The 134,217-nt window shown below is 36.4% G+C and overlaps 26 protein-coding genes, 2 non-coding genes and 2 pseudogenes across 44 annotated transcripts; 15 read left to right on the top strand and 15 right to left on the bottom strand.

The window, feature by feature from the left end:
• The first annotated feature begins 2,226 nt into the window (after positions 1–2,226).
• On the top strand, positions 2,227–3,611 carry LOC125204140 (uncharacterized). Its single transcript, XM_048102706.2, has 2 exons — positions 2,227–2,597; positions 3,295–3,611. Exons 1-2 carry the CDS (start codon positions 2,312–2,314, stop codon positions 3,459–3,461), a joined length of 453 nt encoding a protein of 150 aa, XP_047958663.1. The 5' UTR covers positions 2,227–2,311; the 3' UTR covers positions 3,462–3,611.
• A 529-nt stretch (positions 3,612–4,140) lies between these two features.
• On the bottom strand, positions 4,141–8,238 carry LOC125189218 (mitogen-activated protein kinase kinase kinase 18 pseudogene; annotated as a pseudogene).
• Positions 8,239–16,904: 8,666 nt separating this feature from the next.
• Positions 16,905–18,281, top strand: LOC125208201 (stem-specific protein TSJT1-like). Its single transcript, XM_048107787.2, has 4 exons — positions 16,905–17,134; positions 17,320–17,560; positions 17,809–17,929; positions 18,031–18,281. The coding sequence occupies exons 1-4, from the start codon at positions 16,923–16,925 to the stop codon at positions 18,225–18,227; spliced, it is 771 nt and encodes a 256-aa protein (XP_047963744.1). The 5' UTR covers positions 16,905–16,922; the 3' UTR covers positions 18,228–18,281.
• A 2,839-nt stretch (positions 18,282–21,120) lies between these two features.
• On the top strand, positions 21,121–25,384 carry LOC125201284 (uncharacterized). Of its 2 annotated transcripts, none has more exons than XM_048099333.2 (8): positions 21,121–21,539; positions 21,614–21,728; positions 22,797–22,883; positions 22,990–23,892; positions 24,024–24,087; positions 24,299–24,438; positions 24,512–24,823; positions 24,914–25,384. In XM_048099333.2, the coding sequence occupies exons 1-8, from the start codon at positions 21,493–21,495 to the stop codon at positions 25,214–25,216; spliced, it is 1,971 nt and encodes a 656-aa protein (XP_047955290.1). In that variant the 5' UTR covers positions 21,121–21,492; the 3' UTR covers positions 25,217–25,384. The 2 variants fall into 2 exon arrangements, with proteins under 2 accessions (XP_047955290.1, XP_047955289.1); XM_048099332.2 differs by having other exon boundaries at positions 21,608–21,728.
• Positions 25,385–31,206: 5,822 nt separating this feature from the next.
• On the top strand, positions 31,207–36,068 carry LOC125221555 (uncharacterized). Of its 2 annotated transcripts, none has more exons than XM_048123686.2 (13): positions 31,207–31,629; positions 31,872–31,984; positions 32,089–32,145; positions 32,724–32,819; positions 32,900–32,970; positions 33,310–33,352; positions 33,456–33,536; positions 33,606–33,665; positions 34,007–34,057; positions 34,304–34,401; positions 34,829–34,877; positions 34,973–35,017; positions 35,361–36,068. In XM_048123686.2, exons 1-13 carry the CDS (start codon positions 31,281–31,283, stop codon positions 35,742–35,744), a joined length of 1,497 nt encoding a protein of 498 aa, XP_047979643.1. In that variant the 5' UTR covers positions 31,207–31,280; the 3' UTR covers positions 35,745–36,068. The 2 variants fall into 2 exon arrangements, with proteins under 2 accessions (XP_047979643.1, XP_047979649.1); XM_048123692.2 differs by having other exon boundaries at positions 31,612–31,629; positions 31,872–32,000.
• Positions 36,069–36,198: 130 nt separating this feature from the next.
• On the top strand, positions 36,199–39,054 carry LOC125221565 (3-deoxy-manno-octulosonate cytidylyltransferase, mitochondrial-like). Its single transcript, XM_048123704.2, has 8 exons — positions 36,199–36,602; positions 36,776–36,821; positions 37,010–37,096; positions 37,194–37,318; positions 37,826–37,965; positions 38,064–38,115; positions 38,204–38,314; positions 38,674–39,054. Exons 1-8 carry the CDS (start codon positions 36,366–36,368, stop codon positions 38,764–38,766), a joined length of 891 nt encoding a protein of 296 aa, XP_047979661.1. The 5' UTR covers positions 36,199–36,365; the 3' UTR covers positions 38,767–39,054.
• Positions 39,055–39,454: 400 nt separating this feature from the next.
• LOC125221574 (uncharacterized) lies at positions 39,455–40,454 on the bottom strand. The gene is made up of 2 exons (XM_048123715.2): positions 40,041–40,454; positions 39,455–39,864 (listed from the first exon to the last, which is right to left on the bottom strand). Exons 1-2 carry the CDS (start codon positions 40,323–40,325, stop codon positions 39,703–39,705), a joined length of 447 nt encoding a protein of 148 aa, XP_047979672.1. The 5' UTR covers positions 40,326–40,454; the 3' UTR covers positions 39,455–39,702.
• A 3,859-nt stretch (positions 40,455–44,313) lies between these two features.
• Positions 44,314–48,825, top strand: LOC125201214 (cyclic nucleotide-gated ion channel 4-like). The gene is made up of 6 exons (XM_048099237.2): positions 44,314–45,067; positions 46,228–46,446; positions 46,562–46,875; positions 47,078–47,186; positions 47,374–47,697; positions 48,197–48,825. The coding sequence occupies exons 1-6, from the start codon at positions 44,567–44,569 to the stop codon at positions 48,710–48,712; spliced, it is 1,983 nt and encodes a 660-aa protein (XP_047955194.1). The 5' UTR covers positions 44,314–44,566; the 3' UTR covers positions 48,713–48,825.
• Positions 48,826–49,354: 529 nt separating this feature from the next.
• Positions 49,355–49,427, top strand: TRNAR-ACG (transfer RNA arginine (anticodon ACG)). The gene has a single exon. It is a non-coding gene; the product is annotated as a tRNA-Arg (tRNA).
• Positions 49,428–53,015: 3,588 nt separating this feature from the next.
• Positions 53,016–53,981, top strand: LOC125189212 (uncharacterized). Its single transcript, XM_048086493.2, has 3 exons — positions 53,016–53,430; positions 53,511–53,618; positions 53,696–53,981. The coding sequence occupies exons 1-3, from the start codon at positions 53,065–53,067 to the stop codon at positions 53,879–53,881; spliced, it is 660 nt and encodes a 219-aa protein (XP_047942450.1). The 5' UTR covers positions 53,016–53,064; the 3' UTR covers positions 53,882–53,981.
• A 2,469-nt stretch (positions 53,982–56,450) lies between these two features.
• On the bottom strand, positions 56,451–60,100 carry LOC125209380 (Met-10+ like family protein). Its single transcript, XM_089064678.1, has 9 exons — positions 59,292–60,100; positions 58,800–58,898; positions 58,412–58,531; positions 58,129–58,295; positions 57,974–58,044; positions 57,631–57,773; positions 57,275–57,386; positions 56,972–57,084; positions 56,451–56,888 (listed from the first exon to the last, which is right to left on the bottom strand). The coding sequence occupies exons 1-9, from the start codon at positions 60,063–60,065 to the stop codon at positions 56,754–56,756; spliced, it is 1,734 nt and encodes a 577-aa protein (XP_088920804.1). The 5' UTR covers positions 60,066–60,100; the 3' UTR covers positions 56,451–56,753.
• Positions 60,101–61,033: 933 nt separating this feature from the next.
• On the bottom strand, positions 61,034–61,115 carry TRNAS-AGA (transfer RNA serine (anticodon AGA)). Its single transcript has one exon. It is a non-coding gene; the product is annotated as a tRNA-Ser (tRNA).
• Positions 61,116–61,897: 782 nt separating this feature from the next.
• LOC125209388 (universal stress protein PHOS34-like) lies at positions 61,898–64,461 on the top strand. Of its 2 annotated transcripts, none has more exons than XM_048108985.1 (3): positions 61,898–62,701; positions 64,050–64,095; positions 64,231–64,461. In XM_048108985.1, exon 1 carries the CDS (start codon positions 61,991–61,993, stop codon positions 62,699–62,701), a length of 711 nt encoding a protein of 236 aa, XP_047964942.1. In that variant the 5' UTR covers positions 61,898–61,990; the 3' UTR covers positions 64,050–64,095; positions 64,231–64,461. The 2 variants fall into 2 exon arrangements, with proteins under 2 accessions (XP_047964942.1, XP_047964952.1); XM_048108995.2 differs by having other exon boundaries at positions 61,903–62,678.
• Positions 64,462–65,268: 807 nt separating this feature from the next.
• LOC125199642 (uncharacterized) lies at positions 65,269–66,350 on the bottom strand (annotated as a pseudogene). Its single transcript, XR_016135146.1, has 2 exons — positions 65,678–66,350; positions 65,269–65,607 (listed from the first exon to the last, which is right to left on the bottom strand). The product of XR_016135146.1 is annotated as an uncharacterized LOC125199642 (transcript).
• A 6,959-nt stretch (positions 66,351–73,309) lies between these two features.
• On the bottom strand, positions 73,310–79,248 carry LOC125219612 (pyrophosphate-energized membrane proton pump 2). Of its 3 annotated transcripts, none has more exons than XM_048121637.1 (15): positions 79,104–79,248; positions 78,398–78,717; positions 77,582–77,785; positions 77,119–77,270; positions 76,877–77,024; positions 76,615–76,747; positions 76,307–76,479; positions 75,967–76,087; positions 75,662–75,849; positions 75,089–75,526; positions 74,839–75,003; positions 74,571–74,726; positions 74,373–74,484; positions 73,946–74,165; positions 73,310–73,551 (listed from the first exon to the last, which is right to left on the bottom strand). In XM_048121637.1, the coding sequence occupies exons 2-15, from the start codon at positions 78,488–78,490 to the stop codon at positions 73,452–73,454; spliced, it is 2,403 nt and encodes an 800-aa protein (XP_047977594.1). In that variant the 5' UTR covers positions 78,491–78,717; positions 79,104–79,248; the 3' UTR covers positions 73,310–73,451. The 3 variants fall into 3 exon arrangements, with proteins under 3 accessions (XP_047977594.1, XP_047977608.1, XP_047977601.1); XM_048121651.2 differs by having other exon boundaries at positions 79,074–79,218; XM_048121644.2 differs by having other exon boundaries at positions 78,398–78,730; positions 79,104–79,207.
• Positions 79,249–80,349: 1,101 nt separating this feature from the next.
• LOC125219633 (3',5'-bisphosphate nucleotidase AHL-like) lies at positions 80,350–83,324 on the top strand. Of its 2 annotated transcripts, XR_016135249.1 has the most exons (4): positions 80,350–80,673; positions 81,630–82,299; positions 82,641–83,006; positions 83,116–83,324. XR_016135249.1 is itself a non-coding variant. In XM_089064188.1 (3 exons), the coding sequence occupies exons 1-3, from the start codon at positions 80,520–80,522 to the stop codon at positions 82,942–82,944; spliced, it is 1,128 nt and encodes a 375-aa protein (XP_088920314.1). In that variant the 5' UTR covers positions 80,350–80,519; the 3' UTR covers positions 82,945–83,324. The 2 variants fall into 2 exon arrangements, 1 of the variants encoding a protein (XP_088920314.1); XM_089064188.1 differs by having other exon boundaries at positions 82,641–83,324.
• A 5,200-nt stretch (positions 83,325–88,524) lies between these two features.
• On the top strand, positions 88,525–89,835 carry LOC125202485 (uncharacterized). Its single transcript, XM_048100882.2, has one exon. The coding sequence runs from the start codon at positions 88,563–88,565 to the stop codon at positions 89,208–89,210; it is 648 nt and encodes a 215-aa protein (XP_047956839.1). The 5' UTR covers positions 88,525–88,562; the 3' UTR covers positions 89,211–89,835.
• Positions 89,836–89,896: 61 nt separating this feature from the next.
• PRA1.H (prenylated RAB acceptor 1.H) lies at positions 89,897–91,952 on the bottom strand. 2 transcript variants are annotated; one of them, XM_089065773.1, is made up of 4 exons: positions 91,532–91,952; positions 91,169–91,305; positions 90,410–90,481; positions 89,897–90,306 (listed from the first exon to the last, which is right to left on the bottom strand). In XM_089065773.1, exons 1-4 carry the CDS (start codon positions 91,915–91,917, stop codon positions 90,212–90,214), a joined length of 690 nt encoding a protein of 229 aa, XP_088921899.1. In that variant the 5' UTR covers positions 91,918–91,952; the 3' UTR covers positions 89,897–90,211. The 2 variants fall into 2 exon arrangements, with proteins under 2 accessions (XP_088921899.1, XP_047955686.2); XM_048099729.2 differs by having other exon boundaries at positions 91,481–91,951.
• On the top strand, positions 91,953–94,396 carry LOC125201562 (ribosomal protein L11 methyltransferase-like protein). The gene is made up of 7 exons (XM_048099728.2): positions 91,953–92,356; positions 92,441–92,521; positions 92,713–92,853; positions 93,238–93,303; positions 93,406–93,573; positions 93,730–94,047; positions 94,171–94,396. Exons 1-7 carry the CDS (start codon positions 92,078–92,080, stop codon positions 94,267–94,269), a joined length of 1,152 nt encoding a protein of 383 aa, XP_047955685.1. The 5' UTR covers positions 91,953–92,077; the 3' UTR covers positions 94,270–94,396.
• A 766-nt stretch (positions 94,397–95,162) lies between these two features.
• Positions 95,163–101,249, top strand: LOC125201004 (putative transferase At4g12130, mitochondrial). 2 transcript variants are annotated; one of them, XR_016136016.1, is made up of 6 exons: positions 95,163–95,651; positions 95,900–96,081; positions 96,201–96,299; positions 96,402–96,560; positions 96,625–96,916; positions 101,231–101,249. XR_016136016.1 is itself a non-coding variant. In XM_048098874.2 (5 exons), exons 1-5 carry the CDS (start codon positions 95,299–95,301, stop codon positions 96,858–96,860), a joined length of 1,029 nt encoding a protein of 342 aa, XP_047954831.1. In that variant the 5' UTR covers positions 95,164–95,298; the 3' UTR covers positions 96,861–97,038. The 2 variants fall into 2 exon arrangements, 1 of the variants encoding a protein (XP_047954831.1); XM_048098874.2 differs by lacking the exon at positions 101,231–101,249 and having other exon boundaries at positions 95,164–95,651; positions 96,625–97,038.
• Positions 97,213–100,321, bottom strand: LOC125189204 ((+)-bornyl diphosphate synthase, chloroplastic-like). The gene is made up of 7 exons (XM_048086482.2): positions 99,902–100,321; positions 99,562–99,838; positions 98,892–99,273; positions 98,403–98,621; positions 98,123–98,252; positions 97,779–98,027; positions 97,213–97,491 (listed from the first exon to the last, which is right to left on the bottom strand). The coding sequence occupies exons 1-7, from the start codon at positions 100,139–100,141 to the stop codon at positions 97,213–97,215; spliced, it is 1,776 nt and encodes a 591-aa protein (XP_047942439.1). The 5' UTR covers positions 100,142–100,321.
• Positions 100,583–103,685, bottom strand: LOC125200997 (linalool synthase Tps-5031L19, chloroplastic-like). The gene is made up of 7 exons (XM_048098860.2): positions 103,441–103,685; positions 102,910–103,183; positions 102,289–102,670; positions 101,908–102,126; positions 101,637–101,766; positions 101,216–101,464; positions 100,583–101,059 (listed from the first exon to the last, which is right to left on the bottom strand). Exons 1-7 carry the CDS (start codon positions 103,675–103,677, stop codon positions 100,781–100,783), a joined length of 1,770 nt encoding a protein of 589 aa, XP_047954817.1. The 5' UTR covers positions 103,678–103,685; the 3' UTR covers positions 100,583–100,780.
• Positions 103,686–104,800: 1,115 nt separating this feature from the next.
• Positions 104,801–107,818, bottom strand: LOC125189198 (myosin-2-like). Of its 2 annotated transcripts, XM_089064586.1 has the most exons (8): positions 107,513–107,818; positions 106,961–107,432; positions 106,570–106,663; positions 106,387–106,485; positions 106,212–106,312; positions 105,885–106,085; positions 105,304–105,719; positions 104,801–105,204 (listed from the first exon to the last, which is right to left on the bottom strand). In XM_089064586.1, the coding sequence occupies exons 2-8, from the start codon at positions 107,372–107,374 to the stop codon at positions 105,183–105,185; spliced, it is 1,347 nt and encodes a 448-aa protein (XP_088920712.1). In that variant the 5' UTR covers positions 107,375–107,432; positions 107,513–107,818; the 3' UTR covers positions 104,801–105,182. The 2 variants fall into 2 exon arrangements, with proteins under 2 accessions (XP_088920712.1, XP_088920711.1); XM_089064585.1 differs by having other exon boundaries at positions 106,961–107,818.
• Positions 107,819–108,450: 632 nt separating this feature from the next.
• LOC125201049 (uncharacterized) lies at positions 108,451–110,623 on the top strand. Of its 2 annotated transcripts, none has more exons than XM_048098946.2 (3): positions 108,451–108,611; positions 108,708–108,765; positions 110,293–110,623. In XM_048098946.2, the coding sequence occupies exons 1-3, from the start codon at positions 108,518–108,520 to the stop codon at positions 110,450–110,452; spliced, it is 312 nt and encodes a 103-aa protein (XP_047954903.1). In that variant the 5' UTR covers positions 108,451–108,517; the 3' UTR covers positions 110,453–110,623. The 2 variants fall into 2 exon arrangements, with proteins under 2 accessions (XP_047954903.1, XP_047954895.1); XM_048098938.2 differs by having other exon boundaries at positions 108,451–108,632.
• A 283-nt stretch (positions 110,624–110,906) lies between these two features.
• Positions 110,907–112,960, bottom strand: LOC125201017 (uncharacterized). The gene is made up of 2 exons (XM_048098890.2): positions 112,215–112,960; positions 110,907–111,420 (listed from the first exon to the last, which is right to left on the bottom strand). Exons 1-2 carry the CDS (start codon positions 112,813–112,815, stop codon positions 111,062–111,064), a joined length of 960 nt encoding a protein of 319 aa, XP_047954847.1. The 5' UTR covers positions 112,816–112,960; the 3' UTR covers positions 110,907–111,061.
• Positions 112,961–114,794: 1,834 nt separating this feature from the next.
• On the top strand, positions 114,795–116,880 carry LOC125201077 (uncharacterized). The gene is made up of 2 exons (XM_048098986.2): positions 114,795–115,048; positions 116,490–116,880. Exons 1-2 carry the CDS (start codon positions 114,860–114,862, stop codon positions 116,544–116,546), a joined length of 246 nt encoding a protein of 81 aa, XP_047954943.1. The 5' UTR covers positions 114,795–114,859; the 3' UTR covers positions 116,547–116,880.
• On the bottom strand, positions 116,819–117,682 carry LOC125201068 (uncharacterized). Its single transcript, XM_048098974.2, has 2 exons — positions 117,531–117,682; positions 116,819–117,147 (listed from the first exon to the last, which is right to left on the bottom strand). The coding sequence occupies exons 1-2, from the start codon at positions 117,613–117,615 to the stop codon at positions 116,924–116,926; spliced, it is 309 nt and encodes a 102-aa protein (XP_047954931.1). The 5' UTR covers positions 117,616–117,682; the 3' UTR covers positions 116,819–116,923.
• A 397-nt stretch (positions 117,683–118,079) lies between these two features.
• Positions 118,080–121,169, bottom strand: LOC125201026 (uncharacterized). 3 transcript variants are annotated; one of them, XM_048098917.2, is made up of 5 exons: positions 121,039–121,169; positions 119,569–119,836; positions 119,376–119,498; positions 118,749–119,039; positions 118,080–118,525 (listed from the first exon to the last, which is right to left on the bottom strand). In XM_048098917.2, exons 2-5 carry the CDS (start codon positions 119,815–119,817, stop codon positions 118,316–118,318), a joined length of 873 nt encoding a protein of 290 aa, XP_047954874.1. In that variant the 5' UTR covers positions 119,818–119,836; positions 121,039–121,169; the 3' UTR covers positions 118,080–118,315. The 3 variants fall into 3 exon arrangements, with proteins under 3 accessions (XP_047954874.1, XP_047954867.1, XP_047954858.1); XM_048098910.2 differs by having other exon boundaries at positions 119,569–119,840; positions 121,039–121,162; XM_048098901.2 differs by lacking the exon at positions 121,039–121,169 and adding an exon at positions 120,819–120,930 and having other exon boundaries at positions 119,569–119,840.
• Positions 121,170–122,951: 1,782 nt separating this feature from the next.
• On the bottom strand, positions 122,952–123,564 carry LOC125202339 (uncharacterized). Its single transcript, XM_048100718.1, has one exon. It carries the CDS (start codon positions 123,375–123,377, stop codon positions 123,171–123,173), a length of 207 nt encoding a protein of 68 aa, XP_047956675.1. The 5' UTR covers positions 123,378–123,564; the 3' UTR covers positions 122,952–123,170.
• Positions 123,565–127,176: 3,612 nt separating this feature from the next.
• On the bottom strand, positions 127,177–131,559 carry LOC125202586 (putative beta-glucosidase 41). 4 transcript variants are annotated; one of them, XM_048101014.2, is made up of 13 exons: positions 131,262–131,559; positions 130,975–131,041; positions 130,690–130,748; positions 130,005–130,080; positions 129,861–129,932; positions 129,695–129,782; positions 129,339–129,594; positions 129,061–129,176; positions 128,546–128,769; positions 128,426–128,457; positions 128,183–128,285; positions 127,959–128,067; positions 127,177–127,773 (listed from the first exon to the last, which is right to left on the bottom strand). In XM_048101014.2, the coding sequence occupies exons 1-13, from the start codon at positions 131,391–131,393 to the stop codon at positions 127,500–127,502; spliced, it is 1,608 nt and encodes a 535-aa protein (XP_047956971.1). In that variant the 5' UTR covers positions 131,394–131,559; the 3' UTR covers positions 127,177–127,499. The 4 variants fall into 4 exon arrangements, with proteins under 4 accessions (XP_047956971.1, XP_047956972.1, XP_047956976.1 ...); XM_048101015.2 differs by lacking the exon at positions 129,861–129,932; XM_048101019.2 differs by lacking the exon at positions 130,690–130,748 and having other exon boundaries at positions 131,262–131,557.
• Positions 131,560–134,217: the final 2,658 nt, after the last annotated feature.

Below are 134,217 nucleotides of genomic sequence, written 5' to 3'. Positions count from 1 at the left end.
GAATCATGGGATTGTTTATTGTTTAAGGCCATGTGAAAAAGTAAAGTTGACAAGAAAAATAATTCCTTTAAAAATGAATTCTGAAAATATGATTCCTAGTTACTTTATTTTCTTGTTTTTAAAAAATATCAAGATTTTAAATTTATATTTGATTTAAACACCAAACTAAAAATACACTCATTATTTTTTTATTTATAAAAAAGAATAATAATATAAAATTTTAATAAATTATTAATTACAAATAATAATTATTATATTATTATATTTTTAGCTTAAATATGGATTATCCATCATACTATATAATATATAATATATAATTATAACTATAATTGTAGTTACATGAAGTATTATACTCATTTATTATAATAATAAATATAATAATTATTATATTATAATTAAAAAAATTATAAATTAAAATTTCACTATGATTTTGTTGATAATTATTAATTTATAAAATATAATAATTATTATTTATTATGCGTTATATTGTATAATTATATTTTAACTATTTAATAAATTATTAACTACTATTGTGAATTATTATAAAATATAGTTATAATTATGATAATTTTAATTATAATTATTTATTATAGTGAAATTAAGGAGTATGATTTATAATTTTAAATTATTTTTAAAACTTATAATTACTAATAATAATTATTATTATTATTATTATTATTATTATTATAATAGACTATATTATATTGCATTAAATATGTAAGAATCCTAAAATTGGGAAAAAGAATATCTAAGAAAAACTAGGATTAAGAATCCTGGAAAGTTGTACGAATTTTCCTTGTTCTCGGATTCTGATTACTTTCCCAGTTTGATTAAAAATCCAAACAAACACATAAATTTAAAATTTAAGGAATCAGATTATATTCCCAGACAGAATCCTGCCAACTAAACATGTAAGTCTTTAAGATTAACCTTTGCAGCTGTTATCGTCAAATAAAATAACCATAAATAACGAATATAATTTCTCGATTTTTATATTTTTAGTATAATGCTAATGACAAAGATATTTGTTGATGAAAAATTGTCTCTTACAAATACTTCAATTATCTTGGGCCTTCAAAGATCAAATTTACCAATTTGTCCAATAGAAATGTTTTGCTCTAAAACTTACTTTCTGCGTTTCATTTTAGGAGTCTCGGCTTACCATTTTTTAGTGTCCCATTTTAAGAGTCATGATTGAAATATTCCATATTTAATAATAGACCTCACATTCCACGTAGGGGTGTCGAAACGGGTACCCGCGAGTATCCAAACCCGATTTTGCGGGTATCCCAACCTGAAAAGTTCTATATTATACTATCCAATCCTGACCCGTATAGTTAAATGGGTATCCCGATACCCGCATCGGGTATCTCGTACCCGCAGTTGCGGGTACTCAAATCCGTTGGCTGTTTTTACATGTTTGTAAGTCCAAAATGAATTTTGGATTGTTGTTATACCATGATTTCATATTTGTGTGTTTTAAACTTTGCTATGTTTCCACAATTTCCAACTATTAACTATGCACAAATGTGGTGATTTCTAATCTCTTACTTACTGATGATATGATTAAAATCGGAAAAATAAAAGAAATACTCACCTAAACAAAAGAAATACTGACCTTAATTAAAAGAGAATTCAGAGAGCAAATACAATAAGAAATAAAGTTTATCGAGCACTATATATTTGAAACTAATTAACTAAAATAAAAAATTTGAAAACAAGAACCATAAAAATAATGGGTATTATCGGGATTATTGGATATACCCGTCGGATATAGGGTATACCCATACCCACAAAACATTAAAATACAATACTTGATCCCGCCCCGTTTCCCGATGTCACCGGTAGCCAGTACCCGATACCAATCCTTTTTCACTTTCTTATATAATAGTATTTCTTAAAATTCATGTCGAACTCAAATGGGACTCTTAAAGTAAGACGGATGGAGTATTATAAATTGTTGTAAACTTCACGTAGTTGATTGAATTAAATAGATTTCTCCAAATCGCAAGCGCTCGAATTTTGATAGGCCGGTTTTGGTTCAATTACCAATTCGGATTCGGAATCAGAACCGGAACCGACGGTTTTTAGGCCGGCAGCAACACCAGTCGGTCCAACAAAATGACTAGAGAAGTACACGTAATAGACAGGTGGTCCTCTACGGTTAGGCCACGTCTCCTATATTCTGATACTTTTCTTTCGCCCTTTAACTTTCCCATCGAATCTTCAATTCTACACCGAAAACTCTTAATTCTCCTTCTACCCCCCTAAAAAAACACACACCCCCTCACGAAAAACTGTGTGAGAAAAAATGATCCAGCCTCTCTACGCTCTGGTGTTCGGAGAAGTGGCGGTGATTCTGGTCCTACTTTTCCGGACGCCGCTGAGGAAGCCGCTGCTGATGCTGCTCGACCGCCTCAAGCAGGGCCGCGGCCCCGTCGTCGCCTCCACCGCCGGCGGCACTCTCTTCGTCATCATGATGTCGCTCATCTACAACATCACCACCATCCAGACCCGCACCGTTGAAGGCGGCGGCGCGGTCAATCCGACCGATCAGGTTCTCCTGGCCAATCAGCTCCTCGAAGCATCGCTTTTAGGTTAATTAATCTCCCTCTCTCTCTTTAAACCCTTGCTCAATGAGGTTTCCCCCTTTTGGTGTGAAAATTATGATTGTGATTGCGATTTTGATTAATTAACCTAGAGATACAATGATTGAACAGTTATTATTTGGGGAAATTAAAATTGGCGTTTTGCGTTGGGGTTTATCTGTTTATGTGATTGTTCGAATCATCCGGTTATCGAGTTGTTGAGTGATTAATTGATTGTATCAGTATATTCATTTGCAAGAGGTTGTGTTGTTGATTGACTTCTAAAATGCAAAATGTGAGCTAATGCAATGATGTGTAGTAGAAATTTGTGACTGTTTGGAATTGAAATTCGGAGGAAAATGGAGTTGATTGTATCAAATTATATCATAACATTCATCTGAAAGAGGTTGCATTGGTTGAAGGTTCTAATTCTAAAAAGCAAAATGTGAGCTGGTGTAATGATGTCTAGTAGAAATTTGTCACTGTTAGGAACCTATAGGCTGCAAGAGTGAAATTAAGAGGAGAATGCTGTTGATTATACAGTAACAAATTTTATCATTGCATTCATTTGCAAGAGGTTGCACTGAATGAAGGTTATAATCCAAAAAAGCAAAATGTGAGCTGATGTAATGATGTCTGGTATAATTTGTGATTTTTTGGAAGCTGTAAGAGTGAAATTGAGAGGAAAACTCGATCGATTTTGCAGGATTTGCTCTATTCCTGGCGTTGATGATCGATAGAATCCATTACTACATTAAAGAGGTTCGCATGTTGAGGAAGCACATGGAAGCCATTAAGAGGTCCGAGCACAAGTCGGAGGAAGCAAAGACGAAGGGCAAGGCTAAAGCTGAGGATGATGACGATTCAAGTTAATGAAAACAGGATGCTAACAGCTTTGTGGAGGTTAATAACCCTGCATTTATCATTCTGGTTTGCTATGTTTTTCTAGGTAGACTGTAATGCAGTGGATTCTGATGAATGATTTGGTACCCTTGAAATTTGTTATCAATGAGGATTTACTGATATCTGTGTGCATATATGTAAAACTGTTAGGCTGCTTCTGGCCTTACCATACAATTGTCCCTATCATCAATTGCTTCGTGTTATACGAATTAAAATAAATGTGTAAAAAAACTAATAGATACTATATGTGAGCGGTGCTCACGAAATGTGTGTGTGCCTCGTCGTAGGTCAAGGTTTTGAAATGCGTTTTAAGCCTCGAGACATTTTCAATGCCCTGTGAGGCTTAAAACAAAAAAAAAACATGAACATCATAAGTATGGATGTTCATATGTGAGAGGAGAGGGAGGCTTCAAAAGAATCAGAGCATAGGTGTATCTTTAGATTTCAAATTTTTCACTTTCTAGTATTTCTTTAATCATCTTAATTGTGGCTGTTTTCACATGGCCTGCTTCAAAGAGATGCTTAAACATGAAAGCCAATTCATTTTCAAGCCTCAAGAAGCCCAAATGCATGTGGGCCAAGGAACTTTAAACTCTAAATGTGAGACTATTGCGTCGGTGTGCCTTGCTGGGCCGAGGCATGCACCCATTCACATTTGGTGAGGCTCCACCTTAGATGTGATATCTGGGTGCCTTGCACCAAGCTGTAGATACATATGAAATTAACATGAGAAAAGTATTGGATATTTCAACTAAAGGGGCAAGTAGATATATACAGAAGATATGAGTTATTTTTTGATCTCATCTATCTTGAATCAATGGCCCTGGATTTATTTCCGGTCCTACTCTTATCCTTTTCTCCTAGTGTATACTTTGACGGTGGGGTTCGTATTGGCCCGTGGCACTTGACAAGATTTTACAAAATTAGCTGTCAGGATTCAGGACCTCATTGTTCAGTTAACTTAGCAGAGAAGCTGGATATAGCGCTTGATTAGATTTAAGTTGCAGCCAAAGCTGGACAAGACCTGTTTGGTTGGTGTAGCATTACATGTTCTTACATTTTTAGGTTGTGTTTGGACATAAGCTGCCAACCCTTGCTGACTTGTCTACATTAGGAGTTGATGGATTTATAACTTGTCATAGAAATTTTATGCTGACCAACCTTCGTATAATGCTGTTGGTACGAATTGAAGATTGAGTGTTTTTGCTTTCTAACGTATTGAAGGCATTTATTTTGGGTGAAATGATCGATAGACTAAAACAATATAAGTTGAATTATACCCTTTACTTGGATGGATTATTTGATCCTAAAACTTGTAGGATATGTTCTTCAAATGTTCAATCATATAACGAAAATAGCGGTCTAGTGTACTACTATTATTTTAGAGGTTTTACAAGGGTTGATTATGTTCCATCATTGGGGAACATTTACCCGAAAATGTCCCACCTAAACCTAGTATTTAGTACCCATCGTTTCATTTTTAGAATAAATTGTCTTGCAAAATCGACCATTTACCCTATAATAAAAAAATATATATTTGTAATGAAAATTGTTACCTAAACATGAAAATTGAAGCATTCAACTTTTAAAGGTTTACTAAGTAGTGGAAGAGAACAATAACTCCATACTGCCATCAATAGGGTTGAGGAAATTTTGTAGTGAAATGGACCCATGATATAAATATTCTCTCTTTATTTAGGTGAGCATTTTGGCTAAGGCAACCTACTTTCCTCTGCAAGAGAGGATATACCTTGTTGGGTTAAATATGATTGTGGCATCATTATGATTTGGCTATCCATTTGGAATTTGATTTAAAGGAATTCTTTTCAGCTCTGAATAGGGTGACAAGTTTGGTGAGACATTCACATGAAATCTCACTCGGTTTGGTTGGTATTGATGCACGTATTAGTATCAGCTTCACTTCAATGAATGGTAGATGATTGATCCTACCGTCTCAAAAATCTTGCCTCATATGTTTATGCGTATCAACCTATATGTTGTGAGTCTACCTAAAGTGGTGACTTCTTATTTAAAATTAGATGAAAATTATTAGAGGTTGTTGACAAATCTTAGGAATGGAAAGGACTAGACAACACCTACAGGGTCGGTGCTTGGTCACAACGCACAGCTTCTTTTCTTTCTTTATTTCTTGTTTTATGGATAAGTCTTCACCTTCAAACCCAACCACCAATTGCATATAATAATAGACTTTGGCTTTTTACTTACTTTTTGAGCCAACTATTGAACAAGCCCAACTCCCATTGTCACACAAGTTCCACTTCAAACAATCCAAACCTACTTCCCCTACAAACTCCACTTCCGTTTCGTAGTTGACTTGTGGATCCAGGTGAGGTCAGGGCAATTGATCCCATTGTTGGATCACGAAGGTGGGAAAATTTCATTAATTTGACCTTCAAAGGTGTTGGCAATCTAACAGGCAGCTCTGCCTCGTGACGATTACCACTCCGCCTCAGTCATCTCTTCTGATGTCTCTAATGCTGGCACGACATGCTTTGGCAAGTTTAATTTTCTGAATCCGAATCCGCTTCATTTTCTGAATCCGCTATGTATATTGTTGCAAAGAAAGTAGCGGTTGACTATGCCAATTCAAGCACAAAGGTGTTGACGTTTTCCCATTTCTAGAATTATATACTAGTATTGGAGCTAATATTCTCCATAGTCCTTCGAGTTCACATTAGAGGTCTGAACATGAATGGTGTGGTTGACTTTTATATGTCAAAGGGTTGTTCACACTTGACTTACTGTGCTTACACGGAGTCAACTCTAATCCCTCCATATCACCACCGTCCAATTTTATGCCTTCTCCAACATTCGATTTCTTTTCATTTTTTTTGTAAAAATTCAATGCGTGGAATAATAGAATTATGCATTTGCAATTCTAGAAATGCAGAAAAATCCATTCATCGCTTTCAAGGAAAGAAAACTTGTTCAAGAATTTATTCCAATACTTTTTTGTTTCAACAAAATGTCCTAATTTCATTCATTTTCGTTTACTTTCCGCTTATATGATAGTAAATCATTGCATACGTATTGTAGTCTAAATAAAGATTTTTTAGAAAAAATGAGTTAAGGAAATAGTGATATAATGATATTTGAATCCTAAATCTAATTACAAATAAAATATGTACTTGTTCACACTATAAAAATTGCTTGTTTTCCTAAAGTTGAAAATGAAAACACAAAAAGAGGTAGCAATCAGTAGCATTAAAAAGTTGATATGAATCACGAGAAGATTGCAGTAATATAGAGTACTATAAGAGAAAGGAAAATGAAAACACAAAGAGAGAACATTAAAAAGTTGATTTGAATCACAAAAATCCTTCATAACCATTCTTTCCAAAGCAACACTTATTGGTACAGAATCATGTACATCACTATCACCAAGAATATATTCTAAACTACTAACATCAATATTGCTACTACTAATTTCATCCCAATTTGAATGAAACAATGAATCCTCAACTTCAATTAAACCCTCCATTAAACTATCTCCATTCATCAATTCTTCATAATTCAATTCAACAACCCCTTCAGTTCCCATCCCATTGTCCCTCACCGTTATCCAGCCCTCCTCCGCCGCGGCCGCCGAGTAATCGAAATTCAATCCGTCCCCGATCAAGCACCCGATCCTCCCGGCCGGAGAGTCCGAAGCCGAAGGACTCTCCGTCGGATCTGACGCACAATCCGGAACCTCCAATTCATCCCAAAAGCACTGATCCATCACACTCGTCGGCGATCTCTTCGTCGATTTCCGAACCCCGTTGCTCGCCTCCGCCGCGGCAGAGGCGAGGAACGGGTGCCCTAGCAGCTCCGCGGCCGTCCACCGCTCCTCGGGGTCCCGCACGAGGCACTTCGCCACGAAATCCCTCGCCTCGCCGGAGAGCCACCCCGGGATCGCCGGCGAGTCGCCGGAGTACCCCACTCTGTACAGCGCCGCCGCCGGATCCCTCATCCCCGGCCACGGATTCGCTCCGGTCGCCATCTCGACGATCGTGCACCCCATCGCCCACACGTCCGCCGGAAACCCCTGCTCCTCGCCGCGCGCCGCCTCCGGCGACATATACGCCGGCGTTCCGGCGAATCCGCCGCCGGCGGCGGCGGAGAGCTTCGCGCATCCGAAATCGGCGATTTTCAGCGCGCCGTCGCCGGCGATCAGGAGATTCTCCCCTTTCACATCGCAGTGCACGATTCCGACGCGGTGGAGGTAATCGAGCCCCCTGGCGATCTGATCCGCGTAGAATCGGATCGTGATTTCATCGAGAGAGCCGCCATTGCTTCTGATCAGATCGGAGAGCGTGCCGCCGGAGACGTACTCGAGGAAGAAATTGAAGACGAACTCGTCTCTCTCCCGCGCGATTTCGGAGCCGAAGCATTTCACTATGAAGGGAGAGCAGAGCTGAGAAATCAGAGCCTGCTCGTTGCGCAAGGAGGTGGAGGAAGAGAGCTCCGCTGATTTGACGGCGAAGAGGTCGCCGGAGGCGGTGGTGGCGAGCGAAACTGCGGCGGTGGAGCCGCGGCCGATCACCGGACCCCTCTTCCACTCCATTTAGAGAGAGAATGTTGAATTTAATAAATAAAATTGAAAAAAAAACAGTTGGTTTCCGGTTTGAAATGAGAGTGGTGGAAGTATTTATAGAAGGAAAAAAGGGGAAGTAAGATTAGTTATTAGCTGTATAATCTATATAGGAATTGTTTATAATAAAAGTTGTATATCTAATATCCCTCCTCTCTATTGGGGGATAGATCATAAATTTATAATATAGTAGGCAATAATTAAAATGTAATCAACCTATAATATAAAAAAAGTGTAGTTAGTACTATTTGTCTATATTATTCCATTTGATATAAATGTCTTATATTTTATTAACTTATTTCACTCGTATAATTATATAATAAAAATATATGAATAAGATCAGCATTGCATTAATATTTTTCAATCATATTTTCTTATATTTTCTAAATCCGTTATGCCAAAAAAATAGAATGTATATTGCCAAATATATAAATATGACTAAATAATTTATTGTTTAAGTAGTATAATGCTAGATCAAGTTAAAATAATTCATCCGTTCTAATGAGGGCATTTCACTTTTTTATCCGTCTCAATAAAAATGTCACATTTTATTTTAAGAAATCTTACATCATTATAGAGCTAATTGTATCTTCTTTCTTTGCTATTACTTCAACAAATGTTATTACACTAATTCATTTAATAATTTTTCTCGTTGTATTTAACACATTAATTAGCAACGCATAGTAAAACATCTTTATCCAAATGGATAAACTGTGTTATATGACTAACTATAATATGGCCAAATAATACTAATTGTTTTTATTATCCTTTTGCTACACGAAATCTCCATTAGGTACACACTAATTGAGTAGTAGTACATTCTAAAATCTCATTTACGTTATCCAAAATTGAAACATCTTTTAGCTTGTTGATATGCGAAATCTTCATTAGCTACATATACTAAATAATTACATTCTAAAATCTTATGTTATCCAATAATTGAAATATCTTTATAGATTGTGTTTCACGGGAATTATAATACGATCAAATAGCATTACTCAATTTATTATCCTTATGCAATACATAATCTTCATTAGCTACACACTAAATAACAATACTAGTAAATTCTAACATCTTATCTTTCTAAAATAAACAGTTTTGTTGAAACGAATGAAATACTACTCTCTCGTTCTCATTATAATTGAGTCATTTCCATTTGATCGTTATTTTATATTTCTACATTATTCTCTTATTTATTTTATTTTCTCTTAATTTTAACTATTTATTATGATCCTTTCACATAGTATGATTAAATAACACTATTCATAATTTATTACTATTACAAGTATTATCCTTTTGCTACACGGAATCTTCTTTATATACACCTATCATTATACGAATGCGATTGACGGCCACACGCTTTTCCAATTCTAAATTTCCAATTTCTTCATTTCCCAAAAGGTCGATGCTTGCTTTGGGAGCGAGCCACGTGGCGGAACGGGAGAGGAGCCGACGGTGTTCTTTGTTAAAGAGGAGGGCCCCACAGAAGGCCGGCACGTGAGCACGTGCCGCTATCACCGCTCTACGCAACCAATCAATATGTATAATGTATATATGTTTGATGCCGCCAGGCTCTTTGCGGCGGCATTTAATCAATTTGCTTTAATCTCAATTTTTCTAATTAAGAATATAAAACGTTTTTTAAGTCGTTTTAATTATTGTAATAATTCGGATTTGGGCTAGGTACAACTACCGAGGTTATTGTAGTTAAGTCAACTTGATTGGATGTAATTAGTGAAATATGTGGGGAAATGGTGGGGTGAATGAACCATGATTGTATTTGGGATTTTCATCACATGACTACAGTGAAAAAATTGAGAGACAAAAATGTGGGGTGTCACATGATTTTGTTTAGGGGTATTTTATTTTTATTATTGTGATAATATTAATATTGGAAGATTTATTGTTTTCCGGCACAAACAATGGCATCTGCTGAAAGCAGCTGGAAGATCTGAAGAGATGTGGTCACATGATTTTATTAGGTTTATTGTGAACAAGGAACAGCTTTCATTTATTTCTTAGTTGATATTTATTTTAATTGAGAATATATACATTTTTCATGAGTTATATGTCGTTCACGTGTCATTCTGTTCGATTCATCATATCCTTGTGGGGGATTTAAACTTAGATGATGTATTCTTCTAGTAAGATTAAATATTTGCCATCGAAAAGTTGAAAATAGTTATCTATCATACAACAAATAACGGTTCTCATCTGAACCATTTTCTATATACATTATTACGTATGTACGAAAAGATTCAATTGAGAACATTTCTTACCATGACAATGTAAAATCACTTTCAATCATTGGATCGCGAAAGTCTACGAGGGTTCAATTCATCTCTTGTGACTGGATGTAGTTCATTCGAATAGAATTCAAGAGAATGCATGCAATAATTTCTTATTTTTGATGTATAATTTGAAAATTTCTTATTGCAGCGTTCTTGTGTTTGCACTTTGCACAATATGAAATTATTTTAATTGTCATCAGTGTAATGTATATACATATAACCTTTTAAATATTATTCCAATTAGAGTTTGTGTTTAATAGTATTTATATTTAATTTGTAGTTTTGGTTAAAATGTTACATTTGTTAGTTATTTTTAGAATATTATAATTATAATCTAGGATGCATAGTATAGTAATTATTTAAATAAAAGCAATACATCATGAATAAAATTTGTAGCAAAAAGTATCGTAGTAAAAATTATTATTTTAAGTGATTATTCCAAAAATTTGGTATATGACTTTTTAAAATTCCAAAATATTGTTATAAATGCTCATAATAACCCCCCCCCCCTTTTGTCATTTTCATTCATCCCGTATTAATTGTCCATTTTCACTTTTTTACTATAAACGGCAGTATGTCTCATATTTCACAAACTCATTTTACTTACATTGTTTAGTATAAAACTAATATATAAAAGCGAGACTCATATTTCATTAACTTTTTCAACTCACTTTCATCTACATTTCTTAAAATTTGTGTTTCGGAACCAAAATGGACAATTATTAGGGGATGAAGGGAGTATATAGGAGTAATAAATTTTATTTCATAGAAATGTTATTGTAATAATAAAATAAATAGTGTGGCACAATGAAACACGAGAGATTGCAAGACAGATGATCAAAGCCGATATTAGTCGTAATAAACAAACAACAACTTATATAGCATGGCTTAATGAAACACAATTCACAATAAACAAAAAAGCAAATGTAGGGCCACCAATCAGCCACCAAAGCTCAATGTCATAGCTGATCATAATATAAATTCACATGATATACAATAATGTTACATCCAGCAAGAAAAATAAAGATTGGTCCCAATTTACATTTTAGAGTCACAAGAATTAGGTAAAGAGGCTGGTTATTTATGAATCAGTTATTTATTGGGTGCACTTACCGCAATTACTACTATGAATTAATTAATAATCAAAGTAATAGAAACATTTAATGTTTAGAGTAAGGCTGAAGCATATTGTCCTAACAATTAAAAGCAAAGTTGGTCTGAATGCAGTTATAAAGCTGCACATGTTTTAAATTAGGGGAGCCTCAAAATGTAAGGCTGTTTAATCAGCCACGTTATATTGGATCTTCATTTTTATCACATGTTTGGTGTTGGGAAATAAATTGATTAAATCATACTACCAAGAAATATTATTATATAGGAAAAAACCAACTCACAAGTAGTTGGGGTATAGGTTTAGGGGCAGGTGAAGTTGAAAGTCTTGAAATTGCACCTCAATTGGATGAGTGATTAATGTGATATTAAAGTTTGGGCTGCACTAAAGATATGGCGTAGGATATTCAATTAAAACGTAGGTCGATTGCAAGAATTAGGGTTATTTTTAATCCTAAATGGGTTAATTGTATGTAAGATAAAAGAAGTTTGGTCTAATTCTGATGTCACATATCTTTCAAAATTTGAATGATAAATCACGAAGTTTAAAGGAATTCGTAATTATGCCACGACAACTTTGCAAATGCAATGTGGAGTTGGCGTACATGTTAGAAATTTTGGTGATGTATATGTGTATTAATGTGTTGATGTTGTCGAGTAAACGACGTCATTTGGGCACGATAATCTAAAAAAAATATTAATTAAGATTGGACAATTGGAAACTCTAGAATCTTTGTTAATTATCATTCGATTTTGAATGGTGCATGGCAAACCAAAAATGACATATTCGTCGTGATTTTATAGACAATTGACCCTTCTTAAATTATGGCATTGATTTTAATTTCGTGGTGAGATTTAAGTTTGAATTTTTAAGTATTACAAAATGACATATTCGTCATGATTATAGTACTTATCTTCGTTATTCGTTATTCACTTAGTAGTTCGAGTCAAACTTTCTGCATTTGAAGTTGAACTGATAACTCATCACCTATTAGGTTGATTTTGCATCGAAGATAGAATATGAATACATCCTAGATAGTGCATCTGTTGAAATAACGATAGTTTTACGCAATGAGATCAAAGTTTGGAATATAATTTAAGAATAATTCTTTTAACAACATGAAATCTATGTGATGCAATATGGAATGTGCTGGTCATGCAATTATTTAAAATACTACGTTTTGTGGTATAGTTTTAGATAAAAAGTGAATTGTACAGGTAAGATTTAGGTTGGCTGGAATTGGAAATGACTAGATTTCAAGATTGTAAACATCACGTGGCTTGCACATTACTTCATCCATCAAAACCTTTTACTTTGGATGAAAGTTGGTCTTTGAAGAGAGGTTTACATAAATGTGAATATCCATGGACATTATTAATCCTGAATTTGTAACTAAAAACAGCTCAATCCTTATGTAATAAATGTGCATTATGTTATTAATCATAAATTTAGTAGTACTACCTTGGAGTAACTATGATGCCACTACTTATTTTGTTTTGTTTTTTTTTTTTTTCACTTGGGGAAAGGGGAGTAGTGGGGATAAGTGAGGTGAGGAAAAAAACCGAAACACCGACTTTATTGCATTAAAAAAATATCGAAAATATCAAATTTCAGTGTACCTTGATTTTTAGTTATTAATTCAGTTTGATTTAAGAAAAACTAAACTGAAAGTTAAATGTTCATCGTTGAGTAATATAATCACATAGAAGGAAAAAGTCCCAATATATTCACATTGAATTTTTATAATTGATGCATCACAATGTATTTTATTAGTATATGATAAATCTAGTTTGCAAGAGGAGGTTCCAACATACGAAATGATAATAAAGAAAGATTCTTGATCATGGAGTGCAAAAGCAAATATAATCGCAACCGCCCAACTATTTTGAGCCAAAAAGATAAAGTGGGCGTTTAACAGTTTAGATGATGCCCCTTGTGCTTAAAGTTATGGCAGGCGGTGATATTCATCAATATATATATCATCATGTTTTTATTTTGATTCTGTTTTTGGATATAAAAATTGTCATGTTGAATATATATGATAAGTTTTCAGATAATATATTAAATTAGAAAGAGCACAAATGGCCGGAAAATAATTAAATTTTATGTCATAAAATCAGTCAGAAAAATCATAAAGTTTGAATTTGATTTGGTCTACTAAGTGTAATACATTGTTGAATTATTTCACAACCAAACAGACATTATTTTTCCCAGAACTAAAATAGTATCAAAAACGAATCTTGTTAGATTAAATTAGGTGGACTTCCTTTACATGAATCCTTCCCTTTCCACTTGAAGCTGATCTGTGACGTTGCACTCATGAAGAAAAGCACAATTAGTTTTATATTGGCAGCTTAATTCCTTCCTTTAACCCAATATTTGCTTTATCTTTGCCTAATTAACTAATTTTGGTTAGCTTTGTGATGAATAAACATTACAACCTCTTGAAGTCACCTAACTTCTCTAATCAACAGCCACAAATTTTTTATGTAACTAACCACCAACTAAATACCAATTACTAACAAACAAAACACTTGTCAAGTATACGTGACTAACGTGTATCAATTGTTTCAGTGTAAATGAGAAATCGTTATTAATCATTTTTATTAAAGAAAACTTTTATTGGATGAATGCAGCACTTAAGTTTCTCTAGTTACCTTTTATCGAGCCAATTGACATTTTTCGGTAGTCATTAAAGGGAGACACACTGTCAATGCATATTCTTATTGGATGTGAATCATAGGGCGGCGGATGCAGAAAAAAAATATCCACAGGTGCTGAAATTTATAAATTTTGTTTTAAAGTATATTTTTGGGTGTTTTAAATCATTTGTAAGGCGTTTACACAATAATGTACACTAAATTTAGATATATTTCAAAATTTTAAATTTTTTAATATAATGTACACATGGCTTCGCCCCTGTGTGAAGCAGTAGCACCTAAGTTCGACTCTCACAAAGACCGAAAATTTTAATTTTTTGAACTCTACTACGAGTTCATCTATTTTACTTGCTCAATGCAATGTTATCACAATCCCTAGAAAATGTAGTTTTCATGAGAACTTATTTCTATGGGGACTAACTTAAAGTTTAATTATTTCATAGTTGTTTGGATAAATATCGATAGATAACTGTAATCATAAAAAACAAGATTTCTTAGATACATATTTATTCCTATAGTAATAAATTTATTGTTTACTATTTGCATAAGAAACATTATTTTATAATATGCCACAAGTTGCTAATTTCTATAGTAGTACTATTTTAATCTCAAATTGTAATGTGTTTCAAAAGGCCCATATTGTTCTGAAACAAGGAAATATGGATTGGTTATTTGAGCTTCAATGGACTCTAGTATACTTCGTATACTACTCATATAAATATATAACCAAGTAACAAGCAAGCCCAACAATATAAAAAATTAATGGCCTAAAACTAAGAAGCCCAATGGGTCATGATGGATTAAACTTTAAAATTAAAATAGTGTCATAAAAATCGAATATATCTTTCTTATAAGCATATATTATATATTCGAAATAATATGAAAATTTTACGATATTTATACTGTTGAAATTTGAAAACTACAAATAAAATAATTGTTAAAAAGGTGGATCTCTACTAGACAAATTAACTTTAAAAAAAAACAACAAATAGTAAAACTAATTTAATAAAATGGTCGTATGTCGAGGCAAGGAGATCACTCTTCCCGTAAGACAACATTCGCCTTAAATAGCCCCCAATATAGTGTATTTGTCTCTAAACGTAATACTACAATTTATTCTGGCATATAAAAGCGATTTAAACCCGAGAATTACTAGAGAACTTGCCATGAAGAACAAAATGACCTAACAAATGTCTAATAATCTAGCCGTATCAAAATCTGATGACAACGGTTATAATCACCAAAAGGCCAAGGCTTTCTTTGAAGCTGAAAGACCAAAACCCTTTTGGCTTTGAGATTTTCCCAACATATGCAAACAAAAATATGCATATTTAGTGGAGATAAACCTAACAAATATGACTTTAGAATTGTAGATAACACAAATATTTCTACCATCCATAGATAGTATAAAACCACTAAAGTTTGTGAAGAATAATTGAGTATGATTGGAAAGCCCACAGAAATAGAACGAAACCACGACACACACTTTCCAATTTTCGATTGGTAAAGCAATATCAATACTCTGACAGCCGACTCGCGGGGATAAGATATATACATAGATATACTCTCCAATTAAAGAAACAAAAATGCAAAATATAATGAGACAAAAATCTAATTAACCGTTTTCTAAGCCAAAGTTGATTCGATCGTGAAATAGAAATATAGTAATGATTTGACAATTTTTACCCAAAATATTCACAACCCATATATGTTTTGAAAATCATATCTTGGGATGGATATAAATGGGGGTAGGTGTAGAAAATAAAATATTCATAGAGATTCTCACTGAGTTTTTTTTCTTAGCTTCACACACATGTATATGTGATATTGTGATTATGTAATTTGCGTTAATGTAATAATTATATACTCCGTCTATCAATAAAGATAGACTCTTTTCTTGAGCTGCACGAGATTTTATGTAATTTATTTTGATTGTTAAATGAAAAAGGTAAAGTAAAGGTGTTTACATTTTTATTAATGAGTTATATTAATTGAGGCAAACTAAAAAGGAAAGTGAGTTATCTTCAATGAGCGAGACATAAAAACATAAAAAGTAATATTTTTTTTTCTCTAACTCATTTTTGTCTTTTGTTATGTAATTTCAGTCCTTCTTAATTATTCAATCTTAATCTGAATATAATTTTAACAATTTGAACAGATTCGATAATAGAATACACATAAAATAGGTTGGCAGGGGCTTAAGTCCCTCCCATAATGCGTGTCCATAAATAGATTTAAAGTACTATTAAAATATTTTGATGTTGCAGTAACCTCATAACAATAGTAATACTGAATATTTTATTTAAGAGTATGATAAATAATTGTAGCGATTCGGAACTTTAAAAATCTTATCAATTTTATTTATTTCAGGAAACAACTCGAAATATGAGTCTATTCAACCATTCACTTCATAAAACTCTATAAATAAAATAACTGTAGTTGATTGCATGGTTAAGAAAATCTAAGTCATCATTTTTTTTTATCAAAGTCTAGTGTGTCATGCTAAAACTCAAGAAAATGTATTTGCCCACTTTTCGATTCAATTCCGGTCTAATTTAGTCACATTGCTCAACAACTAAAAGTTACTACTAATAGTGATTAATTATCATAAGAAAATTACATGATCCAAAAGAGGAAAAGTCTGCAAATGGATAAAATGAAGACATCGAAGTACGAGAAATAAAACCAATCCTTATCCCGATCAACATCAAACCTCAACTCCATCCAGTTTCAGTATAAAACCATTCCAAACAAATCATATCATATCATACAAAAATGTTGGCTATATTTCACAAAGCGTTTGCTCATCCGCCGGAAGAGCTGCGCAGCCCCGCCTCCGACAAGAAGGCGGCGCAGCTGCCGCAAGACACTCTCCGAACCTTCCTCACTTCACATCCCAACAACGCCTTCTCCATGAGCTTTGCCGATGCTGCTGTCCTCGCTTACGTCACACCCCTTAACCATTCCTTGCTTCATCAAAATCAAAGGTACCAAATTAATCTACTACTATTTTAATTTTTTCAATAATATAAACATTATATTCAATTGCAAATTACCTCTCTCATCAAATTATGATAGCTAAGAAATTATGCACGGAAATACTGAATTTTATTTTTTTATAAATTTATGATATATGAATCAAAGTAAATGTCTCATGTAACACGGGAAGCAGGTTGTTTTGTGGATACGACGACGTATACTGCCTTTTCATGGGGAGTTTGAACAATTTATGTGCACAAATAAAGCAATATGGATTGTCGAGAAACAGCAACGAAGCTATGGTTGTGATCGAGGCGTACAAGACGCTACGCGACCGAGGTCCCTATCCGGCCGATCAAGTCATCAAGGATCTCGATGGCACCTTCGCCTTCGTTCTTTACGACAGCAAAGTTGGAACTGTTTTTACTGCCCTGGTAATTAATTTCTTTTTTAATTAAACTCTAATTTTGTAGATAACTAAATATCCTGCTTCGAAATCCACTGATTTCGAAATGTATTAGAAAGTGGGTGGACGTCCGAGGTACTTTAATGGGTGACAATGATAATAATTTGTAATTTTAATTAGTCACGACGGTGTTAATCATAACAAATCGAAGATATTTGTGGCATAATTTTAATTTAATTAGGCTTGATCATGATCTAAATGATAATTTTGTTTTAGGGATCCAACGGTGGAGTAAAACTATATTGGGGTATCGCCGCAGATGGATCGGTGGTGATTTCCGATGATTTAGATGTGATTAAAGCCGGTTGCGCAAAATCATTTGCCCCATTCCCCACAGGTATGATTATTAATTTTTATAATGGGATATTCTGAAATATTGAAAGAAAAAAATTATTTTAGTGTCGATTATAATATGACTAAATAACACTACTCGTTTAGGATGCATATTTCATAGTGAAGCGGGGCTGATGAGCTTCGAGCATCCGATGCATAAGCTGAGGGCGATGCCGAGGGTCGACAGCGAAGGCGCGATTTGTGGGGCTAATTTCAAAGTCGACTTGTACTCGAGGGTCAATAGCATTCCTCGTGTGGGAAGTGAGACCAATTGGGTCGACTGGGCATCTCACCAGTCTTGAAATTACTATCATCCATAAATATGTTTTAAATAAATCAGAGATGTTAGATTGGAATGTTGATTTTGTGTTTATTGAATTAATTAGAGGTAAAGTGAATCGTTCATTTTATTAGTGGGGTTTTACAAAATTGAAAAAATCTCTGGTCTCATGGATTAGGTGCGAATCGGATTTGAATTTACTTGAATCCACTTTGAAACAGCACGCTCCGAAATAAGAGTTGATGAAGAGGTGAACATAATTAATTACTAGTATTATATTTACTTCTTTTTTTAAAAAAATTATTTTTCAGTAGGAAGGATATTGAGAAGGTATTATCCCTTTTTTAATTTTAAAAAGATATATTACTCACCATATTTAGGTAAAAAATTAATCATGTTTGTTTGCCTTTTCAAATTTATCTGTTCATTACCTTTTTCAGAAAGTACTATACTATAATTATTTGTTTGGAAAGATATTATATCTTCTTTTAATTTGAAAGTATACATTTAGCATTTTTCATAGAAAAGGTAAAATTTAAGTTATGTTTATTTGTCTTTTTAAATCTACTATAATTATTTTTTTAAGAAGATAAATAAGAAATTATATATTTTTAATTTACATTTTATCCTTAGAGATCTCTAAAACATGACACATTGTGGATTCACGTCTTGCCTTAGGTGTTGGAATCATATCACAATGTATATTTTAGAAACTAAATTACTTTGTATAATTAATTATCACAAAATTCACATCCACAAAGTATAAATTCTGCACACGTCATTTTATTTGTGATAATCTGTTATGTACAAAGTAATAACACCCCATGTTCTTTAGATTGGGCTTCAGATGGCCCAAATTGAGGCAGTTTGAAAAGGGCCGAAATGTAATTGAAAAAGTTAGAATTTACTGAAAAAAATTTGTATAATAAATTAATTATTGTTATAATAATAATAATAAGGCTTAATAAGGCTTCAGCTGTCATATAATCAATTTATATTAGCCCTTTCTAAGAAAAAGTTACAAGCCTTGATTGTGGCATCATATGAAATTCGGGGTAAAGTCAGTCACAAAATCATATTATGAGTCAATTAAATTTGTAGCACTTCGGAGTTTCATTTGAATTAGATGATGATAATTTAGAGTCTACAATTCTGATAACTAGTAATAATTGAAAATTTGTCAACCAATTCTATTAAAATTGGTGCTACATCTCATTATATGTATTTTAGGGGGCTAAAATAGTGTATTTTAATGTTCCATAATTTATGATTTCTATAAATATTCTTTAGCAAAATATAGTTATGACGCCCTATCTAGTATCTCCAGTCGGTGAAGTTGTTATACTTTAGGGATGAGGGTGACAGCAGATTTTTGAAACTTTTGTGAAATGTAATTGACTATATTCATGCAGATACAGAAAGTAATTGGAATAATGATGAAGTAAGACAAAAATAGTTGAGGTATTAATGACAATTTTCCGTTTTTAAAAGTGGAAATGTGAGTATCATTCATCAATTTGCCATTTTTAAAAATAAGAATATGGTATCATTGTTGTGAGACTAAAAAAGTCAATTTGCCATTAAAAAAAATGGAAATATGATATCATTATCATGTGTATTCAAAATTTCAAATAATTACAATTGTAAAAGTATTATTTCACTTTATTTTTAATTGTAATTACTTGATATATCACGTGGCAATATGTCTGGATTGCTAAATTTTTACTCATTTTTGTGTGACAAAAAGACTATCATGCATTGCTCGACATTGCCTACAATGTTAACGCAAAGATAATTAACAAAACAATTTGTCCGACGTGCCGCACTCACTCCGAAACCCGTCTTCACATTGCTATCAATTTAGAAAAAAACAAAAAAGATTGTTTTTTTTTTCTATAGAAAAAATGGTAACGTCTTTACGTTTAAACTTACCCTATTAGATTGGGTGCAATCATTCAATAATAAATTAAAAACCTACATGAAATCTCACCCGTACCATTAACTCAGATGTCGATTTACCGCTAAAACTCTCAATGAAGTTCGCCACGTGATTCTCTTATTGACAAATATGATCAATATCCACTCCCGTTATTACATCACCTGAATGCTTTTAAACAATCCATAACACTTAAATCCGCTTACATATCATTCAATATGCGCGCAAAAGTCAAATTACCGCTTCCTGTAATTGGGTCCCTTCACTCTCTGAGACTCACTCCTAACTCGTCTTCATTTTACTCTCGGAATTTAAAAAACATTACATGTTTTTTCGTATCGACAAAAGAGTAACGCCTTAAATGTTTAAACATGCTCTAAAATTATTTGATCATAAATTTACAATATACTTCAAGATCATCAATAAACATACTCTAAATCAAACACAATCATTCGATCATAAATTCACAATATACTTCAAGTTCATCAATTACTATTAATTCACATGTCAATTTCGCATTAAAACTCGCACTAAATTTTTCAGCTGATTCTCTTCTCTATGAATATGATCAATCTGTGATCACAGATCGAATGCTCATTGGGGAATACAACGACACTTGACTTGCATAACCCACCATCCATTCATGCAACCATAAATTCCGATCCATCACGCACAACCCACCATCGCAGTGCAGTCTACGATCTTTTTCAATCGCCGAAACACACACGCAAACAAAAAGATCAGCGAGAATTTCACGGTTTGATAAATTATGCAAGATCGAATCACACAAATTTCGTCCGAGTGGACCAATTCTTCTCAATCTCTGAACAATACCTGAGACTAATCATAGTCTCATCAATAATATCGAATAATCAAACACCATACACACGTTTAGCATACACATTAATTTAGTATAACCAATAATCACACAATTAAATATACAAGAAAGGCAAGAGTCCTTTTTATCCTTCTTTTCCTTTTTTCCTTCAATGAAGACCTAATGAGATTTACAGAGATGATCCGAACTGCTAAAGTGGGCGCGAAGCCCACAAAGAAACCCCCTCTCTCTCCTCTCTCACTCTCTACTTAAGCCAACGAGTTTCACTTCACAGCATAACTCCTTCTGTTTATTGAAATTTCCTACCTATTTTATATCAATTCCTCTTCTCCAAATCTCCTTGTATATCTATCTATCCCTCTTTTCCTTCTCAATCCGTGTTTTCCTTCAACAACGGGGCGAAATTGAACCGTCTTTCATAAGCGAATTTCGTCTAATTTCATCACTCCGTCGGCCCTAGTTTCATTTCCTCGAATTTTGTGTCTGTGCTTTGTGTTCTCGGAGCCGATCTCTATGGAGTCGCCGACGCCGGTCTCGCGATACGTCGCCCAGCGCAACAAGTAATGGTTTTTTCTATTGGGTTTTCATGATTTTTTAATTTTTCTGTGTTGATGCTTATGATGGTCAGGAAAAGGGTGTTTTCGTCGTCGTCGGTGTTTGAAGATGATGTGGATGATGTGATGGAGATACCTCCTCCGCCTTCTTCGATCAATCGCGGCTCGAGGTCGAAATCATCGAAGAAGAAAGAGGTTTAAGATTGTTTTTGATTTTTTATTCAATTTTGCGTTGTAATTTGTTAGGGTTTTGTTGTTGATGGTTTGTTCTATTGGTTTAGGGAATTGATTTTCGGAATTGAGATTATCTGAGCTGTTTCTTTGTTTGATTCTAGTAAATGCTGAGTTGTGTGTGGCTAATTGATATTAACAGGAGGATAAATAGATAAATGTTTCTGTCTTGTTTGGTGCTATTGTGAGTTCATTCCTATCTGTTTCCCTAATTCAAAATAGAAAATGCTTTTATCACGTTCGTCGTATCCGGACATTTCTTTGATCAAATCCCTGTAGAATCACTAGGTTGTGAGGAATGTTTGTCAATGCCAAGAACTAAAAGATGATTAAATCTTTAAAGATAGAAAAAGTGAGGATCGAGTGGAAACATAAATACCGAGCTGTTTCTTAGCCGTTACATTGACACCTTTGAAAGATTCTCCGCTGTCTTTTGCTTTTTTTCGTCATGTTATGAAAGTTTCCGTCTAGATCTAGATATGGTGCTTGTATTAACTTTCTCGAGGCAACTTCTGAAGCCACGTGGCATAGCATATCGATTGGCGGTGGGATTAAGCTGTACTGCTGTAGCGGAAAAACCGTGTGCTTGAATCTAATCAGTTTCCCTTCTTGCTAGCTAACAGGCATTGTACACTCTTCGAATAGATTATTATTAATAGATTCACCCGAAGATTTGTCATAGCATGCAATGTACCTAAAATGGTAGTGTTTGGTACGGTTTAATGTACTTTTGGTTATATATTCAATTTCCTAATTTAGATAAAGTGATTCGATCATGTCATATCGCAATCCCATTTGTCTAAATTGGCTTAGGTTTCCTGTTATGGCGTTACACAATTCTTGCACATTCTTGTACTCCATGTGTTATCTTTTAGACATCCTTCTTTGCACTACATTCAAATATATCATATGTTAATAAACAGTGAGTGAGATTTTCAATATGGGTGTGCTGTTGTTGTTTTATTTTTTATATATCTCTGTTAATAATTTTCCAAACATCATGTCTTAACTTCCATAATTCCAAACTTGCAGAAGGTGATTTATAATGAAATAATAGATGTCGACCTCGAAGAAGATGACACCGATGCGTTGCACTTTGAGGGGAAAGGCAAAGGAAAGGTACTTCAGAGTTCTCACTAACACATATAGCTATAACTTTATCCGGCCGCCTCTCTCTCTATATATATCTCTATAAATGTATATTTACTTTAATCCTGATGTGCAGGAAACTTTGTTGGATTCTTCGCCGAGCCTTCGTAATTTAACAATTGATGGATCTGGAAGTGATACTCCGAAGTCAAAGCATGAAACTGTTGATGATTTCAATCACAATATCTCTTCCGGGGAGGATGACTTCATGGATAAATACTATGATGACATCGTATATGATGATTCCGCATTCTTGGAATCACATTTTGATCATATGAATATTCCGCCTGGAGTTGAAGCACCATTTCCTTGGTTATCAGCTAGTTCAACTTCACAATTTGAGTTTAACGATGCTAATATCGCTCAAGACTCGCACGTGCACCAGCCGTCGCAATTCAAAATTCAGGCTGGTGGTCGGACAATAACGTCATCAAAGATGATGGGTGGTCAAGCAGCGAGCCAGAACCCGTGGTCTGGATTTGGTCCCAATGTAAAGAAAACTGCGACTCCTTCCAGTAGCAGTACAGATCATTTTGCTTGGAAATACCCTTATGGTTCCCTGCCTCCTGGTAGTAGTTTACCATCTTCAAGGACAAGCAAAAGGTCGCGTGTCAGTGCAAGTTCAACCAATTCTTTTTCTTCAGCAAAAGGGTTTGGAAGTAGTTATCACAGCAGCGGCTATCCAACCCCAAACATGCATGCTATTGCACCGGGAGTGGGAATGCACATGCCTATGTGGTCAAATCCACCCCTGCAAATCTCAGAACCTCCTATTGACCCGTCTACATTTGCGTCTGGAATTTCATATCTGCCCATGGTGCCAGATTACTCTAACAACCATATGACACCACCTTCTGCCAGATTAGATAAGAGAAGTGCGGATGAGATACAACGGGACTTTGTATCTTTCAAGAGCTTTGATATCGTTGACGATTATTCGGATCACCACTTCGCCAAACATGCTCCCTCATCAAGAGTGGTGCGTGCATTTTTTTTTATCCTTTTATCCTTTCCTCTCTTGTCTGATCTATGTTCGGATCGGGGATGTGTGTGTTGTGGTGTTTTGACTTTGCTTTTTTTTATTTATTTAATTAATATCATCTGGTACAGGCACAAAAGAACTGGGCGAAGAGAATCCAAGAAGAGTGGAAGATATTGGAAAAAGACTTGCCAGGTATCGTGCACCGATTGGGCAATATATTTCATGTTTTTGACTGTTAATTTAGCACATTTAATATTTTGTTAGTTTGGATAATCCTACTCTTGTTAGTCGGAGTCATATACACTAAGTTTATTTTGTATATGTATGCCACCATTTTCTCATGTTTGTTTCGGTTATTGTGAATGTACCATCTCTGTGCATTCTTGTGCTGTTGCTCCAATAGATACGATCTTTGTGAGGGCGTACGAATCAAGGATGGATCTTTTGAGAGCTGTCATTATAGGAGCCGAGGGAACTCCATACCATGATTGTCTGTTTTTCTTCGACATAATGTTTCCCAGCAATTATCCCACTGTTCCTCCGGTAAGTTTCTTCGTGTAAGCAGATGCTGTGATGTCAATATACTAGTTACTTACTCGCTTCTATTGTTTGACAGAAAGTCCATTACCATTCCGGTGGCCTTCGTCTGAATCCCAATTTGTACAATTGTGGAAAGGTATGCCTGAGCCTTCTCGGTACCTGGGGTGGTAATGGCCAGGAGAAATGGATTTCTGGAGTTTCAACGATGTTGCAAGTTCTGGTCTCGATTCAGGGGTTAATTTTGAATGCCAAACCCTATTTCAACGAACCAGGCTATGCGAACATGGGCGGCACCAAGCAAGGTGAAGAGAAGTCGTTGGACTACAACGAGAGGACTTTCATGTACACCTTGCAGACGATGGTGTACGCCATGAGAAGGCCTCCGAAGGTAAAGACCGAAGCTTTACTTATCTCATCATGTTACTTAAATCTCTATCTACTGTTGTGGTGTATCTGATTTGCATTCTGGCTACTGTAGCATTTTGATGCATACGTCGTGGGCCACTACTGCAAGCGTGCCCGAGATATCCTGGTGTCGTGCAGAGCCTACACGGATGGAGCTCAGGTGGGGTGTCTCGTGAAAGGGGGCGTTCAGGATGTGGACGAGGGCGACAAGAGCTGCTCGAGGGAATTCAGGAACAACTTGGCAGGGTACATCACGACACTCATTAACGAGTTTACTAATATCGGAGCCAAGGATTGTGAAGAATTCCGGGCTATAGCTCAAAAGGCGACTGGGCCCGCTCCCGGCGCTCCCGGGGCTGGGAGATTCTACATGTAGGCTGCTGATCTGATACTTGTCTTTGGGTTTTTCTTTGCAACTGATTATTTATTTCAGAAACAACAGTTGGCATGATCCTAGACTGATCTTTTTTGTTTTTGTTTTGATAATAATAGTTTTAATTGTTAATATATATCTTTTGCTGCGGTTTACTTAAACTGCAACCAATCTTCTGTGTGTTATATACGTTCAAATTTCTTGAGGATGCTTTATTTAGGGGAGAGAAAAAACTAGTACTCCATATACCATAGAAATTGTGTGAAAAAATAGAAAAAATTACCATTCGAATGCTAAACTCTAAGATCCATAGCTCTTCCAATTGACTATTGATAGTAGTTGATACTACAATTTTATTGCAACTCGAAGATTCATAACACTTTCATAGGACTATTTTTTTACTCTAAATTTGAATATTCAAAGCTCTTCTAGTGGACTAATGATAGTAGACTACAGTGTTTTATTGTAAAAGTGATAAGTCGGAAGAGAGAAAAAAGTACTATTATCGTTGGTGAAGGTAGATTAATACTGGAAATAAAAAATAGAAAAAAAAGTGATGTCATAAGATTTATTTTATAAATTGTGATTTGTATGATTATAACTTGAATTCTATAGTAAAGCTGTGTATTAGTACGATCCAAAGGTATTTTGACCTTCAATAATTCTAAATAAGTTATTTGTTTGAATTAAGTCATTTAAAGATCCAATTTTCAGTACAATTATTATGGCCAATTAACTAACTATTGGATTAAACAGGAAATTATTTGGTTTGTATTAATCTCATAACTCATAAGCTTTCAATAATATTAATAAAGAATATCCCCACTAAGGAGTATTATCATTGCTGTTATAATTATTTGTAAATTGCACCAATGTGATTATTCTCGAATATTAGAATAACTAGTGTTAGCCCACGCGCTATGCGCGACACATAGTATTTTTATTTTATTAATTAGACATTGTGAATAAACATAATAAAAAATAACATCATTACATAAGATTAAAAAATAAAATATATATAGTACTATATAGTAACAATATGTTAAATAGTTATAGATATAAAATTAAATAAATTTGAACTAAACTAATACTCTATAAAAATATTTGTTAATTACGACACTTATAGGTCTCTGCAACAAATAAAAACATCATCATTAAAACATACATACTTCAAATCTAACATACTATCAATACTAATTTGATAGTACAAAATATTTAACATACAACCAAAAAGTATAATGAGAACAATAATATCGTCATAAAAGATAAAATAATGTACAAAACAAATAAAAAAACACACACATATAAACATTAGAAAGTTTCTAACCCAAAATGGAAATAGTTTCTATTTTTAAGGGATGACCCAAAATTGAAATAGTTTCTATTTTTAAAATGGAGGGGTAGTTCATAAGACATGAAAAAATTTATATGCGAATAATCTTAATTATACAATAATACGAATAGCAAAATAAAGAAAAAATAAATAAATAAAACTTTAATATTACGCTTGACTCTTCCTCCGCCTTATTTTTCTCATTAATCTCCAAATTAATGATTTATGCATATGCGCGAAAACAAATGTGATAGTTTATGATCTTCATCTTCTTTGCTTCCTTTCGTCATTTTGTTGCTTTAGGTGTTTTCTTTGCATAAAAACTATGGAGTGACGAAGTTGGCGACGAATGTGTAAAGATGTAGTTTCAAAATATTATAGACAGATAGTCAGAAACTTAGGTGATTTCTATATTTGTGAAAAAAAATAACTATTATAGACTGGACAGAAAAATTAAAACAAAACTAACAAAAATTAAAACAAACTAACATAAAAAAAAAAACTTAAATGAACTAAGATCACTGAAACAAATCTCATATAAATGTACTACTGTGGGTAAAGAGTAATAACCATACCGTGAAAAATTCTTCTTTTTGCGAGAATTCATGATGCAATAAGGAATGGACTATAAGCTAGCAAGTAATACATATTTACAGACAAAAAGTTACAAGGATTCTGTAAATTCCTTGGAACCGTGCCTTAAATCCTTGTTCCCTGCATGGAAAAATTAACAATGAATGATTTTAGTTTTAGATAAATAACTAAAAAATAGTACTCCGATCGTGGAACACACATTCCAAGGAGATTACAGTGGTTTGTCCACGTTCAATGAATTCATAAACATGCACGCACTGCACTCAAATCATTGACGAAGTTTTGTTAGGTTATAGATCATTAAGAAATGTAAATTCCATGATGTGAACAAACTTTTATTTTTGTGAAAGTTTGTGATGGAGTGAGGAGAGACGATGAAGAAGTGAAATAGAATATTGCAAATGATACATATTTATAGATATAAAGTATTGAAAAGGAATCATAAATGAGGCGGTTACAAATTAATAAGAAACAATTATGTTTCATCCAATCACTAATTTAAATATTTGGATAGGAAAAATCTTATAGCAACAACTAATTTGTAAATTGTAAGTCAACAAAGTAACTTCCGATAATAATCTATCAAATTAATCCTAATTAAATGGTATGATTAGATACCAACATGGCAAGCGTTTTTTAAGAACGGCTGGCCAATCTAACTATATAATAATGTCATTAAAGATAATTAATTAATTAATAATGGATTAAGAAAATGAAACTAATACGATTATTCTATTGATGCTTTAGAACACCATAATATCCTATTGATGCTTTGGAACACCATAATGTGTATTAATATATTATAACAGTAACTGCTAGAATTTCTTACCGTGCATATTTTCGAAAATTAAAAATTGAATTAATAATCTAAACTTCATTTTAAAAAAATGACTATATTAGAGCTCAAAACATAAATATTCAAATTGAGGTTATAACTTATAAATATTCCAAGTTAAGGACAAAACTTATTAATATTTTAAAAGAAGGTCAAAATTCGCCTTTTATATATGTATAGATGTATTATAATAAATATAAATATTCATGTATCAATTTAAGTTTGTAACTGTAGTGAAAATCATGTAGTAGTATTTTTTAGTTGAGAACCGGCTATTGACACAATCATAAAAGCTTTAAATTTAAAATTCAAAATGTGATGCCTTTTGGAATTATTATAACATAAAATGTTAGTATCTACCAAATTTGACAATTATAAGTACTACTATAATAATAACATATCAATCTAAGTTTGTAACGGTAGTAACTCCTTTTTTTAAATAGAGTCGTGACGGTATTGACTCAGTATGTTTAAATTATGCTAAACAATAAATAAATTGTCATCATTATTAGAAACTAAATTCACATCAATATTTTCATATTTCACCCTATATCTATAAATATTCAAATCTATACTCAGAATTCATAAATTTTTAAAAACGACCCAAAACTCGTCTTTTATATATGTATAGATATCTCTATAGTATCTCATCTAGGGGTGCTTAATCGGTTCTCGGGTTCTCGGTTAACTGGAATCGGAACTGGAACCGACCGGTTAATTGAGGAACCAGAACCGGATTATCTAGTTCCGGTTCCAACTTTTTAAATAAAACCAGTTTCGTTTCCGAACCGGAACTGACCGGTTCCTAACCGGGAACCGGATTATAATTCAATTTTTTTTTTTATAATCTACTATACTAATAAATCTAATTTAATTGTATTCATTCTGAATTAAAGTAAAATAATTTGAAATATTAAGCGATTTTTAGATTTAAACAGTGTTAGTTTGCGAGCTCTATTTTCTGAAGTATTTAAAATGTTTAAATCGTGATACTTTGAATCTACAATTATTTTCCTAATCCATTTTTTATGATCTTAACTACAATGATAGTAGGACATCATAAGTTTGTTTTTAATTTCTAAAAGAACTTATACAAATACAATATCATTTCAAATGATAGAAATTTAACTTTATAACAAATTTATGTAACAATTTATTTAACATACGATTTTAACCTATTTGTGAATAATTTATAAACTATTCCGTTTTAAACCAAAAAGTCACAACAAGATCAATTAGTATTGGAAATTCTAATAAATATTTGTTTAGCCAAAAAAGGGAAAATGGAATTCAATTTTAAAACTCATTTTTTTAAAAATTGCTAAAGTTTAGAACTCTTATTTTTGTATTAAAAAATTGCTAACAGTCCGACCTACTACACTTGGCATCACTCTTATCCATATATGAATATTATTGATTGTTGGTTTGTATTTTTTTGGTGTATTTATTTAAATGTTTAGGTATTATTTGTTATATTTCTTGATGTTGGATTATTATTTTTTAGTAATGAACTATTTAAAATTATAAAAAAATCGGATTAAAATTACACATCTGTTCCGGTTCGGAACCGGAATCGACCGGTTCTTAACCGGCTGGTTCCGAACCGGAACCGATCCGATTCTAGGATTTATGAAAATTTAAAACCGATTAACGGTCAACCGGTCGGTTAGAACCGGAACCGACCGACTAAGCAGGCCTAATCTCATCTAAATCTAACCATCACTACCCACATTATTTTCCCTTTTATTTTAGGTTTTATTTATAAGAGTAACTTCCGTCTTCCAATATAGTTTCAATTATCAATTGTTTAATTGTACAATTATACTAAATCAATTTACCTTTATGTACAATGATAAAATCAAAACTGTTTAACCATTGATGATAAATTTAATTAAATTTTTTATTTAAATCATAAACAATTTCAAATAAACAAAGATAACTCTCTAGAAAGCGGAACCCTTATCCCCTGCTTAAACCCTCCGGCCGTCCTTTATATACATCTTTATCTCTCTCTCTCTCTGCATCAGAAATCAGATCCACAGTTACTTCAACCATGGCAGCTTCTTCGCTGTTTACATCGAAGCTCCTAAATCTCCGCAGCTCCGCACTCCACAGCCTCATACGCCGCCACCTCCTCCACTCCTCCTCCTCCGCCGCCTCAAAAATTACGATTCCGTTCACCACCTCCAGCCAATTTCTCCTCAGAAGCGGCGGCGCTAAATCGCAATTCATTTCTTCCAACGCTTATTTGCATTCATCGATTCGATTCGGTGCTGCGCGGAGCTACGCCGCTGCCAAGGGCGATCGTCGCAACGATGCCGATTCCGACGGCGCCGCGGGATCCGACGATGAGATCGATTTCGACGACCTCGAGAGCTTCAGTGGATCCGAGTTCGACGATGAGGACGAATACGAAGATCCGGATGACGATCCCGATGCGCAGTGAATGTGTTTGATGATTTAGCTTTGATTTGCGATTGCGATTGCGATTGCGATGCGTTGTTGTTTTTCATTTTAATGAATCAAAATGGAAAGGAAGGTAGGAATTTATACTTCATATACAAATTTGATGTTCAAATATTGTATTTACTCTCATTGAAATTATTGTTATAGGAGTGATAATTGATGAAAAATGATCTTTAATAGTTCATGAATCATGATATTATTGATAATGAAAATGGAGTATTGATTAAGGTTTGAAGTTTAACAATGTGTATGATACTTATTTGTTCACTAGGAGGAATTGTATTTTGGAATATAAACAATTTCAAAATTTATTATCATTTGAGTTAATTTTTAGAAATTCATTTATAATATCTCCCAAGTCAAATCAATTATTGCAGAAAGATTTTATTTTTATTTTAAAAAATCGTTTTGAGGTTCCAAGAAGAAATAAAAAGAAGAATCAGTACTCCCTTCTTAGGCAACAGAGAATAAAACAAGAGAATAAGGAGAAAATTAGGAGATAGTATAATTTATTTCTAAAATTAGAAATAATACAATTATCATAGAAATGCAAAAGAAAATAAAGTGTATGATATAAGATTATTAAAAAATAAAAATAATTTAATTATTTTAGAATTTTTAAAAATAGAAAATGATCCAATTAATAATGAATGGAAGACTACAATAGCACAAATAACAACGATAATGAAATAAGTAGTCGTTGAGGTGGGGATAAATGGATAATACGAATCTATAGTGAAAATGTGAAAATAAAAAAAAGAATTTATTCTGAAATATAAAATCCACATTTGTAAATAGAATTTCCGCTCGTCCGTACGCTTCTTTCCCAGCCTATTGCAATGGAAAATAACGAAATTAGTTATGAAACCCTAACCCCCCTCGCCGCCGACGAATCGCCGGCCCCTCCGCCTCCGCCGTCTTCCTCCCCCGAAATTGAGCCTTACGTCGTCTTGCGCAACCACATTTCCCTATCCACCGTCCAATTTCCATCACCGGAATCCATTGCTCCTGACTACTTCTCCCTCGACGTGAACGAGGCAGCAGATAAATTGACATCGGTTTCAGCCACTCCTCCACCGTCGCGCGATGCCGGGGCCACCCCCGCTCCAGCTCCAGATAGAACTCTGGAAGGCAGCTGGTTTCGCGCCAATTCTCGCTTCAAAAGCCCCATGCTTCGTCTGCATAAAGGTTTGATTGGTTTTTCTTCTCTGTGTTCTCGTCAACGCTGATAGAATATATGCTAAGTTGTTTTAGCTAAGATCTCTGTTTAGCTATTGCTTAAAGTTCGTGAGATGCTGATAAGTGCAGAAACAGCTCTGTTCGAGCTTTGTATTGCTATTTTTGGCTACTGAGTATAATTTGTTGAGTTTATCATCTCGGAAATGCAGAGAAGTATATGATTTATGTGATTCTTTTTCGCTTGGGTGCAGAGATACTTGATTTTTGTGAGTTTTTGTCGCCAACTGCCGAGGAGCAAGAATCTAGAAATGCTGCTATAAAATCTGTGTTTGATGTGATCAACTACATCTGGCCTAATGCTGTGGTACATCGATTGGAATGTATTTGCTTGCATGTTAATGGTTTTTGTTTGGGTGAGTGGTGTATATCTTCAGTATCATGACTACTTTCCATAAATTTGACATACAGGCCGAAGTTTTTGGATCGTTTGAGACGGGGCTTTATCTTCCATCCAGTGATATTGATGTAAGTTTGGCATGTTAGTGGTTATTGTGTAGGAGTATATATTGCTTTATGATTGATTACTTGAAAATAGGTTTATCAATTTGGTAGTTGAAGTTGAATCGTTCCTGAAATGTGATGACTTAGTTACAAGTTCCATACTTTTGTGCTCATCTGTTAATTTACAGGATTCAATAGTGACTTTTATAGTCATAGCCTTAGTTCATCTTGCAAGCCATGTAGAAACACTACCAAGCAATACGGATTTATAAACCGGAAAGTGCTTTAATCGTTATGTAGATAAATATATGTATTTTTGTGTTATGAACATTGGATGAGTATACACGCCTCAAAAATATTTTCGACATTGTCGTTGTTACATTGCTAGAGTAATTCAGTCTTCACCTGAGCCCATGAAAGGTTGGGAAGTCGACTATGTGTAAACTGAATCTAATGTTGTTCCCAGCTTATCGTTGGTTTGTAGTTATGAGAAGAACATTGCTCTCTGGGTCTGTACATGTTTTTTATTATTACGAACATGGTTGTTAGGCATATGCAACCACTACATACATAGTCTTACTTGGCAGTTGATCACTTGGCAGGTTGTGATATTAGGTTCAAATGTAAGAACTCCTCTGATAGGTCTTCAGGCTCTATCCAGGGCACTCTCTCAAAGGGGAATTGCTAAAAAGATGCAGGTATCTTTGGCGCTTAAACTCATTGTTGCCAGTTTTGTGCTTTATCATTCTTTACCGTCTTCTTTATTTCAAAATATTAGGTTATTGCAAAAGCACGGATACCAATTATCAAATTTGTGGAGAAAAAAAGTGGTTTTTCTTTTGATATAAGGTTAGTCTCCTTAGTTTCTTCTACAGAATTTTGATTTAGTAACACATTAGCAGAAAGGAAAGAGGATATCAACCACTATTAAGCTGCATTTCTCGAACATATTTTCATCTCCTATCTCTACACCTCAACTCACATTGACTGACCCTTTTCTGGGTATTTTGTTGATGTATGCTTCTGTCTGCATTAGAGAGATCATATAATATTGTTTAATGTGTGGTGAACTTCATTTCTCATTGCTTTGCAGTTTGCATTGCATTAACATGTATGCCTGTAAATAAAATTTCAGTTTTATTTTCTTTATATATGCCTTTTGAAATTAATATATCTATCTATTAACAGTTTTGATGTTCATAATGGACCAAAAGCTGCAGAGTTTATAAAGGTACACTTTTTTCTGCCTGCTGAGTTATTTGTTTAATTTAGTTGGTTTTAATTTCTAGTGACTTTATTTAATTCTAAATCATTTATTTTTCTTTCATTTGCAGGATGCTGTGTCCGCATGGCCCCCTCTAAAACCACTGTGTCTGATTTTGAAAGTCTTCCTTCAGCAAAGAGAGTTAAATGAGGTAAGATATATTTTGTTGTTTTCCTTGCAATTGCATTTGTGTTTAGCTCAAGTTGCCACTATCCTCCAGGTGTACACAGGTGGAATTGGATCCTATGCACTTCTGTCTATGCTTATAGCAATGTTACGGGTACGCATACTAGTTTTTCAAATAGGGAAAGTAGGTTAATGTTGCTATGAGATATGCATATTAGTTGTTAACCATGATATCCATGTTGTTTATGAGAAATCACTTGTTTTTTCATTCAGTTTTAATAACTAGACTGCAATATGTGTCAAAGTTTCTTTAGCTATTCTGTTGGGTGTAACTAGCAACCATGATGTTCTACACACACTGCAGATATGGATTGTACTGTAAAAGGGAATATAAGTTTCCTTTGTTATTATCCCACTTGAGTGGCTAATGGCTATTCAGTGGGATAATAGGTTCCTTTTATTAACATTAATTTTTCCTGATCTGTTATTTTGCAGACTCATCGAGATAGCCAAACTTCTCCAGAATGTAACCTAGGAGTCTTACTGGTATGTTGTAAACTTTCTCTTACCATATTCCATAATTAGTTTTAGTATTTCTGATACATGGATAACGTAATTAGTCGTACTGTTTGCTTTTGATTGTAAAGAAAAACTACTGTCTTTCCTGATTTGTAATTTGAGATTTTTGTGTAGCCTATTGGAAACTTAACCTGTGAACATATAAAAAAAAGGAAGTTCCCTAATTTTATAATCAAAATTAGAAATTTAACACAATTTTCTTGTGGATGCTAGGTTAACTTTTTTGACTTGTATGGGTGTAAGTTAAACACAGCCGACGTTGGCATATCTTGCAATGGTGAATGCATTTTCTTCGAAAAATATAGCAACGGGTAACCAGTTGTCAATTAAATTTGGGCTAGTTGGATGTAAATCCATACAATATGAAGTTGGTGACAAAATACACAAACTTTGATATACAAAATTTCCCAAAATTCGAATTCTGCCAGTCAAATTGAAACTGATTTGGCACTGAAGTTTCAATAAGTCGCATGACTTTAAACATTCAATTTGCTAACATGGAAATTTATATAGCCAAAGGATGCATAGATGTCGCATATGAATTTTGAGCATCATATGCATCTGACTTTTGAGCATTTGAGCAGAGTTTGATTCATGGGAAATTATGGAAAAAGTTTGTATCTTGTCCTAATTTCATACAATCAGTGTATGAATTTGCAGCCAATTAGCCCATCAAAATTTTCTGAACTTCAATTTGAACTTCTGTTATTTTGCATAAAATCTGTTTGTGAATGTCAGATTTTCAGTTGAAGGCAGGCCATCTCTAATTGCCATTGAAGATCCTCAGGTTACCATTTGAAATCTGATTATTCTTGCATACCCCGAAACAACTATCAGGCAACTCTATGATTCTATAATTCATACATTTACATGTGAAAACAGGCTCCAGATAACGATATAGGGAAGAGCTCGTTCAACTATTATCAGGCAAGTCTCTTATAACCTTTTATAAGTTCTTGTTTCTCGGTATTTTGTTAAGATGCACTAGACACTCAAATAAAGTGAGGATTAGAGATGTACTGTTATTAATATTGATTTCAACTTAATCGTGGAAATCCCTATTGATTCAATGAAAGACAAGCTATTTTCTAATACCAACAATTTGCTCATGCAAAGTGGAGCATTTTTACTGTTTTTATAGTATCAACATCCTCATCTGTTTTTAGACATTTGTTTACCGATTTGTACTTTTACTTTTACCCTCACCAATGCGTGGTTACATGTTGAATATGTTCGCATCACTAAACTGTTATGGCTTGGTGTTGAGCAGGCTAGATCTGCTTTTGCTATGGCTTTCACTACATTGACTAATGCAAAGACCATACAGCATCTTGGTCCAAACAGGAGTATTCTTAGTGCTATAATCAGGCCAGATGCTGTTCTACTGGAACGAAAGGGAGGGTCTAATGGGAAATTGACATTTGATAACATATTCCCTGGTAATGGAGAGCCTCTGGAGCGGCTGAACGGTGATGATCATCAGGAAATTTATTGTAACTGGGCCTTAAACGACGAAGAGGAAGAATCACTTCCTCGCGGAGGTAGAACTCCCAGGGAAAGAAAAAGAACGGCTTCTAGAGACGGAAGATCGTCTAAAAAGGCAAAAGTTCACGCCACCCCAACTGTAGACAGCCACAAAAATGGCTCAGTGTAGTCCAAAGAGGTCGAGGCCGAGACCGAGAGGCAGACACCATTAAAATGGTGCTATAGTAATGGCAGTAGAGACATCCGTGATCACTGAATTTAATTAGGAATCATGTTGTAATTGTATCATTTCAATCTGTATAAATTAATTGCACATGTTTACAAGGTTGATAGAGGCTTAGGCTTTCCCTTTGCAAGGTATACATGGTTTTGGATATAGGAAATGTGATCTGCAGGAGTGTAAAGCCCTTTTGATTTTCGTCTAACTACTGGCAGAGATACTAATCTAATGTCTTAGATCTTGTATTTTTAATTTTAAATTAGTTTACTTTCATGGTTTACTATGTAATTTGCTTATGAAATACCCTTAAATGGCCATATGAAATATTTAATGACAGATTGAATAAGAAACTTATGCAAAATTCTGATCAGTTATGCTTTGTAAATGTTGTTCTTATTTGATTACTTATTTTTATAACAATGAAACAATAATATTAAATAATTTAGTTAGAGATAAAGAGCAAAAATTCCTAATCTTGTTTACTGGATCATGACTGACTGACTGAATCAAAACAAGCAGCTCGTGCGCTTCATCCAAATCGGCCGAGAATTCTGCTACATTTGCTCGGGAATGCCGATTTCCGATCCGCCATCGTCTTCGTCAGGCTCTGGCTCCACCAAGTCGTGGATTATCCACGGCGTGGCGGCGGGGGCCGCCGCTGCTTTGGCGGTTGGCGCCCATTACATGTATTATCGGCGATCCGCTAAGTTCCGGAGCCGAGTCGTCGGAATTATACCCGCCCGCTACGCTTCTTCTCGCTTCCAAGGCAAGCCTCTCGTCAACATCCTCGGCAAGCCTATGATCCAGGTATTCGTCTCCAGTGAGATCTGCAATTTGATTGATAATTGGTTACCGTTTGATTTACTGGATCTAATTGTAAAAAGATAACAAAATTGAGCTGAATTAATGCTTTGATAGCACATATTTGTATATGTATTGTATGCATTATTGATTGCTTTAATTTGGTCGGTTGATTGCAGAGAACATGGGAAAGAGCTAAAATGGCAACCTCATTGGATCATATTGGTATCCATTGCTACGCCTCGTTACTTATATGTTTGTAGAAACCTACCTAATTATTAGTTGTTGATTTGGATATGCTTGTGTGTAGAAACCTACCTAGGTTTAGTTATTGATTTGGATTTGCTTTGTGTGTGTAGAAACCTACCTACTTGTGTATACTTTAGTTGTTGATTTAGGATCTGCTTGTGTAGTTGTGGCGACTGATGATGAGAAAATTGCTGAGTGCTGTAGAGGATTTGGGGCCGATGTGATGATGACATCGGAATCGTGCAGAAATGGTATGAGATGTTGCATTCGTGCTCCAAATTGCACAAAGGTTCTTCCATTGAAGGATTTTCACTAAATAGTTCTTTTATCTGGATTTGACAATGACAGGGACGGAGCGTTGTAATGAAGCGCTTAGCAAGCTGGATAAGCGATATGATGTTGTTGTTAATATCCAGGGTGATGAGCCACTCATCGAACCTGAGATAATAGACGGCATTGTCAAAGCACTGCAGGTAGATGAGCTTTACACTTGAATTTTTCATTGATTTTTATGGAAATGCTGGCTTAATAGGTATTGAACATGGTTTCTGGGATGTTGAGATCAATCTAGAATGTTGATTTGATAGAGGGGCAATGGTACTTGCACTAGGAAGTTGACACAAACAGATGGAGAATTTCAAAATTTTTGAATTTCATGAAGTTCTCCCTGTCTAACCAATGACTTCTCCAATATTTATGTACACTGGCTGAAAAGGGCAATTATACAAATAAAACAACTACTTAGTTGCAGCTGATTTGTTCTGTCTTTAATTCTTTGTGTGGTCTAGTGACTTTTATAGATTGATCATGAGACTGCCACTGGATTAAGTTCATGTTTCTACCATTGTCATGCCTTCCTATTTCTTGTTACTATGTTAAGGATAGAGTATGAAAAAGGCAAAACGTGGAAGAACACAAAAGCATATAAGCCAATCAGTTATTCTGGATTAGTAGTCATATTTAAAACTCGGCTAATGCAGGCTGCTCCAGATGCAGTCTTCAGCACTGCAGTTACTTCTCTGAAACCTGAAGATGCACATGATCCAAATCGTGTCAAATGTGTGGTGGATAACCATGGCTATGCGATTTATTTCTCTCGAGGATTAATACCATTTAATAAGTTAGTTATTCTCAGACAGAATTCAATTTGTTCTCCAGAGAATATCCTGCTTTCAGTATTGAAAAATATAGAAACTTATGTCATCATAACTTCTGCAGGTCCGGGAATGTCAACCCTCATTTTCCATATTTGCTTCATTTGGGGATTCAGGTATTGAATCAACTAACGAGATAGCTCAGATTGTGAATGCTCCAAGCAATCATCAAGCTCTAATGCTGCGTTTCTGATATATTGACAGAGCTATGATACAAAGTTTCTCAACATATACCCGGAGCTGCCTCCAACTCCACTTCAGCTGGAGGAAGATCTCGAGCAACTGAAAGTTCTTGAAAACGGATACAAGATGAAGGTTTCCTTCTGCTTATGTTCCTTTTCCTTATTCCTTATTCCTTATTCCTTTTCTTCCTATAAATTCTCATTGTTTATTTTCATTTGCATATGTGGAAATCCTAAAACTTTGCTAAGATGCCATATAGGTTTGAAGAGGATATGTTTTGACGTTTTATCCAACATTTTGAACTAGACTTCCAACTGCTATCCCAAACACGCAGATACTCGTGTGAATGCAGTTTATAACAACACACTGAATACTTAGGAGATGTTTACTTTGAGTGATATGATAGATTCATAAAACATAGGATTGAGGTTTTGAAGATTGTGATCAAATAAGTGTAGTTTGAGACTGTGATACAAATAATTTCTATGCAGGTTATAAAAGTCGATCATGAGGCCCACGGTGTTGACGTCCCAGAAGATGTAGATAAAATAGAGAGCTACATGCGCGAACGGAACCTGCATTAGCTGTATAATTTCTCGCAGATACAACTGATTTTCGATGTGCACGGTGCAGATAATGGTCTCAGCCTCTTCTCCTCGGCCTGTCCATTTATAGTTTTTGAAGAATTAGTCTTCTTTCTTCTCTTCTTTTTGTTGCAGAGCTCTTCACCTGGGATAAGTGCTTGTACTAGAGTAATATTTATTCCATTTATTTAACTATCTTATGTGGTTGTGTATATTATGGCTGTAATTTAAATATCAAAGGCTGTATGGATGGTATGGTTTTCAGTTCTAAATTGACTAATTGTGACATTTGAGATATTATCAATAATTTAAGACGTGTTTATGAATCGAATATAACGTAGGCCATAAATTGACATTTCCTCATAATCTGTCTTTGACTTTTAACCACAGCACCCCGAAACAGACTTTTCCTTTTCTCAATTTCAGAGAACGTTTTTAATAGTATTTAAATCCCATCTTATGTTGGTGCTCATGCTCTTCCCTTTTTCGCGCATGTCACACTTTTTTTATTTTGTTTGAAATTTCACGGTCAATATCAAGTTTTGTGATGATGATGTATGTGTTTCAGTGTTTCCAGTCATTTGAATATTTGAATTGAAATGCACAAATAGTGATTAGCTAAAGTAGTCAAGATGAAAAGGATAATAATTGTGTCTAAATATACAAATTTTTGTACATAAACTAAAAATTCTGCCTCCAAAATCCAAATAACATAAATTACCAAACTGGTATTTGTTGACATGATTGTCAACTTCAGGCAATTTAATGCAATTTCCTACCACATTCCATGTAAACATTTGAAACCCACATCTCCAAATTAATCCGTTTAGGCATGTTAAATCAAAACAATTGAAAATTCTGTATTGGAAATTATATGTTTAGTTTATACAAAAAATCACAAAGAAAATTTTGTGTGTGTATTTAGACTCAACATAATCAAGATGTTTGTGAGATGGGATGAACCTCCGTCTTGAAAAGTAGAAAGGAAAGCGAGTCAACCGAGAAGTAGAGAAATCCACCCGGTGTGTGAGTCACGAACGATCCGAAACTCTTCCCGGCCACACAGTGCCACGCCGGCCCATACACCGAGTCAAATTCCTACCAACAAAATTCATCAATTAATTTTCATATAATCTTTAAAATGGCAAAAACTATCAATAATTTGAATCACTTAAAAATTATATATTCGAATAAATTTTAAAAAACACATCCACTACTAAAATATAAATATTTTATTCTGCGTCCGTCCCCTATATATATATATATATATATACCTTCTTGAGGGAGCGGGCGAGGAGGGTGGGATTGGGGCGGCGGCGGCGGGCGGCGGCGTCGAGGAGGGCTCGGGCGTGGCGGAGGGCGCGCTCTTGCATGGGTAAGGGCATGTCGGCGGACCTCAGCCGCATGTTGAAGCTGATTGCTAAGGCAGCTAACTTCACTTCTTCTTCATTGTGTTTGTGTATTGGAGGCTTCCGCCGAGGGGCGACTCCGTTGCCGTCGCCGTCGTTGTGCATGAGCTGTTTTAATGTGGGATGGTTGCGCGGCGCGGTCGTCTCCATTTCCACATGCAGTAGGTGTGTGTTGAGATATTTGACTGTGTTTAATTGAAAGAATGTTGTGTTCAACGAGTTTGTGTTGAATATTTGAATATGTGTGTGGTACCAATTTGTCTTTAATTGAGTGTGGGGTATAGAGATTAGAAATGGAGTTGTTGAGCCAAGGTAGGCTACATCTTTGAATTTTGACTACCTATATATAAGTCCAACAAAAGCAAGAAAAATGTGGCTAGGTGGTTGCTGATATTAATGTACATAAAAGTATTTCAATTATGAAATTAGTTTATTTTATGAGATTTGAAAGTGGAATATTGAATCAGAAGTTTAAATTGTTTTCCATTGTTTGTTTGTGAATAAAACCAAGTTTTTGGTAACACTGATTACTATTCCCTCCGTCTCTTATTAATAAAAACATTTCTTTTACGTATAATAGTGTGTTAAATGGATGACGAAAAAAAGTAAGAGAGATAAAAAGAGAATAAAGTAAAAGGAGAATTACTTTTTGTCAAAAATAAAAATGACTCAATTAAAACTTTCAAAATAGAAAAATGACTCTATTAATATGGAACGAAGGGAGTATTATTTTATTAAAATATGAAAAAAAGAAAAAAGGAAAAAAACTACTGTAATTTTAATGGAATGATGTGGACTGATAAATTTAAAATATTGTGATATAATTGATGTAACTAGAAAAAGTTAAATAAAATTAATAAATGAAAATGTTGAGATATATACGATGATTGACCCAAATAAAATAAAAAAAGAAAAGGTAGCATCAGCTTTTGATTTGGAAACGCCACAAAGAAAATATTTTATTCCTCGTTTTTGTGGGTTAGGTACTCTAGGTTTACTCTTTTTAATTGCCTACTATATTAATCTCATCAAAAAAGAAATTACGCTTTTTAAATTTTTTATTTTCTAACTTTTATACTCCGTCCTACATTAAATTAAATATAACTATGTGACTATGTGAACTATGTATTTTTCAAAATAAAATTGGCATGAGAACACAACAAACGACCCTTGATGTATTCTTCTTGAAATTCATAATTTGAATTGGGACTTATTTGGGCCTTCTAAAATAGTTAGGCCCAATTAATATAAAAACATTAGAGCTGGGCCTTATTTATGTAGTGTAATACTAGAAGTTTTGTTCATTATTGAGAAAAGGCCCAAGTTTCAAATAGTATTTTTCAAATCTTTTTTAAATCAAGATTAAGTTTATATGAAAGGATTGCAACTATTTTCTAGAGAATGTTAGTACTCCGGCAATGTTGTTCTCGAGTATGATTTATATGAACCACAAAGTCTTTAAGCGTGTAGGCCGTTTAGAAACTCCGGCAATGTTGTTCTCAAGTAAATGCGATCAATAGTCGACGCTTTTACTGCATCAACATATGATTTATCAGGTATACTGCACATGGGCGGATCTACCTTAGAGGATGATGGGGCATTTGCGCCCCTCATAATTTTCTATATATTATTGAATATAAATTTTATTTCTTGTAATCACTCGCAAAATTCCCTTCTCAAATTTTTAAAATTTCTTTATATATAAATTTGCCCCACTTCCTACAAATTCCTGGCTCCGCCCTCATGGCTCGCACAATCTGTATCGGATATACTAGGATGACGCGTGCTACGATTGATACGAATAGTTCATATGCATATCTAGTATAACAAGTTAACACTAAAATATTTATATGTCTTCATATCAATATCGATTATACCTATATTGAAATTAAAGAAAATATTTGATTTCCAATATCCATTTTGCACATATATAACTAATACTACTATATTTACTCACAATTGTACAAAATGAACGAACGGTGGGTGGGATGTGTTTATCATTTTGATTATTCCCAACCTGAAAATGATATATATCAGTTTTATTTTAAAACGGCTCTTCAATATGGGACGTGATTTATGCTGGTACGCCCCTTTGTCGTTTGATGCTACAATTATATATACATATATGATACATATACAATGATCGATGGATCCAAGATCCAAGAAACATATCAACTTATGGGGTCGGACACATTAAAAAAAGTCGTCGTCCGCTCCGGAAGGCACATGTGGTGCGATAGTTTCGTTGATAATTGATGACAAACGAAGAACAAAAGCGAACCTCAACCCTAGCAGACTCAGATGCAAATATTTGTTTTGGTTGAAGCTATGTAGTCTGTACTTTGAGTTCAAATTTTGAGACCGCAATTTTCCTATGTATCGTGGTTAAGATAGAGACTTGTGCTTAACAATTTACTCGAAATTTAAAACTCTAACAATGGTATACGATTTAAAAAAAATATTTTATAACTTTGGTAGGTGCTTAAGCCCCTCAATTCGTACACGTGTGTCCGCAATTTCTCGAAAGGTTGGGTTTTTCAGCCCTCATGGGTTCGAGAAAATAATTTTCCTAAGTTTTGTTGCAACTATAGTGAGTACTCTTGCATTTCTGTTCACACGAAATATTAAAAATTGAACGATGTTATACGAAATTGTAAAAATGATTTTTTAAAACACTCGGCAGGTGCTTAAGCCCCTTATTTCTTACTCGTGTGTGGGGTTTAAGACATGTCGGATATCGAATTTAGTGGAGTTTTCCGACCACCCTCATAAGCCGGCAGTGGGGTCGGCCTACCCTAAACCCGGTCTAATATATATACATATGTTATATGCATGTGTGTTTGGTTGCATAAAATAATTGAAGTGCTAAAGAACAAAAGCAACGAAGCTGCATGGAAACTGTGTTGTTCGAACTTATTTGAGAATAATATCAGTTTGGCAAATCATTTGGATGCCCTACGAAATTAAGTTTCCTATATTTGCCCTTTCTCCCTTTCAAACGCATCACTTGTATCACAGCAAATCAAGAAAGACTGGCCTTCTTCATACATTTCGACAAACAAAATTATCGGATAAGGGAGAGGATAAATTACTATATTGCGGCTATGATTCCTCATAAATTATTTGTGATTGATTTATAAGATCATTAAATAATAAATTTGATGGGAAATTCATGTGACGCATATAAAGGAACAAAAGATATACTAACCCTTGAATTACGAAGATCTACAATAAATAGATATATTTGAAGAATTAATTTACAAAATCTCAAAACATCATATTGAAATACGAATAGAAATTTATGAGAAATGAGACAACTCAACGAGAATTCTTTAAATTCGAAAGTGAGGGCACAAGCGGTACATTTATATTTATAGATTGAGTACAAATTAAAAAACATTTTGGTCTCACACATTAATAAAATCCTTCATGACCTTAATTTTTGTGTACAACTAGTATATCTCCCTATTACACCAGATGAAATTAAATGCAATGTTCCATAATTTAGTGTATCACTACTCTAAATAATTATAAAAATATTACTCCTACTATATTAATCATAACATACAAATCAGAAAAATGAAAGAGAAATAAAATGGAACACAAAATTTGTTACACTATATCTCAAGATTCAAGAATGATATCATATAATATGGCACTATATATACTCACATTGAGTGTTTTTTATTAAAAAAAATGGCCGTGTTTGATTCCTCGAGATGAACTTGTACCGATATTGCCTGAAATTGAATTGACTCGAGAATATCCAAGATTAATTTTGTAGCCCATGACCCAAAATGCCAACACTAATCTTACGTAACATTAACATTGTCCCGAGATTATATATCATACCTTTTCCATTTTTTAGAACAACAATATTTATACATAAACTCAATCTTGTACTACATCTATCAATCTGAACACAAATAAAAATGTTCAATTACACTAAAACATCTTTTAATTTATTATAGTAAATTAGTAACACCTAACACAACCTATACACAAAAAGAAAAATGGACATATTACTTTCCCACTGTCAAAATTTCAAAACACATAAGTAGCAAGTAAATACAAACGTAAATACATACATTCACACACATCATACATCAATTTCGACACAACCAAATAAAAATAATAATATTATAAGAATATCCTCCACCATAAAATAAAACCTCAACATGAAAAAAAACAAAACTCCAAATTAACTCCAAAAAAAAACAAAGCCGTGAAATCGACGTATAACCACAGGGCCATTTCCGTAATTCCACACCTCATCTTCTCCTTCCCCATATCTGCAATCAAAATTCCTTCATCTCGCCTTTCACCAACCTAGTATTCCACCAGATTCAAAACTCAATCCCTAAATCCACCCCCAAAAAACTCAATCAGCCATGCCGAATCGCCGCCAGCAGCAAGGCTCCGGCTACAATTACGCCACCAGCTCCGATTCCGAATTAGAAGAGGAAGAGGAATTGGAAGAAGAGGAAGCTACCAATTTGGAAATCTGCGGCCGCGATTGCGGATTCCGCGGCCGCCAGTGGCGGCTCTGGGGCGGAGTCCTCGACCCCAGGGCCGCGTGGGTGCAGGAGTGGAACCGGTTATTCCTCCTCGTCTGCGCCGTGGGGCTGTTTGTGGACCCGCTCTTCTTCTACACGCTGTCGATAAGCGAGAGCTGCATGTGCCTCTTCGTCGACGGGTGGTTCGCCGTCACCGTCACCGTCCTCCGCTGCATGATCGACGCGCTGCACCTCTGGAACGTGTGGCTGCAGTTCAACATGAACCGCAGCCCTGACGACCGCAGAGCGCATGACCGCGCCACGGTCGCCTTCAAGTACCTCAAGTCGCGCAAGGGCTTCTCGTTCGACCTCTTCGTCATCCTCCCCTTGCCCCAGGTCAGTCGTTCGATCGCAAAGATTTACGATATTTTTACTAACAAGGAAATGTGGACTCAAACTGTCATAGCCGCATATCTTATCGAAAACGTCGTCATGAGTAAATATCATATTGTTGCCTTATCGAAACTTTTTCGGTGTACGGAAAATTTTGGTATAATCAATTTTTGATTCTGATATCGATCGTATCGTACTAAAAGTACCGTTAAAACTTAAAATTACATTAGCTTATAGGAGTATAATTTTGTGGGGTGGGGCCGGCACCCATCAATTTTGAAATTTTGTAGGGATATTTTAGTAATTTTATGTTAAAATCATAGTTACTGAAAATATTATTTAGTTAATTTTGATGCTTCAGAATTTGTCATAGGCCTAAGCAAGCTTAAATCCTATGCCTAATTCGTTTCACAGTCTTTATTAATTTCTCTTTGTTTCAAAATTAATATCATAATGAAATTATAATTTTTTAAAAATTTGTCAAATTTCTACAGATTTATTGCACTGAACGTATAAAATTGCACTGAACGTATAAAGTCACAATATCGATATCGAGTAGCGCAATTTATTGCGGTGAACGTATAAAGTAACGGTATATTGTTGTTATTTGAACTAGACCGCATATTGTGCAATGTAGTTTTGATGAAGCAACGAGACAAAATGTGATGTTGAATTGTGTTTGTGTATTAATATGATAGCTTCACATCGATTATTGTTTCTCACAAGCTCATGTGATTGTTTATGTCCTCTTGTGTTTGTTTGTGTTGACTCGTGTCAACAACATCGTCTCCTCACCATGCAATAAGTTACTCTACTTATCTACTTTTTTTTTCAATATTATAACTATAGTCCTCACCATTTTTCTACAACGGTTAACATAGTTCTATATTTCAATTGTGGGGTGGAGATACATGTGATGCATGCAAAATATTACTAAAATCTAAAAATAACTAATTTAATTATTTACCTAAGATTAGTAAAAAATTGGTTTTAGTTCATATCAAATTGATGTCTAGATATTATAAGAATAATTGAGTCACTTGTATATAAAACCGTGTGATGAAAGTGATAAAATCGTAAAATTGGCATATGCTTGATGAATTTGTAAGATTGTACTAGTAGAATTGATACAATTACTAAATATCGGGATATATTTGGCGCAGATAGTAATCTGGGTGATCATCCCAAAGCTTCTAGAAAGAGGATGGACGACGGTGGTGATGACGGTGTTGTTGGTGATGTTCGTGTTCCAATACTTGCCCAAAATCTACCACTCGGTATGTCTGCTCCGCCGCATGCAGAATTTCTCCGGGACCTACATTTTCAGCTCCGTTTGGTGGGGCATTGCTCTCAACATGATCGCGTACTTTGTCGCATCCCACGTAAGTACTCTAACAATACAACAACATTTCTTCGTTCTAGCTAAACGAATAACTGCAACTTAATTGGTAAGATGTTTTCTATTTCCTCGTTCGTTCACTTCATACTGCAAACCAGGCTGTAGGGGCGTGCTGGTACTTGCTCGGCATCCAACGAGGTGCGAGATGCTTGAGGGATCAATGCATGACGACCAAAGGCTGCGACATAAAGATGATGGCATGTCAACATTCAATTTACTATGGGAATAAAGATCTCATTAGTGATAGAACGAGATTCATATGGGGAGAGAATAGGCATGCGAGGTCTTCATGCCTTCAAAATTATGACAATTTCGACTATGGCGTTTATAAGTGGACCGTGCAGCTCGTCACCAATAATAACCGTCTTGAGAAAGTATTGTTTCCTATATTTTGGGGACTTATGACTTTGAGGTACGATATACCCTTATTTTGGTCCTCGGATAGTCGTTAGAGATTGTGAAAATTTAAAATATTGCATTCCGTTAACAATTTGTGGTGCGCAACATCCTAGTACAATCGGTACAATTCGTACCGGGTGTAATAGGATGAATTTGCATATCTCACACCATTAACATTTTCGATTTATGACGTGATGAATTTGTGAATTAAACAGTACTTTTGGGAATCTAGAGAGCACGACTGACTGGCTAGAAGTGGTGTTCATCATAATTGTCCTCACCACTGGACTTTTGCTTGTCACAATGTTGATCGGTAACATCAAGGTACGTAAATTAAATCTCTTGAGTAGTTAAAATCAATTCAACGGCATATTTAGGGAGGCGATCGACTCTCAAGCTCGCCAGGAGCACTAATTTTCCTTTATGGCCAACCAGAAATGCCATGGCAGCCACTCATACAATTTATTTTTTTTAACTTATGTTGCGAAAATACAATTGTATTCCTCGTTAGGTTTTCTTGCACGCGACAACGTCAAAGAAGCAAGCGATGCAGCTGAAGATGCGAAACATAGAGTGGTGGATGAGAAAGAGGCGGCTGCCGCAGGCGTTCAAGCAGAGGGTGCGCAACTACGAGAGGCAGCGGTGGGCTGCGATGCGTGGTGTCGATGAATGTGAGATGACTCGGAATCTTCCGGAAGGCCTCAGGAGAGACATCAAGTATCATCTGTGTTTGGACTTGGTGAGGCAGGTGCCATTGTTCCAGCACATGGACAATCTCGTGCTCGAGAACATATGTGACCGAGTCAAATCTCTCATTTTCACAAAAGGAGAAACGGTAAGTCAAAAATCACCAATTAATTTACATATAGTACTATGGTTACAAATTTACAATTTACGAAAATTTCAAAAATCACTTAGCTTTTATTCATTCATTTGAACATAGAAATTCAACAAATCGAGCTTTGAATTTAAGTACTGTGTATATTTAATTAACTACATCAATAATAACTTCTAGGGATATTGCCGCCTAGTATCACAGAACTTTTCGCTTTTTCCACGAACTTATATAATATCACGTTGTTGAATATTTTTCACCGACGACAAAATCCAACTGCATTCAAATGAAATGGATAACCATGTCTCTGGCTTTCTAGCGACTTTGTAATCACATCACTATATCTTAAGTGAAATGTAGCCGGTCAGAAAAATTCAACAACTATTTAAGTTCGTGACATTATATGTCAAGTTTAAAATGTGTGAGAAAAAAACAACTGTTTGGAAAGTTTCGCGATATTAGGCGCCAAAATCCCTAAACGTGACGTAATTTCTTTCAGATAACGAGAGAAGGCGATCCGGTGCAACGAATGCTCTTCATCGTGCGAGGCCATCTCCAGAGCAGCCAAGTCCTCCGCGACGGCGTGAAGAGCTGCTGCATGCTCGGGCCGGGGAACTTCTCGGGGGACGAGCTCCTCTCGTGGTGCCTGAGGAGGCCGTTCGTCGAGAGGCTCCCGCCGTCGTCGTCGTCCCTGGTGACGCTGGAGACGACGGAGGCCTTCGGGCTGGAGGCGGAGGACGTGAAGTACGTGACGCAGCACTTCCGGTACACGTTCGTGAGCGAGAAGGTGAAGCGGAGCGCGCGGTACTACTCGCCCGGGTGGCGGACGTGGGCGGCCGTGGCGATCCAGCTGGCGTGGAGGCGGTACCGGCACCGCCTCACGCTCACGTCGCTGTCTTTTATAAGGCCTCGGCGGCCGCTGTCGAGGTGCTCGTCGCTTGGGGAGGATAGGTTGAGGCTTTACACGGCTTTGCTCACTTCTCCTAAGCCTAATCATGATGATTTTGATTTTTGACTTTTTATTGGGGTGTGTTGATTTGTTGATTTTAGTTGTTTGTGGGATTTTGGTATGTCTTGTTTAATGTTGGGAAAAGTGATGATATATAAAATCGAATAACTATTTATTCTCTTGGAGGATAAAAAATTGGACCCAAACCAAGAAAATAAAGTTGATGTAGAATATAAAATCGTAGAGAAGATTTATTTTACGTGGAAAATCAATATCGTGAAAAACTATTAGATTGAATTTCAGATATTTTTCAAGAAGGGCGGGCACAGTAAGAGTCAAAAGGAGCCTAAGACCCTAATAAGTTATTCTTTTGTCTTATTTTAAATATAAGCGGGTTGAGACCTCCACACTGAGCATCAGTTTCTATACGAACCACCAGATTCAGAGGGTGACGAGAAGTTGTGGAGAAAATAAAAAAACGAGAATAGAAGAGTGAAAATGACTACTAACAGATTTGTACAAAATCGTACAAGAATTAAATTTGATTTTATTTGTGTTATTATTTATCTTTTTGACTATTATTTTGATATATTATATATAGCCTTCACCAAATTAAAAAATTGTGTGTTCATCTATATAGGAGGCTTGCATAATTCTCCCTGTCTTAAGTTCATATAATCAAAATGTAAACTGATACCCACCAACAATGACTCTGTGGCCCAATGGATAAGGCGCTGGTCTACGGAACCAGAGATTCTGGGTTCGATCCCCAGCAGAGTCGTTGCATTTTATATATTAAAATGTTTTGGCTTTATTTCCAAAAAATAAATGGTGCTTCTTCCCCTAAAGTCGTTTCATTTTTTTTTTATCATTATAATGCTACTGCAATTGCCACAAATAGGAAATATTTATGGAGTGATTAGGTCTCATCTCATGTGAAAGTTTTGGATTGATTCAAAACTGAAAAATCATTCAAATGATCTTCAAAATCATGAATTTTGATGTATAAGAAATACTCTAGTTGTGAATGGATTGTGATGTGGATAGATTAAGAGCATAGTTTATTGGGCCAAATCATGGGCTCAAATGGCCCATAAGGAAGATCAAGGGTCAAAAGGAATTATGTTTGTTGGACTGAATTGTGAGATATGGTGTTTGTTGGATCTATATGGGGCCTTTATTTACATTTTTTAGAATCGATTAGTTGGTTTAGGATTAACCGATTTGGATAATGGTTAATCGATTAATTGAACAAAATAGTCTTTCAAGTACGTGAAGACTTAGGGAGAATGTTGGCCATTGTGAAACGTGAGCAAATAACGTAGAAGCTATCGGACTAAAGAGAACGAAACACAGCTCTGACAGCCAATTCAGCACACCCGTTCCAAGTGACAACGATCCTTGGTGTGGAGCTGAGAGGAGCATCCAATTAGACAAAGGACGCCTAACCCAAGGCGAAAGGGAAGGCGACGACCACAAGCAACGCAACATCGAACGACCTCAAGAGTATGAAAGATATGGACTAGACTAGGGTATTGGACTTTAATAGAGTTTAACTTTAATTAATTAATTAATGTAGATAAGAGGAAACAAATCCATTAGCCTAAAGCATGTGGTATAATAAGTAAGTATATAAGTATATCTCTATTGTAGAGAAATAGTATCAGAGGTTCTATTCATTTAAAACATGTAGGTCCAATCAAAGATTTTCAAGCTTTCACAAATGAACAAACACATCTAAAGATTATACTATAATCATTTATTTCATTTGTATAACTTTTTTAATACTATATTATTTGGTAATGCTATCTTTGTTAATATTAATAAATAAAAAAGTGCTGAAATGTAAAATAATCCCAACAAAACCACTTCAATCATTGTGCTTTTGATCATTTGTTTAACTATAAAAAAAAAACTTAAAGAACACATAAATGAGCAGAGCAATAAATAAATGTAAAAAGAGTGACAAAAAAATCGAGTGAGAAAGTAGTAGAGCGCCGCTCTAGTGAGTAGACTAGTAATTAGCGAACACGTCACCCAAGGGGGCCCACTTTCCCGAACCGGCTTCCACGCCTAGTACAAATCCACAGACGATCCTCAACCCAAACAGCTAACGGTAAGAATCATTTTTTACTTGATATGGGTGGTCCCCCTACGCCCAACCCCCTCTCTCTTCATATCATTGGTCTATTCCGCTGTGCCCGCGGTGTAGCGAATCTTTCCTCCGCCGGCTCTAGCTGGCACGTGCCGGGAGACACGTGTTTGGCGGGGATGTGTTTGGCTGTTCGATTTTGTGCTGATTTTGGGGAGACACGACGGATTTTGGGGCTCTTCCACCAACAGCAACCTCTGCATAGAATTTCAATTTTTGGGCTATGCGCCCAAACACTACCCACATTTTCAAATCACATTTATTTTCATCATTATAGGAGATTATTTGCTTGATTTGTGAAAACTATCCATCCTACAAAACATATAAAAATAGTAAAAAAAACTGTAAAAGTGTATTTCCCACTGTTTTCTAATAATAAGGTTTGACCAAATTTGATTTTATGCCATACAAATAAACAAATAATGTCAATTCAAACCTTATATACAGTATCATTTTGGAATGTCCCATTATAAATAACTTATTATGAAAAAAATTTGATGTTTTTACATACAAAAAGTTACTTAACTTAGTAGAACTGTCACTTTACACACCAAACAAAATTTGCTTAATCTATACCCAAACTAAATAGACTACTTACAATAAAAAGAAGAGCTCACTACATTTATCCAATTGATTAGTAGTCACAAAAATCATTAATTTGAAAATATTATTACAACTTTGGGGGGAAAACATACTCAAAATTATTGTCATCTACTAAAATCATCCATAGAAACTGAAACTAAGTAAACAATTACACACACACATATATAGTATATATATAGGCTATAGCAATATACATCAAACTTTATAAGAAATACACTTTTATAATAATATTACTATTAATAATTAATAATAATAATAATAATAATAGTAATAAAATAGCAAGAAGCTTTTGTAGAGAAAGAGAAAGCATAGGATAATTATGAGGAAATGTAGGAGGAAAGGTGAGGCAAATCTGAGTGTATATGAGTGCTGGAAATGGTGACACATCCTATTCCTAACACTCAAAACATGAACAACCAAAACAAGTAAGCCTATGGTTCATATCTTGCAGCCCTACGTTCTCAACTTCATGCTTTTCGCCTCGACAGTATGCTATTTTAGGAAATCAATTCATGTATGTATATATCTATGCATGCATCTATGTATATATGCATGTATGTGTGTGTGTGTTCAATAATCAAATATACACAATGTTTGTGTGACTATGGATTTTCAAACTGATCTTATTATGGTATTATTTCAAAAAGATAGGTTTTGACTACTACTAGGTGTTGGGGATCATGATTGCTTTTTTTTAAGAGTACTTACAACATGTGAAAGTAATAAAGTAATATCTTTATGTTTAGACATTGTTTCTTAATTTGAAACAACAATCTAGGATGATCTTATGTCCGAATTCTAACATTAAATAGACCTATAGTTTTGTAAGCACACACACACACAGTAGCTTAATTACTCATGCTACACTAAAAGATACCTCACACCTAAGAAAATTTGCTACTTTAAGTCGTTTTGCCCATAATTCTTACACTCGGATGCAACTTTTTTTAAGGTAATTAAAGTGTTTAGTTTAGTTGAGTAAAATAAGACACTTTAGATCTTACTAGGTATACTGAAGCACTTCACAAACATTATTCATAAATTTCGTAGCTATTTATACATTTTGTGTTCCTATCCCCACAACTTAGGAGCACTTGATCACGAACACTAGTTATTTATTGCGTTTCTTATTTTTAAAATAAAAGCTTCACATTCTAAACCAGTCCAGATGGGCGTATGGCGTGCACGCCCACATCTTTACACATACAATTTTAGAGACTATACGACATTAGCCATTTTTACACGACGTTGCACGTATCCTTAGTGAGTTGCTTTTATTTTGACCATGATTAAATAGAACTATAAAGTAAAATTGTTAAAAACTTATTTTGGGTGGTATATTAGGGTTTTGAAAATAAATCTGTTTTCATAGTACTGAATCACTTAAATCAAATTGGGAATCTCAAACAAAATTCTCTTAAATATGATCTACACAAATGAAATCAATCTCAGCCATTGAAACTAAAACCCAAGATTTTTTTTAAAAAAAAGAGCTGAAAATGAGTAAAGACAAATTCCCAAAAACTCTACATAAATCTCCATGTTTGCTCATATGGACACATTTCGCATTTCTCAGCTGTACTTCCTTCTCCCCTTCCTCTCTCCTCTCTCCCTTCCTCTGCAATTTCCGTTCCCACACACCGCTACTGTTCCATTAACCGCAATGGACCACGAAACCGCCGATCACCAGCCGCCGCGCCGCGCCTCGGGGCGGAGGAAGTCCAAATGCGGCGGAAACGGCGGCGACGCGAAGAAGCACAAGCAGCCGCGGCGCGGGATGGGCGTCGCGAAGCTGGAGCGCCTCCGCGAGCAGGGAGAGGTCGTCACGGAGCCCGATCGAGCTGGATCCGGCTTCCCGCTGCCGTTTCCGGAGATGAATCACCACCGATTTCAGCATCCGCAGCTCCAATCGTGCGGACCGAGCTGGAATCCGGTCGGATTCCCCGGCCTCTACGGCCTCGATCGCCGGATTCTGCAGAGCCACGGCGACGAGAAGTGCTTTTCTCTCCAGTGCAATGCTTGCCACAAGGTATTCCGCTCGGAAAATCAGAAACCCCTATTTTTCATCAATGTTGACCTAGAAATCGAATTTGATCTGATTTTACGCAGAAGAAGAAGATCAACGGCGCTGCGGTGTATAAATGCGGCGATCATCGCCGATTTCTAGGTCTCGATTTCGGAGATGCGTTGATTCATCACAATCCAGAACCGCCGCAGGTAAAATTTTCTCTTCTTCATCTCGCTTTTACTTTGAAGATTTATCTGTTTAATTATAACTGTGTACGATTTTGAAGGTGGATGTTGTGGCGGTGCACAGAAAAGGAGCAGGCGGTTGGGAAGGGGGAAACAACGTGGTGATGGAGTACGATTTCTTCCCGCCGGCGGCGAGATCGGGGCGGAGAAACGACGTGGTGGAGGGGGAAATGAGGAATTCGGGAGCATTTGATGGCGTTGATCTGTCGCTGAAGCTGTCTTACTAGAGAATGAATGCATATCTCGGCGAAATCACAGCGTTTTTTGCTTACTTTTTTGGTTGTTAAACTGATTTCATCTCCACAATCGGCGATACATTTTCTGAAATTCTAGGCTCCACCATCGCTCTCTCTCATTAATACAGCTTTAATTTCACCCATGCATTTTATTTATTTAATCACTATTAATTAATTACTTAAGTACTTATATAATTAGGGGTGTACGGAAACCCTAGCTAGAGAGGGTGGTGAGTGTCAGAGGCGATTTAAGAGAGGCATTTCCTCAGCGCAGTTTATTCTGCATCGGGAGAGCTGAAACACAGGGATTATCTCTGAGGACTTACTCTAACTGGGAGTAAACAAACAAACAAACAAACAAACACCTCTCTCTCTCGCAATGAGGTATACATACATATATATGTATATATACATACATACGGGCAAAGGGGCTGCAGGAACAAGTACAAGATGTGTAATGAGTATAGATTTGTACAGGAAACTGTGAGTAAAACCAATAAAGCTGTGGGAAAAACACTCTTTTTAGCCTATTTCTTATTGGCCCTTCAACTGTGGTATCTGCATACCCTAAACTACTTTTATGTGTATAAATTATGTACTCCTACTATACTAAGTATATATGAAGGAAATTGCAATGTGAGTATGGTATATTTCATGATAAATACAGATGTTATGTTACTATAATTTATGTGAGTGAGTATCGTTTTTGCTTAGAGAACGTTTTTTTATTAAGAGAAATAAGGCGTGTGCAACGAGTAAAGGGTAGCGGTCAAGAGCCATTTGCAAAAATGGCTAAATAAAAAAAATTGTAGTGGAATCTCAACCAAACAACAAATTACAAAACAAAGACGACAAGAAAATCGAACTCTAGGGCACCCGACACAGCATAAATAATAGTTGAGATTAGAAAAGCACGGTTGGGAACTGGAACAAAAATCCTGGTATCAATCTTTACTTCAATATCTAGTGTCGTTCACTTGATCGATAGTCAACATTGACATTGCTTAGTTTTCAACGATTTAGAATTGAAACTCGATTTCTTCTTTTATTCATTAATTTGAAGTTATAAGGAAAATGAACAGCATTTGATTGTTATATAATTGGTAAAATTAATACTATTATTGATAATTGTTGAGCTAGAATCAAAATGTATGTATAAATATAACAAATGAGACTAAATTTACCTAAACGAGAGCAATACTAACGAATAAAGCTCAATTTGCATAGCATTTCGCTATGTATATATGTATCAACCAAATGTTATTGGGATACTAATAGATCTTCTATTTTTCAAGGCAAATGGAATAGGAGTATCTATTAGAGATGTTTGAAGTTTAGGTAGTTATTTCAGTTACTCGATAACTACAATATGGTAATAAAAAACATTAGGAAATACTTTAGGTTCGTTTTGACTTTTGGGCGTATATTAAATTTATTATCGCACATTAACATTGTCGGTTCAATTTTAGGTGTTCCACTTCAAAATCTTTATAAATTAATCCATCCATTTCTATTTAAATTTGTTGTGTTTTGTGTATAATTCTAGATAATTAACTTGGGCTGGCTCGTTATTTTTGATTAAGTACTATGATTAATTTGATCCTCTGTAGAGTGACAAATTGACAATAGAGAATAAAATAAAAGTTCGAGTGGCAATAAGTTCACACACAAAAATTTACAAGGAATAATAACGTCATGAATGCAAAGTAAGTACTTTTTCAAATAAACATCCAAAGAATTTAATATTATTATTTTATCGAACACATTCTCCCTCACTCCATTGACTGTCTAGGTCTATTTCTTGTTCGTATGCAATAATTAAGGTGGCTATTTTATTTGCCAGAAAAGTTTTAAACTATCTTGTCAAATTTCAGTTTTGGGCATCAGTTTTAAAATTTGAATGATATTGCTAAGCTAAAGTTTGATTTGATTTCACAACTGATGAACGTTCCGATCAAATCCACCATCATCGTTCACAAGAAAACATACCAAAATGTTACAATTTCGAAAACAACACAAATGGGCAAAAACACGATTAAACTAACAACTAAAAATATGTAGAATGAGCATTTATCTAGTAGTATTAGTGATTATCGATGCCCCCAATTAACCTAGGGTTTGACTTAAGAACTTCGTGTGTCAACCCTACTATAGGGCCCGATACCTAATCTCGAAACAATACCACATAGAATTGGCCTTTGCTTGAGTCTTAATTATCTTAGAACAATACCACATAGAATTGGCCTTCGTTTCAGTCTTTATTGTAATTAAATAAGATTGAGTCTTATGATTATTGTTCGATTGAATACATAAAACCCAATACTTAATCTCTCAACAATGCCACATAGAATCAGTCTTGGCTTGAGTCTTGGTCTTGTTGAGCAATAAATGAATAGTTTTGTTAAAGATTTGATTGGTGTGGATTGTGGGTAGAGAGAGAAGCAAATCTCAGTTGGGATTCATATCTGCAATCTCTCTCTCTCTCTCTCACAAACAGAAACAGTGCATTACAGTTTTGGGTGAAATCAGATGTGGTAAGTAAATAGGCTTGAAAGAAAGATTTAAGGCTTAAATCTGGGCCATATATATACACATCACAATATCAAATGTGTGCTTGTACTGTAAATCAACTCAAAAGGTACATCTCTTCAACACCCCTTTTTTCATGCAAAACAAACTAAGTTTGCTCTGCCTGTCTCCTGTTAGTTGTGCTTGTACCTTGACACAGACAGTAAATTAACAAAACCCAATAAAAACCCACTGTACCATGTGTATGTGGTCCTCAACCAACCTACTTTCTCACCTCTACAAAAACTCACAAAACAAAAATAATTCAAAGTTTACAAACTCTTCTTCATGATTTCTAACCTCTTCTGCAGTATACCACTCTTTCCGGCACGACAAACGAGGCACACAGCATCCATTTTCCGGGGGCGACGAGGCGGACCCTGTGCATCTGTACATCGAAAGCCACCTCCGACAGTGCAATTCTAATTCTCTGAAGATGATATTATGATCAAACAACTTTAGTCTTAACAACCAATTCAACCTTGTATGTGTGATGCACGGATAAGATTGTACCTCGTGAAAATCAAATTCGGGATCTTGAGCTTTTGAGAAACCGTAAACGTGAATTCTTGGCAAAGTACAGCCTTTACCAAGGTTGAGTCCATGGAAAAGTCCCTTGAAGGAATCTGCGTTCGAGAGAAAAGCTTATATTTCGTATGAACATCAAGGTTGACTGATTTAGTGGATTTTTAGAGGCAACCATAGGGTTACTGAACAAGGAAATATAATCTCTAAGACCAAATGTGATGGAACAACATAAGGGTGCATAGATGAAACACTTGGAAGAAGAAAGGTAAGGCATGTGGCTTTGTATACCGAGAAATTCAGCTGCATCTTGAGGCAAATTCATGACGACTTGAGTGATGGGTTGAGCTTTCTGGCAAGCAAAAACAGTTTCAATAAATCTCCTCCCGTCCATGTTAAATACCTACAAATAGGCAGAACATGAAGTTGATGAAATTATCCTCGACAGGCTTTGACAGAACAATCTGTCGAATGGTGAATGTGTCTGAAAGGGGAACTGGTTAACAAAAAACAGGATTCCACATCTTTCATGGAATGTGGAAGCTAGTAAGGAAAATTAACTTTTCACCATTCAAAATGTGATCACTTTCCGTGATTATCTGGAATATACTAGAACTTAAAAATGGCACGAGGATGGCACTCCATACCTGAATTTTCCTTTCAAGTTTATTGAGGACACAGTTCTTCTCAAGATAGTCAACAGCACAAGGGTTGAGATCATTAGCATACACATATTTGACCTTCTTTGCAGCAGAGATGGCAATTGGACCAACCCCAGCAAAAACATCACCTGCATTCAGGGGGGGAGATTGCTGAAGGTTAACCAAATTTATCATTTATAAGTGGAATGCTATAAAATTGTTCAAGGTGACAAAGAACTCCATCTTCATTAACAAGTTCAAAAGAAAATGTCAGCTAGTATAGGATGTTAAAAAATGGATGCTTGACACTTTAAGTTATGAATGATTCAGGTAATGTATACTAACATACACACAACATCGCTCTTGGTGAAGCAACTTAGCAGCCGCTGCCTTTCAGTTGCAAGCCTCGAGTTCCAATATCTACAAATAGGAATAACAGATTCAAGATTAAACTATGACTTTCATGGTGGAACAAAAGTTACATATCGCCTGTTTTGGACTTACACTGCTGCTAAATCAACATGGAATCGGATTCCATTCTCCACTAATGTCGTCACAAGAGAATTGTTTCCTGCCAAAACTTCAAGCTGCATTGTTCTGTAGTCATTTTGAATTGAATCGACTTTGTTTACGACTGTTTGTATCTTTGGCTTATTCTTATCCAATACCGCCTGATGTCAACAAAAGTAGAAAGAAAATAAACCCGAGGAAAATGATAGATAAATATCTTAAAGTAATTTATAATTCCACTCGAATTCAAAAGCTATCTGTACTACCAAGGAGATACCTTAGCAATGAGGTGTTTATAATGAAGATGTTCATCTTTAAGATTCAGGTGCGCAATGTGTCCAACTGTTTCAAAAGATGAAGGAACGATCATTCCTTTCGGAAGCAAAGCCTCCAGAATCTGCAAATTTATGTTTTCGGAATGGAAAATATGAAATTTATGGAAACACAAAGCAATTAATGTTGAGAGTTTCACGTCGTAAATCCTATCCACAAAACCTAACAAAAACAAAGTCATGATTCTAAAGGAGGAAGCTACAAGAAAAAACTAAGAGATCCTCCCTCTTCCCATCGAGCGACATATGAAATTGAAAGGGGAGATAAGGACAACAACCAATAAAAACAAAGTAAAACAAACTCAAACAGATGATACCGGTCAAGTGAAATACCTCGTTCAGTTGCCAATAATCATAAAACAGAGTCAATTTGCATTTCACGAGTTCAAAAGCTGATCTTGCATGCTGCCTATCATACTCCTCGAAAACAACCTGAACCACACAACTATAACATCAGTAAAATACTTAGTCATACCACATTTCATCCTAAGAAGACACCAAAACTAGCCATCCTGAAAGCTATACCGACAAAAACAGTAAGAGTCGCATCAATAAAACATCGCACGGGGTGAAAATCGCGCACAAAGTAACTTTCACTGCCGGGAAATTTAGTAGCCAGACTGGACATGCTTAGTTCATAACTAATCATCTTAAAGCTTTCTCCTTTAGTGTCTCCCACAACTCCAACTCCCACATCTCAAATGCATATCTTTAACAATATGTTAAGAGGTTTCTAAACTATACAAATAAACTACAGCTGCATTACATTGTACAAAGTAAACCTTCATAACGAATAATCAAAGCAAAACAAGTAAACACAAAAACCTTGATTGCCTGAGGCAATTCCTCAATGCTTTTATCGGAATACCGCTCATCCAAAAGCAGCAGCCTCGTCGGCCCCCGCCACTTGTGCTGCCGCGGAGCATCCTCCCCCAGCAAACCCCTCAAGTCTTCACCATCACTCAACTCAACAACCTCAACCAACGCCGCGCCGCCCATCCTGACCCCCTTCACCACCCTCTTCTCACCACCATCCCTCAATTTCCCCTTCTTCGGCCTCGACATCTTCGCCAGATTCCTAAACCTAGCATACCCTATCGAATTGAAAGCCCTCGCCAGCTTATCCCGATGCAGAACCGCACTCAGCTGCTCTCCGTCCCCCTCCGCCCTCCCGTACACCCTGCGGTTCAGAGCCACCAGCGATTCGTCTTCTGATTCGTCGGATTGGGGCAAAATTGACCTAATTTGGTCGTCAATTTCGTCGCCTGGGACTCTGGCGATGTTCCTGACTCGGGGCCAGTTGAGGAGGTGGCCGCGGAGGCGGTTTTCGAGCGTGGAGCAGATGGCGGAGGGGACGCGGAGGGCGGAGATGTCGAAGACTCGGGTGAAGGCGGCTTCGTCGAGGGAGGGGGAGGGGGGAATTGGTGATTCGAGAGGGAGAGGGAGAGGGGAGTGGCCTTTGTGGAGGGAGGGGCCGTATGAGAAGGAGAGAGGGGAGTTTGCGCTGCAGGAGAGGGCGGCGATGAGGCGGGGCTTGGCGGCGAAATGGGGCGGGGGATAGAGTGTGATTGGTCGGAAGAGGGAAAGCTTAGCCGCCATTGTTGCTCCCTCGGCAACTTGAGACTGATGCTCAATTCATAAGTACTCTATTTTATAGGAGTATAATCAAATTAGTAGTATAAATTTTAAAACTATAATGAAATTGGTGACACTTTAAAATGGATAGATTTACTATACATCTAAAGCTTGGGATATTATTTATGACAATGTTAATAGTATAAAACTTGGATTTAAGTTGAAAAATGTTAGAAGATTAACAATTTTTTTAGTTATAGAACCAATGACAAACGTTTAAATCTAAAGAAGATAGAGTTGAGACGTGGTAGTAGAATATTGAGTGATCCGATTGAATATATTCAATTGTGACAATCTCTTAGTTAACCAAAATGCAGGAAAATTGGTCTCCCTATGCTTTATACTCAACTTCCATTTGTCTATCCATGGATGCAATTACTATTTTAAATGGTCGCTTTCAAGTCTAATCAGGTTCCCATGAAAACTTCAAACCATCTAAACCATCTAATATATAGTAGTAGTTCATAAGTCAGCCGATATTAACTGTTCGCTTTGTGAATAGTTTTAAAATCAACATGCTTGGTTGTTTCAATGATGCTGCAACTAGCAAATGCAATTAACAATCAACATTTACCAACGGATCGCAGCACAGTTGGCAGCGCGAAGCTGTGGTGATCATGAGGTCACGGGTTCAACCCTCGTCACCCGCTGGGAGACTTTCGGCCTTAATCCGCAAGCCCGGTCGAGCAGGATTAGTCGGATTCGGTCGAGCAGGATTAGTCGGATTCCGCCAAAAGGCGGATTCGGTACACCTGTGGTTAAACCAAAAAAAAAAAAATTTAAACCATCAACATTTACTTAATTATTCAGTTACATTTTATTTACCTTGTCACAATTATATTCTTAAGTCCTTTAAATGTAAAAAAAGGAAAAAAGTTAAAAATTAAAATAAATGTACAAAACATAGACAATAAATAAAAGCTAATAAAAACCGTGGACGGCAGGATTCGAACCTGCGCGGGCAGAGCCCACATGATTTCTAGTCATGCCCGATAACCACTCCGGCACGTCCACTTGCATGTTACTAATCTGAATATTATATTTATATATTTGTTAACTAGCAGAAATTGAATTGGTATTTGATAAATGAAAATCATACGTATAAGATAATAATCTATTCACGATATTACTTGTGAGGAGAATTATCCATCAAACTGTAAAATCATATACTCTTCTTAACAATCTAAATAATAGGAGTTCTAGTATTTTCTAAAATTTCAAAGCATTTAATAAATGAGACGTATTGCCCCAAAGTTCCATAATTCTTAGATTTATTATTCTCATCGGTCATCATTTTTTTCATGCCCACTAAGATGAGGTACTTCTCTTTCAAATCGATATTAGGTGAGGTAAGATCCGAACCACCGACACCATGGTTTATACTTTATAGCCACGTGCTCGAATCCTTTGAGCTACATACCTCATCCCAATTACGCTGAATTACCAAATCTCGAGTTTCCATGTAGAAATATAATTAAAGTACATTTATCATACATAAATGATAAAACTTCCCTGGAATGGCTATGAATGATTGCTTCAAGATTACCCAAGCAAGGTTCAGTTGATCATTCCACTACATAGTTAATTTGAACAAGTACTAGCTTAGACCTAATTTTAATTTTAAATGGAAGAAGTATAATTGAAGATTATCCATAGCAAACACACTGATTCCAATTTTTTAAGAAAAGATGCCATATAATGTAGATGCGCCTAGAAACTTCTAGGCATATTCCTAATTATTTTAGTAATTAAAAAATAAAAAACCACCTAACCTCGTAATTTTTAAACCTCGAAAAACAGAAGAGCTTTCACTCAAATCCAGTCAACAGAAATCCAGCTGAAAGTCAAACCAAAATCGCCCCCAATTCTCAAACCCTAGCGCCACCGCAATGCAGCCGGACTCCGATCTCCCTCCCCTCGCCGCCATCAAGGTCCGCTCCTCCTCCCCCCGCTTCCCTCCCCCGACCACCCCCCTCTCCACCGAAACCCCCACCGCCAACGCCCAGCGCAAGATCGGCATCGCCGTCGACCTCAGCGACGAGTCCGCCTTCGCCGTCAAGTGGGCGGTCAGCCACTACATCCGCCCCGGCGACGCCGTCATCCTCGTCCACGTCCGCCCCACCTCCGTCCTCTACGGCGCCGACTGGGGCTCCGTCGACCTCTCCATCGTCGACGCCGACAACGAGGAGTCGCAGCGCAAGCTCGAGGACGATTTCGACACCTTCACCACCACCAAAGCCTCCGATCTCTCGCAGCCGCTCGTCGACGCGCAGATCCCCTTCAAAATCCACATTGTGAAGGATCACGACATGAAGGAGCGCCTCTGCTTGGAGGTGGAGCGCCTAGGGCTTTCCGCCTTGATCATGGGGAGCAGGGGATTTGGGGCTACGAAGAGGGGGAGCGATGGGAGGCTCGGGAGCGTGAGCGATTACTGCGTGAGGCACTGCGTCTGTCCTGTTGTTGTTGTGAGATATCCTGATGAGAAGGATAATGCTGAAGGGGCTGTTGTTTCCGTGGCGTCTGCGGCCGAGGATGAGGATGAGCCTGAGTATCATGATGCGTCTGATGGTAGAAAAGGTTTGCCCTCTCGTCAATGTTAGGTTTGCTTTTTTCTATTTGTACGCTTTCATTGTAAATTTGAGCTGTTTTTGATCGATGAATTTGATGAATCATAGCCAATTCAGATGGAATTACTTAGAGTTGTGTGATTGTTTATGATGGATGTCAAAATTAAATGCTTGAATTGGTGTATGATAATTGATGAGGTTATACGGATTGGTGCCCTAATTTCTTGTAGTTTTAGTGGAATGAGTGTGGCAATCTATATTTGGTATGTATTTATGTTCATTTGTTTTATCCTTGCTCAAATAGGGCAAGCTAATCCATTTATGTATTGCTCATAATGTCCGTTTTCCTTAATTTCTCGATCTTCCCCTTGGTTGCGGCACGTTAAATAGACGTATTTCACTTGTAGATACTTCGGGGTTACATCTGCTTAAGATTACTTAGAAAATCTTATTTGCAATGCTTCTAACCTGGACATTGCAATATAAATGATCCTCAAAGTTCTCGATTGGCGTTAGCCTCTCTACGAACAGAAAAGTTTGGTTCTTTTACTCATTTTAGGTAGTGACAGGCACTAATGATCCAACTTGCTAATTTAGTGCATCATTTTCTTGTGTAGATTAAGTGTTTTTGCCAGAAAAGGATATTGCTTTTGCGTGTTTGTTATACTAATAATGATGAGTTTTATGTACTGAATAGTCACTTGGCTGTGGAATTTAAAGTTTGTCGAAGAAGAGCAAAAGCTTAGATCTTAGTACAAGTGCAGTCCAAAATTAAACAAATTTTAGAGAAATGAGGACTCATTTCTGTTTTCCCGTTTAATGTACTTCTAATATATTATCTGTGATCCTCAGTTCAAATTTGTTCATACAAGTAGGCTTGTTAGTCGGTTTAGGTATTGACATTGAACCCATATGCTCGAGAGCCTCACCATGACTTGGATTGACAAAACTTTGATGCTAAATTGAAAGACTGAGATGTTGGCTAGGTTTATTGACTTGGGGTTTGGAATGTCTAGATTTAAGTCCTTCATGGGAGAATGTTCCTTGAACTGCATTTTCATGCACTTTTGACATGTTATAAGACGAGGGTTGTTCGGCTGAGCTGTTTTTGTTTAAGTGTTTGTAAATTGATTATTGCTTATAAAATCATGAAACAAGAAGATGAGTTGAAATAACTACTTGAAAGGCTTATAATCTTATAGGCTAGTAGTAGTATTCAGGAACTTTTTTTGCCAAACACTTTTTAAGAGGTTCTTTGATTCAGAGTATCCTTTCCTAATCACTATGCATTTCTATAATTGTTGCTGAACACTTTTTAAGTTCAGCCAAACACCCCCTAAACATCTGCATTTCTAATCACTATGGGTTACTTGTTTTGCAGATTCCTAATTACAACCTTGCTTCAAAGCTCTATTTCATGGACACCGGTCTGTATTTACTTTCTTTGAGTTTTTGCTGTCAATATTACCATATACTGCCTAATGTTTATAGAAGTTCACTTTTCTTGAGAGTGTATTTCTTTGTGGTGTCAAATTCTGATGATTATTCCTTGTTTTTTGCAGCACAATAGAAGGCATCTTCGTGAGCAGTATTTCGTTCCATCGTTGTTACTGCATCCCATCCTTATGTAACATTTTCACTTGTATCCTAACGGTATCTTATGTGCTGAGTGTGCGAAACCATGTCATTGTCTTTTGTAATATGTAAATCACTGTTAGTTTCTGTATACCTCAAGATTTCTTCTCCTTTCCTTTGTACTATCAGTTTGAATGATATGAGCTACATTTGGTTAATTTCGTGACTTTGGTTTTTCATCATCTTCGCAATGCTTCTCTTTAAGGCTATTTGCTACTAGTGATTGTAGAACAATAGATGTATGTGTATATCACCAGGAAAATCTCTTCTTGTTTGCAAATGCTAGCTTTTATAAGAATTTGTGAGTCTTCGCTACTTGTGATTGTTGAGTGTGTATCACCCTAAACCCTAGCTTTTACATAAATAATAATTTGATAAGAGAGATAGGAAGTAGTATGAGACTGAGAGAGTGAATTGGTGATGTTTTGCTCTATAAATTAAAATACTCTTCAATATGAATTAGTGGTTTTTGGCTATGATTCCTAACTTATTCTAATGTGTCAATAAGTTGCTATAACTCTAATGAAATTGTGATTATTTGAGCTAAAAGACTAACTATGACTCACTATCATATCATATGATTATTCATCTAGGCCTATCTTTGAAAATAAATGGGCCCCTTAGTTAACTATTGTATTTTGCTTGTAATTCAATCGTTAAAAGCTTATGGTTGTAAACTAATCGAATCGATTTTGACTACTAACCGATCTTGGAAACCCTAAATGGGAAGCCGAATCAATTGGGTCTCCGTTAGTTGGTTAAACTAATCGAAATTACTCTTTTGTTTTGGGAACCTCGATTTCGAAAACTAAGACACTCATTCCATCTAAAGAAACGCTTCAGTTACGACAAAATGCTTGGAGTATTGTTCAGTTGAGTGGGCTCGAAATCGCCAAACCGAAATATTGAAATTTACTAATTTCAAGTAATAAAAAGAGATAATTAGAATTCATGATAAAAAAAAATGATCAGAAATATTAATAGACATGGTGTTTTATTAATTCAAAACGAAAAACTAACTCAAAATAATTTAAAAAAAATTGATGTAGATCAGAATTCCAGAAATCAATCTCTAGTGAGATTGCAGAGACCTAATATCATGGCATCAACCTCACAATTTCCTGCTCAAACCTCCGCAGCTTCTCCACAATCGCCGCCGTCCCCGACGAGGCCTCCGCCGGCGCACCCTCTCTCCTCATCTTCAACGGTCTCAACATTCCCGACGACGACGAGCTACAATTCTCATAGGATTCGATTTCATAACTCATTTCCCCATTCCGCCACGACGAGCATCCATCCTCATCCTAATCACCAGCCCTAATTAATCAAATTGAACCATTTGACGGAAGAAGAATCAAAATTAAGAGAAATTACCTCAGAAGAGGGAAAAGGATCGTCACGCGCTCGTTTCGATGAGGAGAGAGAAACATTCTCCTCCTCAATCTCGCCGCCGCTGGTCGAAACCGCCGGCGGCGAATCGGAAGCGGAGGCCGACCACGGAACCACCTGATTCTCATCCACGTCGCCTTCCTCCTCCTCCTCTTCATCGTAATCGTCGTCGTCTTCGCTCGAATCGTCGCTCTCGGCGGTGGAATACTCCCGATCCTCTCCGTCGCTGTCGCTCTCGCCGCCGCTGCGAGATCGGTCCTCGGAGGCTTGAGATCGGCGGCTGCAGGCGTGGCAGACGGAGACGGTGGGGCCGAGCTTGGGGCCGGCGGCCTTCCACGGCGTCGGAGAGTGGCAGACGTGGCAGAGGAGCGTGCGCGAGTGCTTCGCCACCAGGAAATTGGCGGCGTGGACCTTCTCGTCGCAGTCCCAGCACAAACTCGCTTGATCGGAATCGCAGAACATCCTCGCCGGATTGCTGCACAGCTCACACCTGCTTTTCGCCATTGATTCAATTCAATCCGAACGAGATCTTTCTCTCTCTCTCTGCTCTTTATCCTTGTCTATCTAGATATGCTCTGTTTTTATGTATGGATAGATTTTTGAAGACGTGTTTCTTTGTTTTTGGATAAATTTTGGAGAGCAATAGAAATGGGGGGTTTGAATGTGGCCATGATATTTATAAAAGTGGACTACTATTTTATATTTTCAATATTCACTATTTTATATTTTTGTTTTCACTTTCCAATTTTTTAACATTTTATAAAATGTCTTCAAGTACAAAAATTTAATCACAAAAAGTTGATTGTTGAGGCACACAACCATGCATAAATTAGTTTTATACTTCTTCCGTCCATTTAAATATGCAACATTTGAGAATCGGCACGAGATTTTATGTAGTGTTATTTTGTAAGTTAATAAAAAGAGAGATTAAAAAGTAGAGATAGAGTTGTTTTTATTTTAGTAAACGTTTCAGTTTTAATGGGATAATCCAAAAAAGAAAACGAATTTCATTTTTAATGGGACAGAGAAAGTATTTTACTTAAACGAATGGAAAACAGATTTAATATTGAATTCGTTTAATATAGAATTCTGGTGAGATGGATCAACTTTTCATCGTCGAACTTTGCAAGATTTTGTCGATATGGTTCAACTTTTCCATCACTGAATATAATTCTGACGAGATAGATCGATATTTAATCTTTGAAATGTTTTTATAGCATGACATATAATGTAAAATGTTGAAATTTTAAGCTATAGATTAAAAGGTGATAGTTTGAGATATAAAATAGTAATCCCTTCGTTCCATAAAAGTTGAGTCGTATTTTTTTTTAGCCCGTTCCAATAAAGTTGAGTCATTTACTTTTGTAACAAAAGACAAAACATTTAATCACTCTTACTTTATTTCATCATTTACTTTACTATCTCTTGTATTTCTTATTTTTGTCATCTCTCCTATTTATTTAATATAAATTCTTAATCTCTGTGTCTAAAAATTTTGTCTAAACTTTTATAGAATGGAGAGAGTACTTTTTTATATGGTTGCATAACTTTATTGTTTTTATATTAATACTATTTGTTTAAGTAGTTAGTAGTGGTGATAATAATTAGCATTAAGAAAGGAAGAAATTAGTCATAATCAAGGAAAGTGCAAGTTGCATCCACTTATGGAAATCTAACTATTCCAAAACCATGAAGCCGCCCCCAGTATTCATTCCTGTTTTGGTTTTTTAATATATTTAGTGATTGATTCAAAGTTTTGATTATACCCAAAAGTAGAATTATTTATTTCATTTGTGTGGTCAATTTGATGCTTACATCAAAACAGTGGGATTCGTGGACCTAATAAACAACAAAGATTTATTCACTGAACAATTCTTGTTTATTTACCCAAAAATTATTTATTCCCTATTTTTTTCTTATTTAAATACTCCCTTTTTTAAATGGCACAAAATAGGCTAAAGGACATCTATGACTTTTTAGTTATCTACTCTCAAAGACTTACTCTAAATGTACCATTTTATTATTTTATTTAGATAGTTAATTGTACAACAAATGCATAGTAACTTTATAAATTATTCTCATATGGTTAAAACTTATAATCATGAATGAAAATTACTATACTACTAATATGATGAAGATATTTAACAACAACTAATAAGAAATTAATATCTCAAGTGATAGTAATGATATTTGTGTGGTGACTTCAATGATGAGATTTTCAGCTTTATCTTGTTGGATGACGTGGCACATGAAAGAAACTAAATAAGATTCTTGATGACATGGCGGCTTCATGTCCATAAGAAGGATTGAGGCACGTGAAAATCAGCTGGTCCACTTCATTATTCTGACTAGGATTCTGGGGCCCACTTGAGGATCAGCAAGTGAAGGGGACAGCAGTATGGGGTGTTGTATTCGGATTCAATCCAATCATAGCTTCTGAAGCCCATGTGATCTTGTCCTATTATATGTATCCCAACCTCAATTGACTTCCTCACTTCAAAACAATTTCCTTTTAATTTGCATCTTAATATTTTTAATATTTTCGATTAACACGTTTAAAATAATAATTTAAGAGAATAAATCACAAAAGCCCGATTAAACAAATAAATTTTGGGGAAAAAATGAATCTACCTTGAAGAGGGAGAGTAATATTGTCAAAGTGTATGTGATCAATTGTCTTACTTTGACAAGGCTCTAGTTTAAAAAGTTGTGAAAAAAGTGAGTAGAAAATGTTAGTAGAATAAAAGTTATATTTTTAAATACTACTGTATTAACTAAAAAAGGTTTATTTATAGAAAATAGAAAAAGTAAATGAGACAAATATTTGCAAATAGATGAAAAAAAAGGAATATGAGATAATTATTTACCAAATTCTCCACCGTTGAATCCACCATAATTCAATAATTTTCTCAAAAGTAAAACACGTATTTTACTCGCAACACATTCTACCTACTTAATCAACCAAATTGTTAAATATTTGTCAATCAAAACATAACAAATAAATAACGGATAGAGAAACTAGTACTCCATCAGTCCCAATTTACTTGAAATACTTACTGTATTTTTCTTCATAAGACATCCCACTTAATTGGAACATTTCATAAAATGAAAGTAGTGCTCTATTTATTTTATTCTTTTTAAAAACATCCCTCTTAATTGGAACATTTCATAAAATGAAAGTAGTGCTCTATTTATTTTACACTACGTAAAAAATTAAATGAACAGAAAATGAATAAATGAGTGGCACATGAGTATTTATGAAGATTGGGTGTAATCAAGATGAGAAATTAAATGATTGAGTGGAATCTTGATAGATGACATGTCTAAATAACAACCCGTTATTTGATTCGGGGTAGGAAAGCAAATTGGGACAGCTTTCTTCATACTTTATTAAAAATGTGTGGATGCTAAAGAGATAGGATTTTGATGCTCTGAATTGGGACTGGAATCCAATTTCTGATGCATGTTCCTTTTTTTGGAATTGTATTTGTATTTCTATCATCTACCAACTACCTCTAGCAAGTTCCTATATCCATTAGAGCATCCAATGTAGGTGGACAACTTTTGGTGGACAATTTTTTTTTTTTCCATAACCCCATTTTATTTATCCACAGCAACAAAAAAAAAAAGTATCCGCAACAATAGCGGACACTTTTTAGTGGACAAATTTCACTTTATTGTTTTTGTTGTATATTTTAATTCAATTACAATTAAAATTATCGGACTATAAATAATAAGAGAACGAGATAATAATAAAATTAAAAATTGCGATGAGACCAAATATTCGTTGTATTCATGGATACCGGAAAATTACACAACGAACATTTTAAAAAAAACATACAAAAACAAATAAAAACACCGCCACCATCTACTCGGTGGCGGAGTCGGAAACCTCTGCCTCATCGTCGTCGCCCACTCCCTCCGGCGCCGCCGCCCCTGCCCCCGTCGCCCCCGGTGTCCCCCCTGGACCAGTCAGCCCCAGCTCCTCTCTGATCCTACACATCAGCTCATAGTATATCGACTTGGTGATCGGGTCGGTGGCCGACTCGTAGAAACGACAGTTATCTTGCAGTTGTTTCATCAACTGCACATTCAGGTTCCTGTTCAAGACCACATGGGCCCCATGGTCCACGGACTGAGCTCCAGAAGGCGCCTGCGCGCCCCGCGATCCAGACGCGGCCGCCGAGTAGCGGGAGGAACCTGCAGACATCCGGGCGCTGCGGATACTGGCCTTCTGCCCCGGAGGGCGTGAGCGCCTGGTGTGTGTAGGAGAGGGCTCCTCCGCTTGGGCGTCGTTGAGGTCGATTGAGTGTCTGCCGCTGCTGCTGCTGCTGTAGTGCCCGGCTCTGTTGCGTCTGTTGCGCTTCGCCGCGTGACCCTCGGTCTCCTCTGCACAGATGGCCTTGAATTTCGGGCAGTTCTCGAGAACGCGAAACTCCTCCCAGTGGTTGAACTTAGGCTTATATAGCGCGTTGTATTGGGACACAGAGAGAGCCTTCACGTCGGCTTCGTTGCGGCCACTCTCAGCGTTGATAAGGTTGTTGCCGTAGATGCCCGCGAACTTCTTGGTGGGTGTCAGAATCCTCCCAAACTTTTTCCGAAGCTGTTCCGCGTCACGCGGTTTGGCGCCTCTCAGCTTGAACTCATTGTAGGTCAACAAGACGCGCTTCCAAAAGCCCATCTCGGTCTGATCGGTGCCAACACAGGGGTCAGATGTGACGGCATCCCATGCCCTCGCCACAGCAATCGACTCGTCTTTGGTGTAGTGCCCGCCCCGACTTGTTACCGCCGACTCGCTACCGCCGCTGCCGCTGCCATCCACGTCGCCGTCGCCGCCGCCCCTCACCCCACCGCCGTTGCCGCCGCCCCTCCCACCACCACCGTTGCAGCCGCCCCTCCCACCGCCACCGTTGCAGCCGCCCCTCCCACTGCCACCGTCGCAGCCGCCCCTCCCACCGCCGTCGCCGGTAGATCTCGTCGGCGGGGTCTCCGGTAAGCCCGGACTCATCAACCCCATTATCTGCTCCAGTGTGAACCTATCGAAATCAGACAAAAGAGTCTGGGTGCGCTGGAAAGAGTGAGAAGGGGTATCCGGTCGCGGATGGTTGGGCGAGTCCATAGTCGGTCGATAATCTCCAAACGCCGAACGACCCAAATTCCTCTGATGAGAAGACTGACCCCGATATTGGCTTTGTTGCCACGGCGGGGATGTCGGTGACCACGGCTGGAATGGAGGGGGACTGGGACTCGATCCCCGGGGGGTGGGACTCGATCCCCACAGCTGAGATGGCTGGGAAGAAGGATAGTATCCGTATCCCGATTCTTCCGTGCCGGGTGAATCTCCGTCTCTCCCGTGCATCTCGGTAAAATCTAGGGTTGTGAAATTGGGGGTGGAGTGAAAATGGGTGTGGAGTGGAAGACAAATTGGTAGGTATTTATTTAAATAAGCCAATAAATTAAATAAAAATTCGAAAAAAAAAAAAAAACCGGCGGTCCGCCGCGGTGGTGTCGCCGCGCAATAGGTAGGCGCGGCGACCGCCGCTTTTCTCTCTCCAGCGGCCCGTCCTCGCCGCAAAGCCGGCGATCTTCCGTCCGCCCCAGCCCATTCGTCCGCCCCCGGGGCGGACGCGACTCCAGCTATAGCCCGCCGCGGCTAAGCCGGGAAGGGGGCGGCCGGCGCGCCGCCCCTATAGTGGGTGCTCTTACATCCTAGGTGGACCTCATCAATTCAATAGCTACTTCATGAACTTAGTGACTATTTTTCTTACTAATTTCGACATTTTCAAGGGTGAGACAACTGATTTAAGAATTCGAGATTAATCCATACTAAAAGTTAAATATCGATTATCTGGCGTTTGGTTAAAGATGGATGAGTATGTGCCACTCAACCATACCTTGGGTTAATTGGACTCTATTTTGATTTATTGTCTAATATATAAAAATGTTTAGATGTTGTGTTGTTGCCATCTCAAGTGGCTTTGTACACATTATACCGAGTGGATTATGTAAAGGATAGGTTGACTTTTGAACTGGTCCACTAGTTTCGAGATAGGGTTCATTCATTCGAATTCAATGCATTAATATGTAAGCAGGTTCATAAATTTTTTCTATTAAAGGATAGGTTCTAGTGCATAGAATCTATACATATATAAAAGACGAGTTTTGGTCTTTTCTTGAAATATTTATATGTTTTGTCCTTATTCTGAAATATTTATAAATTATGGACCAATTTGAATATTTTAAGTAACTCATGAATATTTATTTAGATATTTTAATGAGCATTTGACTAATTCTTAAATCACTACAATGACTCATTGGTGGTTACAAATATTTAAATAGAATAATGAGCATTTAACAAATTTTGTAACCTATATTGTCTTGATTTTAAAATTTATGATGTTTTAATTCCATGATATCTCATGTACTAATTTTGTACCTATAAAAGACATAGAATTGTGGATGAATTACACAATACACACTAACAAAACATTCTTCATTCTCTCTCAAGCTCTCAACATTTTATTGCACATTTTAGGAACATTGTTTTGCTTGATTTTGGAGCCCCATCAAGTTTATAGGTGCTTAGCAGGTTTGAGATGTTATATACGTTAGGAGGAAGTCGTTTTCATTTCTGGGGAAAATATGTCAATCCGAGAGCACTAACCGTGATGTAATTTGTCTTGCGGAAAGATGGTTTTTCTTGACTAATTTTCATTGTAATTTCCATTTCATTTATTGTTGTTTTTTTCCTTTGATTACAAAAGTTAGAGTACCGCGTGTATATGGTTTCAGAATTTTACCCCAATATTTTTTACCGTTCTTAGAGAGAGAAGAATTGTAACATCGTTAACTCAAACATACATAGTATTTATCTTCATCTTTACATAGTTTATTATTTTTAGTAGAGAAATATGAAGGATTGTTTTAAACATATTTTTCAAAAATGTCAACACTTAATGTAGTCTCTTTATTATTGTCCAAATAATTGTGTTTGTCTCAATTCAATTTTAAATATGTTTAAGTTAATGTCTTTAGGTGTAAAATGAATTGAGGAGTATATATTTATTGAATTTTTATTACATAGTAGTATATTTTTCTATTTTAAATCGTATATAATTATATTGTTTCCTATTTTAATTAATCGATTAACAATTTAAAATTGTATGACAAAAAAATATTCCGTCGTGCATCACACGTGGGTTAAGACTAGTGCTATATAATGTGACACTTGCATTACTACTTTATTTCTTAACTTATTACACCTATATAGTAGGAATATTTGATATCATCTTCAAAGCATACGGTTTAAGCATCATATTAGAGAAAGGGAGACACCGTGTGCACGCCCGAACACCGTGACACGTGGATCGAACCCGACCCGGATCTCAGTTTAACCCACCAGTAAGAAGGATGAAGGGGAAGGCAAAGAAACAAACAAGGACGAGGAAATCATCTGGCAGATGTGGCTGCCGCAGAGACAAGTGATGGCTTAAAGGAGAGAACGTGCTCGGTGCTGGTGGAGGAGAACGGGGTATGAGCACACCGTGAGGGTGCACGCATAATAGGTTTTGTCTCAAAGAAAACAACCATACATAATTTAAGGCAAAACAAAAAATATGAGAGAGAAGTTATGTTAATATTACTTTCAATTGGCATCTCCGATTACATCAAAAAAACTCGAGCGTATATATATATATATATAATATATTCGCATTATGCTAGAGAGTATTGTGAAACAGCAATTTCCTGAGATGACAATTCACAGAAAGACTGGAGCCATTACAAGAGTGATCGTAGCCAACATTTTGATGAGAACATGAAGAGAAGGTCCTGCTGTGTCTTTAAATGGGTCTCCCACTCTGCAAAAATAGACAAAGTTCGTAACTCGTTACACCATTCTTTACTCGTCTCGCAATTTCAACACGGCCTAGTGAGTTGACGTGACATGCCTCAATAGAGCCGGCCAGACACAACCAACTCGGTGACCAAAACAGATTGATGGTGAAATTATTGTAAAGTTTCAAAGGTCGTGTGAAAATTACGAGGGGCTTGAAAAACCATGAAGTTTGGTCAAATTCTGGGTCATCGTGAGATAATTACAAACAAAATCCAAACTTCATGGTTTTTCCTGCGGTTTTTTCAAGTTGCGGGAAAGACTAGAATTTGAATGAATATCATGGTTTTCCGACAATTTGACCAAGTTACGAAACGGGTGAAAGTGCGAAACTTGAAACATGAATGCGAGCAACTTACGTATCACCGGTAACAGCGGCTTTATGGCACTCACTCCCTTTGCCTCCCAGAGCTCCTGTCTCTATGTACTTCTTTGCATTATCCCAGGCACCTCCAGCAGTGTTGAGGAAAAGGGCCATAAGGATGCCAGAAACTGTGGCAAACATCAACATCGATGCCACGACTTTTGCCCCGAGGAGTGGCTGGCCTGTGTAGTAGCCTAGCACCCGGAACACGATACCTACAAGGGAGAAAAATTCTAATGGTTTATCTATCGAACGCTTAGACCATCACCTCTCAACAAGACACAAGGTTTTTGACACCAGTTGCGGAAATAAAAGATGGTAACCTCATGAATTTATATACATATATCACAAAAATAGATAAAGTGCCAAAATTTTATGGACTTGTAGATTCCAAGAAGAGTACAGAGGAAGCAAGAAGTTACCAACGACTATGGGTGATATGATGGCCAGCACTCCAGGTTTAATCATCTCCCTTAAAGAAGCAGAGGCAACTATAGATACACACCGACCATAATCAGGTTTCTCCTTGTAATCCTGACATGGATAAGTAAGGTATTGAGCAACGTAGTGATGGAAAAAACTGTACAAGCTATTTTGAGAGATCGAATTACTGTACGAACCATGATCCCAGGCCTCTCAATGAACTGTCTTCTTACTTCATTGACAACCTCCTGAGCACTTCGACCAACCGCGGCACAAGCCCAAGCACTAAATAGAAATATAAGCATAGAGCCCAGAAGTCCTCCAATAAACACTTCAGGAATGGCAATATCAACCTGTAATAGTTCGAGATGATATGAAACTAATAGATCCTAACAAGAGTTCTTCGATTCAAACTTCCCCTGTTTCATAGGTATAAAAAGAAATAGCAAGACTTAGAATGCTTACCTGATGAAATTTTACTTGTGCAAATGAACCTACTTCATCCATGTATGCACTAAACAGAAGAAAAGATGCTAATGCTGCAGAACCAATTGCAAATCCCTTGGTCGTGGCCTTTGTAGTATTCCCAACCGCATCAAGCACATCAGTAATTTCACGTACACTTTCAGGCTGTGACATTAGTTTGCACATAACATTAGACTTGCTTGAAAAGTAATCTAAAGGCTTGTAAACATCTTAAGATCATTTCGAGTACCTGCTGACTCATTTCAACAATTCCACCAGCATTATCAGCTATTGGACCAAACATATCCATCGTCAGGACATAAGCTGCGGTGCTGAGCATTCCCATTGTGGCAACAGCCGTCCCAAACAATCCACCAGTTGGACTTCCAGACTCATCAACCAAACCCGAAGTCTGGCCCAGCCAATAAGCTGAAACGATGGATACGCTTATAACAAGAACGGGAAGAGCTGTTGATTCAAGACCTAAACTAACTCCTGCAATAATATTAGTTCCATGACCAGTGGAACTAGCAAGAGCTAATGTGCGCACAGGCTCATGCTTGTAGTCGGTGTAATACTTTGTGATGCAGACGAAGAGGTAAGCTGTAATGATCCCAACCAAACCACACAAGGCAAAGTTCAGCCATGCAGAAGGTGCTTGTTCCGTGTATAACATCCAGCGTGTGGACTGCAAAATATGTGCCATGACCAAATTGAACAAGTAAAAGAGTGCACCAGAAAATAAGCATGCACAGAAGCACAAATTAATTCTACAGGCAACAAAAACAGAACTAATAATCCAAAAAGAAGAAAAACTTCTTACCAAACCGAAAGTCACAACTGCTAACAATATTGTTACAGAATATCCTTTCTGCAGAATTGCCATTGGATCCTCTAAAACACCAATCGCTCCAGATCCACGTGTATTGCGAATAGAAAAGATCCCAACTGATGATATCACCAGGTCGAATGAGTGAACAACCAGAGGAAACAGAATAAAACCAGATGGATCTGCACGTGAATAACATCAAGAATCAGTTATTATAATTCAGCAAGAAAAACATATACTAATATGGTAAGGTCATTACATCATTACTAGATATCTAGATAAATGAATTGATCGCGTACCTTCAATTTTGCAGCGCTGTGCCATTGTACCACCAAGTATCATTGCACTAATTATTTCTGCAGCAATACTTTCAAACAGATCAGCACCTCGAGCAGCACAGTCACCAACATTGTCTCCAACCTTTAATTTGTCAACGATAAGAAATAAATATCAATCAATATGAATTAAGAGGTAATCCGAATATATATTATCACATACATGATAAAGTAAACACCAAAAATGGCGTGCAATGAGGGCCAAAGTAATTTTTTGGACCATTTTTTGTGCTGCTCACAACAACAGCCACAATTTCCAAATGCTTTTTATGATGAGAGAATAAAGAGAGGAAATCCCCCATACCAAATCAGCAATGACAGCAGGATTTCTTGGATCATCTTCAGGAATACCCTGCTCCACCTTTCCAACAAGATCGGCTCCAACATCAGCCGCTTTGGTATATATACCACCACCCAACTGCGCAAAAAGTGCGACAAAGGAAGCTCCAAAACCATATCCAACAAGAAGAAGAGGCACTGAAAGAGAAAAAATAATGGTTGACTAATGCAGCTAAAATTGTGTTAGAGCAGGAAAAGATCACACAATCCACACACAGAATAACAGCATTTTAGAGTCCATTAAGGTAGGAAGCTCAGGGGTGGGCAACTTACAGTCAGTGATCTTCATGGAACCTGTTGAATCTACACCCAGCCAAACATAAAAGGTGGAATAAAGAATAGCAATACCAAGGACAGCCATTCCGACAACCACCAAAGCAGAAAACCCACCAGCACGAACAGCTATCTGAAAAAAATTCATGCCACTTATAAAATTCAAATGCATTGCAACTAACATGAAGTACACATGTCCAACAAAATATGAGAATAATGCCAAACAAAAGAAAAAACAAAAGAAAAAACAAAAATCAGACACCTGCAATGCTTCTCTTGCAGATCGTCTTGCTGCACTTGAGACTCGAACATTTGCACGTACAGAGACCCACATGCCTACGTAGCCAGCAATACCAGAACAAATAGCCCCGAGAAGGAAAGAAGCAACAGTAATATAAGCAGTTGCTGCCCTGCATCACCACAGGAGAGCAGATAATTCATAGTTAGAAATTTTGTAGCAATGAAGGCTAAAGTGCAGTTATTGTGTGTTTCTGGGTGACTGACCTCCCTAAACCAGAAGATTCTTGCTGTGGGGTTGTACTCCGCAATAGATATATAATCAGGATTACTAATCCTAGTAAAATAGCCATTTTTGAGATGGTTCCATACTGAGTCCTAAAGAAACCTTCAGCACCATCACGAATAGCCTCTGATATCTAGCATGTAAAGCAATAAGATCACGGCAATCAAGAAAAAGAAATCTTCAAAGCTCAACAGGAGAGAATACAGAGAGTCATGCTGGCTAATAAAGCCTGGATGGAATATATTTAAGCTAAAAGGCAGCATGTTATTGCCAGCCAAGTATAATTAACATTATAGATAATTTCTTCTGGGAATTTAGTTGTACATGAATTATAGGTTAATGCAAACATGGAGGCATGTGTCATAACCAATACTTCGGTATGCATCTTGGTGAAATAGGTATAAAATGGCATAAAAGAGCCAAGATAACAAAACTAAATAATACCTGAACCATTTCAGGAGGCCCCTCATCCTTAGATAGTACCCATTTTGTAAGGTATATGGACACGAAAAAACTGACAATGCAAACTGCGTATACAAACACAATAGTTGGCGAGGTAATTGCACCAATATAAAAGAGAACTCCCAGTCCAAGAATCAAAAGCACCAAAAGAACACGGCTGTTTATTCTCATCAGTAGACGAAATATCTGAAGAAAGAACTTACAGTCAGCACTTAAGCAAAGGCGAGTGAGGAAAAAAACATGCAACGATAAGATGTAAAAAACTAATGCAAGAAAAAAAAAAGAAAAAAAAAAGCTTCATTCTTCATACGTTTTACCCATGTAAACATCACCTGTTTATCGGAATAAAAGGACATTCTAAGAGGATCTAGTTAGTTCGATAGAAAACCAAGTTCCTTGAAGAAATAGATGCCAGCTATAGTTTTTAAAACCATTTATAATGGTTTTAGCTTTAGTAAATCCCCAAATACAGATTCACTTCTTGTAGTTACTGTAAATTATGCCATGCCACATTGTAACACAATACTAAAAGGGTACACGCTCTGGTCAGGAGTATGATTTATTCGGTTATCAAACTAAAGTTTATTTTGAATGTGCAACCTATTACAATTTCAAAGTCTCTTTTGCATCCATATGGCCTTAAATCATTAGTCACATGTCAAAGAACATGCAGCTGACCTCATAAAGCAAGATTATTTTCTCAGGAGAGGTATAAATCAATATAATTAGAGCACCGAAAGATACAGTTTGATGATATGTTCTGCTCACAAGATACGTAGGTTGAATAGATGCACTTACCAGTGGAGTGTAGGGTTTAGTACGCATGTTCGGGAATGTCCTTGGCCTTTCCTGGTAAGGCCCCAAGCTCCCTCCCTCCATATCATCATCCATGGCAACACTTTGGAAGGAATTCACCCTCCGTGCTACGGGGAAAGGGATAAACTCTCCACTCTGGGGCAACTCGCCCCCTGAACCCGGTCGCTGTATCTTGAATTTTTTATACTACAGCAGCGAAAGGTAGAAATGCAGCTCGTGAGTTCCGGAATCAAGAATAGCTTCTCCCTTTTATCCCACCACTTCACTTGTCACCACGTGCTCCCCTCTGATGATTCCCTTTCCTGGAAAGCATTTCTAATAAATATCAGCCCTCAGCCAAATCCAAAAATAAATTTTCAGCAAGCTTGCATCAGAAACTCCAATTTTTGAATTTAAGCAACCAACCGTCAAAATGCACATACAAACTAAACATATGAGAAAAAACAAAATCATGCCCAAAAAAGGTAAATGCTTGCAAATAATCCAAGATAGAATATGCATAAATACATCTCTGGATCGAAACGGCACAAACAAGCCACAAATTTCCAGCATTGAGCACAAATCAGATTGCTTATAATTCACCGAAAACTGAAGCACTACATTATGAAACGAGGACCTTCTTAATTGAAGAGAATTAACTGAGTTTATGAGCAATTACTGAATAAGAGAGAATAGATCAGGAGAATACGAGTGATGCGTGATTGGGCGGTAGGGCTCCGGCGACTGAATTCGGGAATCGACGGCAGAATCAGTGTGGTTTCAGGCGTTGAACGGTGGTTTTGTGAGTGTTGGGTTTTACTTTTACCATTTCCGCTGCGACCCGACCAGTATACACACTACCTGTCACGACTGACGACAAAGCCAATTACGTTTCGCCACGTCGTATCCTCCTTCCACGTCATCGGTTATTTTTTGTTTTTGATCACTGGTTGGTTTCATTATTGTGTTTTCAGAAGGTTCTCCTCTAGTTGAAGCAATCACAAAATACACTAAAAAGGATTTATTAAATTGTCTATACTGGATTGTTATCGTGTCGATACAATCAGATTAAATTAATTTGATCACGTAAATGGATTTAATAGTAGATAAGTTTTGGCAAATTGTATAGTTCGGGTTATTATCAATTTATCATGTCGACACGATCAGATTAAGTCAATTTGATCGTGTTCGAAATTGATTACATATGATCGTGCTATTATCGTGACTTAAAAAAAAACTAGTTGGTTAATTAGGCAACAATTGTTTGAATTGTTAATGTGGTGTCAAAACATTACTGAAATTGGATGTCGTCGAATCATTATTGTGTCGCTAAATGTTATTTCAAATTGTTATTGTCTTTCAAATATAAACAAGTTAGCGATCTAATAATGGTTTAATGACATCAATTCCAGTAACATTTTGATATTGTCGTTGACGGTTCATAGAGTTGTTGCCTAATTGACTAGGTAGTTCTTCTAAAGATGCTCGATGACGATTTTACATTTATCTTATGATGATTCAAACCTTTAGGGAGTGTTTGGTTTGCAATATTGTATTCGAGATTAAATTTATAGTGTATTTGTTTCATTATATTCAATCTCACAACTCAAAACTACATGAATAATCATGGGATAATTAGTCATAGCTAATCCCCTTATGGCTAAAATAATATCACAATTCAATCCTAGATTATATCTTAGTATTATTTTATCTTGAAAATCGAACACCACCTTAATCTACTAGGTCGGGCATAAATATCTTACCAATTGAGTTCCTATGATATACTCTTTCGCCCCATAATAGAAGTCCTATTTGATTTGAGTACGAGTTTTTAAAAGTATAATAAAAATTTAAAAAGGTAAAGAAAAAGAAAATAAAAAGTTACTAAAAAGTGCAAGTATCCTAATTTTGAAATCAGGTGGTATTAGTGTTTTTGCTTTCACTACCATATAAAAATCCCAACTTTATGAAACACTCTTTCTCTATCTCTGTGGTTTAAATTGGCATAAAATTCGTGAAAAAACCTGCCAAATTCCACAATTTGGGCATCCCAAATCCCACATTCACCATTTTTTTTTCTCCAATTCAAGATCGTGTTTTAATCAAACACATTCTTCACACGAAAATGGAGGATGACGAATTCTCAACAGAGTTAAATGTGGCGGTGAGGGTGGTTCACATGGCTTGCTCTCTCTGCGAAAAGGTGCAAAGGCAGCTGATTTCGACCAACTCCGATCAAGTTAGGTCCAAGGATGATCACTCCCTCGTCACTGTCGCAGGTACAAAATCATTGTTTCTTAAATTGGGTATTCCTAATTCTTAATTTCGTTCCCATTTTAATAGTAATAATATTAAAAAAATCATGAATATATATAGATATATTGTGGGTTGGTGGCGTGATTATTTGACCAAGTTAACGATTCTTCTGAGAAATGGATGAATGTGGATAATAGAAAAAAGGAGAAACTATGTTTTTTTGAAGGTGGGGAGAAGTTAATGTAGGCCTCTGTTGTTGTGTTCTTTAATTACTTGTGTTTCTTTTGATTTTGGACTCTGAGGAGCTTGATATTGGGATTTAAAGTGATCACGAATGTAAACGAATAAACACGGAAATTGCTTATGTAGTTCGACACTACGTTTGTGGGTGATGCACTGTAATTTTTGGATACAACTTACAATGTGAGAACAAATATATAGGCAAAAATAGTGAGCTGTAATCCTAGTAACAATAGGAATCGGTTGGGCCTAAAAATATAGGCACGGTGACTGTGGATAGAGTGACTTCCTTTCAGACTCCATACTCAACACTTGCCTTATGGCTGATGTAACATGTTAAGTATTTCTTATATTTAATACAAGTTTCTTCCTCATTCTCTAACATGCTATTGTGATCAATTTGTGAATATGGAGCCGGAAAGGAAGTGAATCGCTCCACGATCACGCTGTGTATTTTTCAGGCCCAATGTGATTCATATTGTTACTAGGATTAAGGCTTGCTATATTGCATGTATAAAGTTTTCTCTCTTTGTTAGTTGTATCCAAAAATTATTGTGAAATCCGGATTCGCATTGTCCACAATTCCCATGTTTATCTCACTTATATTCGTGATCACTTGTGCGTTTAGATCCTATCAGTTAGTCCCAAATACATTGATGACCTTTCAAAGTGAAACCAAGATTTTATGATCTCAAATGCAATGCTATATCTTTATTGGTAACTCATTATTCATTAACAGACTGGAGCGTTCAAGCAACGGTAAGTTGGATGCTCTCCAAAGCTCTTGGTAGCCACATTTCCATTGTTGCTGAAGAAGATACTAAAAGTTTATCCAGGCCCGAATCGTCATCTATCTTGGAAAGGGTTGTTGATGTTGTAAATGAATGCTTGGCGGAGGCAACTAGGTTTGGTCTTCAGGGTCCCGTTAGCGCACTCAGTGCTTCTCAAGTTCTAGATGCAATCAGCCGATGTAGCTCCATCGGAGGGCGTACAGGCCGGCATTGGGTACTTGATCCAGTTGACGGGACACTAGGTTTTGTTCGTGGAGATCAGTATGCTATTGCCCTTGCTATGATTGATGGCGGGGACGTCAAAATTGGAGTGCTCGGCTGCCCAAATTACCCTGTGAAGGACGATGGCCTGAAAAAGTATAGTCAGCAAAACCTTATCTTGTCGAATAAACCTTCTGGGGAAGTAGGATGTGTGATGTACACAAGGAAAGACAGCAGAAAAGCTTGGATGCAACCCTTAATTCATTGTGACAAGACACTCGAGTGGCCAAATTCTGCAAAGCTTATTCGGGTTTCTTCCATTAGCAATCCTGCACTAGCAACATTCTGCGAACCGGTAGAAAAATCTAATTCGGATCACTCATTTGCTGCAGGAGTTGCCTGCAACGTTGGGCTGAGGTGTGCAAATGATTCTCTTAACTAGTACTCCCTTTTGTGCTCGAGAAATTAGCAAATATCGTAATATTATATATACGCATGCTATTGCTAACTCAGGCATTTTGCTTCGAACGTGCTTGAAGTTTCCCAGTGAAGCTTGATTCAGCTAGCCCCAAACATGAAGCTTTAATATATAATCTATTTCTTATGTGTAAATAGTTTAAATTTAAGCTGATATATATTGGTGTTTCGTTTAAAATCTCATGTATTTCAGAATTTTAGTTCAATGTTTTGTCTCCATTTTTGTGATCAAATTAGATTTGTTTTGAAGGATGCTAAACGGATGTCTATTTTATACGCAGAAAGAAGCCCTTGCGTGTTTACAGCATGGTTAAATACGCCGCCATAGCTCGAGGAGAAGCTGAAATTTACATGAGATTTGCAAGCTCGTCATATAAGGAGAAAATATGGGACCACGCAGCAGGTGTTCTCCTCGTGCAAGAGGCTGGTGGTGTGGTCACTGACGCCGGAGGGCACCCTCTCGATTTCTCCAAAGGAATATACCTGGAAGGGCTCGACAGAGGCATAATTGCTTGCTCGGGGCATCAACTGCATGAGAAATTAATCGGAGCTGTTTATGCTAGCTGGGAATCATCTAACTTGTGACCTCTCTTTGAAAAAGCAACCAAACTGGATATAAAGATACTATCTTGCCACTTTAGCGGAAGGTATGACCAACTTTTCGTAACTTTTGGTTTCGAAATGTACTCGTATATGATATATTTCATGCTATTTGTGCTGCTCCGTTTGTGTTGACATAGTGTCCACTTGTTTCAGGGTGACGAAGTCGGTTGATGGAGTTGTTTGGTTCATTCACTCAACCCGAGAGGTGAGTAGACTGTAATTTCTTCAGAAAACACCGTCGTTGTAGCTACCCGAGTTTTAAGGATATTCTATGGTCATCTCGTTGAAGAACTTAATGCTTTGACATTGTTATATACTCCCTCAGTCCGCCATTAAATATCTCATTTTGCTATTTTAGGATTTTTGTCATTACATGTCTCATTTCACTTACATATAATCACAAAACTATATAACACTGAGCCTCACATTACATTGACCTTTTCCACACATTTATAAAATCCGTGTCGATCGCAAACGGGACAATTAGTGGCGGACGAATGAGTATATCATCTAAAGAGTTTGGTAAAAGGAGAAAAAGATTTACAAATGCATAAAGGAGAGATATTTTGTACTATGTAATGTTTTAGGAAGACGGGGTCGAGAAACGGGTGGGCGTAGGCGTGAAGTTCCGCCACCTCCACCCGGGCCTCCGGCTGGGCGGCGGCGTCAACGCCCTCCTCGCCATCTCTTTGCTGCCTTCCCTTCCCCTAAACCTATTTTCCGGGCCCGCAGGCCGTGTCGTTGAAGCGCCTCTGGAGATGCGACGAGAGCCGTTTCGGAGATGGAGCCTATTGTCGACGGCGGAGACCCGTGGCCTTGCTGGTGGCGGAAGACTTTTCTCCATATTTCTAGTAGATTTTCGAGTTGTGGGCAGGATGTGTAATGAATTTCGTATTATATAGTCTGGTTTGAGAGAAAGAGAATGCGTCGTTATGTTTGACTCGTAGGAAAGAAAGAATCGGACGCGACGAAAACACGGTTTTTAGTTGAACGTGTCAAACACCACAAGTTGGATTTGTTAAAAGCGCACTTTGAACAGCTCAATTTGGTGGTGTTGGTGGTATCTTTCTATATTCTTCAACTTGAGAATATAGACTTTTATCAATATTAATACAACTATTCATATTTTTTTAATTATGTTTTGTGATATAAGATATTTTATCCATTTTTTTTACGAGTTGGATTGAATTTCAGCTAAAGAAATTACAAAGGAGTAGGAATCAAAGCGAATAGGGCTGGGAAGGAACCGACCGATTGGTCGATTAACCGACACCCAACACTGACAAAACCAAGAATCGGAACCGACACCGAACTCGGTTACCCAGCCAAGAACTGAAATAGCACAAAAAAATAAATACACAAAGGTGGAAAATGTTTTTAGAATCTCATTATTCATTATTAAAATTAACATAGCTTTTCTATCTCCAAATATTTTAAAAAAAATTAAAGAACAAGAGTGACTGTAAATAAAAGAAATAAGAGGGAAAAAAATAAAAGGAAAAAAGGTACGATATTAATTATATTAAATTAGTAGGTATATTATTAAATCGGTTTACTATTATAACCGATCGGATCTCGGTTATAACCGAAACCCGAATAAGTCAGTTAATCGTTTACCCAGCCCTAAAAGGAATGTTACTTTGACACTAAGAATATAGGTGTCACATGAGTCGCGTCAACCTAAACATGGTAGGGAGACCCACTGGATTGGGTCGGGCCTAGGCTTGGCCTTTTGCTTATGTTTGGGCCTGAAATGGGCAGATCGGGCCATAGAATTCTATTACAAAAAGCTACGAAACTAAAATAATTTAAAGAATAGTAGTAGTACATTTTAATACAAAGAAAAGGTAGTTTGGTGGTCAAGAAAGCAACACAAAAGCATGTATGAGAATGAAGCAAAAGCCAGGATTAAAGTGGAAAGACAGAGATACATTTCACATATAATATGGCCCCAATGGTTCTGCCAGTTGGGAACATCACTTGCCACAGATGTTTCCATCATTAGATAAAGTAAGTACGTATTAGATCGTACTACTTTCTAATATAGGTTATTTGTATTTGAAGACTAGAGTTTTAAGCTAAACATTTTAATTTGTTGTAACTAGGTTCGATCAAGCCGATTCTCGATAGTCGATGATTCATTAAGATTGACACGAGTGCCCAGTGACATTATTCCATTGTCAGAATCCATGTTGTGTTATGTACACGCCTGAGTCCTTTTTTTCTCTTACACATGGAGATAAAATGCAGGACTTTGTGCTATCAGATTCAAAGCCCCATCATTATTCTTGGTCTTAAAATTTAGTGTTTTTAATTAGGTTATCTTAATTATGATATCAGCCGATCAAGAAAGGTCAAGAAATCCACTAATCCAGTCCTAGTCAAACTAGCCATTAAATTAATTTGACAATCAGTTTAATTATATTGAGTTTTTATTTCTTCGTTTTTAGTTCGATCCATTCATTTGATCAACGCTAAGAAAATAAATCATATATTTGCAAGATTGAATCATTGATTTAACTTTGATTTAGATTGCGGAGATCGCCAGGAATAAAGAAAATAAAAGAATAAATGATGAAAAAGAAAGACACAAGAGTTGGCAAGATTGCCTATACCTATTAAACTTGTGTCGGAACCAACACCTTAATTTAAAAACATATCACACGAAAGAGTATATATATGTAGACAATTATCATGTGAAAGAGTCTAACACGTGAAATTAACTGCATTCGAAAAAAAAAAACATCATTTATGAAATTTAAATCATGGTATAAAGAATCAAAGATGCATGCATCTATTGTAAATCTTCATGATCGAAGGGCTGATGATGGTTTTCTATTCTTAATATTTAGGGGACTTCAATTGGACCATCTTCATATTCCATAGGTCGTTTATCCACTATCTAGAACGAAAAATGTAGAAGAAGAGAGAATTTGACAAAAAAATTAGAGAAACGAAATTAAACAACAAAAGAAAAATAAAGTTGATGCCTATCGATTGCGACTCTACGATGACACGAAGCCGGCACTTTGAATTCCTTCACCAAAGTAATGAATTTGCAGTAAATCTTTTTTTTCTAAGCACTAAAAACCAGGGCGGATCAATGACAATTTGCCCACTTCATATATTCCACCCCATATATATTACATATTTTAAAATTTATCTCTTTTAAATTCTCACTAAATACTCCTTCAAATTATTATAACTAATGTCACACCCCGTGCGATGCACGACTTAATTCACGTTGTACTTATACTAATTTGAAACATGAGTCCAGTATTTTTAAAATGAGAAACAATATGATTAGAAGTTCTAAACTTGTATATAATAACAATTCACAATACAAATGAAAACTCATACAATTAAATAAGTTTTCAAACTAAAATTTGAACACAAAATACCCGTCAATAAGAATGCTTTCGATCTCTATTGCAAAAAGATCAACCACAAACACATAAAATAAGCTTATAAATGTTGATTATAATGGAGTATTAGATATCTAATACTCTCTCGTCCATAGTAGTGGAGGCATTTTTTTTCGGCATTGTGAAGTGAGTCAAGTAATAATAAAGCAGGAAATGAAAAACGTGATAAATACTAAAAATTAAAATGACTCAACTATTATAGAACATACAAAATGACTTCACTTCTATCTAAGGGAATACTACAAAAGCTGTAAATACAAATTAATAACATACAATTAAGAATAGTTCAATAGTAAAACAATGTTACAAAAAGTTAAAAAAGAAAAAGAAAATAACACATCGTATCTTTTACAATAGATTCTTCGTGTTTTCGTCTCTCCTCCACTCATGCTCTTGTTCCCTGAGCTATAAGATCAATCCTAACTATTTTGCCGGACGAATGCTCCAAGTTTCTTGATCTCTTTGCTAGTGAGAATATTAGAGTTATATTTAATTTTTATAGTTATAGTAATCGGTTATGGATCCACCACTAAAAGCAAGTGGATTGACATTTTTTTATGAATTTAAAGGCCAAAACTAAAGAACAGAGAACACAGTTAAGCTAAAAATATACTACCAAATAAACAATTTGAAATAAAAAAACAATGTAACAGTGCAATTCGCCAACTTAAAAGTGAACGCATTTGAATTCCTAAGTTTCTTAGCATTTCAAAATTCTAAAGAGTAATAACAAAAGGAAGGTTTAATCCAGATTTGGTAGTAGAATAAACCAAAACACACAAAATGCATAAGCAAACAGAGCAAATAGAAGAATTCTACCAGTCGGCTACATATTTTAGCAACCCATACATTTCAAAAATGGCAAACTTTAGCTCAACATATTTTCTCTGGCTACGATCTACTGCACAAAGTCAATGTTCTCAAATTTTTGACACAGGTTTTCATATTCGCGGGCAGCGCAACGGCAAATATTCCAAAAATTGCGGAGAGCAGGACGTCAAATATCCATAACAATGACGTCCCACTTGGTGGCAGCAGGACGTCAAATATCCATAACAATTACGTGCTACTTGGTGGGATCCTTGCATAGTCGCCACCATGTACTACACACTTTATGCGCACTCTCCAATAGCTTTTCAGTATGCAAACCTTTGGAGGATATTCACCGTCAATTCCTATGCAGTCGTTCCATGGTGGCGGAGGATGAAGAGGCAACAGGCAATGTGCTGGAGTCGGATTTCGTTTCCATGCTCAATATATCTATGAATTTTAGGGTAATGTGTATATCATAGTCCTGTATATATATACAGTGATTGGATGTGAGGCGTCATTCATCACTGAAACAGAAACGAAAAGTTCTCATTTATTTAACTAATTAACCATGATCATGGCATTTTCAAAAAAACGTTCAATAATGATGAAGGCAATTTGAAAACGTCTTGGAGAATAAATGTCAATTTAAATCCATAGTGATTGTTGGACGTGAGAAGCTTAATGCTTAAAACTTATAAATATTCACAATGATAACATTTGTAACCGTTATACTATTAAACTAAATCTAATCTTATCTAAATATATGTATAATCGCATGAATTAGTAGGAGTTACAAAAGCCATAACAGCTCAGCTTTCCTTAATTGCATTTACATCCTTTGCACAAAATTATCATTCAAAATGGCCCAAAACTCGCATTTTATATATGTATAGATTTCTTCGTATGCAAAATTGTCCCTCCTACTACAAAATTTCTAATAAATACAATTCCTAATTCCTCTTTTTTCTTTTTATACAAACCATATAGTAGTATGCGTGTGTAAAGTAAGAATTGATGAGTACATGGATGAACAATTAGATCACATACAATATGTGATTATGCACTCATTAAGTCAGCCGCACGACCACGCTCCTTGTATCATTAATAACCATGTTAATCCAAATCCCAATTAAACTAACTAATTAATTAACCCCACAACATAATTATGCACACCACCCAACCTTAATTCTCATCCCTAGACAAGTGGACCCCATTGGACCCAAAAAGCCACAACCTTCCACCCTTTCTTTACATTAACAACACCTCTCTATTCATATAAATACAATCCATCTAGTCAAAAACATAAACTTAGACCAAACTCAATCACTCTTTATCTCATACTGTATCTCACTATTCAGACTGATGGAGACCAATCGCCGGGCGAAACGCATCCCGTCCGGCGACATGTTCTCGTTCCCGGTCATAAACCAGGACGAGTTTGAATTCGGGAGCGTGGCATCCCCCGCGTCCCCGAACTCCCCGGCCGACCGCCTCTTCGCCAACGGGAAGCTTCTCCCGCATGCGTTCCCCGCGCAAGCGGGGAACGCCTTCTCCTACTCGTACTCGCGGTCGACTAGTCGGGCGAGTAGCAAGGACTACTCGTCGTTGATGTCGTCGCGGAGCAACAGCACCAACAGCAGGACCAGCACCAGCACCAGCACCTGCAGCAGCGCCCGCACGAGCACGAGCGAGGCCTCCGAGAGGCGCCCGCTGCGGGCTCGTGACCATCACTACTATGGCGGCGGTGGCGCCGCCGTGAGGAGAGAGAGGGTTGTTAGGTCGCCGGTGGTGATGAGCTGTCAGTATCAGTATGGGGCGTCGCGGCGGTGGCAGCTGATCGCGGCGGCGCCGGCGCTGAAGCAGCGGGGATCGTCGTCGTCCTCGGCGGCAAGGAGGGCGAGTGATCAGAGCGGCGCCGTTGCTGATCGGAAAGGGGCGAAGAAATCGAAATCTAACTGGTTTAAGCGGTTTGTGAATGCATGCCAAGAGTGCCATGCGATTAAGACTTGAGGGTTTGTGAATTTCAATGGTGATTAAGTAAAGAATGTTTTGCTGATATGTATAAAGTTTGCGGTTGAAGAAACGATTCGATCCTCTTATAGTTTTGATTTGTCGAACCGGCTAGAGATTCATGAATCGGGAACATGAAGCGTGTAGATACAAATGGTCCAATGGGAGCAAGATTTTCGGGGAACATTTGGTTTCTGAGCGGAAGAATCATTTTCGAATAGTGTTCGGTCAATTATGTATTAATCAGAATTCGATTGATATGAGTTTGTCAACATAAAACGATCTATTTAAGCCACTTTGTTTCTTTTTGTTCTGAGTCCGACGTAGATCCATTCACTTTGAGTGAATGAAGCCTATGTCGGGACAGAGTGCATTTTAAAAGGGTTGGTCCGACGTAGATCCATTGACTCTAACGAGTCAAGCCTACGTCGGGGGCCAAATAGGACTGGTCCGATTGATAACTCTTCGTATGATATTCGTGCTTTAGGTGCTATTCTTCACTTTCTTTTGCTTTGATTTTGTAACATCGACTTTTTTCTGAGAGGATCAATAATGGTTCTCTATTTGCACCATTTGTGACTCGAACTCCGACCTATTATTATATGGAGAAGTATCTTACTACCAATTAAGTTGCATTTCATCGTGTTCTAACATCAATTATTTATGACAAAGCGACACATAATTCCTTTAATTCAACATCTCAAAAAATTGTCATTACTCATCCCTAGCCTGCAACTTCAGCTGAGTATATTCATAATTACATCATAACACAAGGACTGCATCAGACTACTCTCTGTAGCTAAAAAACTGATTCATCATAACATAAAGAAGTAAAAAATGATTTCTTGTGCGATTTTTTGAACACATTTGGGAAGACAATGAATGACAAACCCCACGCTATATAAGGTTCGAGTTATCTGCGGCACAACTGGTATTTCTCTGCAAGCGAATCGACGGGAGCAGAGGAAACCGTACCACTACCACATGAAGCATCCAATTATTTAGCCATGTCCCCTCGCCATCGTCCTTTGTCCACCTCTTAGATCGGGTTGCTTTGCTGGAGTCAATTTCCTAAATGAAGCATGCAGAATCATGACTGCAGACATATGAGTTAGTAAACAAGCTCGTATGAATCACGAGAAGCCCGTGGAAGGACCAGCAACGAGATAGCGAAACAATGATTGTGAGTACATATATACCTGCAAAACTGACACCAGTAGCGCAGAATACAGCGAACTGGACATTGGAAATAAACAGAATTACTGCGGCCACTGCAAGAAGTGAGATCAGTCAATACTCCTATGGCGCATAATAGCAGTCAAAGTTCGTTCCCGAATGAAAAACAGTTTATCAAAACAATCTCTCCAAATAGCAGAAGACAAAAAACTATCTAACCTCATTAGTTATTCCTAAAACAAAAGAGAACTGGCGAGAAGAATAATCCTTAATACTCCCTCTGTCCCACGGTATTGACTAAACACCACTTTTTTAATTCTCGTGCACAAAAGATGTCTCGCTTATTGTGGGGCCGAACGGGGGTTGGTTCAACAAGAATGTTTACAAAGAAAATATTCGTCTTTGGTGTCAATACTCAATCGCAAAGAATTTGATGGGGAAGAGCACCATACTTTGGAGAAATTATGATGTGATGTGACCCAAATTAGCTATGTTCATTCACTAAGTTCTCCTAAAAGTCAAGAATATAAGAAGATGATCAAGATATGATTGGAATTGACACACTCATGTACCAACTCAGGTTGTAACACGTATTGACTATCGAGAATCGAGTAGGCCGGAGTCGGAGTCGGGTACTTGGATATCAGCTTCCCGAAGGCAGCTTGATGCCGATAAGTAAAATGTTTGATTTTGCAAAACATAAGCATGATAATATACTCATACAGCTTCTTGTTCATGTATCCCAGTACTAAAAAAATACGAAAGCAGCAAAATCAACTCACAGCATTGAGCAGCACGAATCAGAGCTTCTCTCAAGAGAGGGTATCCATCCAATCTCCATCGACCACCACTGAACCTAAATGCATCCCAAAGCGCCAAGCACGAAAGAAGACCAAAAAGAGCTAAAGGCAGCTGATACCTGCATTATATCAAACACTATGAGTGCAATTTGTGGTTTAACTCTCTCTAACCTATATTCATGTTTCAATTGCTCATTCAATTTGGGGGAAAACAGTGTTGCACAGAATTCCCCCAATTTAATCCAAAACCTGCAAAATTTTTGCTCAACAAATCCAGAAAATACAATTACTTACAGCGAGCAAGCAAAGAAGAGGAAGAAGAGTGTGGTGTAGTTGCGAGCGAACCGCTTGACGTTCTCGTGGACACGGAGGCGCGCCTGAGAGCGAGAGGACGGGAACGAGTACGATTCGGAGGAGCCGAAGAAAGCCACAGTCCAGGGCGGCGTGTCGCCGGAGAAATCGGTGGCGGCGAGCTTCGCGAAAGGGTTGAAGGTGAGCAGCGACAGCAGAGTCCATACGCGGGAGAAGAATCGCGAGACGAGGAATGCTCCGCTGCTGCTAATTTTAGCGGTGGCTGATTCGGCAGCGGAATCAGATGGCTTCGCGGCGGTGGAGATGCGGTGGAGGTCGGTGGAGCGCTGGTCGACGATTTCGAGGTAGCCGGAGTCGCGGAGCCATGATTCGAATTCGGATTCGGGTACGCTTAGAGATAGCGGGTTCGGGTCGAACATCTGTTTCGGGTTCAGTGACTTCTGTTTTTTGGGAGGAAAAACTCTACTTTTATTTACACAGAATAAATATTTTTATTAAATTCTATTTAAAATAATTCGATATTTATCCCTCCAATCCCTATTTCTCACTTCTCTTCCCTGCCAACGACTATAACCGCCGATGTCACTTTCACTCTCTTCTCTTCGCAGTCATTTCTTCAAACACTTTAAGTTCAACGGTCGAGCCTCCAGTTTCTCCTCCTTGCACCGCCGCATTCACCGGAACCCTCCTCCTCTGAGCTGCTTTTCGCTCTTCCCCCCAATCGGAGCAGGTCAGTTGCAGCAGCAACGGTCTGCCGCTGCTAATTACTCCACACTTCCATTCAACAATGGCGATAGCCACAATTCATTCACTTCGCCTTACCTTTCCGTTCATATTTGCTGCCCAAAACACATCTCTGTAAAGTTTCTCGATTTCTTCTCTCTCATTACTTGTGTTTTCGTGTGTGTGGTGCGTTGTTTGAGAGATGAATTATGATGGTAGGACGCGCTGTCGGAGTCTCTCATGTGTTTTGGAGCGAGTTCTACCACCATCGACGAACAAAACGGCTCCGATACCGATGAGGTATAGCTTAACATTGTGAAATTTCAATTTCTGTGATGAAAGAGGAAAATGCCCAAATTGATATCAAAAGTGTGATTAATTTTTGGATTAGGGCTATATGGAAACAACACTATCCTTTTAGCTCAATCTATTTGTGGATCACTGTGATTTGCTCTAGTGATAGCCAAGTTATTATTATTTGATTTTGACAGATATGGATCGGTTCTACGTTCGATGTAGAACAGGATGTTAACGAGTGCATTGCACTAGCTGCGGACTCGGTTGGATTGCAAGCGATACCTAAATACAAAGTTGAAAAGCAAGATCACATGGATTGGATTAAACAAACTCAGGTATTTTGAACCAACTGATATTTTAGCTTCTGTGTCCAAATACATAGGTTGAGAACTTGAGATATGAGCTTTCTTGGTTTTGAAACATAGGTAGAAAGTGGATATTTGGTATGATATTGAGATCCAACTGATCTATGGCTGCTACTGGAATCTTCAGTACTCTTCAGTTTGTTAAAATTAGTTTCCATTAAAAAATAGGGCAAATTGCCAGAAAAAATCACCAAGTTTGGTCAAGTTCTAGTCAATCCCACGACTTTACAAATGACTGATTATATCTTAACTTTTGACATTTTTCCCTAAATCCAACCTCAGGGGAAAATCTAGTGTGTGCTATGGTGAACCATAATGATGTTTCTGGCTCTGCTTTTTCTTTGCAAATTCCAGGAATCTTTTCGACCCGTGGAAATAGAAGAGGGCCTCTGGATTGTGCCTGAATGGAGAAAACCCCCAGTGAGATTCCAAGTCTTACATGTGTTTAAATTCCACAAGTATTGATCTTGCAATGCTGGAAATTATTTGAGGGTACAAATTTATGCCAAATTGAACAAACAGGATCCTCAAGCAACGAACATAATTTTAAATCCCGGTTTGGCATTTGGAACCGGGGAACATCCTACGACAAAGCTGTGTCTACTGCTGCTGCGTCGGCTAATAAAAGGAGGAGAGTACTTCCTTGACTATGGCACAGGATCTGGAGTTCTTGCAATAGCTGCACTCAAGGTATTTAAATTCGAATGTGTTTCTATTCAGCTTTCAAAAAAAAAAAAAGCTGAAATCCAAATGAATAGCATGTTTAGTGGTCTTTGATTTGGAAAAATACATTTATGACTGTGTATATATCTTGTTCCTCCGGCTTACTTTGCCATAGTAGTGTAGTTTGGAGCGCATCTTTCGGTTGGATTTGACATAGAGGCACAGGCGATCACATCAGCACGCCACAACGCCACTCTGAACAAGATAGGATCGCAGGAGTTGAAGCTGAGTCTCGTTCCTAGCAAGGACGGTGCTCAATTTGAGAGCGACGGCATCAGTGCTGACGAGCCATACGACTCGAAGATCATTGCTGAGAAAGACAAGTATGATGTGGTTATTGCTAACATACTGCTGTATCCCCTGCTGGACTTGGCGGACCGGATTGTCTCGTATGCGAAACCCGGTGCCACAGTCGCCATCTCCGGGATCATATCCGAGCAGGTGAAAACTTGTTCATTTGTAGTTGCTGATATCATGGTTGAGGAAACAAGCAATTGCTTCCAACTTTCACCAAACAAATTGAACATTAATATTGTTGGATAATTGTTGCTACTACTTGTGCAGGTCCCTGTGGTGATGGAACGGTATTCTCAGTTGTTGGAAGACATCAATATATCAATGATGGATGATTGGGCATGCATTAGTGGTGTCAAGAAAGCATAACCGAGTTGTGGTCTAGTTAGTCCTTTTATTTCGATCTCACCGATGACACATTTAAATTCTCGAAAACTAACGACTAGTTTAACTTAGAGCTTTGGTTTATATTCATGAGTTATCCGTTTCATGCTTATTTGTGGTTATCAGATCTCTCTTTCGTTGCTTGATTTGAGGAGGTCGTCTTGTTTGCTTTGCTTGATTTGAGGAGACTATCATGTGTGCAGATTGTGTTTATTGCGTGGGCGTTGTTAGGATGTAATGTGTGTGCTGCAAAATAGGCGAGTCTGATATTGTTGCGTGGTGCCGATGTTTGTTAGTTGATTTTTATTCTTTGTAAACTTTTAACAACTATATGTATGGTTTGTGTTAAAATGACAACCCCTCTTAAAATGACAACGTGACAACGCTTATACAGCAATATTATAAACGCTACACAGTAATATCCAACACGTTAGACAACAATTTATAGATTGCTATCTAACGTGGTGGATATTGCTGTTCAAGAAAAATTGCTGTTTAAAGACTACAAAGTTGCTGCCCGTCTTTTTTGGTTTTTTTTTTTTTTGCCACGTGGCAGCTTATTATTCGTCTACGTGTACAAATGATTGACTAGAAATGGTGGTATGGTGTTATTTTAAGGGGTGATGGCACCCTAACATGCCCCCTATATGTATTATCTAAAAAGAAACAGGCTTTACCAATTTCAGTAAAAAATGAAGAAATTAGTTTCGAACATAATTGATAACTACATGAACTTAGTTGTAAGACGTTTCTCATATTTCAGTAGCTACAATCATACAACTCACTTTGAGAAAATAATACATGAAGTCAATTTCAATTAAGACAATTAGGTAGCTTGACCAATAAAAATACTGGTAGTAATTTTACTATAAATTAATTCCTATTTCAAATTTGAATAGTTCAATTCCAAATGAGAAGATTCTATTCATCTCTGAAGAGACATTTCATCGAACAGGTACAGTGCTCCTCCATCACCTCCCCAGCTTAAACCCCTCCGCCGCTCACCTCCAAAAAATGCATGGCCTCAACTCCTCTCTCCGCCTCCTTACATCCAAATTCTTCTCCACGCAGCCCAATCTCCATTGCGCCGGCCCCACGGCGTGTCTCTTAAAAACCCGATCCATAATCCGGTTCAGCGGACCCGAAACCTTCAAGTTCCTCCAAGGTCTCCTCACCAACGACGTCCGGAGCTTGGACGATCCGCAAACTGCGGCGGCGCCGGTGTACGCCGCGATGCTGACTCCTCAAGGGAGGTTTCTCTACGATTTTTTCTTGTACAGACCGCCCCGCCCCGACCCGGGTGAGCTGGAGGTTTATGCGGATGTGGATGGATCCGTCGTCGACGAGCTCTTGGCTGCCTTGAAAAAGTGAGCGATTTTGTTTTTGATTTCTATTGCTTGACTTGAATATTTGTAGAGTTTTGTGTAAATTTATTTGAATTGTTGTCTTTGGTGTAAAGATATGTGACATTGTGCTTTTACATGCTAGAAGATTTTGGAACTGAAATTGGATTACTATTTAATGTTTGCTATGATCGTATGAATGTTTTAAGCTTCAGCACCTTTGTGATGACATCGTTCACTATTTAATGTTTGCTATGATCTCGATTTGACAGATATCGTTTGAGGTCCAAGGTCGATATTGAGAATGTCGGGGAGGATTTTTCGTGCTGGCAACGGTTTGGTCGGGGCCTTGAACTTGACTCTTCGCAGGGAAATAACATTGGTTGGAATTGGCATAACGATCCACGACTGACTTGTCTAGGATATAGGGGCATCTTTCCATCTAATGCAACACGTATGCTTCTTGTTTTAGCCCCTTTATCGGCCATAAATTTTCAATTGTTCCGAACTGCGAATTGGCTGTAGCCCCATTCCGGTTTGTATTGATCTAGTACATGTATCTATTTGCTGTAGCGCCTCTAGTCGAGGAGGACAAGGAAACGGATGAACGAAACTTTCTTCTTTGGAGATTAGAGAAGGGAGTTGCAGAAGGCTCTTCTGAGATTCCAAAGGGTGATTTCACACTTCCTTATTTTTCTCTGTTTAGGTATCTCTAACTGCTTTTGGGTTTCGGATTTTAAGCTAAAAATAGAAAGTTGGCGTCATTTTGTTTAGGTGAGGCAATACCACTTGAATACAATCTTGTTGGTCTAAATGCTATAAGCTTTGACAAGGGATGTTATGTTGGCCAAGAACTTGTTGCTCGTACACATCACCGTGGAGTAATCCGAAAACGTTTGATTCCTGTTCGATTCTTGAGTATTAGCGCAAAAGGTAAGCCTTTTAAAGCCTTTCTTGGTGATTCACCGAGATAATTTCTGCGTTGATTTAATTTCAGAGGCGGAGCAACAAGTATCTCCAGGTTCGGAAGTGATAGGCAGTGCGTCTAAAAAGAAAGCCGGGACGGTCACGACTGCCCTTGGGTCTTGTGGTTTGGCACTCGTGCGCTTGGAGGAAGCTTTCAAAGAGACGGGTGCCTTGACCATCAATGGCCGGGAAGATATCAAAGTCGAGACTATTAGGCCAAAATGGTGGCCTCCGGAGTGGTTTCTTCATCAGCAACAGAAGATGTAGGATTTGTATGCGACTTCGCAGCAGGGAACTTTTGCAATATGAATCAGAAGCTCAAGGTAAGCGTTGCATCCCTTTTCGTTTTACACTCGCTGAATCGTTGATATTGGTAGAGTAGACTAAGAATGACATCTCATCCATATAGCTTATACTATATGTCATGGACTAGTTTGCTACTTAATACCTTGGCTTCGTTACTGTTTTTTGCTCACGATACAATTGTAACCCGATAAAAGTTGATGCGGAACATGAATAATACACTATCTAGAACTGCAACGTGTGTTCGGCTTCAGCACCAAAGGCCGAATTTATCATAGTTTTTTGTTGACCCCGACCCCACCTAGATCAGCCATTGTTAGTGATATTGCTGAAACAACATGCTTGCAATCCGTTGATGTAATTGAGAGTGGTATCCATCTCCGTCGAGATACATAAACTGCGCCACTCTTCCGGTATTAGCTATAACCTGAAGCAAATCATCACCCGTTGGATAGTCTGCCATGCACGTGTTTATCTCCTTCCACGCCTCCCTTATCAGAAACCTCACGTGTTCTTCTGCCTCTTCCTCGCTAGCATTTTGTTTCTCCATGTAGCATTGGATTGATTTTGCCACATCACCTCTCTTCATCTCAAGCTAATTAAATTCAGGAAAGATCGATCAGAGAACGAATGTCGTCTATATATGAATAGAAACATAATTGGATTCGTCATATAGACTATATCGATGTATTTTTACTATAATGTCCCGTCCCTTTTATTATTTGTGTTGCAAATATGTGTCGCAAATCCAGCGCTAACTTTCCGAGGTTGAGGTTCACTATTATTATTTGTTTGTCATTCATTCGTCGACGATCAACTGATTTTGTGCAGCGAACCAAAGATGTATCATCAATTAGAAGTGGTAATATATTATGTGATTACCTGTGATGTTCCTAGATCATCAGGAAGTCGTACAAGCATCCCGGAAAGGCGAATTACGTTGTCGTATTTGCACAAGTCCTCCATAACCGGTTTTTCTTCGGCTGCAGCAAACATAAAATGAAGTTGAGATATCACCGCAGGAACCCCTATTGAAATGATGGAGTTGTTAAGATATTCTTCCATGCTTGGTGTATATCCTCTGTGGTACCACTTTGCCTCTTGTAAATATGCTTCAACCAAATCCACCCACTGCAGTCAACAACAATCCAGGTGTATATAATATAATCATTGATGGATCCAGGAAATGGAATTCGTAGGGTCACATTGGAATCGTCTAATTTTACCGCTCTGTGTAGACATGTGATATCATCTTCTTTAGAAATATCACGTGCTAATTCGGAAACAAAGTTGTGGATTACGGAATAAAACAATTGCAAGTAATCGGGAAGCCTGTTGATTGACTCAATATCCCATCTGAAATACATACATAATCCCAATCAATCTAACTTGTTGATATTAGAATTGTGGAAATAGTTCAAATTAAAGTTTTCTTCGTAATGATAGCACGAGAACTGATTGCACTGAACGTATAAAGTATCAACAATGTGATAATATTGTACAGACCTTCTAATCGCTTCCGTGAACAATTCAAGTTCGTCTAGTGTACCGTAGATATCGTAAACATCATCGAGAGCTGTTATCAGAGTAGTAGCCTTCGCAACCATTTTTCGTTCATACCCACATTGATGAGCTTCGAACACTCCAACTGCCCAAAAGTAGCTTTCCACCACCATATCCCTCACAAATGGGAGTTTCTCAACTAGGCCTGAATTTTTCCACCACCTAATGATATATATTTGAAATAAAATAAGATTTTTTTTCTTTATTTTAGCGCAAAAGAAATACTCCATCCGTCCCTAGTATGTATCTCATTAGAAGTCTCATGTTACTACTTTAGGATGTCTATATTTCGTTAACTCATTCCACTTGCATTTTATAATAAAAATACTGTAAAAGTGACCTACATTTCACTCAATTATTCAACTCATGACACAGTTAATTAAGACTTGTGCTGAAAGCAAATAGGATTTCTAAAGAGGGAGTACTAATCACCTTGAGACATCTTTGAGTTCTTCTAATTGTGTTGCTTGAACAATGTTGAAATGTAGTTTGGCAAGCTCAAAGATGGTTGGATTCATGTCGGGTCTCAACGCATATGCATCCAAGAACCATCTTGCCTCTAGATTTGGTGTTCTCCAATGAAGAGGAATCTCCAGAGAACGGCGAATCCATGATGAAAGATCGTTGTCAGTTTCATCATCTTCTAGTTTTCTTTGGAGACATTTAGTAGAAAATTGTCTTGCAAGCTCTAGTGTCTCCTCACCTTTATTTAAAAGGAAAGCCGCTTCGTAAAGTTGCAACATTCCTTTGGTATCTCGAGCAAGGCTTGCCTTGAAATCATTACCATTCTCGTTCTTGAAACAATTAAAAACCTCTGCATTTATAAACTATCAGATTTTATGGCTCGTCAAGGGAATCAATAAAATCTACAAATCGAGCTTTGATTTTTTTGTAACTTGTGAAATTAATGACATAAATAATGATTTAAGGTATTAGAATAACACTAAGCTGATCAAATGAGAAAACTAATGCTAACATGGACTAAACAAGAAGAGTATTCACAAATTGTTCTCATATCAATTGTATAGCATGCCATTTCTCCAGATTTGATACACTTAGAAATAAAATATGTTAAAAGCATATATATAACAAGTTTTAGCACCTTGGGGAACATGGAAACCATGTTGTCTGAGAATTCTAAATCCAAGAGCTGTGAAATACAAATCCCTTTGTTCATCACCTTCCATATTGTGGAACCATTTGTGCTCATTATATACACAACCTAAAATATGCTTAATCTCATTTTGGAAAAAATGAGAGATTCCCAAATATTTCAAGTCATCAATCAACTCTAACTGTTGGACAGGCTCCATTTTTTCCTTAATCAAAATCTTAACTTGCACAATTAGCTCTGCTTCCCTGTCCAAGTGTCTCTCTTCCTACACAAACACAAATTTTAATATAACATTAGAAAGTATATAGAAACAAAAAAATGATTCTACCTTATATGGAGTGTTGAGAGACTGAATGTAGCTGAAATCCCAACGGGAAGGCCTATAGTTTCCAGAGCGTCGTCGGATTTGATGAGCTTCTGGTCTTGTGGAGCAAGAAGCGCGGAGGCGAGAGGCGGGTGTAGTACGGGGAGGGAGACGCTTCGCCTTGGAAGCTCCCGTGACCATGTTTTGGAGATAATTTGCTGGCTTGCTAATGATTGTTACATGCATGATGCTAATGGTAGACATTTTTGGCCTGTGTTTATTGGTTTCTCTTCCAAATATATATAAGTAATATAACGTGTTACTAAGAGAGGCTATTTATCCAAATGTATTGGGATCGAGTCTACCGTGACGCTGCCTTTAAATGCATAATTATTTGTCTATAAGTCAAGTGACTCGGGTCCCACCATAATGTGGCCTTCAAAATCATACTAGGAGTACTACTTTATTTTATTATGAAAAAAGAGGCTATTATTTGCCGTTTAGCTATAAATAGCAAGATCTAGATCAGGAAATTAAAAACTATTGTTACTTATAGTATTATATGTAAGCAAGATCTAGATCAGTAAATTAAAAACTATTGTTACTAATATTATATTTAAGCAGCCATTGTATCTTGAATATTGACAGCTATTATACTACTACATGAATAATACGCTATCTAAAATTCCTAGACAAAAATTATTGGTTGTGAGAGCACTCTATGATTCATTACGTGATCAATGACGGATCCAGAAAATGGAACATGTGGGGTCGGACACGATGAAGAAGAAGGTGGTTGTCGCTGTCAGAAGCAATGGATGTCAGGTTGGGGCGAAGCTAGCTCTAAAACCCGAATTTATTGAGTTTTTTGCTGGACCCCGACCCCACCTAGATCTGTCGTTGTTAGTGATATTGCTGAAACAGCATGCTAGCAATCCGTTGATGTAATTGAGAGTGGTTTCCATCTCTGTCGAGATACATGAACTGCGCCACTCTTCCGGTATTAGCTATAGCTACAACCAAATCATCCCCGGCTGGATAGTCCTCCATGCGTGTGTTTATCTCCTTCCACGCCTCCCTGATTAGAAACCTTATGTGTTCTTCCGCCTCTTCCTCGCTAGCATTTTGTTCCTTCATGTAGCATTGGACCGATTTTGCCACGTCTCCTCTCTTCATCTCAAGCTAATTAAATTCAGGAAAGATTGATCAGAGAACAAAGTTCTATACATGAATTGAAACATAATTGCCACGTCACATTACATTATTATTATTTTATTTTTTTTGTAGCAAACTAATTACGATGTATCTTCAATTAGAAGTAATATTTTACGCAATTACCTGTGATGTTCCTAGATCATCAGAAAGTCGTACAAGCATCCCGGAAAGGAGAATTAAGTGGTCATATTTGCACAAGCTCTCCATGACCGGTTTCTCTTTGGATGCGGCTAACATAAAATGGAGTTGGGATATCGCTGCAGGAGCCCCGATTGAAATGATGGAGTTTTTGAGATATTCTTCCATGCTTGGTGTATATCCTTTGTGGTGCCACTTTGCCTCTTGTAAATATGCTTCAACCAAATCTACCCACTGCACTCAACAATCCAGGTGTATATATATATAATCAAAGACTGATTCAAGAAACATAATTGGTAGTGTCAGGGGCAGCTCCAAAAGTCGAATTCGGTTGAGTTTGCTGACCTTCATAGGCAGTGTCTAGTTTTGAAGCATTTAAAGTGGAAAAGAAAGGTGACATAGTTACCGGTTTGTGTAGACTTGCTATATCATCTTCTTTAGAAATATCGCGTGCCAGTTCAGAAACAAAGTTGTGGATTACGGAATAGAACGATTGCAAGTAAGCAGGAAGTCCGTTGATGGATTCAATATCCCATCTGATATATTTACACAATCCTAGTTAATCCAATTTGTTGGTATTAGATTTGTAGAAAAAAGTTTGTAAAACGAGAACGTGATAATTGATTGCATTAAACATATAAAACATCAGCGGTGTGATAATATAATATTGTACGTACCTTCTAATCGTGTCTGTGAACAATTCAAGTTCGTTTAGTGTACCGTAGATATCATAAACATCATCGAGAGCTGTTATCAAAGTAGTAGCCTTCGCACCCATTTTTCGTTCATACCCACATTGATGAGGTTCGAACACTCCAACTGCCCAAAAGTAGCTTTCCACCACCATATCCCTCACAAATGGGAGCTTCTCAACCATGCCTGAATCCTCCCACCACCTAAATATATATATTAAAAAAAAAATCCTCAAAAGAAATACTCCATCTGTCTATTAGAATTCTCTATCTGGTTAATGAGACTCACGTTCCACTAACTCATTTCATTAAATCCCGTGTTGAAAGCAAATGAGACTGGTGGGGGGCGAAGGGAGTATTAATCACCTTGAGATATGTTTGAGTTCTTCTAATTGTGTTGCTTGAACAATGTTGAAATGTAGTTTGGCAAGCTCAAAGATGAGTGGATTCATGTCGGGCCTCACCACGTATGCATCCAAGAACCATCTTGCCTCTAGATTTGGTGTTCTCCAATGAAGAGGGATCTCCAATGAATGGCGAATCCGTGATGAAAGATCGTTGTCAAGTTCATCATCTTCAAGTTTTTTCTGGAGACATCTAGTAGAAAATTGTCTTGCAAGCTCTAGTGTCTCCTCTCCTTTTATCAAAAGGAAAGCTGCTTCGTAAAGTTGCAACATTCCTTTAGTATCTCGAGCAAGGCTTGCCTTGAAATCACTACCCTTCTCGTTCTTGAAACAATCAAGCACCTCTGTAGTTATAAATTGTTAGATTTTACGGATCATTGAAGCGCACTTGATACGTTAAGGGGATACCAACCAAATCCTAGTGAGACCTCATCCGTCATCCCAGTTATACATAGGAGAAGTGAATCATTAGATATTTAGAATGATTAGGATGATAACTTTTATTTTGCATCTTCGATTTGTCTCACAAATCGCATGTGAATATAACAAAATAAACATATATGTAACAAGTTTTATATATCACCTTCGGAAACATGGAAACCATGCTGTCTGAGAATTCTCAATCCAAGAGCTGTGAAATACAAATCCCTTTGATCATCTGCTTCATTATTGTGAAAACATTTATGCTCAATATATATAGAGCCTAAAATGTGCTTAATCTCATTTTGAAAAAAATAAGACAGTCCCAAATATTTCAAGTCATCAATCAACTCTAACTGTTGCGCATGCTCCTTTGTCTTAAGCAAAATCTTCACTTGCACAATCAGTTCTGCTCTCCTGTCCAAGTGCCTCTCCTCCTATACAAATACATCTATATTCTATCAGGGATGAAACTGAAGTACTCCCTCCGTCCCAAGTTAGTCATTTCCCTTTCTAGCAAAAAACAAAATATCTAATGTCACCTACTTTATTATACTATCTATTAGCTAAACCTATCTTTATGGATCCATTAATATAATAAGACTCTTGACAACAATAAACAACTCAATTCAACTAATAATTAAAGATAGATAGGAACGAGATTTGCAGGGATCGAAGGGATGATGAACGATACCTTATACGGATTGTTGAGAGACTGAATGTAATTGAAATCCCAAAGGGAAGGCTTGTAGTTTCCAGAGCGTCGTTGGATTTGATCATGAGCTTCTGGTTGTGTCGAGCAAGAAGTGTAGAGGCGGGAGGCGGGTGTAGTATGAGAGAGATATTCCGCCTTTGAAGCTCTAATCATCTCCAAGTTTTGGAGATATACTGGCTTGCTAAGGATTGCTACATGCAAGCTAATGGTAGACATTTTTATGACCAACTATAATTTTTTTGGCTTGTGTTTCTTTGTTTTAGTTAGTTTCTCTTTCAAACACTATATAAGTCATCTATGTATAGCAATATGTAGATCAGTAAATGAAACAAAAAATTGTATTGTTACTTATTTATATATATATATTGTAGGTGGATCTTAACAGCTACCGATTTAATATTGATCATTAATTTCTTCCCTTTAGTGAACGCCGCAATGGATAAGATTATTTGAGTTAGGGTGGAGATGTGGCATGTTAGGATTATATATAGGATATGATAAGATAACTAAGTTAATTGATAATTGCATTAGTTGTATAGGGTTTAATACATTTAGATATGAAGTGTAGATATAATAAATTAGGGGTAACTGCTTTTAAAGTCACCAACTTTCTATGAATTCCGGTTTTTCCCACAAACTTTAGAAAGTTCGTGTAATGTCACGAACTTTATTGTCGGTTGCCATTTTCCCATGTCAGGTTTTCCGGTCTGATTCAAACTGTTCGTTTCCTATTAAGACAATGTCTAAATTCTTTTTTCTTACTATGGTTATCTTCGTCTTTGAAATAGCTTCACGTGGGTACCTTGTACACCTCAATTGGAACTCGGATGAAGAAGTTATGGCCATTTGATGAAGGCTGCGACCTTTGTGCGACCTTGTACCATCATAATAGCCATAACTTCTTCATCCGAGTTCTGATTGAGGCGTACAAGGTACCCACGCGAAGCTATTTCAAAGACGAAGATAATGATAGTAAGATAAAAGAATTTGGACATTGTCTTAATAGGAAACGAACAGTTTGAATCAGACCGGAAAACCTGACATGGGAAAATAGCAACCGACAATAAAGTTCGTGACATTACACGAACTTTTTAAAGTTCGTGGGAAAAACCAAAATTCATGGAAAGTTGGTGATTTTAAAAGCAATTACCCCTAATAAATTACTAGTTGTTTGAGTATTCTCGAGAACCATTATTGATGCTCTTTCAAAGAATATATATAAGGAGTTGTGGTGAGTTTTATTTAGGGGAGTGCATAGATTCAAAAGTGAACAACATACTTTGCCCCTAAACTATTAAAATAACAAAGTTAACCCTTTATAGAATTGAAACCCCAAAAATAAAATATAGTAATTCCTGTCACACATAATAATTCAAAACAATAACTTTTGAACAATTCAATTAGACAACGCCTTATTTATTACAGACAACGACAACTCTCTATGTACAAACTAGTTCAACATAAAGAAAATATTCAACCAAAAGACAAAACTAAAAATTTGAAATAAAAGGAATTACAAACAAAGCAACAACTGTTCTTCATGGGAAGTAGCAAAGGAATTCTTCACTGGCCGCCATTGGGCACTGGCAGCCGCCCAGTGCCCAGTGTCGGCTGGGCTCAATCGACCCTTAGAGGTCGTCGCTGTCCACATTTGGACTTGGTCGCCCAGCCCAATCGGCCCTTGAAACATTTTTCCGCTCAATAATAATGCCCTTTTTTTTTTACTTCAGTTTCAAAGATGTCCTACAAATCAAGATTGTAAAATTATTATACAACAAATTTACTCAAATTGTACCAATTATAAACATTTAAGGTCCAAATCAACATCCTAATTTGTAGTACCATTTTCGACGTGCTTTGTTACCATCAGCCTCCCCCGGCTTCTGTGATTTTGCATTCGCATCCTTTGACCGGCCCTTGAAACCCGTTTTCCATGCAGATAATCTATTTTTTAGATTATGCAGTTCATCTCTGGGACTTAACCAAGGTATATTCAATGACTTTAACTTAATCACTGCCCGGGCTTCGTCACCATACTTATGCCTTTTCTGCTCAGGAACGGCTAACTCTAAGCCACCCATGTCCCCACATGTAGAAGCTGTAGTATTCTTGCTGGGAAATTTGGCGAGGGAACTCGAACTAGAAATTACAGAAGAGGCATCCTCGCAATCATAAAACCGAGGCGATTCAGTGTCTGATGATTTTTCAGTGTTACTTTTCTCAGAACTGGTACTTTTTCTTGCGGCAACCAAATCCATCTGCAACAATAAGTCCTTAATTGTCAACCATTTCTCCAACCAATAATGGTTTCGTACATACAGTCGAGTTAAGGCATGTTAAGACGCATAGAAAAACCATGAATTTTAGTCAAATTCTGTATGTCCTGCAACTTAGAAAATCAGTCGTGACAACGAATAACTCACTTGTAACGATGCCACCTGGTTGCGCCACATCTCATCCGCCGATTTCATCTTGGATTCGTATCCCAACAATTTCGCCTCATACTGGTGTAGTTGCTCTCTCAAGGCAACAATTTCTCTTTCCTTTTTTGCAAGATTCGTTTCTGCTGTCACTAGGCGCTTTTGCAGTTCGTTCGCAGAAAGTGACGGTTCTGTTCGAACCTCCTGCTCAACAAGTTATAATGCATAATTGGTTAAGTAATAGATATACAGAAGAAAAAAAAAAATCGAAAAAATAAGACTATTTTTCGTTAGTAGATAAGTCCTGGCTTACAAATTACAACATAGTACCTGCATTTGAGAAATAATCATCTCTGGTGCTTCACTAGTATTCGATTCTTCCTGTTCTCGACAGTCGATATATTCTCTCCGTATCACCCATGCACGAATTACTGCACGAGAAAATACTTTCAAACCGAAAAAAGTTCATACGAAGTCATACTCTACTAAAGGATTGAAGCTTTACTAGATTGTAGTTGCACAACTGCCTCATCCAGCCTTTGGCTTTCAACCTTCTTCTTCAACAATGCAACATACTCTCTTCTCGCGATTTCACCGCGAACATCTGCAGTTATGTATTTTTCACTCTACACGAAATTCATGTCCATATTGCTTGCATCGAACATGCTTAGATTAAGAAATGGCTTACAAGACTGCAATATGACACTTTCGTCCTTCAGTTTGTGAAAATCCCGACATGCAAGATGACCGCGGAAGCATTTCTCAATCTCAACCGCACCAATCTGCAGCCAACGTCAATAATTATAAGACAAAACATCACCGGATTTTAAAATACTCCCTCCGTGTCCACAGCATAACGACTCATTTTTCCATGTCTGCAAGTTAAAAACCTACTTATTTATTATTTTTCCATTTCTGCTGAGTGGACCCCACACTACCCGCACTCACAATTTATTATAAATCACCAGTATATAAAAGTGGGCCCACATTCCACTGTTTTTAGCATTGGAAAACAATTTGTGTATGTTCGTGATTGTCTGTGTTTATTTCCTAACAGCAAAAGAGAAACGAACTTATACCTCTTCGATAAAACATTCCGTGTCCTGTTGCAGCTCGGACTCTGTAAAGCTCGGCTCCTCCTTTTCGTGGCGCAGCTCGGAATCCGGGGGAGGGCTAGCAAGCTTCTCTTCCGACTTGGACTCGTCCGAAGCAGCCGCGACGCACGGTAATTCCCCTAGTTTCACTTGTCTAACCGTTTTCGCCCCGGCGCTCTTCCACCTAGATCCTTTCGAGCTCCCACTATGGTTCAACGAGCTCAGCTCCATCACGGCTTCGACGATATCCGGCAGCGCCGCGCGCCTGCTGGACGGAAGGCGCGTGCGGGAGGTCGGCCGTGCCGGGAGAGTCGGGGGCGCGTCTTTCGGCTTTTGAGGGTTTCTTCGCTCCAGATTCTCCAGCATTTCCTCCAACGAACCTGGCGCAGCTGACGACATTTTTCCCCCTAATTCCGTGAGGGAATTCGCCCAAACTCGTCCAATTCGAGTCACGATTCTTCAAACGACGCCGTTTTATTCAGATTTCGAATAACAAAATCAGCTATTAGGAGAAAAAAAAAGTAGACAACGAATAACCAGAATCAGAGCTCGTCTTCCCGCGCGCGAATGCGTGTTGCAGAAATTCAATTACGCATCGAAAATCGAGGAGATTGATATCTGCAGCAACGTTAAAATGGAGGAGATTGATATTTGTGGAGATATTGGTTTCTTTTTCGGATGAGATTAGGAGATTTTAGGGGATTTTTTTTGGGAAATTCGTGAGGATTCACATCAGGAAACAGAATTGAAACGGGGGAGAGAGAGAATTTGCGAGGGAAATGAAAGCAGTTAATATTTGGGACAAAAATCAGTTGCTATTCTTATTTTAGCGCCAAATATAAAACGGGTGAAATAGGTAAGTAAGGTTGAGATTTCGTACTTTCGTTAGCGAGAGATATTGAGTTCAATATAACCAGCATGTGTGGGTGCTTATTTGTCACATTGTGCATTATAATTGTAGATTTTATGATATTATGATAGCGTAGTTTTCCACTTTATGATGGTGTAGTGGTCTCACCTACTTATAACAATATTTATTTCTCAAATTGTGATCATATAGTGGTCCCATGTGCTATGTAGTGATGCACACGTGCGGTGTACGGTCGATTTCCCACGATATGAGAATGAAGTAATTTTGCTTGTATGAGCTTTAGTGATTCCGTTAATGAATTTCAAGCTTGTGGAAAAAAATAAATTGTTTGAAATGTTTCGTGATATTTAGAAGCAATATCCTTTTTTTCCTTCATTAAAATTTGATTAACTATCTTTATAGCTAGCAACCAAAATATTTCCTAAACATTAACCGGAATAAAAAATACTACTAACTGATAATCATTGTTAATTAGTTTGGTTAATCAACTATCATAGAGCACACATTAGCCCAAACCCATTTAATCATAGAGCACACATCAGCCCAAGCCCATTTATTGTGAGCCCAATCAACACAAAATTAAAATCCATTTTTCTCAAAATGCATCTTCTTCTAGGGTTTTCGATTTCTGATTACCAAAGGCAAACCGAATTCAGCCACAGACGACAACAATGGCCAAGAACAGAAACAAGAAGAAGAATGATTCGACTGCTATGGCCGTCGATTCTTCCACCGCCAACAATTCGGTTGCAGATGAACCTCAAGGTCGCAGCTCTCTCTCTTTCTGTATGTATGTGTTAGTATTAACACCTTAATCGGGGATTGATTCTGTTTCTGTTTCTGAAATTCGTAATTTTTCAGCCATGGACGTATCTGAGACCGTAGCTAAAAGAGATTATGTTGGCGGAGGACTTCTCAGGTTAGCTCAGCTTCTGCTTCTAATTCCCCTCTTTCTCTGAATTTTATTCATTGCTTTCCTGTTTATTTTATTAATTAGTTTCTAGGTCTGATTGAGGGGATCATTAATATACGAAAAATTGTGTATCTTTAATTCCAGTTTCCTTGAGCTAACACCTTTAATCAAGCGCTAAGTTATTTAAATTTATGCATATTCTAATAATGTGTAGTGATTGAGCTGCTACACCAACTTTTCTAAGTCTAGTTTGTCACACTGAGGCATATACGTCTAATTTGGGGGTGATAGGATAGATGGATAAAAGTAATATGGAAGTTATCAGATTAAATCCTGAAACATTTGCCTAATCCTAAAAATGTGAACTTTCAATAATATCAATAGAAGACCGAAGTATTTACACATTGTACCAAGAATGTGCTCACTAGGATTTTTGGTTGACGAGATGCTTGGCTACGGAGTGTTGTTTCTACAAGAATATCCGTTGGATTTGAGTCTAGTGTTTCTAGTTGGGGTGAAAACCATTGAAGCATGTTTTGAGGCTTGTTGATGCTGCTGAAAAGTTCTCAAATGAAGTGTATGATGAAGCCAAGGAACTGCACGTCTCTGTTTTCTCATAAGGTGCTCATGTTGATCATTTATATTGAGCTAGTGCTCACTTGCTAGAGGAAACAATTGATGCACAGAAATGCAAAGTTAATTTGGAGAGAGAAGTAGAGCATTTGATTTAGGAGAAGCAGTGATTGGATCTCAAAGCTGCTACCTTTGCTTGTCAATAGACCTCCCCCCCCTGTTCAAATCTCTACCTTTTCCGTAATTCAGATCATTTTCGGAGAACCTTTTGGATAGTGGCAGCTTTAATGGATCACTGCCTCCACTGTTTATGAGATTTCCCCCCACTTATATATGTGACGTAATTTTTGCTCATGTAGAAATAACTATTAGCATCCGGCCGATAAAAAATGTTTTTGGTATTGTGCCTAGGGTCTTTTATTGACATATTCTAAAGTTGGCCTATTTTTAGGAGTAGACAAATAGTTTAGGATTATGTGATATAATTTGATCATTTACCAAAATATAAAGCCTCGTCTACCATCCCTTTATATGGATTGATTGATTGATTGATTGTTTGATCATGTAATCCACATCAAATACTACTATATGGTTTATCTATATCTATCTATTCTTGACTAATATTTACATTACTTGTACTCTCTAACAGCTAAAATTTTCTAAATTTTCACCCTATTGTTATAAGAGAGTAATTTCAAAATAAATCACGAAATTATGTCCATTTTGCTATTTCAACCCTTGGTCTTAGGTTCAAATTTTGTAATTGATGCTGAAATTACAAAGTGGAGAGTATAAGTTGTTGATATATATTCTGCAATTACACCTTATAGAAAACTCAATTTAGCCATAATTCTTGCAAGTGGCAAAAGACGATTGTATCTTGGTGTTGGGTTGGAAATAATCGTGTTGCTGCCATCAGTTCGAATGTCCCAACATTTGGTAATCATATTTATCGTGCAGGAAAGTGAAGGCCGGGAGACCCATGAAGAGATCGAAGAATGTTAGGAAGACGAAGGCACTAGCCAAAGCTCTGTCGAAAAGTGAGCAGTCAGTGGAGAAAATTTCAAAAAGTGAGAGCAAGGTATTGAGGACTAAATCTGCCAAAAATCTCTACCAATAGTGTGTAGTATTAGATTACTGTTTATGGTTTTCATGTTTAGTTAGTCATGGCTAATTATTTAGTCACTATGTTCAATTTTGCAAAGGTGGAGTGTTACTTTGTGGACAAATTCTTGATAAGAGTGTAGTTTGCAAATCTATTATTCATTTACATGCTACTTACATTGCTTAATAGCTGATGAACCCAAAATTGCATCCAAATATAAGCTCTCAAATACATTAATGTCGATATAATTTCAAAACGCAAATCAAAGCTCACTAAGAGTTTATTCAGTTCAATTTTTTGTTTGCTTGTATTATGTTGTTTTTCTCGTGTTTGGATATTTGTTAGAATTTGATTTGTGTAGGAAATTCAAACAGTATATGAAAAACATAAAAGTCTGTCTAAATTATCGAAGTTTAACAATTAAACTAAAATAAACCATCACTAGTAAACTAAATTTTTGAACAATCACTTGTAACCTATTTTTTTTTATTATGTTATATTTGAAACAACAATTTTTATCATAACTATAACCATTACAAACAAACAACAAAAGAACAAAAAAATTCAAACAGTCTCAACTAACCGCATTTCCCACTCTTTTTCAATCTAATAAAAGGATGATTATCAATTAATCATTTCAGTATACTGATTAAGAGACTCCTGCCGCTGCAGCCTCATATCCTCATTGAACTTCTTGATGAACGCCTCGACCCGCCGGTGTAGCTCATCCTGGCTCAGCGACGCCTCCTTCCTCGGCTTGCCCGATCCACCGTTCATGGGGGACCGCTCCTTGAAGGTCTCGGCTTTCCTCATCGTCTTCAACGCCGGAGGAGGAGTGTTCTCCTGCTCGCGCTCCGTCCATGTCTCCGATTTCTTCAAGTGTCTTGAGATCGGGATCGCCCGCCCCTCTGTTATTGTCTTCCAGGTGTTCTCCAACGTGTCTTGCTTCTTCGGCTTCGAAACTCCCAGCACTGTTCTCCCACCTAATCACCAATTCATTGTGTCAATCAACAGTAAACAAGATTCAGACATTTCATACATTAACTACCCAACCACTAGATATAGAGTATATACCGTCTTTATTTATGTTTGGAGAAAAAAACATAAATAAAGAAGGTATATGCCAATTCTAGTTGGGCCCAGCCAGTTATGGTTTTAGATCAAAAACATCAGTCAAATTCCAATGTTTTTGAACCGTTAACCGGACGAGGAAATCAATTAGCCTGTTATAATTGCACCCGACCTATTTATGGTATAAAAAACCAGAACCGACGGTCAAATTCCGATTAAACCATATACTATTATGGAGTATGTAAGATATAAAATTTAGTAGCCTAAAAGGCTCATTCATTAAATATTATGGAGTATTTAAGATATAAAATTTAGTAGCCTAAAAGGCTCATTCATTAACCACTCGACCACTAAGTATGAACAAATGACACCACACCATAGTCATAGTATTTGTCGTTATGACTTATGACCTATCTTTATTAATATCTCCCACTTTATTTGCATTTATTACTACAAAATATAACCTCCTTTGTTTAATAAGCAAAATATTAAATAGTACTAGTATAATAATAAATTCATAATTAATCTCAAGACAGATTCTCTATGGGGTGCACGTTAACTCCTGTGGACTCACACACACCAGATTAAACCCCAGCCTCACCAACGGTCGAATTTCAAAATAAACTTCATTTAATTAAATTAAATTAAATTAAATTTTCCTTTTTCGAATTAAAATAAAATATTAAAAAATAAATTGTGGAATTACCTTCGTTGCTCGCTTTCAAATTTCTCCGGTGACCGAACCTCGCAGAAGCCGGCGGCTTCACGAAATTCGCTCCATCACTAAACTCAGCGGCACTCCACATCGATTTCGCCGCCGCTACGCACTCGTTCTCCTTATTACACATCGCATCGTCGCCCCCGCTGACAATCCCCGGCGCCGAATATTCACTCACGCCTCCGATTCCACCTGAATCGAGCTTATCAGACTCCAATCCTCTCTCCACGCCTTCGAATTTATACTCCGCCGCCAGACTCATCGGAAATTCGGTTTCACCCATCTCGATAGGCGGCTGCTGTACAGGCTGTACGGCGTTCAGATTCAGCAGCGGCGCTATATGCGGAAGCTCACGTGCGTCGTCGTCGATCTCCGATTGGAGCTTGGAGGAGGCGACGATGGTGATGATGATGCAGTTGATGACGAGGTACAGATACGGCGGCCGCAGCCACGAAACGACGCCGTTGTAGATCCAAGGAGCGTAATCGGCGAGATCTGTAGCGCTTAGCAAAATTGCAGCTGATAAAACGCTGGTGGATATCATAAACACGACTTTTGCGGAGATGATATTGATTGCTGTTAGAGGCATGTTTATTCTTCTGAGTTGTATTCACCGGAGAAATGGAAATTCCGGTAACTGTTAGTTGTGCGCGTGTGAGTGTGTGTGAGTGAGAGAGAAGAGTGAAATTGGGAAGGGGTGGCTGGTTTATAAAGGTGGTGGAAATGGGAATTTGGTCTGAATTCAAGGGTGAAATTGTAGATCGGGAGAGTGTAGTGTGAGTAAAAGCATAAATCTGGCGTGGAGACAAGTGGCATGCACACGTCAGCTGCATCGGACCATCTCTATCGGTTTATTGTTTTCCTAATTATCCATTGGGAAAATTATCTAAATTGATAGTTTAAAATTTCTAATTGTTTATAATTTGGCATATTTTCAAATTTTGTTGGACGATAAAATTTTAGAGTTCCACAACTAGGAAATGTGATTTTATTAGTTATATTTTTCTAGAGAGATTTGTTCAAGAACTAATTAAAGTCAATCTAAATTGCAATTTAAATTGTTAAAAAGAAAAATAAAGAACTATCATTTGTCATAATAAGACTTACTAGTATCAATAACGGTATAATGGTATAACTGGGACATGAATTGGGAGGTTCGGCACAAGTGAAAGAGTTGAGGAGGGCTGTGGACCACGCTTGTGGCGTGAGATTGCGCCTACGGTGCGATCTGGCCCCGAATTGTGTTTGGGATTTGGTCAGGATCACAAATGAATTGTTTAATTATTTAATAGAAAATTAATCTTTTAAATTATTTATTTTTAATAATTTTTAACAGTTATATAACACCGAACAATTAATTCATAGTTTATGTATGCATTAATATAGAGCACACTCACAGCCACAGGTTATTTATATATATGGGGGGCTTTTTACAACGGATATATACATGTGACCGTTATATGTGTGAGGAGGATCCATTTTATTATAATGGATTGCCATAGCATGATTACCAGCCACATCCCCACCGCTCACTTCCTAAATCTTCCACGGAAATTTGAAATTAATGAGTAATAATAATGATAAATACATCAGAGAGGGCTAAAAATAGAGGCTTCTTGGTTTTTGAAAATAGTAGGTAGTACTACAATATCTATCTAACTCATTCAAAAATCAATAACTATTTTAAGAGGTGGAGGTAGTAAGTAGCAAAGGATGCTCCTCATTTAGAAGTAGTTGTTGAATCGTTATGATTATCGCATTCTGTTAAGTAATTTATTATCGGTTTAAAATGACTCTTCTATTCAAGTATTCCAAACATTGAAAACTTTTTGGCCATTAGAGCAATAATGACTGGAAATGTCCCACGCGAAAAGATTACATTTTCCTCAATTTTTATTAAAGGATGCTTTTGGTTTAAAATGTCATGCAAAAAGTTCGAACTAAATTGTTAATAAAACTCGAAAGAAACATCTAAACGCAATTTGGTCTAGAATAGTTTTGCAGAAAATCGTTAAGTCGAGATTAAAACAATGTGTACTTTTTATAATAGAAAAGATAAATGTATTTATACTAATTTAACTATAGTACATAATTTTTTTTAAAAAAAAATAGGAGTAAAAAAATTAAATTAATTTTCTGACTTAATATGTTTTTAAAATAAATTTTCATTTAACCATTTTATAGTTTAATTTCTATTTTTTTTTCTTTGTCTTTTGTATTATTCAATATTCATCCATAGTTTTTTTTATTCTTTAGCTAACTTTTTAAAAACAAATAAGTATAAGGTATAAAATTATAAATCATTAATACGACAGCAATGAAATTATTCAATACATGAGAATTATTAAAGATCAAGTTCGTTCCTTATTAATTGTGTTATTTTGTTTTGTAATTATCCCTTAGCTTATTATTTTCATTAATAGTATTTCAAAAACAAATCACTGCAAATATTTTTATTTAATTTTAATTGATTGGAAAATTCAATTAAAACAGATAAATCTTTATTCAGTGAAATTATTAAAATAACAAATCATGCTCCTAATCATTGGTATACATATTTATCGCAAGATTGGATTTTTTTCATTCCAATTGTGTTCATATCATAGCTTTTGAAGGTCGATAGAGTGTTTGAGATGAATCGGGAGCAAGTTGGATCCGGCTTGGATCCGGTGGGAGGGAGGTGGAAGCAGATGGGAAACGATGAGAAGAAGGCGGTGTTGAATGAGGAGATGAAGAAGATGCAGCGCCTGCCGCCCAACAGCTCTTACGCCTCCCACCGCTTGCGCGTCCTCAACAAAATTCACCAGCTTCTCTCCCTTCAGGTTGCTCTCAAACCTCAATTCTGCTTATTACCAACTTTATCATGATTAATTTCTGAAATCTAGGGTTTCTGTGGTGCTTATGTGAGCTGTGCAATCAGGTGATTGTGATGGTAGAAATTAGTTTCGGAAATTGGGGATTCAGGTTGATTTTCTTGAGATGTGTGTTTTTTCTGGAGTAGTTTAGGAAGACAGACAGTTAGCACTGTTTTCTTCAAACCAAGCTTTGAATTGAGTGGAATGATATCGAACTATACAATCTCAGAAGTTGAAATAGTTAGAGGAAGACTCGGGAGCTAGGGCTCGATAACAAAAGCTCTACCCGATCCATCATGGGGGCGCTTACTGTTGAGGATTAGGGGTAGCATGGATAGATAAAAACGGTGTATGCTAATCCATTGTTTACTAAGATGGATTGGAAGGATTGGAGATGTTTAATCATGTAGATTATCAACCATGAAAGTAAACACTCCTTATTGACACTTTACTTTTGAGCATTAGACAGTTAACATTGTTTACTAAGACGGATTGGACCTTGTTCATTTCCATCATTTGAGCTAATTCTGGTTTAAGTTCATATCCCATTGAAAGGGTGGGATTGGAGACATCCAATTAATGAGGATAAAGTTATTCCATTGAAATAACACCCCAAGTTGATAAGGTGAAAGAAACAAAATAACTACGGAAACGAGATCTAAAGATCCCCCAGTATCATCTCTAATAGAGTCTACACTCACTACTAGAACAATCAACTCCATGAGTTGTTCCTATTTGCTTTTTTATGCAGTTCAAAAGCTTCTCATGCTATATAGGTCTTTGCAAAGGTGTGCGATATTGTGAACCACAAGTGCTATGTATGTGTGTTTCTGGTTTTATTTATTTATGTCCTAGGCTGTGGGAACATAATTTCTGATATTCCGTCTCTGTTCACTGTCCAATATGCAATTTCCCTATGAATCCATTATTTTATTGAATACAAGGTTTTCATTTGAAAATATGAAATCCAATCTGTGCTGGCCATACTTAGCAATATGTTACTGGAAACTTATTTGATTGCCAAGAGACAAGGTAACACTGCGTATTTTACTTTACAGCTCTCTTGTTCTTAGATCTCATCCTTCTCTGTTATGATGCTGAAGAGACCTTATGATACTTTTACCTAAGGGGCACATGCTACAGTCATAAAACTGAACTTGAAAATTTGATATTCGTTTATTCTGTAGCACTACTTAGTAGTATTCCCAAAATTGTAAGGTGTTTGCTCACATTCGATCCACTTCATTCAGTAGATCCTAATCAGACATGCTTGATTTCTACTGTTTTCATGTTATGTAAGAAAAGCTTACTGATTATCTGGTACATATGCTTTTTTTGATTCGCTCATGTTTGTGTTTCTTATTTATTCGATTCAAGTGGTCATGTTTTGCTTTGTTTGTCTTGGCAGAGGACTTCATCACAGGATGAGGAGTTGGAATTGCTTTTCTCTGGCCTTCATATATGAAAAGTTCCATTGATCTTCTCAAACTACAGTGTTTCGGCAAGTGGAAGTCGAACTATGTAGGTTGCTTCGAAGTGGAGAATTAGCTCTCCTTGAAGTAAAAAGCAAGTGTGTCTTCTTGTTGTAATCTTCAACCTTTGATATTAGATGTGTTTACATGTAAATGTGAAAAGCTCGTTTATAGCTATCAGGGAGCAGATTCTCTACTGTGGATCAAGGTGTTGTGCACGAAACGACAGTGTTTTTGTAAGAAACACAACGTTCTCAGAGACATATTCCTGCAAAGTTCTCACAGTTCTCACAATAAGCTATCTGTAAACTTGGCGTTTCATTTTAATACATGTTTGTGTAGAGTTCTTATAGTTCTCACAAAAAGCTATCTATAGACGGGAACGAATAAAAATCTTCCTCTTATATTGCGTCTTAGGCGGCTCTGGAGAAGCCTTCTCCAGAGGCTCATCAAATAAGCGTTTAAGATGCTCTTCCTCATCCTCGTTTCTAAATGCCGGAGCTCTACTTTGCTGCCGCCGGTCATTCATCTCTTCCACCATCACAAGATTCTTCTTCGGCTGTCCCTTAACAATATCATATAGCTGCAAACCCACTGCAATCACACCACCATTTTTACATCACAAAACAAAGGTTAATCGATAAATTTAAACCAACAAATTAATAAACATCAATAATTTACTTCTCATTATGCAATAATCGAAATCAATCCCAACTATTTCAGATTAACAAGCTTAATTTCAATATTCAACATCAAATCGCAAAATTAGCTAATTAACCTAAGATGCAGCTCAAAATTCAGTGCACAGATCCAGTTAATCGAAGCGTAGAAATGATAATCGTGAATTAATTTAACCAAAGATGAACAATCAACATCTCAAATCAGGAGAATAACAGCTAATTAAAATCGAAGCCAAGCATGAGAATATATGAGTGTTTGAAGACGAATATATAATCGGTGAAAAGAAATACTTGAACCTTGGCTTAAGGCGGATTCAACGGCGAATTTTCCGGCGTTTATGAGTTTCGCGGCGGAGAATCGGCGGCCCTCCGATGGTCCCATCGCTCTTTCTTTGCTGCACAGCCAAATTATAAAATATCTGTGTTTATATATTGGGATTTATTTGATATTAAAAATAGATAACTACGCCGTACTTATCATTTTAAGTATATATCATTATTTTTTTATTTATTCAATTTTAATTATAAAATACTGATTTTAAATTTGAAAAATGCTGGTTTGCTTTAATTCTCACATGTTCATTAGATATTGCTTCTAAATTATGAAATTTCATTCTTATTTGTGTTTTTATACAATTATTTATCCTTTTGACGTGGTTAATGCATCAATTAATATTAGAGTCTTGCTATAAAACCGTGCTAAGTCAAAATAAGTGCCTGTCACACCAATCTTGAGCCATCCAAAAATCTAAAATCGGGCTGACAATTTTTATATCATCAAATTTTTGGTATTTTGTGTGAATTATTATGCCAAAGCTCTTGTCATCACAAGAAAACATAGAAAAATTATTGTCCAAAACTCTAGTATATATAGCTCCTACTAAAACAAATTTATGCATCTATCCTTGGATACAATCGATTACACATTCTTATAATAATTAATGTACTAACCACAGCCTTAAACACAAGCCATGCTATTATTAAACGTACAAAACAAGTAGAGCCGGAGCATTAATACACCATGGCGCTGCCGTATAAAAGGAACAGCAACCGAAGACGATCGCTCGAACGAGCGTCTCTCGTCATTCTTTTTTCTTCTCTTCAGCCTTGGCCGAAACCGACCCAGTGCGATAAGGTTCAGCGCTGTACGCGTATTGCATGAGGAGGGAGAAGAAAACCATCTCCACAATCACCAGTACGTTCTGAAGCGCTTCCTGAAGATGCTCGACGTCCAGCCAGAAGTGGTTCGATTTTATTATCCCGATCGCTACGAGAATATCAAGCATGATTCCCTGTAAACGGTAAATAGGTTTCACGTTCCATGAACTCATTATAAAAGTAGGACTCATTTCACTAACTGATTATTTCCACTCACATTTCTTAAAACCCGAGCCTCCAAAAAATAAGATGTCTATTGGTGGACAAAGGGAGTAATTCATAGTACTCACACAAACACAAAAACACTCATTCACTTCACTTGCCTCAGCATAATATATTGGTTTATGAGAAACATACCTGCCAGAAACAGAAGAAGACAATGCCTTTGACACACAAGAATTTTGCAAGAGGTTTGTGAGGTGCCAACTCCTTTGCGAAAACGTGGTAGAACACAACAAGAGAGTACAGGGCCAGTGAAACAGACACATTCAAGATGATGGTGAATGTCCAGCTCAGCCAGCTAGGATACATATCGAGAAGCTGAAACGCTATCATCAAGACAGAGCAAACAGGTCGGATCACAACGAATTGCAACGTCCAGTCCTTGAGAAGTTTAAGGTTTTTGTGGTCCAAACGAACAGTATGAGGCTGCATGCAAAATAGACATACATTTAGTCATGTAGAGACATTCTTCTCATGAATTCGGATTGACAAAAAACGAGAAAAGAAACAATCTCAAACAAAAATATCAAAATCTATCAGTTGATCCTTGTTTGCTGCATTAGCATTACTCTATAACCATAGCAGAGACTTACAATCCTAGGACTTCCTCATCTGTTCCGGTAATAGACGTATGAATCCTCATTTTGGGCTCTCAATTCAGCCATAACACAATTGAGTCCTTTATCACATAAAAAAGCCTTCCATTTTCACACTAATCTCATTAAATGTTCTTCTGCACCAAGTAAATTTCGAATGACGTACCTGGAAAAGAGTCATTGGGAAAGAGTGATGAATTTCTCGTCCTTTGATCTCATCCGGCACTATGTTTTTGCTGATGGATATATTCAAGTAGGTGTACATCAAACTCAAAAACTTCGCCATGACCTACCAGTGAAGGAAAATATAGCTTAAATTCTTAAGACAGCAACTGAATCTCAAATGCTGAAAAACTCACCAGAGCCTCATAACATTCTTTGACAGAATCCAAGAAAGTGAAGAATGTCTCACTTCCTTTGATGTCCAACAGGCCAACATAAGAGTCAATAGCATATAACGGAGCCATGAGGACAATTATGATGATCGCCTTTTGTTCCTTGGGCTTCTTCCATGCGAGGTAGTGTTGGGACACTAGCTGTATCGAGAAGTGCAAACTGAGCATGACACACACGGTCGATCCCATCAGTGTAAACTTCCCCCGATCCATGGTGAAGAGGTTTCTCTAGCTACCTGACAGAATATTATTAGGAACTCTTCACATAGGTTCAATATCGAAAGCAATGAAATAAAAATGTGTTAAATGTTACAATCATTAAGAAAATCACAAAATTGGCAAATCCTTGGACAGGACAAACCTCAAAACTGATTCACTCTTGATCATCAATATCAATATAGATTATTTGGTATTTAGCTTCTCAATACTTCAATATCCATAACTTATTGTTCTGAGGCACTCTTATTCATATAAGACCACATACACAGGCTTTATAACTCGGCAGATTGCATAGAAAAGAGAATGCAGAGGAAAATTCTTATACATGAAACATAACTTGGTTCTTTCCCTGTTTTTCACTAAAGAGTGCATCTGCTAATGTTATAACTTGTATCGAATTCAAGGTAAAATTGCAGGAAAAACCACCAAGTTAAAGTTAATTTCTAGTGATTACTATATCATAACTTTGACATTTTCTCAGTTGTCCCATGCTCTCAGATTTGGGGAAAATTATGTATGGTGTGTCACACAAAAATATACTGCGGACAAAATGTTTGACTACTTAAACAACGTTGTTTAATACACCTAGTCAGCTATACCTTCAATTTTTACACATGTATCATGTATGTGCCACTCCACGTCAATATATTCGGACACATAGCACGTGAGAATTGAGAAAAATTTCAAAGTTATGATAAATTCGGCCCTTATTTTTAAGTCTTGGGACTGACCAAAAATTTGTAGATTCAAGGTAGATGAAGTAGCTCACTCAAAAAGGGAAATAGCATAATACGATTCACAAATTTCCAGCAATTTATCAAACAATCTAATAACAGCTTTTTGTCCTACTTCTTCAGCTTTGATTTCAGGATTTGATTGTTTTGAGTTTATAAGAAGCACCTGACTCCAAACAACCCCCAGTGAAATGGAAACAGTAAAAAACCACAGAAATAAACTGAAAATCCTACAAATCCAATCAAACAACATAATCTTACTTTACAAGCTCGGAAAATCGCTACAGATCCTCTCTAACTTCGTAATTATACTTTCAATTGCGCATAATTCAATTCAAATCTAAGATGAGAAAAATTGCTTAGCTAACATACACACAGATAACGGCTTCAATCTCAAGTCAGAATCAAAATTAACATAAATTCAATGAACTCAGAATTTAGAAATAGAAGAACTAGAGAGAGAAAGAAGGAGAAGACTTACAGTAAAACGTGGTGAGTAAAACGTGGTGAATGGTGAAGGGGGAGAAATCGAGAAGAAATTTAATTTATTATTATGGTGCTGATTCAACAATGAAGCTACTGATTGCTAAATCATGACTTTAGTGCCATATGGCATTATCCAATTTGAATCTAATAATAAAAAGCAATTTAATTACGTATTCTTATATTAAAATTTTATAATTAAATAAACCACGATTGTCATTTTGGAATGTTTCTTAAAAATATATCATTCTATTTAAGAAAAAAAATATTTCTTTTTATTGAGGTGGATCACATTCTCTATTAGTTTACCAATTCTGTACTAAAACTCGTGTCGTTTCAAATGTAATTTATTTGTAATGGGACAGAGGGACTATTACTTTCTCAATATCTCCTTAGATATCACCTACGTATTCTCAGGCAAGCATTGTGGACCACTCTATCGTCTTATCTGAGGAAGGGTCGGTGGAATTTCAATGTTCAAACTCTTCCAATTCGCGTTTTTCCTTTACCACTTTAGTCCTTATGGGACGGCTTAGCATGCTCGGGACGAAGAGAAGTTGAGATTTTCCTCGAATTCAGGACTCACCATCGCTTGTATATCGAATACGTATACATTTTTTATTAGAAACCAAAAATGCATAGATAATGAACGCTTGAGCCGAATTCAAGCGAGTACTTTTAAATACATACAATTTGATAAATTCTTAATGATAACTATGAATCCTAACTATTTTAAGAAGACTATAAACTACCTAACTTCTATCGTTTTCAAATTTCAAATAACTAATTATAAGCATAACTAATTTTAATACCCCCAACAATATTTTATCTTGGGTTACAAAAGTTTTTAGAAACTAAATTTGTAATATCGATATTACGGGGGAGTATATAATTAAAAAATCAATAAAATTAGAGGATAAAAATTAAATTAAAAACACAAAATTTAAGTAATTAATGGTGAATCCGGATTTGGGCAAGCATGGCATTAGCTTAGAAATACATCTGGCTACTCACATGCCACGGCAGGTATATATTTAACCTAACTCAACCAATTTAATTAAGAGACTAGATCATCTAGAAGCATACAATCTTTTTAATACTAAAACTTACTAAATTTAATTAAGGAATTTGGCATGCATAGTAGATTATTCAGTTATCCTCTTTAATCTTATAGGAGAAAAAAGAAAAGGAAAAAGAATAAAGGAAAAGTCACCCCTACAATACCGGAAAATCATTCTTACCAAAATCTATAATATTCCATTTATTATTTTGTATATTAAATTATTTGGTACCACACAGTTTTAATAAATGTGAGAGTGTATTTTTGGATGGAGAAAGTGCGCCCACTCTATTGCTTTGTATATTAATTAATGTAAATAACAAATGTGTCATGTTTATTTTAATAGGGAAAATTTTTGAAAAATTATGAAATTTTGTTAAATTCTGGTACTAATTAGTCTTGGAACTTTAACAATTAGCGGAATATATTATTGACATTTTTCAACTAAATAATATTGTTCTATATATGAATACACAACATCATTTAACTAGCTAAACAGTCATGGTCACCACATTATATTCGATACAGTTTCACGAAAAAAATAGTTCAATGGACAATTGCAAGGAATCAAACTTCATGGTTTTCGGTTGATTTTTAAAGTTGCGGGATGGACCAAAATTTAACCAAATTTTATGGTTTTTTCGGCAAGTTTTCATTTTTAATATGTATGCAAAATGTTACTCCATTTGTCACAAGTTAATCAATTCATATTATCTTTCGGGATAGTTTCATTTCCTCTTATAACGTAATTCAACATTTTTAATTCATCTTACTTTATTTGTCTTCATTTTTACTTTATTTTATCAGCAATTAACTTATTAAACATCATTTCATGACGTCACATCCCATACTTAATAAAGAAGTGGAGTATATTCCAAATATGAAATGAAAATACCTCGATGACTAGATCGCTTCAATAATAACACATCCGTACACACCCTCGTTAACTTCTTCCTTCCAAAAACAAAACGATCGAGATTCGCCCTTAAATTAAATTCTCCTATGCATATGCATATGAAACTATAAACACATACATATATATAATATACGTACATGATAATTGAATTAATTCATCTGTACGATTTGAGAATACTCCCACAAAAACTACACATGATCGCCTTCCATGACTTGATATAAAAGGGGATGTAACAAAACCTAGTCGACGTCTTCATATCCGCCACCGTCGCCCCATGCCGGCACCTTGAGCACGTCCCCGCCGCCGGCTTGCTCCGCCGCACGACGCTCTTTTGATCAACCAAAAAACAAAAACACACCATCAACTCTCCCTCTCCTTCTTCGCCTTCTCTTTATCCTTCGTCTCCGTCTCCTTCTTCGTCTTCAAATTTGTGAAAAAGAGAATATATACATGTAAGTTTTTTTCTCAAATGAGAAAAATAGCCTTTATATAGTTGCATTAGAAGCTAAAAGGATAAAATAAACTTGTTTGAAGTTTGGCGTATAGTATTGTTACATTTTATATTGGATTATTAATTATAGACGATGTTATTGGTCTACACATTTTGCTGACCGACTTCAAGAAAAATTTAAAAAAAATTAATGGAATGTAAATTAAATTAAACTATAGATTCCTGTATTTATCTAAGTATCTAAATATCTAAGTATCTAACAACTAACAACCGAACTTTATTAAATGCAGCTTGTGTATAAAACGTTTTTTTGGCACGTACACGTGTAATAGTGTGTGGATGGAGAGAGAGAAGTGTGAAATTGGATTAAGAAGAATATAGATTAGACATGGGATGATTGCCACGTGTAATTTTAGTTATATATTGAGGAAACAGTCAACATAATTATAATTTTATTTATAATTATAAATAATAATAATGGTAAGGATAATTTACTACTATTAAGGAGGTTTGATAAGCCTATAGAGTATAGCCTCATGTAATCAACAAATATGCAGCTTACATCTGTTTTTCTAACCATTAATAATTTGGATGAAAAAAATAGTTGACTACTCTTAGCCCTAATCTTTTGTGAGACCTCATTAAAATGGACTATAGCTAAGGAGATATAAACTATATTATTCAATTAATGTTTGGGATCAAAGTGTCCTGTTAACTTAGTAGCAATATTTAGAATTCACTATTTAATACTACCCGGCCATATAGTTATGCACTGTCAATAGTCTTAATTGGTACGTAGGGTATTGATAGTGTGATGTCACTAGTCATATAGTAATTATTATAAAATTGATAAACAAAAGAAAGAATAAAAATAATTAAAACGTTATATGTAGTACAGACTACAGTATATGATAACTTCAAAGAGCGGAAAAGAAAAAAAAGATAGAAGAAAACACGTGTCAAATTATGTTACTTAAAAAATGGAAATAGAATAGATTTCATTAAAATGAAAAGTAGACTATTAGTTGGACGGATATTTAATATGACTCACATTTTCCTTTTTTCTGAAAATAATCTAGTGAACTATTCTTTTTTAAATCGAATTTCATATGAAGTTGTAATTTTAGTTGATGATCCAAAATGCAATTTCAGTGAATAGAATAACCTAAAATGATAATATATGATGAAACACAATTTATGACAATTCTCTTTCAACTATTAGTTATTAGTTCAATGGTAATATGAGTGAATATAAAGACACAAGATAACATTATTTAATAGATGCAAGAATTTGGCTAAGTGATTTGACTTTATGCAAAACACTAATTATTCTTCCGGTGGGATATATATTGGTGCAATTTTTAATTATTTATTTAATAATCTACCTAGACATGTTGAGCAAGTTTTTGTATATGAAGTGAGCAAGGCGAAATATTTGACAATAAGGATTTAAATTTCAAAGTGTTTTGCTGGCTAGTGATCATGTCGGTCCCACAATAAGTTTGAATTTAAAAATTAAATAGCATATTTTTTACTATATATCAACTAAAATATTCATTTCAAATCAAAATATTAAAAAACTATATCTATGATTTTTATAAAATTTTATATGTATGTTATAAATGTTAATCATGATATTATGATATACTTTGTAATAAAAAATATTTTAAAAAAATATTAGATACTCCTATTAGCTAATATTAATGGTCTATTTATAAATATACCTGCCTTAGGCCATCTGCATCCTTATCTCTTATCCGTCTCTTAATCGTCTCGTCTCTTCACTATTCATGGGCCTCACTGTACTTTTCACCCAATCTCTTAACTAAGAGAGAGCACCTGCATCCCTCCATCTCTTAACCATCTCATCCCTTAACTATTCATTCAATTTCATTTTTTATTTTTAATTCCAACAAATTCAATTAATAAAAACACACTTCATTAAATAAAATAAAAATTATAATTTAAAGGCCTAAAAAATTAAAAAATACATAATTAAAATCCTAAAAAAAATAAAAATACATAATTAAAATCATAAAAAAATAAAAAAAAACACACCATTAAAAAAATTTGAGTGAGAATAGAGAGTTTTTTTATGGTGGATAATTTGTGGGAATGATTTGATATTTATAAAAGTGATTGGAGGCTTTAAAAAAATTGAAAAAAATTACAAATTTGAAAAAAATGGCTATAAACGGCTAGTATAATTTTTGGAATTTTTTTTATATATATTTTTTTAATTTTTGAATTTTTTCTGATTTTTTTAAAAAAAAAATCTATTTTAACGGATATAAACGACGCCCACTCGTGGGTCGGCGATTGGGCGTCACGCACGAACCACAGCTCGCCACGTCGCCAAGGAGCGTGGCGAGACGTCTCGAGGCCAGCCTCTTCGGAAGGAGACACAGGACGAGATGTCCCGTCTCGTCGAGACGAGATGGAGGCCGCATCGCTGTCTTGATGCGGTCTCGTCTCTTCGAGACGAGATAGAGGCCGCATCGAGACGCAATGTGACTCGACGAGATGGAGGCCGCATCGCTGTCTTGATGCGGTCTCGTCTCTTCGAGACGAGATAGAGGCCGCATCGAGACGCAATGTGAATGCTCTTACTTGTCTTTCTTCTTAATTCCAAAGAAATAGCATTTGCCAGACTACCAACCTATTATCAATTAATTGGTGTGTTTCATATTTATGTCAAAAGTCCATATTCAGGCATCCTTTTCCAATATAAAGATTCCTACTATTTCAAGCTCTAATTAATGATACTAGAGCCAATGACCAATGATCATCCTTTTCATTCATGAAGTAAATAATATAAATATAAAATTAATCATGGCTTTTTTCATAGCATAAGAGAAAGCACTGAATATACAAATTAATACACCTAACAACATTAAACAGTAAAAATAATGAAAGAAGAGCATACACCTAACAACATTAAACAGTAAAAATAATAAAAGAATAGCATATGCAATGTCGGATCTAGATGAGATCGGGGATATTGATCTCACCAACAACTCACGAGGGTCGAAAAAACTTTAATTCAGCATTTGGAGTTATCCTGTGGATCCCAGTGTGGCTAGTTCAACTTTCGTTATTTGTTTACCATCAATTGTGATGACTGATGCACCGCCTCTATATTTTGGCATGATTTCTTTCAGTATTATTTAATACTCCTATGTATTTTATTTTCAAAAAAAATTATATACTTCTTATAAATTATTCTATAAGACCATAAAATATCATAAGAAACTATCTTTTTAGGATGCATGTGTGGGAGATCAAAGTGAACACAATTAAGAGTATATGTTCAATGAATCTATAATGGTCGGTTCCTACATTATGGGCATGTACAAGTTATTCCATATCTAGAGGCTAGAGCCGCATGTTTATCTAATGTCAATACACGCTGACTTCAATGCTCTTTGTTTAATTATTTAATTATTTTATTAATTCTCCATAAGTGTGTACTTTTTGTTGATATAAAATTGCCTCATCTATTTAATATAAATAATTTATTACGAATTGGAAAATTTAATTTTCTTAGGGAAAGTGCTAAAATTTAATTCGGAGTTGCCCAAAGGCCCAAACATGTATCCAACATCTATGTTTAAACTTATACTCATTAGGCCCACAAAATGTTGGGGTGCTACAAACTTGCATGTTACATCATCCCATTTATTTATAATAATAATAATAATAATAACAATAATAATAATAATAATAATAATAATAAAATGTTAGTAAATATTTGTGTACAGCTATTATATACTCACTATACAAATCTAAGGTCTTGTTTATGAATTATACAACTATAAGAATTCATTTACTAATAAATATTGTTGTATGTATGTATGGTTCTTCGTGACGTAACGACAGATCCAGATAGGGTCAGGCTCTACCCCCGCCCATAGGGAACGAAAAACTCTATTAAATTCAGTAATTGGAGCTGTCACTGATCCAACATTGCGACAACTCCACCCCAACCCTTCGGGATTGAATTTCAATTTCATTCTTCATCCTTTGGGGTGATTATCCTACGTGCTTCCAACTATGCCTTCTGACACTATCAACGACTCTTTTCACTGTGTTCATTCCAACGAGTTCTGTTTCCTGAATCCGCAGTTCTGGTTGACGTGGCAACAACATGTTCTTGAACCAGTTGACGGAGGACTTGGGAATCCTTGTGAGGTTGTTGTTGAAGTCAACATAGTAAAGCCCAAACCTCTTTGTGTAGCCCATGTTCCATTCCCAGTTATCCAGCAGCGACCACACGAAATAGCCTCGAATGTCACACTTATCTTCCCTATATTCATTCGTGCTCAAATCGTAAGCCAAACGTCTCGTTTTCGACTGAAATTGATTAAAATTTTGGCTAGAATCTAGCCTAGCTATTTATGAAAATTGGATTGAAAGTTCAATGTTTGTAAAATCAGAATTTGATTGACGTTCAATAATGTACAACTATGGTCTCAAATTAGTACTAAGTACCTTATTGCAGCAGAGAGGTTTGAGAGATAGTCCCTATGATAATTTATTCTCTTATCATCTTGTAAGGCCTTCTCTAATGGGATTAAAAAATTATTATGATCATCCATTCCTGCAAAATCATAATATGCTTAAATTTCGTAATTTTTAAGAGACAATTGTCCCATTAATATATACCATCACAAACACCATAGTATTATTTATTTATTTATTTATGTAGTATTTACCATTTTCAGTAATTATTACTGGCGGATTTCCATATTTGTCTTTAATGTAGTTTGCAAGACTACGTATACCCCATGGAACGATATATAGCCAACTCGACGCTGCCTGAAAACAAGAAAATCATAAATAAAAAAATGTTATTTAGTTGGTCTAGTGGTAAATTGGTTAATTCGTCAGAAGTCAGAAGTTTTAGTTCATGTCCACTGTGATGCGACCTTCAAAGTTTAGGATATAGGTTCTCTTACCCGATCTCCAATTTTAACTCCGTGCTTCGAATCTGAATTGGAAACAAACAAAAAAGATTAGTTCCCGTGTCAACAAGTACCAAATTAAGAGAGTAGAAACGACGTCGTTTAGCATCTCACGAGATGTAATGATGGCTGAATCGGTTGACGCGTCCTGCAGAATGAGCTTACCAAGCCGCATCCTGTCGTTGCGCACATACAACGTTGTGTAGTGATTTATACCAATGAAATCAAGGGTCCCCTTTAGGAATTGGGACAACTTGGGTCCGATTTTAGGTAGCCTCTCACCCACCAACTTCTGCATTGAAAGAGGATAATTCCCAAGTAGAAGTGGATCAAGGAACCTGATTTAGATTTCCCAACTTTAATTTAATTATGTCACCAATGTATTAAATTATATTACCATCAAATTTTTAATATTCTTATGATTATAAAGTACTCACTTTGTCCCAAGTTGGTCGAGATATGTTTCAGCATGAGGTTTAAGAAAATGGTATTTTATGAATTAAGTAGAAAGAGAATAAAATGAATAAGTGATCTGAATGAGGAAATGACTCATTTTAACTTGGGACGTTTTGAAAAGAAATACGAATTAATTAACTTGGGACGGAAGGATCGAGTGGTGTATTTGTTACCATCCAAGTCCGAAATCTAAGGCTCTTTGGGCAGCATCCACATCTTCTCCACTCTCGGAAATTGGCTCGTACCACTTGGAATCCAATACTATCCCCACCATGCCTTTTTGAATTTTCTAGAGGAATAATCACATTAAATGGTTAAGGTCCGAAAATACTCTTATTTGTCCGTGAAATAAAAATTTACTGTATTTCTTAATTTTTGTGATCAAAAGAAATACTTCAACACTAATGGGATGGAGAGAGTATTAATTGAAGATGTAATTAAGTGAAAGTACCTTGAAATTGGTGTGATAGGTGCGATAAGCCGCGGCATGAGAAAGGAGAACGTTATGCGCTACAATGTAGGGTTCAACAGAAGATTCTCCGGCCTTGCAGATTAGATGTCCGAGAATGGAGCATCTTCCCGGTGCTTGAACACCAAAATTATAACCTTGCATTGCAATGCCATGAGGCTCATTGAAAGTCATCCAATGCTTCACTCTATCACCAAATTCTTTGAAACATATATATGCGTACTTCTCAAAATCATGTCTGCACCAAAATTAGTGGATGATGCTCGTATAAGGTATGCACCAAAGCAGTTCTGTACGTATATGTAAAATATAATTATTCAAAAAAAAAGGTGACATACATTACTTGATTGCTCAGTAGTCCTCCATATGAATCTTCTAGCATTTGTGGAAGATCCCAATGGTACAAAGTGGCATAAGGCTGGATTCCTTGCAACAAAAATTGTTTTATTTAGATCTAAGGATGCATGTAAGAAAATTTAGAAATTAATTAAATTTTAATTGAACCTTTTTTTATCAATGAATTAATGAGATTGTTGTAATAAGCTATCCCATGAGGATTTGGTTCACCTGTTCCATCTGCGGATATGTTGTTAGGTGGGAAAATAATGCTTTTGCTATCAAAAAGTAATTTTGAGCTTAGATTCTTACTTGGTAAGATTCTCGACCAAGATATGGAGAATCTGTAAGCATCCATTCCTAAATCCGCCATCAAATCAATGTCACTCTGTCACATGTACGAGGTTGATGCATCATCCAAACCAAATTCAAGATTATTAAATTGACTAAATAATCATATTTTCCTATTTTTGTTTTATTCTTCAAAATTAATCTATATTTATATATAATAAATTTATCTTCTAATAAGTTACTATGTCTTATTTTCTATTAATAATCGTAATACATCTCGTGTTTTACCAATTTTATATGTGCTTTTTTACTATCATTCGTGGATGAAAGTACTATAACTATATTGAATAAAAAAATATTTCAAATGGTAGAGTGTATATATTTTGTCCTAGGCTGGCATTCTTATCCTCCTCAATATTCTATCTCAACCTTTTGGCCCTTGAGACTTATCAAAATCAAAGATTCTTTACATCGTCATCTTCTATCCTATAAACTGATTATTTAAAGGTCAAATATAACAAAACTTGATTATTAGTAAACTCTTAATTTTATCTGATTGCCTCATTATGCCAACATGCCACTAAAAATCTGGCCTCAATAATAACATCAAATTTCAATAATTGTTAAATAGACTGATATGCAAGATCAAAATTTGTTCTTAAAAAGTAAAGTGGCATTAAAATTATTTTTTTTTTAAAAACACTACCTCGAACCGATGGTATTGATCAACCGCAGTGTCTGCATTGCTGAAGTCCAATATTCTCCCTTTTTTTTTTTGACGAAAACATAATGTTAACATAATGTTATTAACTCTATCGAGCAGGATTCGAACATAATATATTGTCACGTGGTGTCTCAAATCAGTCATAATTACAAAAAGTGAGAAAAACATAGAGAAATATTTCTACAATTTTGAATTGACTTAACACAGCACGTGACATTATGTCCGAACCACTGAATTTTTACTCAGTCGGAGAGAGAGATCACCAACCTGGTTTCCTAGTGAAGGTATCCCATATGCTTTCCCCTTTATCCCCTTCATTTGCAGCTCCTTCAAACTAATAAACATCACACACACAAGAAACTCTCAGATATAACATCTCCGAATTTTTGATATTTTACGTGAATCGTTGTACAAAAGGCCTTCATCTCATCAACGAAACATCGGAAAATTATTATTTTGAAATTTCAAACTCGAAATTTAGAATATACAAGCACCTACTAACAAAAATTTATGTCTTCATTTCACACACACACATATATATGTATATATCAAACCTGATAAGCTGAAGAAGCAGTTCCAAAAACGAAGCTATGTGGAAAATCATCTCTGCTAATGGGCTGAGACTCCACAGCCAAAACACACAAAAATAATAATGTAAGGATTTCTCCCATTAATTTCTTGATCATGAACAAATTAAATGTGTCACAAAACGAAGTTTTTGCTATCGGGTTATATATAAAGAGAAAAAAGTGGGATTTGTGATGAAACAAAGAATATTTTGGAAGCCACGAAAATAGGAAGATGACGAAACGACGACGGATTGTCGCTGTCAAAAAAGGCGTAGGGCGATGGGCTTTTCCGTTGGCGGTGTGTTAAGCAAACTCTGCCTTTTGCTTACACGTTTTATAAATTAACATACTAAGTAAATTCAGAAGCAAACTTATATAAAAATACAATTAGTGTGTATGGTTATGTAATAATTTTAATGGTCACTATTTTGAGATAGGACCAACAACAAAAAGTAGATTTATTTATATATATATATATTGCAAAGGTCGGTTTTTAATTATGTGAAGATAACAATTTTTATGCATAAGCATGTTTTTTTTAGAGGCCCAACAACTTTGATGATGTTCTTTTATTGTTATATTACATGATTCGTCATAAATAATACTCCCTCCGTCCCATTGAAAATGACCCACTTTTCCTTTTGATTTATCCCAATTAAAATGACTCATTACTTAAAATGAAAATCCCTTTTATCTCTACTTTATTCATTCTCTCCTACTTTACTCTCTCCACTTAACACATAAAATAAAGTTGCATAAAATCCTGTGCTGCCCAAAAAAGAGGTTATTTTCCTTGGGACGGAAGGAGTAGTATATTTAATGGAGTGTTTTATGCATTGGGAGAGCTGCATAGTGGAGTGAGGGACTCTAATTTTGAAAAAATTTAGAGATATTTTAGTAATTTATGTGAAAATATATATATATATTTTTTAAATATTACTATTTCTTAGTTAGATTTGAAAATCAATAATTTGTTTCAGAGAGCTTTAATCATATGATTGATTCATATATTATTCCACATTGTTTTAAGATTATAATGGATTTTAAATTTTGGAGATTTATTAAAGTTTAGTAACTTTGGTTTAATTTCTGTATTGCTGTTATAATAACTTTGCTGAGAAAGTTGTGAAAGTAATATTTGCGTCTCTGCACATGATCAAGGTAGTGTTCGGTTTCCAAAATAAAATAATACCAATATACAATCTAGGATTGAGTCGTGAGATTATTTTAGTCATATGAGGTTTGCTAAGACTAATTATCCCATGATTATCCATGTAGGATTGAGTTGTGGAGTTGAATCTCATGAACCAAACACACTACAAATTTAATCTCGGATACAATTTTGCAAACCGAACACCCCCGAAATATCAAGCAACGTCATTGCACAAGTTTTAAAAAGTTCTTTAAAAAAGTAAATTTACTAAATTTTATACTCATTTTCCACACAAAATTTAACTTTCTTAATTTCCGTATAAAAAACATGCCACTTCTAGTCGAATGAGAAAGTACGTTTTTTATGAGAAATAATTTATCGTGCACTGAATTAAAAGTAAATCTTTGTTATTGTTGCTGCTGTCGGCATTGGTATTATTAGTATAGGTCTTCTAGTTTTTTATTATTTCGAATATTCAGTTCGCTAACTTGTTGATTTTGAGCTTTTTTTAACATAAAGCATACTGCTTAGTTACAAATCGCCTTTTAAAATATGAAAAAAAAAATTTGAAATTTCCAATGTTTTAATTTTTATACTATATATAATTGTCATTTATGAGTGAAAATGAAAATTGATACGGTTAATGTGAGACAAAGAAGAGACGTTGTTACATACAATATTGATGGATTAGGCATATTGTTTTTCTCAAGATGGCATATTGAAAAATTAATGACGGGAAATGCATGTTTTTATTTTACATATATTGCCTAGTAGTATTTTTTTTGGCCAAATGCTTGCGTATTCAAATTTGTTACCAAAGTTTTTGTTCAACGTCACATTGAGAATGTGATGTGTATGGAAAGATAGAATGGTGATATGGGTTAAATTACACTTTATATGATTGGTATGTTAATGAAATAAGATATACCTTGTCATTTTAAACTATAAATTCAAATTGTTTTCAATATCTTATATACTCCCAAAAGATATTGATTTTAATTAATGGACTGAATATCATAAATTGATTTATTAGTGATCGAATTATCCTAGTTTTTTAAATTTATCGATTCAATACATAACAATTGTTTAACAAATTACCAAGTACTATATTATAACATTTTCTTATTCTCATATTTCCCTAAAAATAAAATACTACTCCCTCCGCCCACGAATAAGAGTCTCGTTCACTTTTTCGCACTTGTTTTGTAAAAATGATAATAAATAGTTTAAGTGGACAAATGATAAAGTAAGAGACAAGAATAGATCTAGATTCATAAGCATATTGCAAGTTGAAAATGTAAAACACAACAGAACTAAATCTTACTTGTTGTGTTGTTTTCTTCTACAATTGAATCCTGCAAGTTGAATCCACTACTATCGAGATCCACGTGCAATCCAATCCGATGCAGGAACTATCCCAGTACAATTGCTCCGTAGAAGAATGCTAAGAATGTTCTCTACAAAGCTTTACCTATTTTCCCTCTACTATAATTACATAATCCATATTAATCTAATTGTAGCCCATTGCCTTTCTAGGTCCTCACACTAAAAGTACCGAACCCTATCCATCAAACCAAACAACATTTTTTATAAAGTAACTAAATGTAATTACTAGTACCAGTATTATTTAATCTATCAAATTCAACACTTCGATTTCAATATCCCACTAAAAATAAATTCTTACTAATTACTATAGCATGAGCCCAATTGAAGCCAAAAATTGGGCTAGGCCCAAATGTGACCATCTCCCAAAACTAAGCAATTGCGAAACCCTAATTTCACCCAAAC

Source organism: Salvia hispanica, chromosome 2, assembly GCF_029641045.1.
Source record: "Salvia hispanica isolate PSC_SH4W2 chromosome 2, Shi_PSC_v1, whole genome shotgun sequence".
Classification (NCBI taxonomy): domain Eukaryota; kingdom Viridiplantae; phylum Streptophyta; class Magnoliopsida; order Lamiales; family Lamiaceae; genus Salvia; species Salvia hispanica.
Note: the sequence above shows the minus strand (reverse complement) of the source record. Positions and strands in the feature narration are given on the sequence as shown.

Coding starts and splice junctions, on each gene's coding strand:
- LOC125201068 (XM_048098974.2), bottom strand. CDS start 117,615: ATGGGACCATCGGAGGGCCGCCGATTCTCCGCCGCGAAACTCATAAAC. Junction 117,148..117,530: donor TGAATCCGCCTTAAGCCAAG/GTTCAAGTATTT, acceptor GTGTGATTGCAG/TGGGTTTGCAGCTATATGAT.
- LOC125221565 (XM_048123704.2), top strand. CDS start 36,366: ATGCCGATTTCCGATCCGCCATCGTCTTCGTCAGGCTCTGGCTCCACC. Junction 38,116..38,203: donor TGCTTCATTTGGGGATTCAG/GTATTGAATCAA, acceptor ATATATTGACAG/AGCTATGATACAAAGTTTCT. Junction 38,315..38,673: donor AAAACGGATACAAGATGAAG/GTTTCCTTCTGC, acceptor ATTTCTATGCAG/GTTATAAAAGTCGATCATGA.
- LOC125221574 (XM_048123715.2), bottom strand. CDS start 40,325: ATGGAGACGACCGCGCCGCGCAACCATCCCACATTAAAACAGCTCATG. Junction 39,865..40,040: donor TCGCCCGCTCCCTCAAGAAG/GTATATATATAT, acceptor TTTTGTTGGTAG/GAATTTGACTCGGTGTATGG.
- LOC125219612 (XM_048121637.1), bottom strand. CDS start 78,490: ATGGATGATGATATGGAGGGAGGGAGCTTGGGGCCTTACCAGGAAAGG. Junction 76,748..76,876: donor CTGCAAGAGAAGCATTGCAG/GTGTCTGATTTT, acceptor AATTTTTTTCAG/ATAGCTGTTCGTGCTGGTGG. Junction 74,485..74,570: donor TTGAGAGGCCTGGGATCATG/GTTCGTACAGTA, acceptor TATCCATGTCAG/GATTACAAGGAGAAACCTGA.
- LOC125201077 (XM_048098986.2), top strand. CDS start 114,860: ATGAATCGGGAGCAAGTTGGATCCGGCTTGGATCCGGTGGGAGGGAGG. Junction 115,049..116,489: donor ACCAGCTTCTCTCCCTTCAG/GTTGCTCTCAAA, acceptor TTGTCTTGGCAG/AGGACTTCATCACAGGATGA.
- LOC125189212 (XM_048086493.2), top strand. CDS start 53,065: ATGGACCACGAAACCGCCGATCACCAGCCGCCGCGCCGCGCCTCGGGG. Junction 53,431..53,510: donor AGTGCAATGCTTGCCACAAG/GTATTCCGCTCG, acceptor GATTTTACGCAG/AAGAAGAAGATCAACGGCGC. Junction 53,619..53,695: donor ACAATCCAGAACCGCCGCAG/GTAAAATTTTCT, acceptor ACGATTTTGAAG/GTGGATGTTGTGGCGGTGCA.
- LOC125189198 (XM_089064585.1), bottom strand. CDS start 107,374: ATGTCGTCAGCTGCGCCAGGTTCGTTGGAGGAAATGCTGGAGAATCTG. Junction 106,086..106,211: donor TGATTATTTCTCAAATGCAG/GTACTATGTTGT, acceptor CTTGTTGAGCAG/GAGGTTCGAACAGAACCGTC. Junction 105,205..105,303: donor AACAAAGCACGTCGAAAATG/GTACTACAAATT, acceptor CTTGATTTGTAG/GACATCTTTGAAACTGAAGT.
- LOC125202586 (XM_048101014.2), bottom strand. CDS start 131,393: ATGATCAAGAAATTAATGGGAGAAATCCTTACATTATTATTTTTGTGT. Junction 130,749..130,974: donor TACCTTCACTAGGAAACCAG/GTTGGTGATCTC, acceptor AAAAAAAAAAAG/GGAGAATATTGGACTTCAGC. Junction 129,933..130,004: donor TTGGTCGAGAATCTTACCAA/GTAAGAATCTAA, acceptor ACATATCCGCAG/ATGGAACAGGTGAACCAAAT.
- LOC125200997 (XM_048098860.2), bottom strand. CDS start 103,677: ATGTCTACCATTAGCTTGCATGTAGCAATCCTTAGCAAGCCAGTATAT. Junction 102,671..102,909: donor TGGTTTCCATGTTTCCGAAG/GTGATATATAAA, acceptor TTATAACTACAG/AGGTGCTTGATTGTTTCAAG. Junction 101,465..101,636: donor TAGCAAGTCTACACAAACCG/GTAACTATGTCA, acceptor TGTTGAGTGCAG/TGGGTAGATTTGGTTGAAGC.
- LOC125201049 (XM_048098938.2), top strand. CDS start 108,518: ATGGCCAAGAACAGAAACAAGAAGAAGAATGATTCGACTGCTATGGCC. Junction 108,633..108,707: donor TCGCAGCTCTCTCTCTTTCT/GTATGTATGTGT, acceptor GTAATTTTTCAG/CCATGGACGTATCTGAGACC. Junction 108,766..110,292: donor GTTGGCGGAGGACTTCTCAG/GTTAGCTCAGCT, acceptor TTTATCGTGCAG/GAAAGTGAAGGCCGGGAGAC.
- LOC125209388 (XM_048108985.1), top strand. CDS start 61,991: ATGCAGCCGGACTCCGATCTCCCTCCCCTCGCCGCCATCAAGGTCCGC.
- LOC125209380 (XM_089064678.1), bottom strand. CDS start 60,065: ATGGCGGCTAAGCTTTCCCTCTTCCGACCAATCACACTCTATCCCCCG. Junction 58,045..58,128: donor CATGTTGATTTAGCAGCAGT/GTAAGTCCAAAA, acceptor TCCTATTTGTAG/ATATTGGAACTCGAGGCTTG. Junction 57,774..57,973: donor CACCAAGAGCGATGTTGTGT/GTATGTTAGTAT, acceptor CCCTGAATGCAG/GTGATGTTTTTGCTGGGGTT.
- LOC125202485 (XM_048100882.2), top strand. CDS start 88,563: ATGGAGACCAATCGCCGGGCGAAACGCATCCCGTCCGGCGACATGTTC.
- LOC125201026 (XM_048098917.2), bottom strand. CDS start 119,817: ATGGATCGGGGGAAGTTTACACTGATGGGATCGACCGTGTGTGTCATG. Junction 119,499..119,568: donor AAGAATGTTATGAGGCTCTG/GTGAGTTTTTCA, acceptor CTTCACTGGTAG/GTCATGGCGAAGTTTTTGAG. Junction 119,040..119,375: donor TCCCAATGACTCTTTTCCAG/GTACGTCATTCG, acceptor TTTTGCATGCAG/CCTCATACTGTTCGTTTGGA.
- LOC125202339 (XM_048100718.1), bottom strand. CDS start 123,377: ATGGTGTGTTTTTGTTTTTTGGTTGATCAAAAGAGCGTCGTGCGGCGG.
- LOC125201562 (XM_048099728.2), top strand. CDS start 92,078: ATGTCACTTTCACTCTCTTCTCTTCGCAGTCATTTCTTCAAACACTTT. Junction 92,854..93,237: donor ATTGGATTAAACAAACTCAG/GTATTTTGAACC, acceptor TGCAAATTCCAG/GAATCTTTTCGACCCGTGGA. Junction 94,048..94,170: donor CCGGGATCATATCCGAGCAG/GTGAAAACTTGT, acceptor CTACTTGTGCAG/GTCCCTGTGGTGATGGAACG.
- LOC125201004 (XM_048098874.2), top strand. CDS start 95,299: ATGCATGGCCTCAACTCCTCTCTCCGCCTCCTTACATCCAAATTCTTC. Junction 96,082..96,200: donor CTTTCCATCTAATGCAACAC/GTATGCTTCTTG, acceptor TATTTGCTGTAG/CGCCTCTAGTCGAGGAGGAC. Junction 96,300..96,401: donor CTCTTCTGAGATTCCAAAGG/GTGATTTCACAC, acceptor CATTTTGTTTAG/GTGAGGCAATACCACTTGAA.
- LOC125201017 (XM_048098890.2), bottom strand. CDS start 112,815: ATGCCTCTAACAGCAATCAATATCATCTCCGCAAAAGTCGTGTTTATG. Junction 111,421..112,214: donor TTTGAAAGCGAGCAACGAAG/GTAATTCCACAA, acceptor ATTGGTGATTAG/GTGGGAGAACAGTGCTGGGA.
- LOC125219633 (XM_089064188.1), top strand. CDS start 80,520: ATGGAGGATGACGAATTCTCAACAGAGTTAAATGTGGCGGTGAGGGTG. Junction 80,674..81,629: donor CTCCCTCGTCACTGTCGCAG/GTACAAAATCAT, acceptor ATTCATTAACAG/ACTGGAGCGTTCAAGCAACG. Junction 82,300..82,640: donor GCCTGCAACGTTGGGCTGAG/GTGTGCAAATGA, acceptor TTTTATACGCAG/AAAGAAGCCCTTGCGTGTTT.
- PRA1.H (XM_048099729.2), bottom strand. CDS start 91,917: ATGTTCGACCCGAACCCGCTATCTCTAAGCGTACCCGAATCCGAATTC. Junction 91,306..91,480: donor CTCTTCTTTGCTTGCTCGCT/GTAAGTAATTGT, acceptor GATATAATGCAG/GTATCAGCTGCCTTTAGCTC. Junction 90,307..90,409: donor TACTGGTGTCAGTTTTGCAG/GTATATATGTAC, acceptor ATATGTCTGCAG/TCATGATTCTGCATGCTTCA.
- LOC125201284 (XM_048099332.2), top strand. CDS start 21,493: ATGGAGTCGCCGACGCCGGTCTCGCGATACGTCGCCCAGCGCAACAA. Junction 23,893..24,023: donor ATGCTCCCTCATCAAGAGTG/GTGCGTGCATTT, acceptor CATCTGGTACAG/GCACAAAAGAACTGGGCGAA. Junction 24,088..24,298: donor ATTGGAAAAAGACTTGCCAG/GTATCGTGCACC, acceptor TTGCTCCAATAG/ATACGATCTTTGTGAGGGCG.
- LOC125201214 (XM_048099237.2), top strand. CDS start 44,567: ATGCCGAATCGCCGCCAGCAGCAAGGCTCCGGCTACAATTACGCCACC. Junction 45,068..46,227: donor TCATCCTCCCCTTGCCCCAG/GTCAGTCGTTCG, acceptor TATTTGGCGCAG/ATAGTAATCTGGGTGATCAT. Junction 47,187..47,373: donor TGTTGATCGGTAACATCAAG/GTACGTAAATTA, acceptor ATTCCTCGTTAG/GTTTTCTTGCACGCGACAAC.
- LOC125221555 (XM_048123686.2), top strand. CDS start 31,281: ATGGAAAATAACGAAATTAGTTATGAAACCCTAACCCCCCTCGCCGCC. Junction 32,971..33,309: donor GGTTTTTCTTTTGATATAAG/GTTAGTCTCCTT, acceptor ATCTATTAACAG/TTTTGATGTTCATAATGGAC. Junction 34,402..34,828: donor TTCGAAAAATATAGCAACGG/GTAACCAGTTGT, acceptor TGTGAATGTCAG/ATTTTCAGTTGAAGGCAGGC.
- LOC125208201 (XM_048107787.2), top strand. CDS start 16,923: ATGTTGGCTATATTTCACAAAGCGTTTGCTCATCCGCCGGAAGAGCTG. Junction 17,561..17,808: donor GAACTGTTTTTACTGCCCTG/GTAATTAATTTC, acceptor ATTTTGTTTTAG/GGATCCAACGGTGGAGTAAA. Junction 17,930..18,030: donor ATTTGCCCCATTCCCCACAG/GTATGATTATTA, acceptor CTACTCGTTTAG/GATGCATATTTCATAGTGAA.
- LOC125204140 (XM_048102706.2), top strand. CDS start 2,312: ATGATCCAGCCTCTCTACGCTCTGGTGTTCGGAGAAGTGGCGGTGATT. Junction 2,598..3,294: donor CCTCGAAGCATCGCTTTTAG/GTTAATTAATCT, acceptor TCGATTTTGCAG/GATTTGCTCTATTCCTGGCG.
- LOC125189204 (XM_048086482.2), bottom strand. CDS start 100,141: ATGTCTACCATTAGCATCATGCATGTAACAATCATTAGCAAGCCAGCA. Junction 98,622..98,891: donor GAACTCAAAGATGTCTCAAG/GTGATTAGTACT, acceptor ATATATCATTAG/GTGGTGGAAAAATTCAGGCC. Junction 97,492..97,778: donor ATGATCTAGGAACATCACAG/GTAATCACATAA, acceptor GAATTTAATTAG/CTTGAGATGAAGAGAGGTGA.